General features: G+C 45.5%; 1 protein-coding gene and 1 pseudogene across 1 annotated transcript; one reads left to right on the top strand and one right to left on the bottom strand.

Annotated features, from left to right (window-relative positions):
- Window positions 15,669-34,458, bottom strand: Gm7426 (predicted gene 7426; annotated as a pseudogene).
- Nid1 (nidogen 1) lies at window positions 34,509-109,182 on the top strand. The gene is made up of 20 exons (NM_010917.2): window positions 34,509-34,833; window positions 60,629-60,928; window positions 62,217-62,443; window positions 65,138-65,514; window positions 69,687-69,836; window positions 73,066-73,317; window positions 75,045-75,245; window positions 78,925-79,170; window positions 80,557-80,700; window positions 83,546-83,671; window positions 85,913-86,062; window positions 86,952-87,074; window positions 96,466-96,693; window positions 97,353-97,525; window positions 99,306-99,432; window positions 103,243-103,414; window positions 104,517-104,674; window positions 105,625-105,748; window positions 106,340-106,452; window positions 106,853-109,182. Exons 1-20 carry the CDS (start codon window positions 34,609-34,611, stop codon window positions 106,972-106,974), a joined length of 3,738 nt encoding a protein of 1,245 aa, NP_035047.2. The 5' UTR covers window positions 34,509-34,608; the 3' UTR covers window positions 106,975-109,182.
- The last annotated feature ends 34,997 nt before the right edge of the window (window positions 109,183-144,179 follow it).

A 144,179-nucleotide genomic window follows, 5' to 3' on the forward strand; every position in this document is an offset into this window, starting at 1 on the left:
GGGTTTGCTGGGTGTACTTCAAGATGGGGACACATGAGAGGTCCCATTCCAAAAAGAATAGCATGTGACTTTTGTCCATAAGGAATTCAATAAAAGACGTTGTTATAGGACTGGGGAAGAAGGGAATCTGGAAGGCCTGGGGCTCTTCCCAGGAGAAGTGGAGATCCAAGAATTAGGAGGCAATCTGGGGAGTCAGTGGAACCCAAAGCCAAGCTGGGTGTGACAACGAAGGCCTGTGCTTCCAGCACACCAGAGGCGATAGCAGGCAGATCAACAGTTCAAGGACAGCCTCTGCTACACTGCAAATTTGAGGCCAGTTTGGACTATGTGAGGCCATGTCTCAGGAACCAGGAGAAAGAATATAAAATCACCCTGTGGCTTCAGTGGTGACCTTTAATACAGGATGCCACCTCACCACGGCTTGGCTGCTGGGACATGACTGCTAAGGGTCCAGCAAGAGCACCTTATTAGGTAGAGAGCGAGAGGCAACTTGCTGTGCCCCTGTGGGTGAGTGCAGATGTGCTTAGTCAGGAAGTCCTGGAAGCAGTGGGGTCCACAAGGGAGGAACAAGAAATGCATGGCTGTGGGCATGGAAACCACAGACAAGAACAATCCCTGATTTGCCAAAAGCCTGTGAGAATCCCAACTTTCTGCGCCAGTGAACCCCAGTCACTATGAAAATGGTGGACGCTGGATATGTGTGCCCATAGCACAGGATCCCAGGCTCAGGAGATCACAGCACCCCATACAACTCAAACAAACTTCAGGCATAGGGTTAGCCCGCAGACAGAGTCGCTTTTGTAAGGAACATCTGAGTCTAGAAACAGTCCCATAGGTGAGAACGTCTATTGGCAGGAGAGGGTGAGTATGTCACTGGGAGAAGTCTCATCAGAGGAGCTTCCTACTTCAATCTGTGGGCAAGTCTCAGCCCTACTTGTATACTTCTCCTGGGTGACGCCCCACACTGAGCTGTCCCCACCCCCAGAGGTTTCCATATGTTCCTCTTCTTGGTTTTAGAGGCAACAAGATTGACACAGTTGCCTGGTTGCTCCCATGGGTCTGGGAAGGCTAAGTAGCAGGCTAACCAGTAGGTTTACCGCTAGGCTGACCAGTAGGGCACGTCTTCCTTTTTCACTTGTTGACCTCTGTGACGTTTTGTATATGCTTGACCCAGAAGGTGGCATTATTAGGGGGTGTGGCCCTGTTGGAATGGGTGTGTCACTGTGGGCAAGAGCTTTAATACCCTTGTCCTAGCTGCCTGAAAGCCAGTCTTCTGATTGCCTTCAGAACAAGATGTAGAACTCTCAGCTCCTCCTACACCATCCCTGTCTGTCTGCTGCCGTGCTCCCACCCTGATGAGAACAGATTGAACCTCTGAACCTGTAAGCCATATTCAATTAAATGTCCTTTTAAGGGTTGCCTTGATCACAGTGTCTGTACACAGCAGTTAAACCCTAAGATAGTCTCTTTTATGTTATGAGGTTCATCCCACCTAAGAAATATAAATGAGAAAGGGAAAATAGTTTTCCTTCTGACACTACCACTTACTGTAATAGTCACAGTGTGATGCACACAGTTCAGTAGAGAGGCTGAGAGCCCTGAGTCATCTCTACATTAGTGATAGTGAGTGGATTTGAGTCTGCATTCCTTTTATGTGGCCCTCTGTTGCGGCAAAGCAACTCTAGGACACAGTGGCTGTGATATGGCAGTGGCCTCCCAGGGCTCTGAGAGAGGCAGGGAGGCTCCCAGGATCAGCTGGAAGTAGTGTGAGTGGGGAATTGCAGGGACTGCAGAGGCGTCTCAGTCCATAAAGACTTGTCATACGAGCATGAGGACCTTCACACACACACACACACACACACACACACACACACACACACACACACAGACACACACACATAGCCTTCACATGAGTCCGCTGGCACAGACTGGTGGTGAGCCAGCACCCCGGACAGTCATCTGTCATCTGGGAAAGGTCAGGCATAGAGTGCAATAACTTAGAGAAAAGCTGAACCAGCAAGCGAGCAAACAGAAAACCATTTTCTCTTTCAGGTTCTCCCTATATAGGAATCTCCGGCTATCCTAGAACTCATAATTCTCCTGCCTCAGCTTCCAAGGGGTGGAACCACACTCAGCTCATTTGCTAAGGTTGTTGTTGTTGAGGCAGGGCCTGGCTATGCAGAACCAAAAGTGACTTTGAACTCCTGATCGTCCCACCTCTTCCCCCAAATGCTAGGATTACACTACCCAGCCCAGTTAAAACTAGCTATTTTTCGGGTCTTAGCATGAAAATTATTTACAGAGTTTCCTTTATCACCTTAATTTATTCTTTTGCTCTCCTGGCTCATAGGTGGTCAGAGGAACCTCTGAGAGCTTAGAAACCTTCCCCCAACCGCACACAGTTCCCAGAAGGCAGAACTGGTCTAGCATACCTGGTGTCTAGGTTTGAGCCTGAGCAAACCTATTTGAGGCCACCAGATCCATTAAGCGTAGATGAGACCACAACTGTTCCTGTAGCCCCCAGAGCTGGCAATTTTCCAAGCTGTAATTCCCCACTGTCCCAAATGCCCTAGGGACTCGCCTGCTGTCCTTTAATGTACAACTAGATGCTGGACTCTGTTCGGCCCCATGAGGGGCATGGGAGGAGCGGGGAGGACGTGGAACTAGCAGCAGCTAAGTTTTGTTCTGCTGGAATAAAGACAGCTCCTGGTGACCACTTAGCAAGGATATCATGGCTGTCAGCCATTGCTGTGGTCTGGGCTCTGTCTCCATAGCCCGTGACCCTCCAATAGCAGGCAGTAAAGGATCATGTTCTAGACCCGGAGCGCCATCTTTGAGACCACCACGGGTCCTGTGGGAGCTGATGTAATCTGGGAGCTGGGAGATCACCAATTAGGCTAGATTGGCTGGCCTATAAGCTCCCTGAATCCAACTCCATAGCTCTGGTATTACCATGCTGGGCTTTTTGCATGTTGGGTCTAAAGCCTGATAAACTGAAAGGTTTCAAAGCCAGGGTCTCTGACTGTCTCCTACTTCTATTCCCCCTAGGAGTAACAGAAATCAGAAGTACTCTGAAGTCAGAGGGTGAGCAAGGTAGGGTAGAAAGAAAGGTCACTCAAAGTCAAGGTGAGCATGGTAGGAGACTGGAATTAGACAGCCCCAGGGAATATTAAACAAACAAGCAAATAAGCCAATCCCTTATTACACATTGTAACTTACCTTTCTGTTCTCCCTGAACATGGGTGGTTAGAGGAGACTCTGAGAGGTTAGAAGTATTCCCCAATGACATGCAGCTATGGAGAGCAAAGCTGACCCAAAATGCCCTGCATCTAACAATGAGCCACTGAGAGACACTGTCTAAAGTGCCCTGTGGTGTCTGGTCAGCTCCATTAGGGCAGGTTTTGACACTTGACCTATGTCCTAGTCTGCAAATCCTGTCCTTCCTGTCATGACTTCAATATTGCTTGAAGGGATATAGGATGATGGCCTTGACCCATAGCTCAGTGAGATGACATCCTGCAGGCCTCTCTGGGGGCTCCAGCATAGGCTACCCTGGAAGTGACAGCCACCTTGAATTAACAGACTTGGTTAAATAATCTTTGGATTGAGCAGAACCAATCAACAGTGAAGGAAGCCTCTCCCCTCCCTCTCCCCTCTCTATCTCTCTCTGTCTATCATTCATTGATGCATGATATGTATGTATGTATGTATGTATGTATGTATGTATTATCCATCCATCCATCTATCATCTATCTATCATCCATCTCTATCACACACACACACACACACACACACACACATTCCCCTGCTCTCTCCTTTCTCTTCTCTTCTCTTCTCTTCTCTTCTCTTCTCTTCTCTTCTCTTCTCTTCTCTTCTCTTCTCTTCTCTCCTCTCCTCTCCTCTCCTCTCCTCTCCTCTCCTCTCCTCTCCTCTCCTCTCCTCTCCTCTTCTCTTCTCTTCTCTTCTCCTTCCTCTCCTCTCGCTTCCCTCTCTCCCCTCCTACCCCCTCTTCCCTATTCCTCACTCCTCCTCTTCTTCCTTCCTCTCCATTCTCTCTCCTTCCCTCCCTTTCCCTTCTTTCCCCACTCCTCTTTCTCCTCCCTCTCTCCCCTCCTTCTTTTCTGTCCCACCTCCTATGCCTCTGCCTTTTTTAAAGACAGGAGTCTCACTATGTAGCTTGGCTAGCCTCAAACTCACAGAGATCCATCTGCCTCTTCCTTCTCAGTGTTCAAATTAAAGGTATATACCACCACAGCCAGGTTCTACCTCCCCTCTTCATGTCAACATCAAGTCTTGAGCTCTTGCTGGCCAAAGCCAGGTCCTGAGCGCCAGGGTCATTAAATTTGGTTATATTTGCAATTCAAATTTGCAAAAGAAATCTTCAAGTGTGTTCATCTCCTGGACTGGGCCCCTTGTTTGTCTTTAGCACATGCAGCCCATCTGTGGGGGAAATGCCTTCCTACCAATTGGTTGCTTTGAATTCCAGTACCCTGAGACCCAGCATTCTCAGTATTATGAATGCCTCAAATGTTGTTGCAACCATTTAGTGCTGTTGGCAAGCCCCCCAAAGACTGCCACCCAGCACCTCTGAGTCAGCTCTCCCAATCTACCACTACATCCTCAATCTCACCCACACAGTTGGCTCAGGAGTCACCGGAGTGAGCTGAATGCCCTTCTTCAGTTTTCACAGCACATCTCAGTATGCCAAAGCCTCAGTCTTTCACTGTCCCCACCCCATGCAGGCTGAGGGTGCGGGGTTAGGAAACCTTAGGCCTGGTATTACATACACTTGGCTCCATGGGTGCTGCTACCCATCTGTAACCTGGAATTCATAGTGGGGATAGTCATGCTATCTATGAGGTGATGACATACATGAATAGGCCAGGTCATGGGGATTTTTCGTTCTTGTGTCCATTTCTACCCAATGCACATCATCAACCACAGAGATTAAGTCCTCTCAGAAGCTTAGGTATAACTTGATCTTCCTCTCTCTTAGGGACCTTGGCAGGTCACCAGATTCCTCTGACCTGAGCTGGGTCCACCAGCCATGTGTGCTCATAAAATGTGAAGAGCTGAAGTTAGAGCTGCGTGAGGTGTAAAATGCTTCCTGAGCAACAGGAAAGACCAGAGTTCAAATCCCTAGAGATCATGTAAAGCTGGGCACATAGCCTGAGCAACTGAAATCCTGGTGCTCTTTGGCAGAAATGAGAGGTGGAAACAGGAGAATTCTAGGAACACAAAAGAGGGGGCTAGTTAGTCTGCCTTACACAAACCATTAGAGATCTTGTGTCAATAAAGGTGGGAGGTGAGGACTACACCTGAGATTGTCCTCTGACCTCCATACCTTGGTATAAGTATAATACCTGCACATACACACATATACAGAGAGAGAGAGAGAGAGAGAGAGAGAGAGAGAGAGAGAGAGAGAGAGAAAGAGAAAGAGAGAAACAGAGACAGATAGACAGAGACAGAGAGAGATAGACAGACAGAGAGACCGAGACAGAGAATTTCAATTATATATGCGATTCATCCTATATCTCCATGGATAGGTCCATTCTATACTCTCAGAATCTAGAAACTTGCAGACATTCTCTTTCTGCAACCCTCCCTTCCTCTCTCTGGGTGTTACTGTGTATACGTTACAAGACTGATACTCTTCAAGGAAACCACATATAAGGAACCAATCTGGCTTTACATAGGTCCCAAACAGAGTGACTTTGTATCCTAGAAATAACTCCATCAAAACCAGAACGCCTAAGCATAGTGCAGTGGCATATATTCGAAATCCCAGCACTTAAAATATGAAAACAAGGGGATCAGGAGTTCAAAGCCAGCCTCACCCTCAACTTTATAAAAAGTTCAATTCTAACCTGGGATCCATGAAGCACTGTCTCAAGAAACAAAATAAATAAAAATGAGGACACCTGGAATACCAGCCATGGTGAGGTAGATGCAGGAGGAACAGGAGTTTAAGGTGAGCCTCAGATAACTGAGTGTCTGACACACTGAAAAAGAAAAAAAAGGGAGATCTAGAAGATGGGGTTGGGGTGCAGTGATACACTGCCTTCCAGATATGACATGGCCATTGTACTCATGACATACTCTTGCCTACACAAGGCCTGTCAATATTCCAATAGGATGAAACCCTGTATAGGAGTCCAGCAATATGGCTGATCTGGCAAGAGATCACATCTGAAGACATTCTAGATCTATGTGATCTGACTGGGGTGCAGACACACTGGAAGGCAGTTGTGTTTGGAAGTGCCATCTAATTGAGGGGCAGACAAAGTGGCGAATTAGAGAAAGATTTGACAGGATGAGCTAGAGATACCCAACTCTTGGTAGAACAGACAGGAAAGAAGGGCAATATAGAGAGTGGTGTGGAATCATGGGGTGGGGTGGGGTGGGGTGGGGTGGGGTGGGGGGTGGGACAGTTTTACTGGGACAGTTTTACAGAGACAGCTTGCAGAGAGAGCAATATAGACATTGCTGAAGACAGAACAAGCCAGAAAATGAGAAGGAGCCAGAAGATCAGAACATATTGCCAGAGTTGGTTTGAGGCCAAGCAGAGCAATTCAATCAGAATCCAAGAGAAACCAGTTTGAATCAGTCCCCTTGTAGAGGAGTTTGGGCCAGAACAGATGAGTTGAACCAGCCAGCCGGAGTTCAGAAAGAACTAGAAAGGGCAAGCTGAAGAAAGAGCTTCAGCAACAAGCCTCTGAGACAGCAATTACAACAGGCAAATAAAAGTTACTTTTACAAAGTCCTATCCATAGATGAGGAGGTTTTGGTAGTTACTAACTACTGGGGAGAGACAGAGTCATTTTGCTCAGTGATGTAGCCACTGGTAAGGAAATTGTCCATGGTGGAGTAAATAACTTCATAGACATGCATATGCAAAATACCCTGACTAAATACAGGCTTATAAAAACAGGTATGAAAGTAGGTGTAGGGGCATATTAGGAAGTGGAGTGGGTTCAAAGAGGGTTGGGGAGTGATAAAGGAGGAAATGGGGGTTAATACAATCGAACTGCATTATGTACAAATGAAACTGTCAAGGAAGAAATAAAAACTATCTTCAAAAAGGAAAAGTGTTGAGAAGAAGAAGGGAGGGGAGGAGAGAGAAGAGGAAGTGCTGGGGTTTGTGGTGGCATCTGTCCTTGGGCCATCCAAACTCTGCAAACTGAGCTTTTCAGCAAGAAAAGGACATCAGGGGAGCTGAGAATACATCCGGAAGCTGATGTAAACACCCAGGCCTTGAGTGAGGCAGAGTAATTGTGAGCTCCAGAAAACCCCCTCAAATCAAGAAAAGAGACTTTCTGATTCCAGGAATGATGGCCAGGAGGAATTGTGATTAGCCCTGGGAAACTTCTGAGAAAGTTTCCAGTAGAGATCAGAAGGCAAGTGTGGGAAGGATATAGTTAAAGATTTCCCTGACAGTGGTAGAAAGTGGTAGAAAAAAATCTTCTCTACCCCAGAAGTTCTTGAAAGAGAAAAGCCGAGGAAATCAGGCACTCAGTTGACACTGAAAAAGAAAAAAAAAGAAAAAGGCAGAGAAAACTTGCCATGCTAGGAAGACATCAAAAGTCAGAAAGATAATTAAAGATGAGAACTTAATCACCATGTATGGGCTTAGACACTCATCAAAGGCATTGCAAACAACTCTGGAAACAGAGAGAAGGCATTGTCTAATTTAGAGGAAAAGTCCAATTCATTAAGTTACTTCATCTCTCTGGGACTCAGCTTACCTCCCGGAAACCCAAAATTCCATGGGATAAATGGCTGAGTAAAGCTCTCTCTCTCTGTTTCTCTCTCTCTGTCTCTCTACCCCCTCTCTCTACCCCCTCTTCCTTCCTTCCTTCCTTCCTTCCTTCCTTCCTTCCTTCCTTCCTTTCTTTCTAGCCTAGGCTAGCCTCAAACTCACCATATGGCTGAAGCTGACTACCACCACCATGTCTCAAGTGCTTGTAATACAGACAAATGCTGTCACACCCAGATCTTATTTCTTTATAAAAAAAACTCATCAACTTTACAGGAGACTTTTGTTTGTTTGTTTGTTTGTTTATTTTATTTTTCAAGACAGGGTTTCTCTGTGTAGCCCTGGCTGTCCTGGAACTCACTCTGTAGACCAGGCTGGCCTTGAACTCAGAAATCCTCCTGCCTCCGCCTCCTAAATGCTGGGATTAAAGGCATGTGCCACCACCGCCTGGCTATGTTTTTTGTTTTCTTAACCCAGTGTCTGGAATCCCCGGCTGGCCCTGAACTCCTTAATGGTGGCCTTGAACTCCTACTCCTTCTGTCTCTATCTCCTCAGTGCTAGCTAGCATTATAGGAATGTGCCACCCACCCTGCTCCTGGGTGTGTTTAGATACGAAGAAATGAAGGAGGATGAGAAAATGTGTTAGCTTTCCTTGTAGGAGCCCTTGTACTTCACAAGAGGCTTGTTGCCTAAAAACTTTGGAATCTTCAAGGTCTTTCTCTCTCCTCCTCCTCTCCCTCCTCTTCCTCCTCCTTCTCAGTGATTAATAGAAGATTTATTTATGCAAGAGTAGAGTCAGCCTCATTGGGGTCGAGGAGTTACCTCACAAATCACACAAACACTGGTCTCAGTCAGACAGGGATAGTTTATTACGCATTCATCCCAGGACTGATTGATGGGGCAACACACCAGACTTGAGAGCTGACGGCAACCCTAAGACAGACTCCTACAGAGCTTTTAACCCTGAAGTCCACAAACACCTGTGCCAAGTTATTCCGCCAATCAGGATTTAGGGGTGGGGACTTCCTTAGGAACATGTCTTTGTTGTGCATTTATCCTGCTCCCATTGGTTGGGGTATTCAACTCTGGCAGGGGACTTGCTTTGACTAACATTCATGTCTTAACTTGCCAACCAGGATGTCGGTTATCCAGGTAGATGACTCTTTCTGCCTAGTAGGATGTCAGTAATCCAGGAAGGTTTTGGTAGTTTACAACTTTACTTGATCTCTACTCAAAATGGAAGTCTTATTCCAAATGGCTTCTTATATTGGTGCAGGTGCCTTTCTTATGTTGGGGTCCATCCCAGGGGCAGCTTATAAGTGTAAAAGCCATGAAAGCTTGTATGCAGGTGCAGGTAGGACTGCCTAGTAGTTGGTTTGGGTCCATGTTTATTGTGGCTAACTACACAAAGCAGTTCTAACTGATCTCTATTGTGATTGGTTTCAAAGAACACCAAAGCACAGAACATAACAGAATACGCAATTAACTCAGGCATAAGAAAATTTTCTTGTAACAGTAGTAACAACATAAAATGGCTGGCTAGACAACCATCAGTTACTCAGGCCTTTACAATCATTGCCGAGCTAAATAGGAGAGGTGAAATGTTTGGTCAATTTTCCTTCCATGGTAAGTTTGTCCTTCTCTCCTGTATGTTTTGAAAGCATAATATAATATCAGAAAAAGTGCTGGCCCAATTCCCAGCACTAAAAGGAAATTCTTGGGAGTGGGTCTGAAATTAGGATCAACATTTGCTGATCTTGCATAGGTCCTAAGAATCAAAGCAGGATCTTTGATGTACTCTAGGCATTTGGGGTCATAGTACTGCAGCAGATACTCCCGTTTAAGCTGGGTACTTATGCTGGAGCACTCGACTCACATGTCGGAGTCTTAGGAGAGACAATTTAGGGTACTCATGAGAATGGCTAGGGGGGGCAGGTCTATATCCTGGCCTCTGGAGTGAAAGATCCTGACAGAATGTAAAAGGTCACAGAAGCCCTGAAATTGGCAAAAAAGATTTCATTGCTAGCAGAACTAGCTACACTGATTTAGAAAAATAGAGCCAGCCGGGTGTGGTGGCACACGCCTTTAATCCCAGCACTTGGGAGGCAGAGGCAGGCGGATTTCTGAGTTCGAGGCCAGCCTGGTCTACAAAGTGAGTTCCAGGACAGCCAGGGCTATACAGAGAAACCCTGTCTCGAAAAACCAAAAGAAAAAAAAAAAAAAAAGAAAAGAAAAATAGAGGTGCACAATGCTCTGGCCACTCCTTGAACCCATGTGTCTGCCAATGTTCTGACCGTTCCTTGAACCCAGGTGTGTGCCCACTGCTGCACCTCACTGCCAGGTGTTTGTGATATTGGTTGCTGAGAAAGAGTCAGAAAATCTCCCCAGCAACCACAGCCGGGCCAATCCTGAGTTGTTACACCTGCACCAGACTAATTTCTTGTACCCCTCCCATACCCATTTCTTGAGAATAGACATTGTTTAGATTTGGAATCCCCTACTCCCCCCACTTCTCCTTTCTCCCCGAGGGCCTATAAAAACTGAGACCCCTTTCCCCTCGAGGTCGACTCCTCTACCCCTGCATGGGATATGAGTCGTCCCCAGAGCTCTGGCTTTCCCCGAATAAAGCCTCATGTGGTTTGCATCAAGCTTGGTCTCTTGTGAGTTCTTGGGTGTCCGCTATTGTCCCGAGGCCTGAGCGAGGGGCTCCTCTCAGAGTCTTTCAGGAGCACTCTTCTGTGAGGCTCTTGGGGCTTGTCATCTTTCTCCTCTATTTTTTAGGACTGAGCAGCTAACACAGGATCTAGCCAGTGGGAAAGGCTGATAAACATTAGCAAATAAGAATCATGCTGTGCTAGGTGGATCTAGCCACATGCCTTTAGTTCCTGTGTTCTGGTAGGCAGAGATCTGCAGATCTACATGAGTTCAAGGTCAGCTTGGTCTACATAGTGAGTTCCAGGATAACTAGAGCTATACACAAAGAGATCCTGTCTCAAAAAAAAAAAAAAAAAAAAAGAACCATCACCTGATCCCAGTTAGGCCATCAGCAACAGAGAAAAGAAATACCTGCATTCAAGTCTAGCTTAGTGAACCAAAGTGTTTAATTATGGTTACGTAAAGAAGGACGGGTCAGAGGTTACTTATGGTAGTGTGACCAACTCACAAGGGGTTCATGCACTGCAGAATCTCTCTCCCTTCCAGCAAGCACTAACTACTTAGCTATATATATCCCCAGGGAGGTGTAGGGCCACCAGAGCACATCCTCGCTCATCTCCACTCCAGGACAGAATGTTAATGAGCCAATCTTGTTTGAGTATCTCTTGGGTAAATCACACCTGTTTAGAGGTCAAGAATGTACTGGCTAAGTTATGGCCAGGGGACAGCATTCTACAACAGCAGGCCAGACAAACAGATCTTCAGTTGGAACCAGATTCTGACTATCACTGTCAAAGGCCCACCTCAGAGGTCTTCTTCTGCCAGGTAAGTTCAGAAAATGATCAGAGGGAGCTCGACCTTGAACCCAAACCCTGCACTGTTTTCCATTGCTCCCCAGCTGTCAACGGCCTATGTACTGAGAAGGGATTATCACAGCGGGCTGGTAAATGTTTGATCTTCAGCTCTGGGTGGGGGATCCTGCTTGCAGAGGCTGCCAATTTCTCTCCTGAATATTCCAACACTGACTGGAAACTACTGACAGTGGGTTACTGGAGGCAGAAATGTTTGCATATAGCTCAAGGCTTTCCCTGCCATACCCCTGGACATTAATTTTCCTGAAAGTCAGGACCCACCTAAGTTTTCAGTTTGCACAGTAAGGTGACAATATAATCGGGAGACAGTGAAGGAAGGATGACCTAGGTCTAACTGTTTCAGTTTCTGGTTCTCTCACTTTCCAGCAAGGACCTCTGACCTGGGACTTGGGGAGCACTTTCTTTTTTTTTTTTTTTTTTGCCAGGCAATTTCAAGACTTTGAGTTTATTAATTTTAAGTAACAATAATTTAAAAGGTACAATGGCTTTTCATATTACTAAAACATTTATACAATAATCAAGGAAACTGATCAGTTAATGAGGAAGCTAGAGATCATAGTAAACTACCTCAGGGAACACTTGCTTTTTCTGTTTTTTTTTTTTTTTTTTTTTTTTTTTAAAGATTTATTTATTTATATGTAAGTACACTGTAGCTGTCTTCAGACACTCCAGAAGAGGGAGTCAGATCTCATTACAGATGGTTGTGGTTGCTGGGATTCGAACTCTGGACCTTCGGAAGAGCAGTCAGGCTGGCCTCGAACTCAGAAATCCACCTGCCTCTGCCTCCCAAGTGCTGGGATTAAAGGCGTGCGCCACCACGCCCGGCTTTTCTGCTTCCGCATCTGGAATCTGGATCGTGGTAGAGGTTTGAAGTAGAGCTGTGGACCTAACGGAGCAGGGGAGTTCGGGGAGGATGGGCGGGGGCGGGGGACAAAGACTTCGGTTGCTGCAGTCCGGTAAAGAGAGCTTAGGTGTCCTGGGTCCTAGGATCCTAGCTGAAAGTTTGGGGGTGTTTTCACCATGGAGTCAAAGCAGGTGGTGGACAGGAGGTCCCTCAACAGGGGTTTCTGGTTACGACTACAACTTCTGTGGCTTTTTTCTTAGACCATTTTACCAGAATTTTCTTCATTGGCCGAGCCAATGAAGGGGTTTGTGTGGGTGAAGAAATCTTTGTCTCAAAAGTGGTTCCGGGATTGCAGTGGGGCGGGCAAAAAGTGGACCTTGGCGCCATCTGCTGGACTTTTACATTTTTTTATTATTTGGACGGCCGAGAAGCAGAAATTCGTTAGATTGGTCTTTAATCCGAGTCACTTCTGAAAACCTTTTATACGAAGAAGTGTAGAAAAGATAATTTTAATGAAGTTCTACTATTTAAGAGCCTTCAGGAGGTTCATGCCAACACTGGAGAAGCTGAGGCAGAAGACTGACAAGTTCCAAGCCTGGGTCACTTGGTCATTTAGTAAGTTCAAGGCCACTATAGACTACATATTGAGACCCTGCCTCAATATGCCAATAAATAAATAAATAAATAGATAGATAAATAAATAAATAAATAAATAAATAAATAAATAAATAAATAAATAAGGAGGGTCTAGGGAGATAGAGTTGATAAAGAGCTTACTCAGCAGGTAATATGGATCTGAGTTGGAAATACAGAACACGGGTTAAAAGCTGGGCATGGTAGCATGCATTTGTAATCCCAAAGCAAGACCCACAGAGAGGGACCGCTCACTGCAGCCCACTGCTCAGCCAGTCTGGTCTAATCAGTAAGCCCCCAGGTTCCAACGAGAGAGCCTGTCTCAAAAGGTGAAAGCTCTCGAGGAACCACACCCAAGGATGACCTCTGAACTCCACCTAGGCACAGGCATAGACATGCACTATGCATACATGAGCCATATACATAAACCAAGTATTACTTAAATACAACATCTCTACTAAAGAATGTATCAAATCTGATCTCTTCAAAGATGGTCAATTAATTTTTAAAAATCTTTTTCTTGAAGTGCCGAGAGATGTGAACTGGGGGGTGGGGGATCTTATGCATGTTAAACAAGTACTCTGCTACTGAGCAACCGCCTCTGTCCACCAATTATTTGAATTTTTAACTTGATTTCTTCCCCTCCAACATGCCCTCCCTTGCAAATGCAGATGGGGGGCTGGAGAGATGGCTCAGCAGTTAAGAGCTCTGACTGCTCTTCCAGCAACCACCTGATGGCTCACAACCATCTGTATGGGATCTGATGCCCTCTTCTGGTGTGTCTGAAGACAGCTACAGTGTACTCATACACATGAAATAAATAAAATGTAAACAAACAAACAAAAACAGGAAACCAAAACACAGACGGTTAGAACTTCTGATGGCTTGGTGTGACATTTTGGCCATCTAATCATGTGAAAGTGCCAGGCATTCTGTAGCAAGCATATCACTTTCCGAACTTTTGTCTGTTCCTGGGCCAGCACTATTAGGTAAGAGTCAACCCAAGACTGAGAGGAAATGGGACACTCTACAGGTGCGGTGCACTAAGCTAGCCAGTTCAGTGGGTTAGTGTGTTGCCTGCATTTCCAGTTTATGAAATTCTCATCTTACAATTGGTTTATGGGGATGAAGCTCTATCATAGTTTTAAGTCAAGGCACACTTGCCACACTGCACAATGAAATAGCCAAAGAGAGGAGAAGGGACAGCAGGCACCACTGCTGTGCAAGTTCAGAGGAAGAGGTCTCTAACAACTCCTTTTCTGGCTGGAACCCTGGAAGCTGTATCAGAGAAAAGAAAGGTTTCTGCTGTGCCAGAAATCCTTAAGAAATGTGAAGGGATTTTGCAGAGTTAAAAGTGAAGTGCAGGGCCGGGCATGGTGGCACACTCTAATCCCAGCACTCGGGAGGCAGAGGCAGGTGAATTTGAGTTCAAGGCCAGTCTGGTCTACAAAGTGAGTTCCAGAACAGCCAGGGCTACACAGAGAAACCCTGTCTTGAAACAAAACAAAACAAAACAACACAACAACAACAACAACAAAAGTGAAGTGTAGGGGCTGGAGAGATGGCTCAGTGGTTAAAAGCACTGACTGCTCTTTCGAAGGCCCTGAGTTCAAATCGCAGCAACCACATGGTGGCTCACAATCATCCATAATGAGATTTGACGCCCTCTTCTGGTGTGTCTGAAGACATTGACAGTGTACTTACATAGAATAATAAATAGATCTTTAAAAAAAAGTGTGAAGTGCCGTGGGAAGAAGTTTGCCTTAAAGGTGCTTTTAAACGCAAGGAGGAAGCTTATCTATGAAAAAGCAAAGCATTGTTACAAGGAGTCTCTAGGCAGATTGCAATGACTAGGATGTTAAGAAAAGCTGGGGAGCTAAAGGGATCTTCAACCCTATAGGTGGAACAACATTATGAACTAACCAGTACCCCTGAGCTCTTGACTCTAGCTGCATATGTATCAAAAGATGGCCTAGTCGGCCATCACTGGAAAGAGAGGCCCATTGGACACGCAGACTTTGTGTGCCCCGGTACAGGGGAACGCCAGGGCCAAAGTGGGGGAGTGGGTGGGTAGGGGAGTGGGGGTGGGTGGGTAAGGGGGACTTTTGGTATAGCATTGGAAATGTAAACGAGCTAAATACCTAATAAAAAATGGAAAAAAAAAAAAAAAAAAAAGAAAAGCTGGAAACTTCCATGTACCTGCAGAACCAAAACTGGCATTTGTCTTCAGAATCCACAATATCAGTGGTGTAAGCCACAAGATAGTGTAGCTTCTCTGAGCTAGATCTTCAATTGCACCTTTGTTAAATGCTATGAGGGCTCAATTAGCAGGCTAAATATTGTTACATTTGTTAGGTAACAGTTTCCTCTAGATTTAAACAGTCTATCCATCAGGCACTTACTCCTTTTTTTTAAAATGTATTTTAATAGCAAACTTACAGGAACAGCACAGAAGACAGACAACATTAAAAACATGTACTTTTTTGTAGGACAACTCAGTTAGAGTAGCATAGTGTGTGATAAAAATACTGCAAACACCATTTAGTAGCCGTCAATAAGAAATTTACTTATTTTTTAAAAATCCAAATGCTGGCATTGTCCAGAAAATTTTAACTGATTTATTTATAAGTGTTATAAAGTTGAACTGTTGAAATGTGTTCACTGAAACATTTTGCTTGCATTAATGCTTTACATCTTGCATTTATATTAAAAATTCACACACAAATGAACATGGAGAAATGACAATACCTGATTCTGTCCCCTATGTTTCCACTTACAATCATGTACTTAGGTACCTTTGACCCCATGGAAAAAAATATCTAACATTCAGAACTACTGATAACAGGAAGAAGAGGAAAAAAAAATTTTTTTTTTGAGAATGAAATGTTTCCCCTCATAGTGGACTCTTAAGCACGTTCTCCGAGTATGCTGTGTGCTAACTGGATATCTTTTGGAATAACTGTTACACATTTGGCATGGATAGCACACAGATTGGTATCTTCAAAAAGGCCAACCCGATTGGCCTCACTTGCCTCCTGTAAAGCACCAATAGCTGCACTCTGGAAGCGCAGATCTGTTTTGAAGTCCTGAGCAATTTCTTGCACCAGACGCTGAAAGGGGAGCTTATGAATCAGAAGTTCAGTGGATGATAGCGTCTGATTTCAAGGAGTGCCACAGTATCAGGCCTGTAACGATGAGATTTCTTCACCCCTCCAGTAGAGGGCGCACTCTTGCAAGCAGCTTTTGTAGCTAGTTGTTTCCTGGGTGCTTTACCACAGGTGGATTTGCGGGCAGTCTGCTTTGTATGAGCCATGGTATAGATACCTCCTTACTTAGCCCTCTTCTCCTTCGGCTGGAGCTTGGCAAGTGAGAGGCGGTGCTGGCATTGGAGAGCGGCGGCGCGGCAAAGGCTGCAAACACAATTCCTTTTATTATTTTTTTAATATTTATTTATTTATTTTATGTATGTGAGTACACTGTAGCTGTACAGATGGTTGTGAACCTTCATGTAGTTGTTGGGAATTGAATTTTTAGGACCCCTGCTCACTCTGATTGGCCTTGCTTGCTTGGGTCAACCCCACTCACTCAGTCTCTGCTTGCTCCAGCCCAAAGATTTATCTATTATTATACATAAGTACACTGTAGCTGACTTCAGACTCACCAGAAGAGGGTGTCAGATCTCATTGTGGGTGGTTGTGAGCAACCACGTGGTTGCCGGGATTTGAACTCAGGACCTTTGGAAGAACAGTCAGTGCTCTTACCTGCTGAGCCACCTCACCAGCCTCAGGTACCCACTCCTTAAACAGAAATGTAAATAACTCAAATAGCTTCAGGAAGTCCCAGAAACTGATTGGATTCCCTGGGCCCCTCCCTGTCAGAGTAATAAAAGCTGCAAAGAAGACTGAACCCAGATCAGCTGCCTGAAAGAAGCAGAAAACCAGACAAGGTGCCTGGAAAAGGTTTAGATCAGAGTCACTTTGAAAGGACCCTCTCCAATCTGCTGGGATGGCTGTTGTATACTCCAGGTTGTCTGTTGTCACAGTCTCCGCTTGCCGCAGAGACATGAACTACACGGACACCAAGGCGGGTTCATGCAGCAACTTCTTTACTTGTGGCTTTTCCCCCTACACAGCTTTTTACTTACAGCTCTTTTACTTGGGGCACAGCTCTCTCCACTTAGGGCAAGGGCTATATTTATACAGTAGTGGCAACTGACCTCATCTCGCTCCACACCACCTCATCCAATCAGAATCACACATGCTCCAGGCATAAGCTCAGGTCAGTCACAGATAGGCTGACAGATTCAACTTGGCAGGTAGCTTACACATGCAGTTTCACTGCACATGTTTGGGCAAGGCAGTAAACGTGGGTTTCACGGGGCCTGGCAATGGGCCAGGGCACCATCTTGGCCCATGCGGCCACACCTGCTTCCCGAATCTCCCCCTTTTAGTTTTATTAGTAGCTCTGGGATCAGCATCTGTCTTAGGTTGCCCCCATCCATGCCACATCCTTACCTGTCATGGGAGTGATGAACTCACTTTTGCCATCCTGTCTTAGGTTGGTATGCGCATGTGAGGGTCTTACCCGTCATTGATTACTAATCCAGCATGTTGAGCCAACATTGGGGGAATGCTCCTGCTTCCAAGGCTGCCATAGCCTGCACTAAGGCTCGTTTATCAGCCCTGTGCTGCCTTCGCATATGTGCCATCTACCAAAGCATTCCACTACACAGAACAGTCAGCAGGAGTGCCCAAAAGGCCATCCCTCTCCAATTTTTTAAAAGTCCCACAGTTCCCTGGATGATCTTCAGCCATTGCTTTGCAGTTGCAATCTCCACACTGGTGTTGTTCACAGCAACAATCGATGCTCGCAATTCCTTCATCTTTGTGTCGAGATCATGACTCCAATTTCCTAGCAGCATCACACCAATTGCACACGACAGATTTGCAGCTCTGGAAATATTCTGATACTGAACAGAGGTTACACACATTCCTGACATATGAGTAATGCAGGAAGCAAATACTAACTGCTCCAACAACAGCTTGTGCGGATTGATAGGGAAATACACGAGCTTCGGGTTGATTTCCTTCAACATAAACTACTCCCACACCGCCTTTGCAAATACATTAACAGCACCTGGGATTGGCTCAGTCTGGGTCATGACAAACTGAAGCCAATTAGTGGAGGCAAGTACCTCAATCTGTTTTACATCAGGTTGTTTACCAAAAGCTCCTAGCCCCACCTTTAGACCCTTAAGAATTAGCTGGGCTAAGCAGGACTCAACCTGAGTTACAGCAAAGGCAGCCTAGACCCCATAAGTTGAAACTGACTCCTTCAATCTTTGTACAACCTTCCACTCCAGGGGTTCATGATACCATTGCCCCTGTTGGTCCTGAAATACTGGGAAGGCCCCCGCAATGGCGGGCATATTTTTCCAGACTTTTGCATGAAGACTACGCTTTCCCCTTTTGTCTCCCTCACCTTTATAGGGGGGAGGAGATGGCAACGGAGGGGCTGATGGTTCTGGTGGCCTACTGTGCCTCAAACTTCAGTGGGACATCCGACTACAGATGTCACTATTGCTATCAGTCCTGTCACTGTCACTAGTAGACCCTTCAGAGCTAGATTCCTTCTTCTCTTTTTTTATCTTTGGTTTGTTGTCTAAGCTGTTTAGGTTTTTGGCGGCTAGCCTGAGAAGCAATCTCCTTAGCCTCCTCGAGCGCTGCCGCTCCTTCCTCTATTTCAGCACTGTACTTTCCACTGGTCTCCCCCAAGCACGCCCTGACCAAGATCCAGATGTCTAACATTTTTACTTTTAGTTGCAGTTGAACCCATGTTGCTGAAATTCCCTTCGATTCTATTCCTGAGAACCTTAGTGCTTCATCCCCCTTTTCCCCCTGGGGAATCTTACCTTCGTCCTTACCACTGTTTACTAAAGTTTCCTCACCGCTGTCTACTAAGGTTTCCTTATCGCTGTGATGAGTTCCCCGTATGGGCCACCACTTGTTGCAGTCTCCGCTTGCCACAGAGACACGAACGACACGGACACCAAGGCGGGTTCATGTGTTTTTTTCCCCTACACAGCTTTTTACTTACAGCTTTTTTACTTGGGGCACAGCTCTCTCCACTTAGGGCAAGGGCTATATTTATACAGTAGCGGCAATTGACCTCATCTTGCTCCACACCACCTCATCCAATCAGAATCACACATGCTCCAGGCACAAGCTCAGGTCTGTCACAGATAGGCTGACAGATCCAACTTGGCAGGTAGCTTACACATGCAGTTTCACTGTGCATGTTTGGGCAAGGTAGTAAACATGTGGGTTTCACGGGGCCTGGCAATGGGCGAGGGTGCCATCTTGGCACATGTGACCGCACCCTCTTTCTGCAGTCTGTGAGCTATCCCTCATGCTGGGGTGGACTTCTGGTGATGCAGCTGTCTCCGTGTCAGTCAGTTCGTTTCTAAGTTAACCCTTCACCCGCTGTGGTGGTTTGAATAAAAATGGCCCCCATAAGGTTATAGATTTGAATGCTTGGTCACCAGGGAGTGGCACTATTAGGAGATGTGGCCTTGTTGGAGGAAGTGTATCATTGGAGTGGGCTTGCCCAGTGTCTTGGTCTCTTCCTGCTGCCTACCAATCCAGATGTAGAACTCTCAGCTACCACTCACAGCACCATGTCTGTCTGCATGCAACCATGTTTCCTGCCACGATACCAAACTAAACCTTTTAGTTTAAGCTGAATTCCTTTCTTTATAAGAGTTGCCATGGTGATGTCTCGTTACAGCAAAAGAACCCGTAGCTATGACACCTGTATTCCTGTAAGTAATCCCAATAAAACTCACTGGTTCACCAAGCTGGGCTTTGGTGTTATCTGTATTTTGGTCTGTCATGTGCTGAGAAGATGTGTGTATTTAATCCCTCTGGGGAAAAGTTTTGTCACACAACAACATTGCACAGGAGTACCCCAACATGAAGTCAGTAATGAGCTCGCCTACAAGTCTATCTACAGTAAATGAGCATTAATAACTCTGCAATAAACAGTTGTAATAAGTAACTCAGTAATAAGGTAGTTAATAAACGGTGATTGTTTGGGAGATAAAAAAAAAGGATCACTAACACCTGTAATCATTAAAAAATGCAAATCAAAGCTACCCTAATCCCAGCACTAGAGGTTGAGAGGCACAGGATAGCCTAGGGTACTTAGAAAGTTCTAGGATAGCCTAGGCTAGATGGAGGAACTGGAGTATAAATCCCCAGGACTCATGTAACAAAAGCCAGGAATAGCTATATATACCTATAACCCTGGAGTGGGAGCAGACACAGGCAGATCCCAGCAGTTCAAAGCAACAGAGGAAGACGCAATGTCATTCTCTGATCTTTGCAAGTACGTGCACTGCACACATAAAGAAACACACATACAAGTAAAATATAGTAAACCAAAACAGAAATAAAAAAACCTAAATGGGAGCATCACTCCACCTGCAATGGAATAGCCCAGGGAAAGACACGATCACACGTGCTGGTGAGGACGTGGAGTGTCTGCAGCTTCCGAGCATCACTGATAGGAAGCACCAGGGTGTACTTGCTTTGGACGACAGTTGGACAGTTCCTTGTAAAGTTCAACCTGCACTATTTGCACAGCCCAGCAGCCCTCCTCCTGGATATTTGCTCAAGAGAAATAGAAAATTCATATGTTCACACAGAATGTGTACACAGACATTTATAGCAGCTTTATCTCTGACAGCAAAAATCTGGAAACAACCCAAATGTCCATCAGCTTATAAATGGATAAATAAATATTTGCACATTCAAAATATTAAATATCATGCAGCAATTAAGCAGTAGAATGAGCTATGGGCATATGTGGATATTATAGCAAGGAAGAATCTCAAAAACAGTGTGCTCAGCCAAAGCCAGACTCCAAAAGACCATGCAAGATTCCAAGTTCTTGAAACTCTAGGAGTAAAACTGTAGTGAAAAAAAAAGCAGAACCCTGGTTGTTGGCACTAGGGTAGGAGAGGAGGCTGACTGTTAGGGGACAAGAGTGATTAAAATGTTCCATATCACAATGACAGCAGGAGTTACACCACTGTACACATTTGTTAAAGCTAGGAAACTCACATTCCTTAAAATTGGTGGGTTTTACTGCATACAAACTGCACAACAATAAAGCTGATTTAAGGAAAGCTTCCAAAAAGAGGAGTCAGAAAGTGGGACAGGGGGCAGAGCTCTGTAGGCTCAGTGGGAGGGTGTGTGCTTAGTTTGCAGGAAGCCTGCATTCACTGCCCAGCATGAGGTGGGGGTGGAGGAGGGAGCTGAAAGAATAGGGAGAGGAAAAAGAGGATGACAGAAAAGAAAGAGAATGAAGGGGAGAAGAGCAGAAAGGGGAGAGGAAAAGGGGGGAAGAGAAAGAAGGCCATAGAAGCTACGTCATTGGAAAAATCACAGAATTGCCCCATGGTTATGTGTCCACATTTAGACAGTAAAAATAATAATCTCTGGGTTTCAAGAAGCAATGGGTTCAGTCTTTGTGTTCTTGTTTTTCTATACCATCAGTCTGACAGCAATAAACCTAGGCTGTCACTGACTGGTGGTGTTGGTAGTCTAGTCCCTCCTTTGAACACATCCATTGTCTCTCTAAAAGGGAGCCCTTCCTCTGCAGAGAAGAAAGAACATTGGATAATTGCTGGACATATCAGGGAGTACACATTGGGTGTTATTCATAGCGTGTATTAAAATGTAATATACAGCACCTGGGAGGCAGAGGCAGGCAGATATTTGAGTTTGAGGCCAGCCTGGTCTACAGAGTGCACTCCAGGACAGCCAGGGCTACACAGAGAAACCCTGCCTCAGAAAAAAAAAAAAAAAAAAAAAAAGAAAGAAAAAGAAAAAAGAAAAGAAAAGAAAAAGTAATGTACAAGCCCTTCCCCTTAGCAACCCACTACTATGGAGAAGCTCTTAAGGCAGGCATGAATACATATACATACATATATATATATATATATATATATATATATATATGAAAATCTGTAATCCCAACACTTGGGAGGTAAAGGCAAGAGGACTGTGGTAGGTGGGAGGCCAGTCTACATTGTGAGACCCTATCTCAAAACAAAACAACAACAAAAAGCAAATAAAGGCTGGAGAGATGCTCAGTGGCAAGGAGCACTTGCTGCTCCTGCAGAGGACCAGGGATTGGTTTCCAGGACCCACATGGCAGCTCACAACCTTTTGTAACTCCAGTTTAAATCCAGGGAATCAGATGTCCTCTTTAGGCTTCTGTGGGCAGTGCACATATAAGGTGCATATCCATACATACAGGCAAAACATTCATCAACATAAAAATAAATAAATAACTCAAACAACAAACCATGAAAAAGTTATCTATTGATGTATTAGCAAAGGGACCAGCAAGATGGCTTAGGGAGTAATATGCTTGCTGGGCAAGCCTCGGAATCTGAGTTCAGTTCCCCATGTACATTGATAGATGTAGAACGGTCTACCTTGAAAGTGGGCAGCATTAGTCACTGGTCTTGAGCCCTGGGTTGTTTAGGGCAGAGAAAGCCAGCTGAATGCTACCCATGCATGCATGCACGCATTCTCTCTGCTCTTGACCATGATCTTGCTGTTGTAAGTTCTTGCTTTGACTTCCTCTCACTGATGTAACCTGGAACTGTGAGCTAAAATAAACCTTTTCTTTTTCATTTCATTTGTTAGGGTATTTTTTTACAGCAACAAAAGTGAAAGTAGAGCCAGGCATGGTGGCGCACGCCTTTAATCCCAACACTCCGGAGGCAGAGGCAGGCGGATTTCTGAGTTCGAGGCCAGCCTGGTCTACAAAGTGAGCTCCAGGACAGCCAGGGCTACACAGAGAAACCCTGTCTCGAAAAAACCAAAAAAAAAAAAAAAAAAAAAAAAAAAAGTGAAAGTAGGAAGAGTCTACTCTGAGGACAGAGCCCAGCTATTGTGTGTGGGTTGGCACACCTTCTGTCCCACCTGTGCTTCCTGATCCTCCAAGATGTGAGGAGCATCCTCCTCCTCACGCCCCTTCCATCACGAACTCCACTTTGCTTTTCCAGCCATGGTGGACTGACACTGTGAGGTAGAGGAGAGCATCCATCTCTTAAGTAGCTTCTGTCACCTAAGTGTCACAGTGGTAAGAAAAGCAAAGAATGCTTGAAGTTCGAGATTCTTTCTTTCATTCTGGGTCCCCTTGTCTCCAGCAGTGGGCAGCTGCCGCCTGCGTTGTTTTGCATTCTGTGAGTATCAGGAACAGCATGGTCCAGCCCTACACACGAGAACCCAACCAACATCTCCCTTTGGTGCTGGCAAGAGTGAGACACAACATAGAGGTTACATCCTTCTGAAGAAAGCAGCTCAGGATCTCTGTCACCATCCTGTGGCTGGACGCCAGAGGCGTGCCTAGATGCAGAGCGGGCCTCCGGCAAGGGGAGAGGAACTCTGGAGCGGAGGCAGGTGTTGACCAGGCTTCCGTTGCTGTTGCTTCTAGGAAGAGAAGCAAACCTGCAGCTCGGGCGGATGCTCAGAACTTAACCCGTGATTGTAGCTTTAACAACCACCTGTAACACACCCTTTGCTCCTTCTGTGCCCAGTTCTGTTTTGGGCTTCCCTTGTTTGATGCATCAATTTTACAAGGTCCTTCTGCTTCTGCTTCTCTGCTTCTGGGATCACAGGTGTGCCCCACAATGCCCAGTTATGTGGCCCAGTGCTTCATGTGTGCTAGACAAGTACCCTACCAACCAAACCACACTCCGGCACTTTTTGTTTCGTTTTGAGATGTAGTCTCTTTCAAGACCCAGTGGTCTTGAGACCACAGTCCCCCTGTCTCACCCTTCCTAATTCTGAGATCCCAGGCATGCATCACTAGATTTGTTTTGTTTTGTCCCCGAGTTTCTGTATAGCCCTGGCTGTCCTGGAACTCACTTTGTAGACCAGGCTGGCCTCGAACTCAGAAGTCCGCCTGCCTCTGCCTCCCGAGTGCTGGGATTAAAGGCGTGCGCCACCATGCTCTGTGCATCACTAGATTTGGATTAGCTTATATATTCATGTGAAAAACGAACGTAAGGCTGAGTATAGGTGTACACCTGCAATCCCAGTATTTGGGAGGCAGAGGTCAGATAGTTATGACTTCGAGGCCAGTCTGGGCTAATCAGTGGGACCATGTTTCAAAGTGCGAGGGGAAGAGGAAGAGAAGGAAGAAAGGAAGGAAGGAAGGAAGGAAGGAAGGAAGGAAGGAAGGAAGGAAGGAAGGAAGGAAGGGAAAGGAAAGGAAAACGGAGGTGGGAGGAAGAAAGGAAGGAAGGGGCAGCAAAGGAGAGAGAGAAAACATAGTATGAAAGCAGCAGTAACATTTGCTTAAAATACAATTTAAAATCATGTTCACCTGGCAGGGAGGTCCTGGGCAAGCCTCAAAACACACACAGCTGCAGAGATGGGCTGCATCCGTAGAGGACTAAGAAAGTTTCACTGATAGGCTGAGGACCAGCTGCCAGCACGTGCTCTGAAAAGCAGCTGGGGCATGTTTTTTATTTTTCATTGTTTTGTCATAAAATATCTCTATTGTAAACCCAGAAAGATCTGTCAGATAGTCACTTGTCCCCAGAGGGGCTCCCAGCCACACAACTTACTTACATGTGTAAATAAGTATTTGTATTCTAGTCCCTGGAAGAGGAACCCCAAATATGTTTTAGACTCCATTTTCAACACTAGGGTCCACAGCTTAGAACCAAATTTAGATCAAAGTGAGCAAATGGGCAGTGGTGTCCTTTGGGTCTTCCCACTGGGATAGAAGGGACTCGTGGTCAGAGCTACTTAGTCCATAACAAGTGGACTCAAGGGCATCTGCCCACTTCTGAGTATGCACAGCTTCTGGGTTGGACAGAGAGGCATAGGTGTGCCTCATAGCTCGCTCGCTCTCTCTCTCTTTCTGGGAAAACAGAATGTTCTATAGGGTACTTAAAGAAAACAGTAAACGATTAAGTTTTAGGATAAATAAATCACCTGCAGTTCAAAATATTCTCTTTTTAAAACGGGGGGGGGGGGGGGGAGGGGGGCGGCAGACATGGTAGTACACACCTGTTTTGTTTTGTTTTGTTTTGTTTTGTTTTGTTTTGTTTTGTTTTGTTTTGTTTTGAATCCCAGCACTCAGGAGGCAGAGACAGGTGGAGCTCTGTGAGTTCCAAGACAATCAGGACCACATAGAGAGGCCCTATCTCCAAAAGCAAAGAGAAGAGGAGAGAGAGAGAGGGAGAGAGGGAGAGAGGGAGAGAGGGAGAGAGGGAGAGAGGGGGAGAGGGGGAGAGGGGGAGAGGGGGAGAGGGGGAGAGGGAGAGAGGGGGAGAGGGAGAGAGGGGGAGAGGGGGAGAGGGGGAGAATGAGAGCAGGGGGCCTAGAGATGTAGCCCAGTTAGTGCTGTTCTCAGCATTCATGAGGCCCTGGGTTCAACACAACTCAGGCAACTCAGGAGGTCAATTCAGGAGTATTAGGAGTTCTCCTGACACTTGGCTTGGCTACATAGTGAGTTTGAGACCACCTTAGGCTACATGAAATCCTGTGTCAAAAATTTTGTTATGCCAAGCAGTGGTGGTGCATGTCTTTAACCCCAGCACTCAGGAAGCAGAACAGGTAGAAGGCAGCCCTCTGGGGAAAAATATGTATATGTGTATATATGTATATATGCGTATATATTTAGGAGGTTCATTCTTGAATCAGAAGCCAGCTGAGGCTAGGCTACTGATTTCCTGACCAACCTAGACTATATTGTACAAGGACTTCTATTGCTGAGCTACATCCTCAACTTTTTCTAAAATTTATTTCTGGTTATATTTATTTTAATTATTGTGAGGCAAGCTCCTACTGTCCTTGAGCATAAAAGCTATCAGCATCTTACTCAGAGCAGGTGTAATTATCTTCAAGAGGCCTCAGTCCCAGACAAGTTCATGTTTCCCGACATCAGGAGGAAGCGGAAAGATCTTTAGGCCCTCTATATCCTTCACTCCCTCTTGTACAACCCCAAGCCCCATCCAGCTTTATGTACTTGTGCTCCAGCTGACTGCTCTTCTGCCGTATAAGGACTCCAAAAGAAGGCCTGCTGCAGCTGTGTCCACTTTAATCAGAGTTAGGAAAAGTGAGTCTGCTCTCAGGTAGGTTGCTGTAGTATAAGGCTTGTGGAGCTAAGCCTGTCTTCCCAAGGGGTGAGAACAAAGCAAGCAGCAGCTCTGGGAACACAGGAGCAGGGTTTGTTGACACTGGGAGGAGGGGTGTGGATGAAGACTCAGGAGGGAAGGACGTCAGGGAGAAGGGAAGGCACCTTGAGAGGATAGAAGGCTGGGGACAGGGCAGGTGGGACAGAATGGCTGGAAGTGAGAAGAGGGAGGAGCGGGCAAAGCAGGGTCTGGTGTCCCCAAGCAGAGCCAGGCTCCTTCCGCAGCCACAGGCTCTCGGCAAGCACAGGCTGCTGTGGTCTGTGAGAAAGCTTTTATTCACCTGCGGTAAAACTGTTAAAAAAAAAATTGCACGTATAATCCATGTGTATTATACATAATTACATACTCTCTCTATAAAATCACACCAGCACTATATAACTATTACACATATATATGTAATTTATACAAAGTGCGGGTTAAGCCTATATAGTATAGGGTTGATGTCATTTCTCTTTGGGAATTTAAATGTACTATCTTTAGAAGATGAGAACAGGAAGTTGTAATAGGGTGTGGCAGTGCATGCCTGTAATTCTAGCACCTAGGAGACAGAGGCAAGGGAGTCTCCCCATGTTCAAGGCCAGCTTTGTCTACATAGTGAAAAACCCTGTGTATTTTTTTTTAAAAGAAAGTTGTAAAAATGTTTGCCTCTGCCCCCAAACTTTCATAGGCCTAGAGATTCCAAAATTGTGGGAATATTAAAATAGATAACTTGGGAACTAGACAACTCCCAACAGTATTCTGAGGAATGGGCAGGGCAAAATCAGAAGTACTCATTGGGCAAGGCTGCACTGGTGTCCTCCCCGCCACGCCCCCCACCTCCCGCCCCCACCCCCACCCCCACCCCCGCGCCAAAACACTCTGATTTAGGGTTTCTTTCTTGTCTCAGGAGAGGACCTCAAGGCAGGAATCTGGCGGTAGGAACTGAAGCAGAGGCCACGGAGAAATAATGGCTCACTCAGCCTGATCTCTTATACAACTGAAGACCACCTGCCCAGGGATGGAAATATTCACCCACAATGGGCAGGGCTCTCCTACAAGAATCATTAATTAAAAAAAAAAAAAAATGTGGCTGGGAAGTGGTAGCTCACACTTTTAATCTCATCACTTGGCAAGGGTTTCTGTGAGTTCTAGGCCAGCCAAGGCTGCAGGGAGCGAGACCCTGTATCAAAATTTCAATAAATAAAAAGTCTCACAAACTGGCCTACAGGCCAATATAATGGATACAGTTTCTCAGTTGAGGTTCCCTCTTCTCAGATGATTCAAGCTGTGTCAAGCTAACAAAAACTAACCTTCTAGTCTTCATGGGTGGGGTCTGTGCGGGAGTTGTGAGCAGTTTGTGCAGAAGAGAAGTGGGTTTCATCTCAACAACCAGCTCTCTAGGTAAGGAATCCAGTCCTGTGAAAATCCTGCTCCAGGAAATAATTAATTCCTTCAAGGGTGGAGCCCCCAGCACTGGATTACTCTCCACCTGGCCCCACCCCTTAAAGTCACAGCACAGAAGCCCTTCTTACTCTGTTGACTGCTGTGCCCCTCAGCTAGAGAGAACATTTAACATGCTTTTATTTGCAGAGACCAGAGGACAACAAATGACAGCCAGATTGAGTCCATCCATTCTTGTGTCACCTGGAAATGGTTTTGCATTTTAGAATGGAAAGACACTACTCTGGTGAGAAAATTTATTAGAAGGGTTAAGAATTTATGGGGGCTGGAGAGATGCTTCAGCAGTTAAGAGCACTGACTGCTCTTCCAAAGGTCCTGAGTTCAATTCCCAGCAACCACATGGTAGCTCACAACCATCTGTAATGGGATCTGATGCCCTCTTCTGGTAAGTGTGAAGACAGCTACAGTGTACTCATATAAATAACATAAATAAATAAATCTTTTTTTAAAAAAAAGAATTTTACCTTTTACCTCTATAGAAAACGGTTTAATCCCTGCTGGAAATAATGCCCAGCACACAGTAGGTCTGAGCAAATGAAGGAGTTTGATGAGTGCTTCCTTAAGGTCCATTGAAAGAACTCAAAACAGCAGTGGGGAGGTGGCTCCAGGTAGAGTTTGATTTTCAAAGGCATAGTCATGGAAGGGCCAGCCAGCGCGGGACTTCTCTTTATTAGAGGATGTGGCGATAGGGAGCCAGGAAAGGATACAGAATCAGAATGGAGAGGCCAGAAGAAGAATGTAGAGTAACTGAAGGGAATTAGAGGTAGGGAATGGAACCAGCACTGACTCTAGAGTCTGGCAGAAGCCTCTTGCTGGCTGAGAAGGGAGCATTCAAGCACAGTTAGCAGCAATGGCTTAAGGCCTTCCTCCCTTCCCAGCTGTCAGCCTGTAATTTTCCAGTCATCGCCCTAGAAATGGAATTTACAGTAAAAGGACACCAACCCTTACCTAACCTCAAACCCTTATGCAACCCTAGTGGCTCCTGGTTTTATCTTATCAGATTGTAATTCAGAAGTCACCCCTGAAGGCATTCTCTAATCTCAGGTTTGGAAAAGAGAAACAGATGGAGGAGGCTGAACCTGTCGAACAACAAAATTCCAGAAGCTTCCAGAAGCTTCTAAGAAGTCACTTGGAGACGCTCATGTCCTTTCTCTGAGCACCTTTCCGTTTTGAATAAGCTCCAGTTCTGCTCTTCCTGAAATTCTTTTAGGCTGTTTGACCACAATGCCATGGATCCAGTTTTTGTCCAAGAAGAGTCTCTGATAAAGAACTCCAGAGGTTAGGCAAGTGACAGTAGAAAGCCAAGCTCTACCCTGTGTTGATGTTGATGCAACCAGATGTGGCAGATGTAATACACACCCTGGTCCTCACCTGGAGGTGAGGGCAGGGACAGCAGCTCAACACCTGCTTTGGGACTCTAGCATCTGACACATTAAAGCCCGAGGCTACCAACTGCACACACTGGCTTGTATAGAGCTCTGAACTCACTAGGTCTTCTAGGCCTCACAGGGTCATGTAACTCCTGACCGTTTTAGAGCTGAGATGGTTGTGGCGACCCGCAGACTACCGTGACTCTGTAGTCATGGCAACAAATAGTTCTGCCCATAGTGGTGGTAATAGGACTGTTAATTTTACATCTCAGAAGGGGGAAATATGTCAAAAACTCTCACCTGGCCTGCAGGAACTGCTCTCTCCTGTTTCAGTTCCAGCTGCTTGTGGGCTAAGAGGGAGTGGTGCTAAGCTATATAAGAAGTAGAAGGTTGGCTGAGGGTTAGCACTCCATTGATAAGTTGTCACATGCTATGATGGGACTTTTGGTGATCCAACTATCTTCATTAGGGTTCTATTGATGGATGAAACACCATGACCAAAAGCAATTAGAAGAGGAAAGAATTTATTTTACTCCACAGAGTAGTACATCATCAAAAGCAGTCAGGAAAAGAATTCAAATAGGGCAGGAATCTGGAGGCAGAAGCTGGTGTAGAGGCCATGGAGGAATGCTGCTCGCTGGCTTGCTCTCCATGGCTTGCTCAGCCCTCTAGTGATACCCATGACCAACTGCCCAGGGTTGCCACCACCCCAATATACTGGATGCTCCCACATCAAATTATTAATTAAGAAAATGTCCTACTGACTGATCCTTGGATCAATCTTATGGAGGCATTTTCTCAACTGAGATTCCCTCCTCTCAGATATAACTCTAGCCTGCGTCAAGTTGACACAGAGCTAGCCAGAACACTGTTTGGGTCCCCTGAGATCTTGTAAGCAACATCTAGACATGGATAGAACTATATCTTCTGGAGAGTTACAGACAATTGTGAGCTGTCAGATGTGGCTGCTGGGAACCAAACTTTGAGCCTCTGCAAGAACAATAGACAAACTTAACTGATGAACTATCTCTCCGCTCCCACCTTGTTTTTTGAGATAGAACCTTACGTTGGCCTGGAAAGTGCCAAAAACAAACACCAGGACCTCCCTCCCTGGACCCTACCTCTCTGGTGCTGGAATCACAAGCATGGGTCACTGCGCCTATCTTCATTTTTTAAACTTAGATTTTAAAAAGAAATGTTTATAGCATTGCAGATCAACTAAGACCCTTGTTTATACTAAGTGCATGATCTACCATGAAGCTGTACTCCTAGCCCACATTTTTTTAAAAAAGGGTGTATTATGGAATTATATGTTCGTTTGTTGCTAGTGAAGTTATCAAATTATTCTTAAAAGCATCATCAATGCCTTTAGTGGGGACACACATCTGTAATCCCAGTGCTTGGAAAGCTGAGGCAGGATGGTTGCTGTGAGTTTGAGGCCAGCCTGAACTACATGAGCACCAGAGAGGTCAACCTCAACAAAATATCACCCCAGCATTCAAAACAGTATTATTAAAGTTTCATTTTTATTTCCATTCTAATGTGTGTAGTGTGTGTATGTGTGTGTGTGTAGTGAGTGTGTATAGTGTGTGTATGTGTGTGTGTAGTGTGTGTATGTGTGTGTGTAGTGTGTAGTGTATGTGTGTGTGTAGTGTGTGTATGTGTGTGTGTAGTGTGTGTGTGTATGTGTGTAGTGTGTGTGTAATGTTTTACAAGTGTAGGAGCATGTGTAAGGGTGCATGTGCACTCGCAGCACACTGATGTGGAGGCCTGAGATTAGTAATTGGAATCATCTTCAGTTAGTCTTTCACCTTATTCATTAAGGCAAGGTCTCTCAATCAAATCCAGAGTTCATGGATCTGGTAAGTCTTACTAGACAGACTTCTCTGGGGAACCTCTGTCTCCATCTTCAGAGGTTAGAATTCCAGGGAGGCCAGCACACCTGCCTGACATCTGTGTGGGTTCTGGGGATCAGAGTCCTCCACATTCATGCTTGCAGAGCACACACTTTAGCCTAATAAACCATCGCACAAACCCCTTGCTTCACTTATTGAGAGTGGGTTTCATGTGACCTCAGCTGGCTGCAAACCTTTCCATGTAATCAAGGATGACCTTGAACCCTTGCCCTGTCTCTGTCTCCCAAGTATTGGGATTACAGGTGTGTGGCCTACTGAAGTCTTAAAAAGTTAACCCTTTTCATGTGCACACAGTGCTCTAGAGTTAGAATATAGATCCTTGATCCAAAGAAAGGAAAAAAAAAATCACATGAAACAACTAGAAAAAAAGACCATATTATTATAAACTGTATCATTGTTTTGGCCCAGGCTGGCATTGAGCACACTATGCAATTGAGGTTGGCCTTGAACTCCTGATCGTCCTGTCTCCATCTCCCAAATGCTAGAATTGCAGGCGTATACCACCATACCGGGACTTTACATACATTTGAAAAATGTTCAGAGCACAGTTTGTGATGCAGATTATGAGAACTATCTGGAAGTATAACTCCTAAAGGAACAGGGGACACAGCCTGCAGTGTCCCTGGTAAGATATTCAGCAGCAGAATTAGGTCTCCCAGAGACAGGGCAATGTGAAGTGACTGCAGAGCTATAAATAGTGACAGCCAGTTTACAGTACAGGCTGATGAAGTATGGAACCATAAACACACATAGAGTGTGGCTGTTAGCTAGAAACACCGGACCAAATGCATCTACATGTAGAGACTAAGTTCTCTGTTTAGGTGGCAGAAACCTTGTCTGCTATGGAAAGGAGAGATGGTGTAGCAGTTTTGGGGTTAAACAAAGCAAGGCTTAAGCCCTTGCTCTTCCACTAGCTGTGTGAGACTGGATGAGGCTCCCCAAATTCACCACATGGTTCGGCTGTAGCTTCACTAGGCTCCAGAGAAGCCCAAAACCTCACAAGCAGCGTCTAGCCTCACTCGCTGTATATTTGTTGGGCCATTATCTTGCCCTTCCCCCCCCCCAGGATATTGCCATTTTCTCACAAAAGGGATTATGTATTCATGTCTATGGTATCTGCCTGGTACCTTCTCCAGAGATGTTGAGCTAATCAACATGACAACAACTTGTTCAGATAATGATGGAGGCTTTGCGTTAACTAGATTATATACTTTGTCTAATTTCGGGATCACCTTATCTAACCCTCATAACAATTCCTCAATTGTCCCTGTGAATATCCCAATCAAATGATAGGGATACAGAAACTTTGCGCTCTTGCTACGTTTGTGCAGCCAGTAAAGGGGGGGGGTAGGGGGTGGGAAGGTGGAGGAGGAGGCAGGCTCTGCTCCTACAGTCACCAAGAAAAATTCCACTGGCCAATAGGAGTTTCAGCAGCTGTCTGAGTACCAAAAAGGGAGAGAATCTGTGAGAGGGATAAGTACATTCCAGGCACTGACCACAGCTTCGGGACAGCCCTGATGTGTAATGAGCTTGGGATGGGGGTTGAAGGGGAAAAGAAAGGTTGCAGGTGGGAAAAGGCTGGTGAGCTCCTTTTCTTGGCCTCTACTGGGTCTCAGTGTTGTAGGGGGTCCATGAGTACTCTGTGCAGGGGAACCCAGGCCTCTGCACAAAGTTCTCAGTAACTGAAACAAGGCAAGCTAAGGCCTAGGATCTTAGACATCAGCCAGGCAGTGCACAGATGGCATGGGGTTGTCAGGGAGCTAGGAAGGATACCTGGGCATATGGAAGGGATTGGAGCTGCACAGTAGATCTGACAAAAGACTTGAGCACCGGGGATAATGTAGCAGCACAGATGCAACTTAGTGTCAAGGTTTCAAATTCATGTAGTGGTTGAGGGGCTTGCCATGTGTAAAGCCTTGGGTTTGACTCTTCATACTGCAAATATGCTAATAACCAGCTGGATGTAGTGGCTCATACTTGTAATCCCAGCATCCAGGAGTCTGAGGCTAGTAGGCTGCCATGAGCTAAGGCCAGCCTGGACTATGTAATGAGACCCTGTCTCAAAACAAAACAAGGGTCTGGCCAGAGTGTTTGCCTAGCATGATGAAGCCCTAGGTTTCATTCCCATGCTGTGTGTGTGTGTGTGTGTGTGTGTGTGTGTGTGTGTGTGTGTGTGTGTGTTCGTGCATATCCAGAACTTGAGAGCTAGCTCAGCTGGGTAAAGTGTTGGCCATGCCAGCAGAAGGACCTGTTATTGAGAACCTAAGAGGAAATACTGAACACAGAACACTCCGTGCCTAGCAAGCTCTTGGTACCTGTTATTGCTGACCACTCAAGAGCGTCAATGAAAGGGCACCCCCCATAGATCAATAACTTCATGCTCAGGAGCTATGTTCCATTGCCTCTTTCTTCAGGATTTTGCTGGTTCAAGGCTCACGTTCTCCATTAGTCCCATCACACATAGTTTTCTGTATACTGGAGAACTAATGGAGGTTCCAGACCTTTACTCTCAGCTGCTGGGAGGAAACAGGGGCATCCTGTTGACCCCTCTGAGTCAAGGGTCGGACCCCGCCCCCCCATCCTCTTCCGGTGCTCTCAAAGCCTGCACTAGTTTTTCAGCCTTCCGGTGGAATTCAACTTTAACTTCATTTCTTCTCGGTTTCATTCTTTCTTTCATGACAATGTCTATTAATTTCTTCTCTGTCTCAACTTCTTCCCTTCTCACGGGTCACCCCCAGTCCCCAACAGGCTTGGTCCAGTGGTTTCTCTCTATATTTTCACTTAAGGTGCCAAACTAATGATCAACAGCTGACTGGAAATATTACATTGCTTAAAAGTTATCTTTATTCTGCCGGGCGTGGTGGCGCACACCTTTAATCCCAGCACTCGGGAGGCAGAGGCAGTCGGATTTCTGATTCGAGGCCAACCTGATCTATAGAGTGAGTTCCAAGACAGCCAGGGCTATACAGAGAAACCTTGTCAAAAAAAAAAAAAAAAAAAAAAAAAAAGGACTGTCCAGGATTCTCTGAGTTTTTAGGGGAGCTCAGATTCTTGGATTTGTTATTCAGCTTTGCTTGGACCATCGCTCCCAACTTCTCTGCACGGAGTTGATAATCGGGTCCCTGGAACCCGCCCTGCTCCCACCTTCCACCTCCCAGGACCTCCTTTCTCTAGCCTCTGATGAAACTGCATTACTTCCAGAAAACCCGCTTTGATTCCCAGCACGCCACACAGAAGTTTGCTCTGGCCAATTCCTCCATTCCCAAACTGTTTTTATTCCTTGGACTCCAAGCAAATCTGACTTTGAATTGTGTCCCACACTTGAGACTTTGTCTGGCAGGTGTGGGCTCCTGTTTCCTGCGGAATCCTATAACTTAAGGAACCCAGAATCAGGAACTGGAAAAATGCTCACTTAGTGATTGGATGAGTAAAGGCACACACATTTGTCAGGCTTTTTGCGCATTTCGAGCATCCGCTCAGTCTCCTTTCTAGGGTGGGTTCTGTCCCGTCCCTGGCCCCAAAGTGTTTGTTTCCTGGTTGCCCGCTCTCCAGGAACTTGCCTAACTGCAGAATGCTGTTGCAAAGTTCCTTCTTTCTGGATAGGAGCCCACCGTCGGGTTGGATCCGGAATGCTGGGAACCAACGCCCACTGCTGCGCGGGGGAACCTCGGTGTCGGCCCTCTTCCTCCTGCTCGCTGCCATTGGTAGACGGGACAGGCGGGGTGGGCGGGCCCTCCCCCATAGCCCCTCGGTTCTCCTCCCCATTTCCAGGGGTGGGGACGACGGGAGGCGGGAGGTGAGGAGGGACTGCGGAGGGGCGTAGGGTTATATCTGCGCCTCCTCCGCCTGAGCTGCTAAACCGCCGGGATTGTGGGACCACAGTTGGGAAACATGCTGGACGCGAGCGGCTGTAGTTGGGCGATGTGGACGTGGGCGCTGTTGCAGCTGCTGCTACTAGTGGGGCCCGGAGGCTGCCTGAATCGCCAGGAGCTCTTCCCCTTCGGCCCTGGGCAGGGGGACCTAGAGCTGGAGGCCGGGGACGACGTGGTATCCCCCTCCCTGGAACTGATCGGAGAACTGAGCTTCTATGATCGTACGGACATCACGTCGGTCTATGTGAGTTGGGGCCGGGAGGGGAGGAAGGCCAGGCTATGCTGGGGTCGCCAGTCCAGAGAGACAGATGTGGAACTTGGGCGTCGCCCTCCGGGACCCGAGTGCTAGCTGTCCCAGTGAGGGGCTCTCCGTTGAATCTGCGCATCTAGAGGATCGCATTGCTTGTCTGTCACCCCAGTAGCACTCGAAGTTTAGGGTGGCATCTGCCTCCGGGATCCACTCATCTATGCGCGCGCCCTGCCAGGATCTGGGGACCTCGAGTAGAGTTTTCCTTCTCGATTCCGTGCGCTTCTCGCCTTCCTACTGGGACAGGTCCCAGTACCCTGCAGCTCAATGGCCAGAGTTGGGTTGTATCCTGTGAGCGCTCCTAGGGACTCTGCCGATGGCAAGCTAGAAAGGACAGAGGAACCCTCCTGCTCCGCCCCAGAGTTTCAGTGGACAGCCCCTGCATCTGTGTGCGTGGGTTCTGGCTACGTCTTGGCAGAGATTTTGCTCTCTTAGTTGGGCTGGTTTCAGAGTACAGAGGTCAGGACTGAGAACGCAGGGCGCCCCGGTGATCCAATTTCCTGTGGCTGAGGGTGTCACCCAGGGGCCCCAGATGAGGAGCGGGACTTCATGACCTTTTAGCTCCCTTGAACCTCCCCAGTGCTGGCAGGGCCTGGGAGCGCTGTTAGCCTGGTCAAGCCCTTTCGTGCTGCTCCGGCACACCATGTGGATTTGATATAAAGCCTGCGTGCATTCCACAAGTGTGTGTGTGTGGGGGGACTACACAGACGGCGGGGGAGTGGCTATTCTCTCAGCCTGGCCTGGGCAGATAGCATGGGGCAACACCCACGTGCAGCTTGTCAGCTTTGCCTAGAAAGAATGGGTCACACCCACAAAGAACTCTTACCCTTTGCTGGCTAGTTGCCCTGGCCCCACCGTGGGAAGCCCGGAGAAGCCTATAGACTTTTAGCATGCTTTGAAATACACACAATGAAATCCTCCACCTTACCAAAGAAAACAACGTGGTGGAAAAAAAAAAAACACACACACAACATATTAAAGCATATACACCAATTTTATGTAGTATTGAGGCTTCTCCATCTTTCCCAGCAACCGCACTCCCCCACCCCCACCCCCGTTAGGGATGTGTTAGGGAGGAGTTAGGAATCAAAACCAGGACTTCCTGCATGACAGATAAGAACTCTACCAACTGCACTATATACTGGCCCCTCTTGTTTCCTTTTAAACCACACTATGTGTAGTGGAAGCTGGAGCAATGGGTTTGGTAACTATTAAAAAGGGTGGATCTGAGAAGTGATCTGAAGTGTATCAATAGTGTCTGTCAGATTCCACACGAGGCGAGAATATGAGTAGGGGCCATAGTGGTACTTGCCTGAAATCCCACACTTGGGAGGTAAGGCTAGGAAGTTCTGGAGTCAGGCCAGCCTGGACTGTGGAGTTTGTCTTTAAAAGCCAGGAAATAGCCTGTGAGGTGACTCACTGGGTAAAAGGCACTTTATTTGTCAATCCTGACAACCTAATTTCATACCCCCATCCCTAGGACCCACATAGTGGAAGAAAAAAACCTGACTCATCCAAGTTATCCTGTGTGTCCCCTCACTCCTCCTAATTTTAAAAACTCCCCAAACAAGCAAAGCACCAGACCAAACAAGCCAGACAGAGCTAGGGGTCAAGGGCCTGATTTAACTCTGGTGCCGGAAGCCCCCAAGGAAACCAGATGGAGAGTATCCTGTGTCTAGCAGACACTCAAGCTTCAAGCTAACAGTCTGGGAGAGGAAGGAAGGCTGGAGACCTTGGTTTACAAAGGGAAAGAGTAAATAAATACATACATGGACTGGAGGTGGTGGTGTAGGCGTGCACTCTCAGCACCGAGGAGGGAGGAGTAAGAGGATCTCGGGTTTGAGTTTGAGGATATCCTGGGGTACAAGAAACTCTCTCAGTAAGCAAACAGAATTAAGATAATTTTAGAGTTCTGAAAATAACAGCTATCCTTGATAATGCTCCAAAGAGGCAATCTCCCAAGTGTGGCCCACGGACCTCTGGGGTCAAGGAATTCAGAAGATGGAGGTGATTTTAAGGAATATTAAGTTTATTGCTTTTGTCTTTTTCCCCTTATGTGTATTTTATGTATATGGGAGTTTGCCTGCACGTATGTCTGAGCACCACATATGTGTAGTGCCAGAAGAGGGTAACAGACTCCCCGCTGGGACTGGGGATCCTATCTCTGTGTTGGGAATGGAACCTGGGTTAAATGTTCTTAACTGCTGACCCATCTCATCTCTCCAGCCCGTTACTTATTTTACTAAGCATTGTGATGATGATGACGATGACTATGATGATGCATCTGGGCACATGTGTGTGCATGTGTACATATGGGTACATGTGTGGAGCCTAGAGGGCGGGTGACCTTAGGAATGGGTTTTCTTCTGTTGTTATGAGCTGCAGGGATGGGATTTAGGTAACTCAAGACTTCAGGCTGTGAGACAAGCTGTGCCATCTTGCTGACCCCAATGGCTTTTAGACTTTAGTTGCTCAGGAATGTATGATGGAGTTCACTACGGGATGCATGATACCCACATGTCTGTTCCCACAGGCAAACGAAGAAGCATCTATCTGCCTTCCATATAGTTGGACATCAGGTTGATTTGCAGACACACACGTGAAGGAAAGTCTCATCTCTTCATATACTTCATGATGTGTATTTTTAAAAAGATTTATTTATTAATTTATTTAATGTATATGAGTACACTGTTGCTGTCTTCAGACACACCAGAAGAGGGCGTCAGATCCCATTACAGATGATTGTAGGCCACTATGTGGTTGCTGGGAATTGAACTCAGGACCTGTGGAAGAGCAGTCAGTGCTATCTCTCAAGCCCTCTCCAAATGTATTTTTGGTTGGAACTATAATCACCTGCATTAAAATAATGCTGTTTTTGTTCACACGTGACAAATTCATTATTAAAGTGTTTTAAGTATTTAACTTGATCTTTGCTTCCCCTTTCCATACGATTAAATGTTGATTATGGTCTTGGGGGAATCTTCAAAACTGAAATGTTCAAAGGGCTCCAGAAGTCAAAATTCCCGAGGGCTGATCATAAATATATAAAATCAAGACATTGAGTATAAAGACAGGAAGGACGCATTGTTGGGAATGTCTTCTGGAAGAGGCAGGTGCCATGTTGGATACTAGCGCCCTCCTGTGGTCCTCATCAGAATCCCTCCCTGCTTCATGATGTGTGAGTCCCCAGAGGAATGGTCCTGAACGGTCATCATTAGAGTCCAGCCAATAAAACCAGTCATTCACCAGATCCCACGCAGGGGCTGAGCCCCATCCAGAGCACTAAAGCACTAGAAATTTCAGAGCCTTGCTGCCCTGGTCCATGAACCTTAAACTCCCTGGGTGAGAGTTTTTGAAAACTATGGTAAAGTTGTTCCAAGGAATGAAAACATTTCCTGCCTTTGCCTGGAACGTTGTCTCCGTTGGTATGCTTGCTGTCATGTTGACTGGCCACCCTCACTGGGCGTGTAAGGCAATGAGTGATTTCTAGGACATGATTTTAGTGATGATTAAATTACTTGCCCATGAGTCATAAAGATGGATAAGCAAGTTAGATATGACTTAATATTTTATTCAAAAAACCTTCCATACAGTTGGGAATAGAATATCTTTAGCAACAAAAAGATTGTGGGCTAAAAAGCTTGCCCTGCAACCGTGAGGACTGGGGTTTGATTCCCCAGAACCCAGGGGAGAAAAGGCAGGAGTAGCATGCAGCAAGCCTGCAATCTCAGCACTTTGCAGAGGCAAAGCCAGAGGATTCCTGGGTCTTGCTGGTCCGTGTTTCTAGCCCAATCAGCAAACCCAAGGTTCAGTGACAGACACTGTCTCAAAAAGTAAGGAGGAAAGTGACAGAACAAGACAACTGATACAGACATCTGGCTTCCAAACGCACAGGACCATGTGCCTGCACAGACATGCATATATATGTACACACAGAAATTTATCGTATATAGTATATAGGTGTATACTCACGTGCATGAACACATATGAGCACACACAACCTTCTAGTTGTTCATGGGCAATACTGCTTAACTTACTGCCTCACAGGACCTTCAGGACTGCTATCTGAAGCTGCTCGGGATGTTCCACCCTCAGGGCCTCTGGCCCAGGAAGGAAGATGGCGATTTTAGCCTGTCTTAAGCCTTGAGCATCCAGCTTCCGCCTGGGACTGCGAGGAGAAGCACGAGCTCCTCATTTCCCCCAGGTTTCCCAGTGGTTGAGCAATGACTGGGGTTGAATCTCAGAATCCAAGGTTATTAATTCCACCAGGGACTGAAATATAATTGACTAATTATAGTGACCAACTTTTTTTCATTTTTCTTTTTTTTATTGGATATTTTCTTTATTTACATTTCAAATGTTATTCCCTTTCCTGGTTTCCCCTCCTAAAACCCCCTAATCCTCTCCCCTCTTCCCCTGCTCCCCAACCCACCCACTCCTGCTTCCTGGCCCTGGCATTCCCCTATACCGGGGCATAGAACCTTCACAGGACCAAGGGCCTCTCCTCCCATTGATGACCAACTAAGCCATCCTCTGCTACATATGCAGCTAGAGCCATGACTCCCACCATATGTTTTCTTTGGTTGGTGGTTTAGTCCCGGGGAGCTCTGGGAGTACTGGCTAGTTCATATTGTTGTTCCTCCTAGGAGGCTGCAAACCCCTTCAGCTCCTTGGGTCCTTTCTCTGGCTCCTTCATTGGGGACCCTGTGCTTAGGCCAATGGATGGCTGTGAGCATCCATTTCTGTATTAGTCAGGCACTGGCAGAGCCTCTCAGGAGACAGCTATATCAGGCTCCTGTCAGCAAGCTCCTGTTGGCATCCACAATAGTGTCTGGGTTTGATGGTTGTTTATGGGATGGATCCCCAGGTGGGGCAGTCTTTGGATGGTGACCAACTTCTAATTGAAGCCAAATCATTATTCTGATAAAGTAGCAGATTAATGGAATGGAGAAGTTTGAGAAAAATTGTCCCCAGACTAATTTTATTTGGGATTTTCAATACTTTTTCTTTTGCATGGTGGTACAAGCCTGTAATAATGCCATCACTCCAAGAGACATCACGCCAACCTGTGCTGCATAGTGAGTCCAAAGATAGCCTGGACTAAAGAGTGAAATAAAGACTCATTGCTATTATTTTTAGTAACCTGATGGTTAATTTAATTGCGCTTACTTTCTCAGGACATTAGTACCATTTTTATTTTGAATCAGGGTCTCTTGTGGCTTAGACTGGCTTTGAACTCCCAATGTGTCTACCAAGGATTGAATTCCTGATCCTTTTGCCTCTATGTCTTGAATGGTAGTATTACAGGTATGCACTGCCATATTTACTTTATGTAGTGCTAGGGTCTCAACCCTTGGATCTTATGCATGCTAGGCAAACATTCTACTAACTGAGCATATATTCCCAGCCCCATCTGTGTGTGTGTGTGTGTGTGTGTGTGTGTGTGTACATGTATATGCAATACTCCAATGTTAAGCTCAACTATCCATTCATTCTATAGATATTATTATTTTCATCATCATTATTTTGTTTATTGACAGGGTCTCGCTACATAGCCCTGACTGCCTGGAACTCACTATGTAGACCAGGCTGGCTTGGAACTCACAGAGATCTATCTGCCTTTGCCTCCTAAATGCTGGGATCAAAGGTGTGTACCCAGCTTTAATTAACTTCTTAGTGTGCTGGGCGCAATCTGAGGCTGGTGATAGACTGAAAACAAGACCAGCCTTCCATGCCCACAGTGTCATGTCATGAGAGAGGTGACATTCAGCCAATGATCACACTGATAATAGGACTGTTACCACATGCCGTGCTGCATCCTCTGAGGCAGAAGTTCATGTTGGAACAATTTGGAGCAGGGCCCAAGCTAGTGGAGCAGTCTAGAAATGTTCCCCATCATAGCTGCAGCTACGATGGTGGAGATTGGCTTTGGGAAGTGTAAGAGACAGGGAGGGGCATGGTTCAGATATGGAGATATTGCTCCTCATGAAACCCAGTCAAGAGCCAGGAATGGAGGTTGCTCATACAGGCTGCAGTCACCGTGCTTATAACAGGCCTTGGGTCCCAGCCAGCAGAGCTCCATGCTTTTCATTTGGAGTTGATGAACTTCATACTGTTTTCAGTGTGTCTGCACCGGTCTGGCCTGCCTCTTAGCTGTCATGCTATAGCCTGCCCTCCTAGTGTGGCCTCTATACTCATGCCTTCTTTCCCTCTCTGCACCCATTCCATGTAGATCTTTTATAATTTTTTATTTTATTAGTTATTATTACTGTCTGTGTTTGTCTGCATGTGGTATGCATGTGTGATTGTAGGTAAGCTAGTACCACTGAGTGGAGGAGAGGTCAGAGGCTACTTTATGGAGTCCATCCCCCTTTCCACTGTGGGCTCCAGGGATTTTTGAACTCACATCACCAGGCTTGTGTAGCAAAGGATTTTACTTCCATGGCCCCATCTAGGTATTGGCACTTCTTTTCTATCTGGAACAACACACATGCTGTCTCCCAGAGGTACCCCATCCTGCTGCTAGCTCTCAGGCCTCATGCATCCTTTCCAAGAGGGTTCCATATTTGCCCACTCCTTGAGGCATGCTGGAAAGATGTGAACAAATGTCTGATCTCCAGATGTGGCCCCTATAAGAGACAAAAGAAATGATTCCACCCAAGTCTAGCACAGCAAACCAACCATTTTGGGGGTTGCTTACAGACACACGGGTTACTAAAAAATCAGTCATTAAAAAGCCCACCTAACATGGGCAGTCACAAAAACTGTATCCATAGAGCTTCTGCACAGCTTGCAGACTGCTTCATAGAAGAGTCTCTGCACAGCAATTGTTTACTGTGCATATAAGCTTAGGGATGGGCGTCTAGTGAGTCTTGTAAGTTTCCTGAACTTGCTGAACCTTGTAAGTTTTAAGAATGAAACGTTTTATTTGGGAGGATATTTTGGGAAGGAATACCTTGGTTCTTCCTTTGCTTGCTGCCCTGTCTTCACAGTTAATCTGAGCCCTATGGGGACAGGGCTCTACTGTCATATGACAGTCATTTTCCAACACTCAGGTGTGTGTGTGGACAGGTGGCCATAGTGAGTGCTGTGGAGCTAAGCAATACACAAATGACTGCTGGACTCTTACTTATTTTTTCACTTTAGTCTATAAAGCAAGGGAGTCACATGACATTTCTAAGTAAGCTAGTGACATGGTGTGTGTGTGTGTGTGTGTGTGTGTGTGTGTGTGTGTTTGCAACAGTATAGGAAACATGGGCTGTATGGGATAGTTTATGTATAGACAACATGACAATGATATGGATACCTGGCATGGATCAAGATGACTGGTGATAGACATGGGGTGGGAGCATAAGTCAACAAAAGATGGCTGACACTGGATGTCTGGGGAACCTCAAAGTAATCAGAGATGTAAACTGTTATATAAACTATTCCATTCGGAATGTTGCCTTTGTGTAGGCTTTGTATAAATACGGCCTTGAGGTCAGGAGACTGTGTCTTTGCCTTGTCTTCACCAGCCTGTCTATGTGTCTGTCTGTCGTCCAGTGTGTTCACCTCACTGTGGCTTGTCAGGTCTGTATGCCTATGCCTGTCTGTTTGTGGCTTATGTGTGCCTGGATATCTGCAGGAGATCACATGCCTACTGAGTGGTCCTTGTGATGGCCCCTTGCCAGGAGTGATTAGTGTATGCTGCATTTGCCTGTGACTAGGGACACCCTCTTCAATGGCCTGACCCCCTGGAACCCTGCTCTTTTCCCAACACAGAGGTCAGTATGAACCTGGAATCTACCAGTTGGCTAGACTGGCTGGCTCGGGAGCTCCAGGAATCCTGCGGTCTCCACCGCCCAGAGCTGGGGTTACTGGCACGGGCTTTTAGGTAGGTGCTAGGAATCTGAACGCAGGTCCTCATGAAAACATGGCAGATGCTTTGCTGTTGGGCCATCTCCCCAGCCTCTAGCATTATTTTCTTCAGCAAATAAGATAGCATAGGAGTCAAAGAAGCAGAGAGAACCTGTAAAAGAGACTCCAGAGAATGTTAATCCTGGTTGGAGCCTGATTAAAACAATCTGGCTGCACAAAGACCTCTTCCAGACAAACTGCAATTTTCTTTTTCTTTCTTGCTGTGTTGAGAGTCAAACACAGGGCCTCACAGTTTAACTGCTCAAAATGCTGGCAGGTAGGATACTAGGGTATCCAGGATTTCATTTAAAATACTCCCCCCAAAAAGCAGAGCATGGCGGCCCATGCCTGTAATCCCAGCATTCAGGAGGTAGAGGCAAGAGGATTGCTGCAAGTTTAAAGCCAGTCTGGGCTATGTGATGAGACCTCATCCCAAAGCCAAACATAACAACTACCACCAAATGCTCCCTGCCCTCAAAGTAACTTCAAAGAAAACATAAAGATAGGTTGAAGAAATTCTAGCCAGTTTACATGGCCTGACTTACATGGCTCTGGCAGGCCTTGCCCTTTTCCCTAACCCCCTCTGCCTTGCTAAAAACTGTTAGATTATATTCATAAAGCTAGCCAGCAAGGTCTGTTCCCTTATTTGGCTATTTCCTCCTCCTGAGGCTGACTACCAAGGTCCAGCCATCAAAATATTGAAGACCAGCAATCAAAAGCTACCTTTGGTTCACCTAATTAACATTTCCAATTAAAATTGAACACCTCATTCTGACTCGGAGTTTCCCCCTTTGCCTTTATAAACTATCATTTTATGGGCCACATCTGGCCTACATCTGTCTCCTCTCTATCCATTACCTAGAGGCAGTCATTTGTCCTCTAGGACAAATTCCCCTTCCCCTTGCTCCCTTCCCCTTCTTCCTGGTCCTTTATCTTGGCTGCCTTTGTCTCTTAATCTCTGCTCCCTCTGAGACAAACAGATCTCCTTTGTGCTGAGAACGTGGTCTTGGGTGTCCTGAGCTGACACACATGTATGGCAGGAACAGAAGAAAATACAAATGATAGTGTGCTAGGAATTGCAAGAGCTATTGATGGATGGGTGTGTGCTTGGGAGGGGGTTGGGGTAAGTTTACATTCTAGGTTGAAAATTCCCCTAAACAGTAGTGTTTTACAAAAATGTTTTTGAAAAACTATTCTGCCACCCACCTGGAAAGAGGAACTTTAGAGGGTGGAGAGGTGGGGAGTGGCTAGAAGCCTGTTGCCAGGGTCAAGGTAGGGGGTGTGGTGGGGTAAGGTCAATGGTTGAGCCAGACTCTGTGCTGATGGAAACAGAACACTTGTTAGTACTGTGTGCATTTGATATTCTCCGCAGCCCTGGGAGGGGTTCAGGCAGGAGCTGTGCGGTCCATAGTTGCAGAGCAGGAAACATACAAGGTCAAGGGCGTGACCATGGTTGTCTTTTTCAGCCCCCAGCCCAGTCTTCCTTACATCATGATTGAGTGCCATCCCCCTCCCTCCCTCCCTCCCTCCCTCCCTCCCTCCCTCCCTCCCTCCCTCCCTCCCAACACCCCTTCTTGTCTCATTAGCTCTTGTTTTGAGCCCTAGTCTACAGGGTTTGGGGCCACAGTGAGGAGTGACATGCAGTGTGATCCTGCCGCTTATGATGCTCACAGCTGCACAACTACTGAACACACTTAGTTCTTGGTCCCTGAATGTTCACTTAACTTCCTTCCTCCTCCTCCTCCTCCTCCTTTTTCTTTCTTTTCTCTCTCTCTCTCTCTCCCTCCCTCCCTCCCTCTCTCTTTCCTTCTTTCTTTTTTCTTTCTCCGAACACATAAAGTTTCAAACACATAAAGAGGCAAGAGGCACCATGACTCTTGTGGACACCACACCATGACAGTGACACTTTAGTCTATAAAGCAAGGGAGTCACATGACATTGCTAACCTTTTCCAATGTTCATTCCCAGCCAGGGTGGATTAATTCCATACTTATTTCACGGAAGTATCCAGAATAAACTGTGTTCTTCATGATATATCAGCAGCAAATAGCACCTGTGTACCTGCTCTTGTGGGTGACTCCGTTGGCTCTTGAAATGGGAGCCAGTCAGGGGCTTGGTTGAGGTGTTGGTAGAGAGAGATCTCTATTGAGAGAAGAGTTGATTAATCTGGCTGTGATTGGGCAAACCTTTAATCCTTTAATCCCAGCACTGGGGAGGCAGAGGCAGGCAGTTGTCTTCAGTAGATGTTGTTCCAGGACAGCCAGAGTTACATAGTGAGACTGTCACAAACAACAACAACAACAACCCAAAACCAGAGAGAGAGAGAGACAGAGACAGAGAGAGACAGAGACAGAGACAGAGACAGAGAGACAGAGAGAGAAAGAGGAACTATGAGCTACTGGACCATCTACCTGGTAGGTGCCTTCTCACAGACAAGGACTTTGGCAGCATGAAACCAGTCTGACCTTCCTGGTCACCTGGTCTCAAGATCTTTCTCCAGTTTTGTAAATCTCAAGAACAGCAGTGATTACTGCTGTCAAAGGTCATTGTTTCCTCTCCCAATTTTTTAATCTTTGTATGGGCACCATGGCACACATGTGGAGATCAGAGGACAGGGTGGGAGTTGTCACCTTCCATGCTGTTTAAGGCAGGGTCTCTTGGTTGTTTACCACTGTGTGCACCAGGCTAGCTGGCTGTGAACTTCTTGGGTGTTCTCTCTCTCTTTCTTTCTTTCTTTCTTTCTTTCTTTCTTTCTTTCTTTCTTTCTTTCTTTCTTTTTTTCTTTCTATTTTATTTTTTATTAGATATTTTCTTTATTTACATTTCAAATGTTATCCCCTTTCCTAGTTTCCCCTCCGAAAATCCCCTATCCCCTCCCCCTGCTCCTCAACCCACCCACTTCTGCTTCCTGGCCCTGGCATTCCCCTACGCTGGGGCATAGAGCCTTCACAGGACCAAGGGCCTCTCCTCCCATTGATGACCTACTAGGCCATCCTCTGCTACATATATAGCTAGAGCTACAAGTTCCACTATGTGTTTTCTTTGATTGATGGTTTAATTCCAAGGAGCTCTCTGCGGGTATTGGTTAGTTCATATTGATGTTCCTCCTATGGGGCTTCAGACCCCTTTTGCTCCCTGGGTATTTCTCTGACTCCTTCATTGGGGACCTTGTGTTCTGTCCAATGTATGACTGTGAGCATCCACTTCTGTATTTGCCAGGCACTGGCAGAGCCTCGCAGGAGACAGCTATATCAGGCTCTTGTCAGCAAGCTCTTGTTGGCATCTGCCTAGTGACTGGGTTTGGTGGTTGTTTATGGGGTGGATCCCCAAGTGGGGCAGTCTCTGGATGGTCATTCCTTCAGGCTCTGCTCTGAACTTTTTCTCTGCAACTCCTTCCATGGGTATTTTGTTCCCCATTCTAAGAAGGAACAAAGTATCCACACTTTGGTCTTCCTTCTTCATGAGTTTCATGTGTTTTGCAAATTGTATCTTGGGTATTCTAAGTTTCTGGGCTAATATCCACTTACCAGTGAGTGCATATCATGTGTTCTCTTTTGTGATTGGGTTACCTCACTCAGGATGATATCCTTCAGATCCATCCATTTGTCTAACAATTTCATAAATTCATTGTTTTTTGTTTTTGATTTTTTTTTTGTTTTTTTTTGTTTTTTTTTTTGAGACAGGGTTTCTCTGTGTAGCACTGGCTGTCCTGAAATTCACTTTGTAGACCAGGCTGGCCTTGAACTCAGAAATCTGCCTGCCTCTGCCTCCCAAGTGCTGGGATTAAAGGCGTGCGCCACCAATGCCCAACAAATTCATTGTTTTAAATAGCTGAATAGTACTCCATTGTGTAAATGTACCACATTTTCTGTATCCATTCCTCTGTTGAGGGACATCTGAGTTCTATGAGCTTCTGGCTATTATAAATAAGGCTGCTATGAACATAGTGGAACATGTGTCCTTCTTACAAGTTGGAACATTTTCTGGGTATATGTCTTGGGCATTTTCTATCTCTGCTTCCCGTCTTGCCATAGGAACCTGGGTTTGCAGACATGCTACCACTACATGGCTTTGTGTGGGTTCTGGGATCTGAATTCAGGCTTTCAGGTTTGTGTGTTCAGTTCTTTGATCACTGAACCCTCTCCCCAGTGGCCCTCTCCTCTTCTCCTTATTCTTGTTGCTGATGAGTTTTTAAAAGATTTATTATATTCTTGTGTGTGTGTGTGTGTGTGTATGCGTATGCATGCGCGTGCACGTGCGCGCGCGCGTGCGCTACTGAATGCAGTTACCCTCAGAGGCCAGAAGAGGGTGGCTGGAGTTACAGCTAGGTATGAGCTTCCTGACATGGCTTCTGAGAATTACACTTTACAGTATCAGTGTGTGCTCTTAACCACTGAGCCATCTCTCTAACCTTATGTGCAGCTCCGATATGTTACTTGGGGGACAGATTGGAAGGAGTGGCCGTCCAGAGAAGGACCAGAGTCAGCTGATGCTCAGTATTGAGCTTTGTATACTAAGAGAGGGAGAGATCAGGATTTTAAATATGTATATTTTTTTAAGCTTTTGTTTTAAGGGGTGATCCCAGCCTTCAAATGCTGGGATTACATGAGAGAGTTAGTACACTCAGTTTGAGAATTTGCGTTTTGATATTGAGTTTCAAAGAAACACCACCAACAAAAGATGAACAAAAACCATCATCATCATCATCAACAAAACCCAAACCAAACCAAATACATAGAACCCCTCCCTCCCAAGAGCAACACAAACCATTATACTAATACCACACCTATCCAGATCAGTAGTTCCTTACCACCAAGTTATGCTCAAGCTGCTTAAAAATTCTTCAATATCTAGGGGGTGGGGTGCGAGCCTTTAGTCCCAGCACTCAGGAAGCAGAGTCAGACAGACCTCTAAGAGTTCAAGCATCCTGGTTCTTCAGAGCAAGTTCCAGGACAGCCAGAGATACACAGAGTTTTTCTGCCTTGAATAAAACTAAAAACAAAACAAAACAAAATAAACAAAACCACACACAAGAAAAAAAATCAAAGAAAAAAATTCTTGAATATTCCCAAAGCTGCCTTTTACAAGCCTTATTAAGCCAGAGATTCAGAAACGAGCTCACAGGACAATTGTTGTGTCTTCCCCTTTGTTCACTCTTGTTAAAGAATCACTGCCTTTTGTCCTGTAGAATGTTCTAGGTCTGCATTCCACTGTTTCTTTGTCCTAAAGTTTAACTTGTTATTCCATTATGGTATTTCCTGGAAATGGTGATTGGATCCTATTCTGAAAGCATTCAGGTTAAACTGAATACTTTATCCTTTAGATTGGGAAGCACTGAGGAGAGAGTTCAGGGCTCTAGTGCTTGTCCAGCATGCATGAGGCTCTTGGTTCAAGTCCCATTTCCACAAAAAACCCAAAATAAAGCAATAAAATTATTTTGTGAGCTAGCAATACACTCAATGTTTCATTTTTAAAGAGCTTTCTAACACAGTGAAAAGTGAAGTTTTGACTAAGCTGTGGCTGGCAAGCTACAGCGGTCCCCCTGCTGTCTCAGGGGTGACCCCTTTAAACCTGACACCAGGTTATAGGCAGGATCTGCCAGGCCCAGCTTTTTATGTGGTGCTGGGGATCAGAACTAAGGTCCTCATGTTTGTGCACCAAACACTTGGCCCACTGAGCCCTCTTCTGAGCCCTGTGTACCTCTTTCTTCCCTTGTTTTATGTATCCCTGACAACCCTTAATAGTTTTTGTTTGTTTTGGTTTTTTTGAGACACAGTCTCATTCTAGAGTCCAGCCTGGCCTGGGATTTACTGTGTAGCCTAGAATGGCTTCAAATTCATGGCAATGCTTATGCCCCAGCATCCTAAGTATTTGAGCCAGTATGATTGACTTCCAATTTTTAAAAAAGATTTATTTATTTTATGTATATAACTACACTGTACTGTACAGATGCTTGTGAGCCATCATGTTGTGGTTGCTGAGAATTGAACTCAGGACCACTCGCTCTGGCCCTGCTTGCTCCAGTCCAAAGATTTATTATTACATGTAAGTACACTGTAGCTATCTTCAGATACATCAGAAAAGGGCGTCAGATCTCATTACAGATAGTTGTGAGCCAACATGCACTTGCTGGGATTTGAACTCAGGACCATCAGAACAGCAGTCAGTGCTCTTAAACATTGAGCCATCTCTCCAGCCCCCTCATTTTTTTTAAGTTACAGCTTTATTGAGATAGAGTTCATGTGCAGAAAAATTCATATTGCCTCCTCCCTTTTGAGATATGAGTATCAGGTAGCCCAGACTGGCATTTAATTCACCATGTACCCGCAGCTGGCTTTGAACTCCTGATCTTCCTGCATCTACCTTCTAAGTGCTAGGATTCTGTAATCCTACTACACCTGTCAAAAACTTGCCCTTTTAAAAAAAATATATGTGGTTTGGGTCAGTGAGGTGGCTCAGCCAGTAGGGGCTCTTGCCATCAAGACTGACAAACTGAAACCACATGATGGGGGGAAAGAATTGACTTCTGAAAATTGTCCTTTGACCTCCACAGGCATCCATGGCACATGAGTGCCCCCCTCAATAAACAAAGTGTATGCCAAGGAAGGTTTGGTGACACACTATGTTGATCTGAGCACACAGAAGGCTGAGGAAGGAGGAAGGGGTTGACACCATCTTGGGCTATACAAGGAGTCTCTGTTTTAAAAAACTAAGCAAAAATAAAAATCCAGTGGCTTTTAGCTTAGAGAATGACACAGCCACTGTAGATGTCTATTCTAGAAGGTTTTCATCAGCCTGAGGGCAAGTTCTGTGTCTAACAGTCACTTTTGGTTTCTCCTCCCGGAACCCCAGTCTATTTTCTCCATGGATGTCCCCTTCTGGACATTTGAGAAAAATGGGTTATATAGCCTTTTGTGGGTGACACCTGCTACAGCACGGTGTTTGCAGAATCGTCCATGCTGTAGAATTGTACATGGGGTTTACTCTTGTGTTTGGATTCTAATTAATTTTGACACAAACTAGAGTTTTTTGGAGAAAGGGAACCTTAGTTGAGGAATTGTCTCCATCAGGTTGGCCTATGGGAATGTCTTGATTATGGGCACTTTCTTGATTAATGATTGATGTGGGAGGGCCCACTGGAAGTGGTCCTGAGTTGCACAAGAAAGCAAACTGAGCAAGCCACGGGGAGGAAACCAGTAATTAATATTCTTGCATGGTCTCTGCTTTAGTTCCTGCCTCCAGATTTCAGCCTTGAGTTCATGCCAAGATTTTCCTTAGGGCCTGACTGTGATCCCTACCTGTAAGCCAAATGAACTCTTTCTTTCCCATGGCACTTTGGTTATGATGTTTATCACCTAATTAGGACAGCATCCTTATCACCATATTAATTTAATTGCTTACAGTTTTTGAGACAGGGACTTATATACTCCTGGTGGTTGTCCTTGAACTCCAGTATGTACGTAGTTAAGGATAACCTTGAAGCCTTGTTCTTCTGCCTTCACCTCTCAGGTGATGACATCGCAGGCATGAAGCAGAAGTGAAACTGTCTAGGGAACAGAAAAGACTAAGGGGTGAGAGGCGGGAGGGTAGCAGGGCTTTGGGGGGGGCAATATGCTCAAAATCTGTTACAAACATGCTGGAAATAGCCTTGTGCAACCTTGCATGAAAAATAATGCAAAAAGAGCCTTTTCTTATTGGCTGTGTTTTCCACCCCCCCCACCCCCCCCGGGGGTGGGGATCCTGGAAAGACAAGAAGTATAAAGCATCAAGTGTGGAGCTCTTGCCCCCTCGATGTTGAAGCTTGAATTAAGGACCTCTTGTAGGAACAGGCTCCCAGGTACGGTCCTGGTGTCTGTACCCTAGTGTTGGGGAAGCACACAGCTTTGCCTAGAGATTAGGGCTTGCACAGGGCCTTTCCTTTCTTCCCTGGTCTTCTAGAGGCAGAAGGATAGAGGTAACAAGTCACCCCTCCCCTCCCCCCCAGGTTAATTTGTTTTGTTTTATGTGTATGAACATTTTGCCTTCCTGTATGTATGTGCACCATATGAATGTCTGGTGCCTATGAAGGCGAGAAGATAGCATCAGATCCCCTGAAACTGGACTTTAAGATGATTGTGAGCCATTGTGTGGGTGCTGGGAACCAGACTCAGGTCCTTTGGAAGAGCAGGCAGTGCCTTTATCTGCTGAGGCATTTCCCAGTGTCCAGTCATCTCTTCTTTGATGGTTAAGATTTAAAGACCTTGACTCTTCAGCTTTTGAGTTTCATTCTGTGGCCCAGGTTGGGAGGCACTCACTGTGTAGCCCATGCGGGTCTTGAAGTCATAGTGTTCATCTTGCCTCATCTTCCCTAGTGGGGGCGTTTACAGAGGCGCACCCCCACGCCTGGCCAGCAATATTTGTGTCAGAAGATTATCCTCGGTAGAGACTCTCGAAGAAGTGATGAGCAAGCTATCGAAAATCTCTCATTAGACAAAACTGGGTTAAGTTGGAAAAAACCAAACCAAACCAAATGGTGACCGTAACCTGGGGCTGTCCCTGTCTTTATTTGGTAATCCCTTTGTTTCTATTTCTAATTTAAGTCAGAGCCATTTTCTCTGGCTCATGTGTTAATGGAAAACATTTGCAATCTGGAGTACTGGAGTGCTCTGCACTTGCAGTGTCTGGCCTCAGGCAAGTGAAAAGCTGAAGTTCATTTTCCCCCCTCAAGCCAAGAGTGAGGGGGGACACTCTACCCACCTCACGAGGTTTAATGAATTGTCAGAGCAATAACTGCTTCAGACAGGAAGGTAAAGTAGTTGGAGTTTTTAGGGTAAAGGCCAGAGCTTTGGCAGCCCAACTAGTGAAGCTCGGCCACCTGTCTTGATATACCAACTAAGACCAATAATGGCAAAAGGCAACTAGGAGATTTGTTCAATGTGGCCATGTTGAGACTCAGAGGGGTAGATAAAGGGAACTAGGGACCTCATGTTGGGCTACTGGCTTCCATACAGAAGGAATTAGGGCAAGAAGTGTGCATAGCTAAGCAGTCTGGTCTTGGTATAGGCTCCTTTATCATCATCTCAACTCTGGATACTCAAAGGTGGTCCTGAAGAAGTACTTATTGCTAGGTTGTTCTGAGGAAGTACTTATTGCTAGGTAGTCCTGAAGAAGAACTTATTGCTAGGTGGTCCCAAAGAAGTTCTTATTGCTTGAGGGGACAAAATATTCTTAGGGAGATGCTCACTTCTGCTCCAGGGTACAGCCTCACCCTCATGGATAATCATCTTCATCTGAGAGTGAATGAAGGCTATATTGAGACGTTCTTCTCTGGGAACTGATGGTGGCTGCAGGTTTAGGATGAGGGCCTATGCCTGTGCTTTGAGCCTTGAAGGGGAATGAGTTGGATCATGGAGCAGAGTCAAGCAGTTATGAGCCAAAGTGAAGGACACAGACATGAAATGAGGACCAGGGTGGTAGGCTTTCCTTCTGCTTCTGATGACCTTGAGGGTCCAGGTGAGGAGTCAGTGCTCTTGGGCATTTGAAGGGTCTAAGTACCTGTGCTCAGGTGGACAGTCAGGCCCCAGGTTTACCTCTGAAATCAATGTCCACCTCTGTTATAAATAGGTTTGGATATTTCCTAGACTTGGTTTTTCCATGCTTTTTCTTTTCATGGGCCCTTCCCATTTTCCAGCTGTTTCTAGTTGGAAACATGACATCCCTCCCCTCAGCACAACCTCCTCTTTTATGCCCCATGTCCCTAAACTAAGCAGCTACATAAAAACAGAAAGATGTCTGGGTATGCATCCTGCAGATGTGAGCTGCTGCTTCACCCAGTGGCTGTGTGAACATGTTAAGCTAAGGGCTTGTCAGTTCTCCGCTACATATGTGTGAATAGCAGACTTGTAATGGAATGCCCATTATGTTAAACGTTTACAAATGTGCACAGCCATAGGAAAGGACCTCACACTCAGCACACACTCCAGACACGTTTGTTCCCTTGCCATTATTTATTGTAAATTCTCGGAGCCTGAGTTCCCACCATCTCCCACCCAGGGAGTTTGCTTTCTTCAAGTTTCATTGTCTACCCGTGCAGCCATTTGTGTTTCTCTGCTGCTCTGTTTCTTATTTGGGTCTACCTCAAGCATTCCACTGCCTCAAGCATTCCACTGTTCTGGAGAAGGCCTCTCCCTCGAGGATTGTAGGCTGCCCTGGGGACTGCCACTTGTTGCATTTAAGATGCATGTCTCTTCGGTGTATTTATGTGGAATCTGACATGATTTCCTTCCATTGACTGTCTGCAAAGACCGTTCCCAGTGATTCCCCATGTCTGAATGTTCACATTAATGTTGGAAAAGAGACAGGGAATGCTTTTAAAACAGGAAGCACCCTTCCATTCCAAGTGGCTCTGACCACCTCCTCTGCAGTTGAGTTGAAACAATTAGACCTAAGTGATTCCAGCTGTTGCTCATGTAGGGTGTGTGTGTGTGTGTGTGTGTGTGTGTGTGTGTGTGTGTGATATAATTGACATGGGTTTTTCCAGGGCACGTGATGAAAAGCCAGGTGGTTTGGTGTATGTGAGGATGAGAGAGTTAAATCTTGCAGTGGCAATATCTGAATTCTCTAGGGCAGTATCTGCGTTGGTCCACATGCTGGAAGTGGATGGTTTTCAGTGAATTCGTTTTTACTCTGTAGTACAAAGTCATCAAATATGTTTCTTAGGCAATGTTTTGTGAGTTTGAGTTAAGTTGTCACTGGAATTTTCAGGGAAAGAGGGCTCCAGGAGTCCCCCAAACCCAAGGCACCCATCTACAATAAATAGAAGAGATTTAGTAATGCTAAAAGGTAGAGAAAAGAGGTTCACTCAACGTGGCCACACTTGGGGGAGGGGCAGATAAAGGGTACTGTGGCCCTCTACTTTCTAGGTGCTGATGTGAGCTTTAGATTCAACAGAGAAAGAGAGCAGGGAGCAGGAGTTCTGTGATTTAACAATGCCAATGTGGGTGTGAGCTTGCTGATCATGGTATTCACCTTGGTTCTGTGAGGTGGTCCAAGTCTTTAAGAAGGAGTCAGTCTAGTTCCTACCAGATGTTTACTCCTGCTCCAGCCATGGATAGCAACCCTCCTCTAGGGCATGGGACTAGGGGTTGGGCAGGGCCCTGTCCCAAGAGGGTTTGCTACTGTGGAAATTCAGAAGAACGCAAGAGGAAAGGTTACCGATATTGACTTGGTCTCCATATCTTCAGGCAGAGTATGGACAAATGAAAGCAAAAAGGGCCAGGCTTCTATTCATTTAGTTAATCTGTGATAACTAAGTGACTGTTTCCATAATAATATAACAACCTTAATTATTATTCTGTGATTCAGGTGGATTTTCTCAAAAACATGTTCAAACTAGGGTATTTGTGTTTTGTTGTTTGCTTAAAAAAATCTTTGTGTGTATGTGTTCATATATGTGTGTTCATATGTATGAATGGGGTACATGGATGCCATGGTACACATGAAATCAGGACAGCCTCAGGTATGGGACCTCACTTCCCAGCTTGCTTGAGATAGAGCTCTTGTTCAACACTGTATGTGCTAGACTAGCTTGCTGCCCAGAGAGCTTCCAGAGATTTTCCCATCTCCTCCCTGCAGGAGTGCCCATGTGACAGGCACTTTACTCTTCAGTCCTGCTTTGGGTTTAGTGTGAGAGGGTCTCATGTAGCTGAGGCTAGCCTAGAACTCTCTATGTAGCTGTGGCTGGCTTTGAACTTCTGCTCCTCCTCTGTTTACCCTCCTACGTCCTGGAATTACAGGTGCACACCTGTTTCATGCAGTGCTGGAGGTTAAGGCCAGGGCTTGGTGCATGGTAGGCAAACCTTCTACCAACTGAGCTATAGCCTCAGACTTTAGCACAGATATGGTGGACACAACATTGGTGTCTGCTGCACAATGCTTTTGTTAATATTAGATTTTCTCTAGACTCTGGAGCAGTTCTGGAATGCCACAGGATTGTGTGACTTTTGATGGACTTTAATCAATAGGCATTGCTTTTGCCAGAGCCTTCTGCTCATTGGCACAGGACAAGTAACATGCCTAATTCTGGGGCTGGGTGGTGAGGAGGGAGGCCTGGCTGGGTAAGATGCCAAGCAGCAGTGCTCACCTCTTGTTTAATTTTGCTTCTGTTGTTTGTGCTTTGGGTGCCAGGGCCCCAAAATTTACCGCAAGACTAATGTCAAGGAACACTTCTTCACGTTTGCTTGCTTGTTTGTTTGTTTCAGCCTTACATTTAAGTCCTTAATCCATTTACAGTTAATTTTTTGTGGGTGCCATAAAATAAGGAGTCCATCCTTATTACTTTAAATGGGCAAATGCAGTTTCCCTGGCACTGCTCATTGAAGAGAATGCCCTGTCCCATGGTGTGTTCTTGGCAGGCTTGACTGTGTCTGTTTAGGTTTATGGCTACCCCCCTTTCCGCCGCCCATTACCCCACTTCTTCGTGGGCCTCTGAGTCCCTGTGTGGTCCATGGGCCCCACATGTTTGTCAGCTTGGTTAGGAAGCTTGATGGTGTTCATCATTTCACAGTTTATACGTCATATTTATATGCTTCTTTGGGTCCAGTATACCTCATTGTAGCTGGGAAACAAAACAATCAAAGACCAGGGCCAACTCCTGACTGATCTTTAATGTTGGTTTATCTACTTGCCCTGATTTCTAAACAATCCTGCTCATTATCATTGTTGTGAGGCAGTTTCCTCTGGGGCTGTCACAGCTCTTGCCTTCATTGAGCAAGGACTTACAGAATATCTGGCCATGCCAAATAACAAGCAAAACAATCCAGGCATAGTTAAGTCTATGGTAGTCACATTTCCTTGTAGAAAGAATCATTTTTTTTTCAGTCTATTACTGCCCTATCTGAGTGGAACAAATATTTCTTGTTTTTGCTTTTTGAGACAAGGTTTCTCTATGTAGCCCCCTGCCCCCACACACCAACTGTTCTAGAACTTGCTCTGTAGACCAGATTGGCCTCAAACTCACAGTGATCTGCCTGCCTCTGCCTCCTGAATGCTGGGATTAAAGGCGTGTGCTACCACTGCCTGGCTTTAGTTTCTATATTTTTTAAAAGGTTTACTTTTTAGCCTGGTATGGCAGTGCATACCTTTGACCCCAGCATTCGGGAGACAGAGGTGAGTGGACCTCAGTGAGTTCTCACTCATACTGACCCACAGTGAGTTCTAGACCAGCTCGGGTCCTGTCTCAAAAAAATATTTTTATTATCTTTAATTATGTGTATGAGTATGTATCTATATGTGGATATGTGCACATGAGTGCAGGTGCCCCTGGTGTCCAGAGGTATCAGGTGCCCTGGAACTGGAGCTACAGGTAGCCGTTAGCTGCCTGACATAAATGCTGAAACTAAACTTTGGGTCCTCTGGAAAAGCAGCATATCCTTGTAACCACTAAGCCATGTCTCCAGCCCTTTGTTATTATTTTAAAATACGGAACACTTTAGCTTGTCATGTCATCTTTAGGGCATGCTAATCTCTGTATTTTAGTACATGTGCTGCAGAAGGGAACATTCTTGGAAAAGTTTTTTTTTTTAATTAGGTGTTTTATTTTTTAATTAAATGTTTAATACTAAATTAATGTTTAATTAAATGTTAAATGATTTAATTAAATTATTATTATTACACTTACGCGTGTGTATGAGTGCATTGCCACAGCACACATATGGAGACCAGAGGAGACCACTTGTGGGAGTGTTTCCTTCCCTTCCACCTTGTGGGTTCTACAGATGGGACTGATGTCCTCTGACTTGGCAGCAAGTAAATGCCTTTAGTCACAGAGCACTCTTACCTGCCCATGAATACATTTTCCTTTATGTGTCCTCGGGAAAAGCTACACAATACTTACCTCTTTGGAGGAACTAAGCTTATTTTAGAAAAGTTCCAAACATTAAAAAATAAAACAGAGTGAACTCCCACATCCCCATTACCGAGCTTCGACAAATATCAGCCTCTGACTAACATTGCTTCATTTATAGCCCAGATGTCTGTCGCATTCCCTTCTCCGCCCCAAACTGGGTTATTTTAAAGCAAATTTTAAGCATTCTATTTCCTTGTAAATATTTTGGAATGTGTCTCAAAAAGACCCTTTTAAAAAATAGCAAAACAAGAAGATCACAATTACATCTAAATACTGTAATCTGTAATCCCTTTCCCTCCTTCTGGCTCTGGCTGTCTGTGTGTCCCCCCCCTCCCCCCGCCCCCACCCTGCTGCCCACCCTCCCCTCCCACCCCCAACAATGTCTGGCTGTGTAGCCTTGGCTATCCTGGAACTCGCTATATAGATCAGGCTGGCTTTGAACTCAAAGGGACCCACCTGCCTCTCCCCCTGAGAGTCAAAACACTTAGCTTGTTGTTGTTGTTGTTGTTGTTTCTTTTTCAGTGAGAGGCTTAAATCAGAATCTAGTCAAACTGTACTTCATGTATATACATCCTTCTTAGGACCTTCTTTCTTTTTAAAGACAGCACACACTGGCCTGTAACTCTGTAGCAGGAGATGTCTCTGAACAACTGATTTTCCTGACTCCAGCGCCCAGTGGATGGGATTATCACACCCAGTGCATGCAGTGCCTGGAACCCTGTAAATGAAGCCTCACCAAGTGGGTTCCCTTGCACTCTGAGGGACTATAGGGCTGCCCTTCTCTGGTCTGTGTGATTCAGTGGGGCTCACTCCAGGCACGTCCAAAGTAGCCTGCGTGCACAGATCTTGTCCCTGCCCTGTACTGTGGAGGAAGTCAAGAAGCTGGAGGGGACATTAGGTGATGTATAAGCTTTGGAACTGTAGTGATGACTAAGACAGAGGGTCACTGACCCTTGGTTTCTGAGTGCATAGGGCAAGGGCCTACAAACAGGGCTTAAGGGAACAGGAGGCAGAGGTAGTGTGGGAGGAGGAGTGAAGTTTGAGGAGGAGCCTGTGAAAGGCACCTGTGGTGGTGGAGGAGACTCTGAGTAGCTGCTTGAAGGACTGGGTGGACCAGTCAAGGGAGCCCAGGTGTCAGCACTGGGAATGCTGGGACTGTAGGGAAGGAGAAAGGCAAAGGAACAAAACCAGCAGCTGACTCAGGCCTGTAATCACATCATGTGGGAGATGGAGGCAGGAGGACAGGAGTTCAAGGTCATCCTTAGCTACTTATTTAGTTTCAGGCTAGCCCTCTCCAAAACAAAAACAACAAAACAACAAGCCAAAGCCAAGATACTTTCCAAGTGTCCCAGTTGCTACAGGTGGGAGAATGCAGCCATGGCCAGCTGCATGGTTCCTTCCGACTGGGTGGGGAGCTTCATGCCTGACAGGGGGAGACATTGTTCCACCAAGCTGGCTATTCTTTGACACATTTCCAAAAATAAAAAGCTTAAAGGGAGAAGCCTGAAGTTAGGAATCATCAGAAACCGAGTGATTTAGCCCCCTTATAGCACCTCTCTCGGAGTTTGGCTTTCTTCGTTCTCACAGATGTCTGAGTTGAAGGTCAAACGGGCTGAAGGAACAGCTTTCCCAGTAATAATACCAAGGAGAGTTATGTGATCTGGCGTCAAATAGGCACCCAAGGTCCTTGCATGAAAATTGATTTCTAAGGCAAGCATTCCTTGTGAAAATAGAGTCAGTCCAGTGCCCAGATTCCAAAGAATAGATGGATGTTGGATGATTTGAATGTCTTTGGAAAATAGCCTTGTGGAAAGGAGCTGTCTATATGTGGTCTCCGCAGGATCGCTTCCTACCAGCAGCCAGTCACTGCCAATGTCTGGTGTGTGCTTGAGAAAGTGAGCGGTTTCCCACGCTCCCCCATCACAGCAGTTGGGATGTTTGTGCTGGAGGAGGTTAGATGCTGTGAACTGGGCTGCAGGAGGCATCTTGCCTGACTCCCATCCCTGCAGACTGTCAATTTATTCTGGAAGAATCTTACTGTTGCCAAGTGATGGAAAATATGTTACTTGAGGTAAAACTAATAGCCTGTGACATTTATAAAAAGAGATGGTTTTAGGACAGGGGAATGTAGCACAGTAGGTAGAGGGCTTGCCTGACATACACAAAGTCCTGGGTGCCATTCCCTCACATGGTATAAATTGAAAGTGATAGTGTATGCCTGTAATCATAGCCCTTGTGGGGTAAAGGCAGGAAGGTCAGAAGTTCAAGGTCAGAAGGCTGGAAGTGGCTTAGCCCCTGAGTGTGAAGCCCTAAAGTCAATTCTCAGGACTCCTTTAATTAATTAATTAATTAATTAATTAATTAATTAAATTTATTGATTAATTAAAAATAAATGATGCTTTTGTTAAGTTCCAAAGCTCTAGGTTTTTTGTTTGTTTTGTTTTGTTTTGTTTTGTTTGTTTGTTTTTTACCAGCCTAGGTTGGAATCAGCTCCACCATCTCTAACCTTATTATCATGTTCTGGGGAATGAAAGCTATGTCTCCAAATAAATATATAAAGTGGAAAGCAACCCGACCTCTGGCTTCCATATACCCTCTCAGACACACGACAGTGACAATACTTTTTAAAAACTAGAAGAGATTCTGAGAACTCTATACATGCCATGATTAAGCTGGCCTTGAACTCATGATGTAGCAAAGGCTGACCTTGAGTTCCTCCTGTCCCCACCTTCCCAGTGCCAGCATATACTACCATGCTCAGTTTATACACTGCTGGCAATTGAGCCCAAGGCCGCGTGTAGCCAGGCAGGAATTCTACTGAGAGCTGCAGTCCTGAGATAGCTGACCTTGAAGTCAAGATCTTTGGGTCAGAATTCCAGTGATGTTATTTATATATGGTGACTTTGGACAAGTTAATTGCTTTACTTAATTTTCCTACTAGAGAAATATGGGTACCGGTGACACCTAGCCTTCTGGTGTTTTCCCAAAGATTAGATGCTACCTACAAAGTGGTGAACTGTTAATGCTGTTAGGTGGTATTTTATGCACTAAGCTAGTCACAGTAGTTATCAACAGTATGCAGGTTTACCTCTTAACACATTCATTTAATCATCTGTGTTAGCCTTCCCTTCCTTTGGACTTTGGGTTCCTTTAAAGTGGGGCTGTATCCAGCTCTCTCTGGTACCAAGAGTGGTATAACACTGACCCAGTGTGGAAGCCCTTGCAGAGTTAATTAGTCATTTGGATAATGTTGGCAGTCAACAAATCTCTGTTGCTCTCACTATTTTGGTCAGGAGGACACAGAAGGGAAAGGAGATATTTGAGAGACTGCCCGTATTTGACACACTTGACATGAAGCACCCTGCATCATGTTCTAAGATTCTTGTCTACCATATCCTTCATACCCCCACCCCACCTGCGTATCATGTTGGTGGTTTTGCCAGTCAGACTTATCACTTTCTCCCATTCTGTTTATTTTGTGTTCCACGGGCAACTGCAACAGTATCCGGTGAGGGAGAGATCACTTGCTGTGTTAGTTACATCTGTGTCTTTGTATCTGTTCTAACCACTTGATAGCAACAACTGAATGGAGGAAAGGCTGGTTTATTTTGGCTCATGGTTCTGGTGAGCTTTTATCCCATCATAGTGGGGAAGGTATCGTGGAGCATCGTGAAGCTGCACAGTCTGTGTGATGAGACCCTGTGGCAGAGGCTGTTCACATGATAGCTGATTAGAGCACAGAGAGCAAGGCGGGAGCTAGGAGCAAAGGCCTGTTCTTGGTGGTCTCCTTCAGTCAGACAGGCTCCAGTGGTGGCTCATGATCCCACAGCCTCTCAAAATAGTACCACCAGCTGGAAAATTTGTAGAGATTGTTTTAAAATCGAACCCTAACATTCCCTTAAGGAGTTCATCTTTGCATTCTCTCTAACCACACTCGGTTCCTTACAGGTCACCACAAATGGTATCATCGCCATGAGCGAACCCCCAGCCACAGAATACCATCCCGGAACCTTCCCACCCAGCTTCGGCTCAGTAGCGCCTTTCCTGGCTGACTTGGACACAACCGATGGCCTGGGGAATGTGTATTATCGAGAAGACTTATCCCCGTTCATTATTCAGATGGCAGCAGAGTATGTCCAGAGAGGCTTCCCGGAGGTCTCTTTCCAGCCCACTAGTGTGGTGGTTGTCACTTGGGAATCTGTGGCCCCTTATGGAGGGCCCAGCAGCAGCCCTGCCGAGGAAGGCAAGGTGAGTGCACCCCACATGGAGATGCAGGTATCTGGTCTGGTATGTTGACTGTAGTCTTTGCGCTTGTTCCAATGGACAACATGCCTATCCTGTTGCTCAAGACAGGAAGTCTAGAGCAAAGTCCAGTGAAATTTGCCTGTTGCATGCAGGTCAGCAAACTCCAGATGCTTATCTGTAGGGCTGTCTGAATCACTTCTGTGACTGTCTGATGTTGAGAAAGCCAGGTATTTGAGGAGATTGCTCCATGGCAAACATATGCCTGGGAAATAGTACCTGTGTTCCTTCTTTAATTGAGAAAGAGTGGGACGATAGCTTCTAATTATAGAGAAGTTATTAATAGGAAATGCTAGATATCAAGGTTCTGATCAACGTGCCCCTCCTGAGTGGAGAAAAGTCCTTTCGTAAAGAAGCTGCCTTACTGACACTTAATGGAACGATCCCCAAACTCTTAGCCTTATCTCCTCTTATCACTGACCTCCATGGGACACATAGCATTCCACAGAACACATTTTGGAGAGGCCTGTGGTGGGTCTGCATATCTCATATGCTTTGCAAAATTGGAAGATTGCCTGACCCAAGGATACTCAGCTCTTGCCTGCCTCTTGGGACTAACCTAATAAGACTCCATATACCCTCTTCAGCAGTTGTATCAAACTGTTTTTTTTTTAAGATATATTTCATTTTTAAAAAAAGATTTATTTCTTATTAAAAATAAGTACACTGTAGCTGTCTTCAGACAGCACCAGAAGAGGGGGGTCAGATCTCATTATGGGTGGTTGTGAGCCACCATGTGGTTGCTGGGATTTGAACTCAGGACCTTCAGAAGAGCAGTCAGTGCTCTTAACTACTTAGCCATCTCTCCAGTCCTATATCAAGCTCTTATATTTGCCTGAAGCATACCTTTTCCTTTGTTCTGGTATGTTTTGCCTCACTGTCGTTTGTCTTTGACATGACCTCCTCCTGATTGTAAACCCAGGCCCTCCTGTGAAGCCTTGACCATCACGGGCTTCCCAAGAACTACCCCTACCCTACCCAACACAGGATTCTTCCTCATTTGACCTACATGTAGCACGCTGCACGCATCTCTGTTACAACATCTGTCCTCAGATTTAGGCTATATTTGTCTATAGATCCACCTCTCTGTGTAGACGGCACAGTCTCAATTGTAGGAAAGTGAGGTGGAGTGCTGCTGGCTCTCCCCTGTCCTTTCTACAAGGAACCCAGTGAACAGCATGCTTTGAGAGTATGGTTGTATTGCTAGAAACTGACTTTTAACTCATCTTCACAGAGAAACACGTTCCAGGCTGTTCTGGCCTCCTCAAATTCCAGCTCCTATGCCATTTTCCTTTATCCTGAAGATGGTCTACAGTTCTTTACAACATTCTCGAAGAAGGATGAAAGCCAAGTACCTGCTGTGGTTGGTTTCAGCAAAGGTCTAGTAGGATTTCTATGGAAGAGCAACGGAGCCTATAACATATTTGCCAATGACAGAGAATCAATTGAAAATTTGGCTAAGTATGCATATTCTTTATTTGTTTTTCTTCATTAGATTCCCCTTAATTATATTATTATATTGTTTTACCAAACAAAATGTAGTAAGTATTAAATTACCTAAAAATGTTCTTATAGATTTAAATTTTATAGAGAGATATTTAAATGGTGAAACTGTATTTTTTTCCTGATGAATCTTAGGGAATTTATTTAGCATGAAGAGGTCTTTTGTTTATTTTCATCTTTATTTGTATGTATTAGCATTTTGCATCATATGCATGCAGTGCCTGTGGAGACTAGAAACACATTGGATCCCCTGGGACTGAAATTACAGATGGTTCTGAGCCACCACATGGAAGCTGGGAATTGAACCCAGAGGGTCTCTCTGGAGGACTTACCAATGCTCTTAATTTCTGAGCTGTCTCTCTAGCCCCAGTAGTGTGTTATTTAGAGTGCACCTTCATGCAAAACTGTCTCTACTGTGTCCTCTGAGTTTGAAGTCAGAAATAATGGAAATTTAAACCTGTCTCCTGCCAGGAACCTAAACTAAGTGTGGTTTTCCTCCACACTGATGCAGAACAGTTCTTTACTGCACGCAGTGAAGCCTCGTTGTAATGTTAGTGTAGAGAAGCAAGAGATAACAGGATATTATACAAAAGAGAGGGATAGCCAAGATTATTGGCTTTTTGTTTTGTTTAGGTATTTTGAGACAGGATCTCATATAGCCCAGGCTGTCCCCAAACTTTCTACATAGAGAAGGATGGATGACCTTGAACCAGAGATTCTTCAGCCCCCACCTCCAAGGTGCTGGGGTTACAGGTGTAAGACATCATGCCTGGTCCCAGACTGGTTTTTAAGAGTTAAAAATCTTACAACTCCCAATATTCTTTAGCCTAATCCCCTTTCCCCATTTTGTCTTCTGTAACTCCAGCTCAGCTCCAAGGGATCTGATCTCCCTCTTTGGCCACTCTGGGAACTTGCATGTACATGTACATACAAATATAGACATACACATACATCTATATATGCATACATACACACACACACACACACACACATATATATATATACATGCACACACACACACATATATATATGTATATATATATATATATATATACACATGCACACATACACACACACACATATATATACATAAATAAATAATAAAATTCATCCTAAAGCGAAGCAAAGTAAAACAAAAGAAAATCCCCCAAACACAACAGGACTAGAGAAACGGTTCAGTTGGCACAAGACCTGACTACTATTTCCATACCCCCATAAAAAGCCAGACACGGTGGTGTCTGCTTATAAATCCAACCTTGGGAAGTTGAGATGGATGGGCCCCTGGCATTTTGCCAGCCATTCTTGTCTACTTTGTGAACCCCAGGGCAGTGAGGTACCCTGTCTTAAAAACAAAACAATAGGCCAGGGCCTAGCAAACACATAAGTGGATGCTCACAGTCAGCTATTGGATGGATCACAGGGCCCCCAATGGAGGAGCTAGAGAAAGTATCCAAGGAGCTAAAGAGATCTGCAACCCTGTAGGTACAACAACATAATAAACTAACCAGTACCCCGGAGCTCTTGACTCTAGCTGCATATGTATCAAAAGATGGCCTAGTAGGCCATCACTGGAAAGAGAGGCCCATTGGACAAGCAAACTTTATATGCCCCAGTACAGGGGAACACCAGTGCCCAAAAGTGGGAATGGATGGGTAGGGGAGTGGGGGGGAGGGTATGGGTGACTTTTGGGATAGCATTGGAAATGTAATTGAGGAAAATATGTAATAAAAGAAAAGAAATTCAAACAACATGTAACAAAAAACAATATTTAAGGAAGTGAGATAAGAGAGATAACCTGCTGGCCAGATAGCAGTAGTCTTGCTGAGAAAATGAGTCATATTGGGCTTCTTGTTTTAGTTGCTTGTCTGTGTTAGCCATCTCTAGAATGTAGATGTGAAAACAGCTCTTTTGATCTTGTAATCTAATATCAATTCTAATTCTAGTTGCTTTAGCTATTTCTTGTTCACAATTTATAAATTATTGATTTAATAAAATGTTTTATGTGTTTGTGTAAAAAAACAAAACAAAACAAAACAAAATCAACAAAACAAAACAAATAAACAAAAACCAAGGTAGCCAGGCAAGGTGGTGCATCTCTTTAGTCCCAGCACTAGGGAGGCAGAAGCAGGCAGATCTCTGTGAGTTTGAGACCAGCCTGGACTACAAATTTAGTTTTAGGACAGTTAGGACTGGTACACAGAGAAATTCTGTCTCAAAAAACAAAAATCAAACCAACCAACCAACCAAAAACCCCAAACCAAAAAAATTAAGTAGGTTTTACTTCATGCAATAAAAAGAACATAGTGGTGAAATGACTCTCTGGTCCCTCATGAGACAGGGCATATAAACTGTGAATAGTACAAGCTGGAGGCATTGAGAGTGTTTGGTGTCCTGGGACCCACCCTAGAGGGTAAGCTCTTCATGGTGTTGTGTCTATTTAGATTCAGTCTCACTAAATAGTCCCTGCCTGTATGAGTTCTTGGATAACCACCCATGGCATTGCTGCCCTCCTGGACAGCAGCCCTTGCCAAGGGTAGACACATGCCACACCTTTCAGATGGACATAGGTTACTGATCTCCTCCTGCCTGCTTGGTAAGTGGGGGCTGCTTGTGGGCTGTGGCCTATTCTCAAGATGCCTTCCTTGCCTCTAGGAGCAGCAACGCTGGGCACCAGGGTGTGTGGGTGTTTGAGATTGGAAGTCCTGCTACCGCCAAGGGCGTGGTGTCTGCAGATGTGAACCTGGACCTGGACGACGATGGAGCAGACTATGAAGATGAAGATTATGACCTAGTAACCTCTCACCTTGGCCTGGAGGATGTAGCCACTCCCTCCCCCTCCCACAGTCCAAGAAGGGGATACCCTGACCCACACAATGTACCTAGGATCCTCTCTCCTGGCTATGAGGCTACAGAGAGACCCCGTGGAGTCCCCACTGAGAGGACCAGATCTTTCCAGCTGCCAGCGGAGAGGTTCCCTCAGCATCACCCCCAGGTCATTGATGTGGATGAAGTAGAGGAAACAGGAGTTGGTAAGACATCCATTTTACGAGTTGGAACATGTATTTGCCTGCTTGGTTTCTAGACAGGAGTTGGCTAGTGTAGGGTGGGTCATGTGCCCCATGAGGTGACTTTATGGGGGCGGGGCATATAGCCTGAGGGAGCAGAGACTGAATGCTTTCACAGGAGAGCAATGGGTGCTTAGGCCCCATGACTTCTCAGTGACCCAGTGATCTTTTAGGATTAGAGATTTGGTTTTGGACACGGTGGGAGTATGCCTCATTTCATGATTTCTCATAATGTATTCTATTTTAAAGAGAGTCAGGGCCAGGGAGAGATGGCTTAACAGGTAAAGGTACTCATGACTTAAGTTTGACCTTCTGAAGCCCACATAGTAGAAGGAGAGGTATGACTCCCTCAAACTGTCCTCTAACACAGACAGACAGACAGACAGACAGATGGATAGATGGACAGACAGAGAGATTTATTTCTTTTTATAAGACAGGGTCTCATTTATGTGGTTTGGATGGCCTGGGATTTAACATAGACTTGGCTGGCTTTGAACTCATGGAGATCCGGATGCTTTTGCTTCCCAGGCACTACCATAATCTGCTTAATACAGTTTGTTCTTTTAAAATGTCATTGTTGGCTGGGCTGTGGCAGCACACACCTTTAATCCCAGCACTTGGGAGGCAGAGGCAGGTTGATCTCTGTGACTTGAGGACAGCCTGGTCTATAGAGTGAGTTCCAGGACAGCCAGGGATACGCAGAGAAACCCTGTCTCCAAACCCAAACCCCAAACCGAAAAGATCACTGTTGAGTGCTGTTAGCCCAACACTGAAGAGGCAGAAGCAGGAGAATCAGTTTCTAGCCTGGGATACAGTAAGATCCTGTCTCAAAAACTAAAAGACCTTGAATATTTTGGAACTCAAGTGTCTTCTTTGTGACTTCTGAGATGTGTTCACCCACCTGAAAAAACATTCTAGAAACTCCGTTGGCTCTTTATGCTGCTTTTCTTTCACATTTTTTTCTTTTTGGTTTTGGAATTCAAGCAGCTGATTATTTTTCCTCCTGTCAGTTGCAGTTGCTTTCTAAAGAATACTCTCTCTCTCTCTCTCATACACACACACACACACACACACACACACACACACACACACACACATCAAATCTCTCTTAAAATGTAGTTTTATACAATGTGGTATCTCCTTCTCCTTCTGAGTTATGGTTTTTCCAGGGTAGCCCTAGCCTTGAACTCAGATCTGCCTGCCTCTGTCTTCTGAATGCTGGGATTAGAGGTGTGAACCACTACGCATGCACTGCACAGTGTGATATATTCTAACCATATTTCCTACATTTTGAGGAAAATTACTTGAGCATTCTTTAAGTATTATAAGAAGTTCTCAAAATGTGCCTTTATTTTTCATGAGATACATACACAGAGAGAGAGAGAGAGAGAGAGAGAGAGAGAGAGAGAGAGAGAGAGAGAGAGAGAGAGACAGAGAGAGAGAGAGAGAGAGAGAGAGAGAGAGAGACAGAGAGAGGGGCACAATGGTTAGTTTCAATTGTCAACTTGATACAATATAGAATCACCTGGAAAGATTGTCAGAGAAAGCTGTCTACATCAGGTTGACCTGTGGGCATGTCTGTGGTTGCCTAATTGCCTTGATGGATGTAGGAAGACCCAGACTTCTAATGAGCTGCATCCTTCTACGGTTTGGGGTGTTGACTTGAATAAGAGTACAGAAAGCTGGCTGAGCAGTAGGCATGCATGCATTAATTCCTTTCTTAAAATGTAACCTGTCAGCTATGACCTGACTGACTTCTTTAAGTTTCTGACTTGTATAATGGAGTTATAAGACAGATAAACCCTCTTCCCCACTAAGTTGCTTTTTGCCAGTTTTTTATTTTGTTTTGTTTTTGTAGACGTGGTTTCTCTGTATAGCCGTGATTGTCTTGGATCTCCCTCTGTAGTCCAGGCTGGCCTTGAACTCACAGAGATCTGCTGCCTCTGCCTCTCCAGTGCTGAGATTAAAGTGTGTGCCAATACTGCCCAGCGTTTGTCAGAAATTTTTAAATCATAGAAAGAGGAAGAAAAATAGGACACCAATTGAGACTATTTTAAAAAGATTTACTTATTTTTATTTTCTGTGTATGTGTGTTTTACCTGCATGTATGTATGTGCATTCCTGGTGCCCAGCGAGTCCAGAAAAAGTCATCAGATTCCCTGGACCTGGAATTACAGATGGTTGTGTGTTGCCATGCAGGTGTTAGGACTTGAACCTGGATCCTCAAAGAGCAGCAAGGGCTCTTAACCACTGAGCCATCTCTCCAGCTCCCATCAGGACTCTAAATGAGATCCGCGGAGCCTTTAAGCCTTTAAATGTATCTCATAGGACCCTTTTCTCTTTCTACTAAGAGGTTACTGTAAAACTTCTTAGAAACGTTTAGTCCATTCTTCCTACTAAGTCATGCTAACTCATGCTGATTTCTCCTTTCTTGTTCTGATGGACCTCATGGCCATAGTCATTACTGTCTGTCTGTCCATACTGAGAACCCAGAATGGGCAACATGGGGATTTATGATCACCACTGAGCCACAGGAGTGACCACGATGCTATTCCATGGAATGATGGTTTCGTGGGCTCCAGCCTTATACCTCACAAACGCTGCTCTCTGGAATTAGAGAAGAGGAGGGACTTCCCCTGACTTCCCCACCAGCAGCATCCAGCCTCTGGTTCTGTTATTGTCTATGTTTGCTTACAGATGTTAAGTTTTGAGCCTTATCTTTTTCCCTCTACCCTTCCTAAATATCTGAAGCGATCATTTATGGAACTGTCACATTTGTTTACTCCCAACAACAAATGGTGGTGACAGTCACAGAAGCCCAGACTTCAACTCAAAGTGTATCTGTGACAGATGGCTTTTTTTTTTTTTTTTTTGGTCCCTTTCCCAAGTTATTTCACTGTGTTTATTAGAAACATCAGCTGTCTGAGGCCTACAGTAACATTCTGGTGTTGTTTAAATGGTTGCCCTCAGATACACGGAACACAGCAGACCCATCAATGGGGGATTGCTGGCTGGATCTTATGCAATCACAAAACCTCGGGTTTACTCAGGTGCCTTTTGGTTCAGTCATGACTCATCTTTGTACACACTGGAAGTTCCAAGTACTTGCAGCCAATAGAATCTACCTGAGGATGCATTTCATCTTGACCTTCACTCATGAAGTCAATTATAAACAGGATTATTGTTGTTTCTAGAAGGTCACTCCTCTTGAGATTTTGAACTTCATTCCAAACGAATTTGCTCTAGCTAGATCATTAAGTTTAATGGGCAGGTTTGCAAGTCTAATAAAACAAACTTGGGTGGTGGAAATCTAAACCAGAGAGGGATTTTTTTGAGTCTTTGGTCAAATGATCCTAGAAGAGATGTAATCGAAGGATTGTTTCTGATTGGCTGTTTTTAAAATTTTATTTATTTATTTATTTTTATTTTTTAAAGATTTATTTATCTATTATTTGTAAGTACATTGTAGTTGTCTTCAGACACACCAGAAGAGGGCGTCAAATCTCATTACGGATGGTTGTGAGCCACCATGTGGTTGCTGGGATTTGAACTCAGGACCTTTGGAAGAGCAGTCAGTGCTCTTAACCGCTGAGCCATCTCACCAGCCCCCTAAATTTTATTTTTATTTTGGAGATTATAAAATAATTACATCATTTCCCCCTTTCTTTTCTCCCTCCAAAGCCTCCATGTTTATACTCCCCCCTTACTCTCTTTCAAATTTATGGCCTCTTTTTCTTAAATTGTTGTTGTTGTTGTTGTTGTTGTTGGTGGTGGTGGTGGTGGTGGTGGTGGTGTGTGTGTGTGTGTGTGTGTGTGTATTTTTATAATGATCAACTTTTGAGTATATATATGAAATACATGCACACACATACTCACATATATCTGTGGCAATTTTTAAGCATGATTTCTCAGCTTCTTTTAGACTTGTTTACATCGGTGATCTGAGTTATAGAGCCTTATCTTAATCCAAATGGCCACACTCATGCCATGGGCTTTAGTTTGCTGTGGTTGGCTTGGCCCCTTGAAGGTCTTAGGTAGATGCGAGTCCATTTGGCTCAAGGACACCTGTGTGGAAATGCCTCTCAGTTGAGAACCTGCAAAGCTTTGACAGGTTTGCTTTTGTTTTTTCCAAACAGTATTCAGCTACAACACAGGTTCCCAGCAGACTTGTGCCAACAATAGACACCAGTGCTCCGTGCATGCAGAGTGCAGAGACTATGCTACTGGCTTCTGCTGCAGGTGTGTGGCCAACTACACAGGCAATGGCAGACAGTGCGTGGCAGAAGGTAAGGTACTGTTCCTGCACGTTTTCAGCTTCACAGAGAAGGACAAGAGTGGCTTTGGGTCTTGGAGCTTGTTTATAGATGTGTCCTTTGCCCTGGTCTCTGGAATGTGCAGTTTTTAATGATGTCATCTCTGTTACATTCCCTGTGGACATTCCTCCCAGGATATACTCTTTTTTTTCCTCCCCCATTTTCCTTCACTCATAGCTTTGTCTCTGGAGTCCACTCTGTTCGTTGTTTGCTTTTGAGACACCATCTTGCTATGTAGCCTGTGCTGACCTCAGACTTGAGATTCTCCATCTGAAGAGTGAATGAGGGGCTGCACTTATGCACCCCACACTTGGCTTGAGTCTCTAGCTCTGAGTGCATTGCTTGTAGATCTCTCTCTCTCCTTTCTCTCCTTCCTTCCCTTTTCCTTCTTCCCCCTCCCCCCAGCTCTGTCCCTCTCTATCTGGCTTAGACCAGGGTCTGTAGTAGGCTCAGGTTTTCCATTGCCTCTACCTTCTCCTCATGTCCCCGAAACTACATCATGCTTGAGGTGAAGATGACAGGGTGTTGCCCTCAGTGCTAGCTTGTCGGACTCAGCGTGCATCCAGCCCCAAAGCGGGTTCTGTGATAGCTGAGGTTAGCTTTGACCTCTGTCCCCAAAGGCCTGGCTAGTCACTATGCCCACACAGTCAGAGGACTCTTTTGTGTAAGTCTAAGGGTCTTTGTCACAGACATTGGAGACCTTTGGGGCTATAAATTAGAATGAATTAAAGTGACAGAACCTTGTATTTGGCCATTGTCTCTTCAGATGCCACCAAGTTGCATCATTTGACACAAGCTACCTTCACGTGGGGGCTTCAGTTGCTTTGTAAAATCTGACTAACTAAAACCTAGTTGGAGAAGTAGGTTCCGTTTCCAGACTCCTTACCCTTGCTATCCTGAAATCAGTTATTTTAATTTGCCACACACACACACAAAATTGTTTCCTTCTGGGTCATAATTAAGGAGAGTAAGATTTGTTTTATTTTCATCCCTCCTCAGCAATGAACCAACAGGCAGTTTAGATGTCATATTAATTTAGGAGCATGTTTTTAACATTAAACTGGTTTTTATTTCCTTCCAAATTTTGTCACCCCAGGGGTGGGGTGCTTTTAAGTATTTGTGCTAGGCTTGGCCTTTATACCCTTTGCCCTAGGAAAAGCTTCCAAATTCCACATGGAAGTGTATTCCCTCCCTCCCTCCCTCCCTCCCTCCCTCCCTCCCTCCCTCCCTCCCTCCCCCCCTTCCTCCTCCCCTCCCTCCTCCGTTCATCCCTGGGTACTGGGTATTGAGTCTAGCACCCTGTGCTTCCCAGGCAAGCACTCTACCACCGGGGCCATTTCCTCGACCTCAAAGCATATTCTTTTTTTTTTTTTAATATTTTTTATTATTACGTATTTTCCTCAATTACATTTAGAATTCTATCCCAAAAGTCCCCCATACCCTCCCTACCCACCCATTCCCATTTTTGGCCCTGGCATTCCCCTGTACTGGGGCGTATAAGGTTTGCAAGTCCAATGGGCCTCTCTTTCCAGTGATGGCCAACTAGGCCATCTTTTGATACATATGCAGCTAGAGTCAAGAGCTCCGGGGTACTGGTTAGTTCATAATGTTGTACCTACAGGGTTGCAGATCTCTTTAGCTCCTTGGATACTTTCTCTAGCTCCTCCATTGGGGGCGCTGTGCTCGGGCCACTTAGCTCTCCTCTCTCCCATATCAGAGCTAAAAATGCTAAGCAAACTGGCATTGAGCTCAGGTGTGACAAACTGCTCAGCTACACATCTTGACATTTTGTACACACCCTGTAATTGCTTTGGGGTTGAAATATTTGTTGGATTTTGCTACTTAATTTTTTTTTTTAATGTAGGCATGCATTTTTATACAGGTACCTCATGCCTATAATCCTAACACTGGGGAGACTGGGGCAGGGGATGGCTGTACGTTTGAATTCCAGGCCAGCTAGGGCTACTGAATGAGAGAGACCCTGACTCCAATAACCAGGGGGGAGAAAGGCCAGCGTAGAGTCTGGCAGAAGCGCTTTATTTGCCTTTCTTAACTTGGCTTCCTTTGTTGTTTCTGTAATGTTCTTGGAATGCATTTCCCCCCCCCCCCCCGCCCCCATTAACCTGCAAGGGGTCATAGGATCCCCAGTGTAATGACACAGTGGAAGTGCAGAGTTACTTCATGTCAGATATGTCCTGATTGGTCAGTGATCTCATTTAGCAGCTTTCCTCAGAGAATAGATAACGTCCAGGAATATGAACATGTGTCTGGGAGGAGGGGATGGAGGCCATACTTCTGATCAGTCACAACCTAGAAAAATAAATATGATATATCATGTGAGGCTAATGGGGTGGAGTTTGGTGGCAAACTCAATCTCCTGTGCCAGAAGAGAAAGGAAAAACCTGCAAAGAATGTAATTCTGTGTCAGACTTCAGCAAGGCAAGGTGACCTTAATTTGACCTTTTACTTACTTCTTCCTTCAGTTTTTTTTTCTTATTTTGTAGTATAATTCTCATGCCTGTGTGTGTGCTTGTGTGTGTCTGTGTGTGCATGTGTATGTGTGCCTGTGTGTGTATGCCTCTGTGTGTGTGCCTGTGTGTGTGTGGCTGTGTGTGCATGGCTGTGTGTATGCCTCTGTGTGTGTGTAGTGTTTGTATGTGCACACATGTGGATGCCAGTGGTCCACATTAGGTGTTTTCCTCTCTTGCTCTCCACTTACTCTTTTGAGATGGGTCTCTCACTGAACCTCAAGCTTACCAGCTGGTGAAGCTGATCAGCCAGCCCCAAGGGTCCTCTCGTCTTTCCTCTCCATCCTAGTGCTGAACTTACAAGGGTACATTGCCACACCAGGCTCTTTATATGCTGGGGTCCTTATGCTTATGTAGTGCTGGGACTCTTAATGTCTGTGATGCACATTTGTGGGTGTGGTTTTTATTCTGTCTGTTATCAGTCATGTGGGAGAGACGAGAGGTGTTAGGATCCCGAGGCCCCTGGTGCACAGTGGTGGGTACCTAGCATTCTGCCCATTAGTAGCCACATGCAACAGAGGCAGGGGCATTGGGATATCCAGGCTTATGGCACACAATCACAAGTATTTCCCACAGCAATGCCACCTCTTTGCTTTCCTAATGAACAGACACATTCCCCTCTTTGGAAGGTAGGGGAAAGCTATCTTCACCTTGTTCCTTTGTTTCTGGCCCAGGCTCTCCACAACGGGTCAATGGCAAGGTGAAGGGAAGGATCTTCGTGGGGAGCAGCCAGGTCCCCGTGGTGTTTGAGAACACTGACCTGCACTCCTATGTGGTGATGAACCACGGGCGCTCTTACACAGCCATCAGCACCATCCCTGAAACCGTCGGCTACTCTCTGCTCCCCCTGGCACCCATTGGAGGCATCATCGGATGGATGTTTGCAGTGGAGCAGGATGGGTTCAAGAATGGGTTTAGCATCACTGGTAATTGACATTCCCAATTAGAATAAATGGGCTACATAGTCATGGGAGAGATCTGAGAATGAATGGGTTTGGAGCTCTGTCTGCAGACACCTGGAAGCATTTCATTTGTGGACAGGGGCCCTCTAGTTCTTCCTCAGAAATAAGGACCAGGAGAAATTCATGTATAGCATATTCATTAAAGGAGACCATATAGAATTATATTTTGGTGGAGGAATGGTTTCTTGATGGGGATTTAGAAGCCCCCATGTTTGGTGCTGAGGAGGAAACATAGCTGCTGAAGTGCTTGTCTTGCAAGCATAAGGACCTGTATCCATTTCCTGGAAGCCACGGAGAGAGCCAGGTATGATGGCATGTACTGATGATACCAGCCTTAGGAAAGCAGAGACAGGAAAAATCTCCAAGGCTGACCTCTGGCTGCCACACATACCCATACACATAGGTATAGCCCCACACCCACAACCATGCACACGTCCCTTCACCCCTATGTCCAAAATGCAGTCATGCACACAAACCTGAGCATACAGATACACCCTCACACATACAAACTTGCAGAGACCTGCACACAAACATAGAAAGGCCTCCAAGGTTGAACAAGAGTTACCAACTCCTGCATCTCATCCATCTGAAAGGGGCCTAACCTCTTCATATCTCCAGGGAAAAGAGCCTGCCACTTCTAGCTGGTAAATCTAACTTGATCAACACCATCCTCTTGAGTACCAGGAACCTTTGGAGGCTCTCCGAGGCCATGCCCTGTAAGGGAAGGCTGAGTCTTTTGTGAATGTGTGGGCGGATCACTGAGGGGATCTCAACTTGAGGTTACAGTGTCTTCTTCCTGTTCTTCCAAGGTCAACTCCAAGTAGATGCTGGGTGGAGCCCAGGGTGGAGGAGTCTTTGCCTTAGGGTTTCTATTGCTATGGTGAAATACCATGACCAAAAGCAAGCTAAGTGACCAAAGCAGCTTGGGGGAGGAAAGGGTTAATTTAGCTTACATTTCCACAGCACCATGGAAGTCAGGACTGAAACTCAAACAGGGCAGGAACCCAGAGGCAGAAGCTGATATGGAGTCCATTGGAGAGGTCCTGCTCACTGGCTTGCTCTCCGTGGGTTGCTCAGCCTACCTTTTTATAGAACTCAGGACCACTTGCCCAGGGGTGGCACCATCCACAATGGGCTGTCTCCTCCCACATTAATCATTAGTTAAGAAAATACCATACAGGCTTGTCTATAGCCCGATTTTATGGAGGCATTTTCTCAACTAAGGCTCCTTCCTCTCCAGTGACTAGCTTTTGTCAAGCTGGATAAAACTCATCAGCATTCCCAGGACCTTCACCCATTGTCCTGGGCTGGGCACACTAGCCCTGCCTCCTCCTCCTCCTCACTAGATTTGCCTTCTCCCTCTGCTCTTCCTTCCCGAAAGCACTCCCATCATGTCACAAGTATCCACGTGTCCCTTCCCACATCCCTTTAGCTCTTTTCTTCCCTCCTCATGCTCTCCTTTCTACTTCCATGTGTTCTATAAATACGTATTTAAATACATAATGATGAACATGTGAATTTAAATCTAGATTATGGAGAGATACCACACAACATTTGTAGCTCTAAGTCTAGCTCAGTTAACAAGCCAGGTCACAATGAGTTGTTCGCTTGCCTCTCCCTTCAAGAACCTAGGGCCAGCAGGAGGGTGTACTTGCCCGATGGGAGGGTGACAGGCCTGTTTTACTTTCCAGGGGGCGAGTTTACCCGGCAAGCTGAGGTGACCTTCCTGGGGCACCCAGGCAAGCTGGTCCTGAAGCAGCAGTTCAGCGGTATTGATGAACATGGACACCTGACCATCAGCACGGAGCTGGAGGGCCGCGTGCCGCAGATCCCCTATGGAGCCTCGGTGCACATTGAGCCCTACACCGAACTGTACCACTACTCCAGCTCAGGTAAGTCCCAGACCTGGAGTCCCAGGGCAGGCGGCTGCCAGGCTGCCTGTGCCCACCCACTGTGATGACCTTGAGTTCCTGGGGCAGTCTCCTGGGATCTGTAAAGGGAAACACAGAAGGCTATTCTTTATTTTAATCCCTTTCTCCCTAAGCACTGCAGAAGACACGCTTGAAGAGAATTGAATATAAAAAAAGAAAACAAGGTGTATTGGGACACATCAGCCATTCCTGCCCTTGGGAAGCTGACCTAGGCCAGCCTGAGCTACATAGCAAAAACCAAAACACCCAGAAACTGGAGTAGGAACTATCTCAGTTGGCGAGGGCTTGCTTACATACATTGAATGTTTGAAGCCCTGAGTTCCGTCCCTGGCACTACATAAGCAGGTCGGGTGTCATATGCCCGTAGTTCCAGCACTTGGGAAGGGGAGCCAGGAAGATTAGAAATTCATGATCATCCTCAGGTACACAGTGAGTTTAAGGCTAGCCTGGGCTACATGAGACCATGTCTTAAAAAAGGAAACAAAATGACATAAAAGAACTCCACAAAATAAGCCTGAATACAAAGATTTAAATATATTTTTGCAATTTTCCCCTAGAGTCTACCATCTATATTAATATTATATGTCGCCACTATTATATAATTCAAGATTTTATTATAATGTATTTATTTGTAGTCTTTACACTTATTTTCCTTCTGGCGTCTGTTTGGAGCTGAAAAGAGTGCAAGAGCTTCTATCTGCTACTTACTCAGCTTGGCTAGTTCCTAGCACTCGCTACCTGAATTATAGCGCGCGCGCGCGCGCACACACACACACACACACACACACACACACACACACAGACAGACACACAGACACACACACACACACACACACATGTACATACGTACACACGTACACTTATGCACATACACACTTCCTTCTCCCTAACTGTCCTCATAGGTCATTGCTTAAGTGCTTCAAGCACCTCTGTCCTAAGAAAAAGAACATTTTCTTACACAGTCCCATCAAAATTATTTAGAAAGTCAGGATTATCTTTAAAACTCTGTAGCCCAAACTTGTCTCCAACTGAAAGTCAACCTCCTGCCTCTGTCTCCCACATGCTGGGATTAGGTTTGAGCCAGCACATCTGGCTTCTGGTATTTAGCATAGGAACCTCAGTATGTAATCTTTGGCCTGTCATTTCCGCTTAAGTCAATTGTACTTCATTATCACATCCGATCATGAATGTTTACTGGTTACGTTAAGTGGCTTTGAAGGACTCTGTCCCTGTCCTCTCGGTGGTCTTCCTATTCTCAGAAGTATAAATTACACTAGTTCCCCACCCACATCCCCACTGAGTTGAAATGACCTTTTGCATGGTGAATGTTGGCCACATTTCCATCTGTTGTTTGTTTGTTTGTTTGTTTATGCTGCTAGGGCCTGAACTGACTCCCCAGGCAAACACTGCAATGCTGAGCTACATCCCAAGATCTTAGTCAAATTTCTGTCTCTTGCAGTATTGGGGATGGAGCCCTGGGCCTTGCATACATACTAGACAAATGCCCCACCACCGAGCTACACCCTCAGCCCCTCTTTTTTTTTTTTAAATAAAGTTTTAGTTTTTTATTTTTTAATTAGTATTGGATGAAAAGGAGAAGAAGGATAGGAAGGGACATGACTGCCCCTAGGTGTGGTGGAAGAGAAGTTTATTTTATAGAGGGAAAGCACAGTCTGAGGCAGAGATGTCTGACAGAATCCAGAGTGGATTCAGTGCCACGTGAGGAGAGGGAGGGGGGAGGGGAGATGGGGGAGAGGAAAACCAGGCGCAGCAACCAGGAGGCCCACAGCTACAAAGAGAGGAGGTAACATAAATGGTTGGATTATACAGGGAAGAGCAGCTGGGGAAGGACAGCCCAGCCCCTGGGCTGAAGAGTTCAGAAAAGGGGGGGGGGGGGTATGCCAGCTTGGAGGACCCAGTAACAGGACTGTAGAAACTAAGGGATGTAGGGAGAACCTGGCTAGTGTCTGCTTTGATATGCTAAATAGGTACCTGAGCCATTTGCCCCGGATTGAATTTTTTTTAACTTTTTTTTTTTTTTATAATTAGGTATTTTCTTCATTTACATGTCCAGTGTTATCCCAAAAGTCCCCCATACCCTCCCCCGCCCACTCCCCTACCCACCCACTTCCACTACTTGGTCCTGGTGTTCCCCTGTACTGAGGCAGATAAAGTTTGCACGACCAATGGGCCTCTCTTTCCACCGACGGCCAACTAGGCCATCTTCTGATACATAAGCAGCTAGAGTCAAGAGCTCCCGGGTACTGGTTAGTTCATAATGTTGTTCCACCTATAGGGTTGCAGATCCCTTTAGCTCCTTGGATACTTTCTCTAGCTCCTCCATTGGGGGTCCTGTGATCCATCCAATAGCTGACTGTGAGCATCCACTTCTGTGTTTGCTAGGCTCCGGCATAGCCTCACAAGAGACAGCTCTATCTGGGTCCTTTCAGCATCATCTTGCTGGTGTGTGCAATGGTGTCAGCGTTTGGAACGTAACACGTGTGTCACTAAGTTGCCTAGACTGAACTTGAACTCATCCTTGTAGCTCCAGCAGGCCTTGAACTTGCAGTCCTCCTGCCTCAGCTTCCCAAGTAGCTGGGATGCAGGCCTGCATCATCAAGCCTGACTTTCTGACCCTTTCCTGAGGCTCAATCCCTAGAAACAGATGCTGAGTCAAACAGAATGATGTTTAATAATGCCAGCCACTGTTAAAGCATCCTCCAGGCACGTGGTGCCATGGCCAGGGCTCTGCAACTCCCTTCTCAGGGCTGGGAGCCTGAGAAAGGAGGGAGAGACAGCGCTGAGGTCCCCAGACGGCCTCCAGCCAGATGGCCTGCTGGCAGTCAGCACATGGAGCTGGATGGGAGACAGCGGACACTGGCCTTTTATTTATCCTCTGTCTTTCATGGCTCTCATATGGAGCAGGCTGCAGTAGAACTCAGAGATAAAAAGGGCCTTTATACTTAACAGAGCGGGGTGGGGAGTGGAGGGCTTTGTTGCCTGGGCTAATACTGGTCCTTTTCTGGGCAAAGAAACTTTCTCCCCTCTCCTTGGCTAAGATTTGCTCTTGATAATATTTCTAATATTGGCTGCTACAGAACGTTCCATATTGTATCTTTTAATATCACACAGAGCTATGTAATCTAAGGTGGTTGGGAGCAACCACTATTTATTGATTCCTGAGTGAGAAATTCTATGGAAGCTAATCCAAATGCCGCTGATTGTATAGATTCCATGTAATTTACAAATGTGCCCTCATCAGATTCTCACCACAGTTCCTTCTGCAAGAGAAACAGAGGCAAAAGCAGCTTAGTACCAGGTTGGTGGTTCCAAGCTCAGCTGGTGCGTGGTGGGAGGAAGGAGGCCAGTGTGCCTCCTTCTGAGCCGCTGCTCTTTCTGTTGGACCTCACTTGTCTCTAGATGATGGGAATCAGCAAGTACTAACTAACGCCATCCCTGATGCTGCTACAGGAGAGGAGAAAGCAGTCCAGGCACAAACAAATGGTCCTGTTTAAGTTGCTCCAGCAGGCCTGTCATCTGATTTCATTGTAGGCAGGAACCGCTCACTACTAATGTCCTCAAGGCCTTTGATGAAGTTCCTCACATCTGTCTGTCTGTCTGTCTGTCTCCCACACCTCAGTGATCACTTCCTCCTCCACCCGGGAGTACACGGTGATGGAGCCTGATCAGGACGGCGCTGCACCCTCACACACCCATATTTACCAGTGGCGTCAGACCATCACCTTCCAGGAGTGTGCCCACGATGACGCCAGGCCAGCCCTGCCCAGCACCCAGCAGCTCTCTGTGGACAGCGTGTTTGTCCTGTACAACAAGGAGGAGAGGATCTTGCGCTATGCCCTCAGCAACTCCATCGGGCCTGTGAGGGGTAAGGAGGAGGGAGCTCATGCAGGCTGGACATGGCTGTGCGTTTGCGCATGCTCTGCGCCCTCTGCACTCATACCTGTCAATCTCTGCCTCTTGGATTTGGGGTTTTAGTCTCTTACTCTCTGTCTATAGAAGAAAAGGATGGTCAGACGTCCCGTGAAAGAAAAAAATGCATGGTCATCAGTGGCTCTTGGCAAACAGACCTGCTTTTGTTCATTCAACCAAAGGCCTATTCATGGGGGTGTCTGGGCTATTTATTCATGAGCTATCACAGCAGAATGCTATCCTGATGAGTTCCCTCACAGAGCCAACCAGCCAAAGGCTCTACTACTGCTGGCTCTAGTGAACATTTTTTTTTTAAATTCTATTTAAAATTTAAAACTAAAAACATTATTTTTTTAAAGGACCACATTGATAATTGTTCATAGTGTGGGATATGAGCTAACTAATTTCAACAGGCGTGTCTAGTGAGCAGTGATCACATGAGAGAAACGGGCATGTCCTTCCCGAAACGTGTCATTTCTCGGTGTGGAGAACATTTAAAATCTTCTCTGTTAGCTGTTTTGATGTGTAATTAATTGTTTTCATCTTTAGTAACCCCACCGTGCCACAAAACATGAGACCTAGCCATCCAGCAGCACCCTTGGCCTGTTAACCATCCTTTGGCCTTCTCCCTACCCCTCCACCCTTCCCTACCTCAGGTAGCCATTATTCATGCTCCTTCTGTCAAATCAACATTTTTAGCACCCACATGTAAGACCCGGCAACATTCGTCTTTCTGTGTCTGACTTATTTTCATGCAACACGATGATTTTCAGGCTCTTCCATGTAGTCAGAATCAAAGGTTGTCATTTCTTTTCATGGGCTAAATAGTATTCTACAGTGTATAGACATATTAGTTGCTTTTCTGTTTCTGTGATAAAATACCAGGATCAACTTATGAAAGAGAAAGATAATATTACCTTAGGGTTCTAGAGAGAAGCCATCTGTAATTGTGGGGGAGGGGTGGCAGCAAGCAGCTGGAACAGGAAGCGGAGAGGATGTCTTTAGCCACAAACATGAAGCAGAAAGGGTTACCTGGAAGTTGGGCCAGGATGTAAAGTCAAGGTTTTCACTGGTAACTTTCTTCCTCCAGCAAGCCACCTCCCAAAGACTCCACAACCTCCTTAAACCACGTTACCAACTGGTGACCAATTATTCAAATACATGGGCCTACGGGGAACATTTCCCTTCTAATATATATATGAAGGGTATAGCTTGGTGGTCCCATTGTAGTACAACACAGAGGGCCCTGGTCCCCATTACTCTGTTCTTTTACAGTAGTGGCTTACTCCCTGTGGCAGCAGGGCTTCTGGAAGGTTCTTGAACACTGTGTCTCCCTTCACAGATGGCTCCCCTGATGCCCTTCAGAATCCATGCTACATTGGCACCCATGGGTGTGACAGCAATGCTGCCTGTCGCCCTGGCCCTGGAACACAGTTCACCTGCGAATGCTCCATCGGCTTCCGAGGAGACGGGCAGACTTGCTATGGTACTGCTTTGGGGTCTGCTGTGTGAGGTGCTGGCATATCAGGCTGGGAGGAAGCCTCCAGGTTCTGTAAACCAGAAAGCTGGGTGTATGTAACAAGAATGAATGTGCTGAGTGTGTGACATGGAAACATACCATGACAGGCATACCTGAATTGTTTATGCTTTATGTATAACCACTTGCTATCTCCTCGGTAATGTCAGGGGGTTCTGTCCCTTTCATCATCAGCCCTAACCTATTTCTCAGCAATAGAGCAAAGTTTCTGGTTTGGTTTTATTTTTACTTTAAGATAGGGTCTCCTTGAGAATCCCAGGTTGGCCTCAAACTGAAGGTCTCCCAGCCTCTGCCTACCAGGTGGTGGGATTAGAGGTATACATAGCCTGGCTGTTTTCAACTGTTTCTAAATGTGCAGTTCAGTGCTATTCAACACACTCACACTGTTGTGAAGTTGTGACAGTCACCCTTTGCTTGGATCCCTCTTATCTTGTACAGTCAACTGTGTTCATTAGAGCACAGCGCCCAGTACACGGTGGTGCATCCCAGGGAGTGCTCCTGTTAAGAGACACAGATGCTCTCCGCTCCCTGTGACTTTGTATACTCGGCCACTGTCCCTGGAAATCCTGGGCCAGCTTTGTCCATGCATGTGCTTGCTTTTGTCTGTGGTCAGTCATTGTCCTAGAATATTAGCCTAGTGGAATGTGGAGCTGTCCTGAGTCAGGCTCCCTGCTGTTCTGAGTTGCCAGATGAGCCTCAGTGTTAATGCATCTGGACGTGAGGATTTTGACGGGAAATCACATTAAGCATCTGGATTTGCGTGTTGTTTTAACCCAGGGAGATTCCTGAGAGAGGAACTAGGGTGAACCTCTGTGGTTCAAGTCTGTGGGGGGAGATAGATGACCCGTGACATGCAAAGCGAGGCTGGTTTTAGCTAACTGTCTCTCAGTGAGCTTCCCATGTAATTGGGAAGAGACTGTTTTGGGGTTGGGGTGGATCTCAGAGCTTAGTGATTTGCCTGGGGTTCACATCACAATGTCACTCACATACCCTTCAAATTGTAATCCAGAGTAGCAGCATCAGCTAATATTTCAGGGAATATTTTTGAGTTTCTAGAAAGCATTCCACATGTCAATAATCTCCACAAAGGGTAAGGCATTTATAAAAGAAATAACTTGTAGAAAATGTACCAAGACTAGTCACTGTGGGGGAAAAAAAAATCAAAGGATTAACCTAGAACTGGTGAGATGGCTGCTGTCCGAGTCTCATAGCCCAAGTTCACATCCCAGCACCCATGTCCAAAGCTGGATGTGGGAGCATACACCTGTACTCCCAACACTCCTACAGCAAGATGGGAGGCAGAGAGAACCACTGGGTAGCTCAAGGGCAAGCTAAGCCAGAGTACACGGCACAGCAAAAACAACAGAGAGACCCTGTCTCAGCTGACTCCCTAAAGTTGTCCTGTGACTTCCACATGCATGCAGAGGCCTGTGTGCACGCGCACGCGCACACGCACACACTACATACCACACAACAATGACAACAACAACAATTAAAAAGTAATTCCAAACAGTGTGTGGGACAAATCTGTGATCCCAGCACCAAGGATTGTGAGTTTGAGGGCAGCCTGGGGTACATGAAGATACCTGGTTTAAAAAAAATTTTTTTTAATAATAAAAATAAATAATTCATGATTTTCCTATTTATATAAAAGGGGTTCCCCTCTTTTCAGAAAGGATGTTGACCAGATGTTGAAAAATCCTTTTCAAACAGATGTTATGGGGTACTATGAACAGATGGTTGCCATAGTTACCAGGCTACAATGTCCATCAACAAAGGGTTAAGGTCATGGACTCAGTTAAATCAGAAAGGATTTAAATCACACATGAGGAACAATTTACAAACTGTAAAGACCATGAGATCTTAGTGGGGACACTGGGAGGGTCTTGTCCCTAGAGAAACAGTGTTGTCCAGCCTGGCTTATCCTTACAGACCTGATTGTGTGGGAGCAGTCCTCCTGGACCCCACTCTGCCAAGGTCCTGCTGACCTGCTGTGGCCTCTGCTACTCTTGCATAACATGTCTTCCATGTCTGTAGATGTTCCCAGCAAGAAAGGGGCTTGGACAAGTTCCCTTCGTGACTTGGCCCTGGCTTTCAGATGGAAAGCTGATGTTCTCTTCTGCCGCTCTGTTTGGTCTGGGTCTTCAGACCGCAGCCCAGCACAGGGGTCCAGCCACCTGCTGTGAGAGCTCTGGGAGCAATACAGAGCACAGGCGATAGGTGTGACAGATTGTGCTCTATGCGTGGGAGCAGGGGCTGGCGGAGGGGGGCAGAACCCCCATCTTCAACCCTGGCTCCAGCCCATGCTGTTCTCTACCCATCCAAAGTCCACTGTCTAAGATCCTAAATCTTGAACTGTACACACACACACACACACACACACACACACACACTAAATAAGTAACTAAAAATTCTCAATTGGCCATAAGTTGTCCAGCTTTTCTTTATAATCATAACTGCAGAAAGGTAGTTTATTTTAAAGATTTGCTTACTTTTACTCTGGGAACCAAACCTGGATCCTTGCAAGAGCAGACTTCTGCTTCTTCCAATGTGTTTTTGTCATACCTTGGTAACTCATTCAGCAGGAAACACACACACATCACTTAGAAAAAGCAAACTGAGGGTTGGATCCTAAGTTATGTAAAGGGCAAAAACCAATATCTATTCTATATTACTTTAGGTATGTAGAAAAGTGTGTCTTCAAATGGATCTCTTCTCTGAGGAGAATGTTTTCTATTTGTCTATGTTCCATGAGGTTTAAAAACTCTGCCTTTTTATCGACAACTTACTGCAGATATTGATGAGTGTTCAGAGCAGCCTTCCCGCTGTGGGAACCATGCGGTCTGCAACAACCTCCCAGGAACCTTCCGCTGCGAGTGTGTAGAGGGCTACCACTTCTCAGACAGGGGAACATGTGTGGGTAAGTGCTGCAAGAAAATCTCCTGGGGAAGCTAGCTCTATGGGAAAGGCCCCGTTACAGGTTTTGATCCTGGTGGGGAAGCAGATACCAGTTCCTGCGGACAGAGAGGGGCTGGTTACAAGGGGCATGAGAAGACCTCCTTAGACAGTCGTGGCTGCCAGGATCAAAGAGTGTCCTTATAAAATATACACTACCACATGCTGGCGATACATCATCCCACCTGCTGTCAGCTTTCTGTGGTGCTTGCTTCTTATACATTTGCTCGGCCCATTTTCAGCATACATTTAATGGCAATTGAAGCTGTTAGGCTTCATTCTCTGTGTCATTAGCAGCCATGGAATTCATGGCCGAGCACCTTTATGTTCTTAGCTGTCTTAGATTGAATTCTACCTGAGTTACATCAGAAGGGATATCCCACTTGGTAGCATTCCGTTTATAGTCTTAATTTAATAAACCACAAGCCAAAACATAGCTTTTAAGGCTTCCTAGGCTACATTGATTTTATTAATTCATTAGGCCAATTATGTTCTTGATTGATGTTGATAAGGAAGATACTGGGCCAGTCAAGAAGAACAAAGTTTTTGAAATGCCCCCCCCCTCCACTTAACATTGGCGTATTATTTCCATGACATTTTTTTAATGTTTTTTGTTTTGTTTTGTTTTGTTTTTTGAGACAGGGTTTCTCTGTGTAGCCCAGGCTGTCCTGGAACTCACTTTGTAGACCAGGCTGGCCTCGAACTCAGAAATCCGCCTGCCTCTGCTTCCCAAGTGCTGGGATTAAAGGCGTGCGCCACCACCGCCTGGCTCATTTTTTTTTTTTTTGAAACAGGGTCTCATGATATGATCATAGGTCAGCCTCAAACTCACTGTGTAGTCAAGAGTGACCTTGAAGTTATCTCCCCACTCTACCCTCTAGGACACCGGAATGACGGGCATGTATCACCATGCCCAGTTTATTCAGTACTGGGGATGGAACCTATAGCCTCATACACTCTCAGCAAGCACTCCCCCTACCCTTTATGCCCAGTCCAAGTTCCAAGAACTGAAGCTCAAAGATTCTTGGAGATTCCCAGATCTACAGGCTAACATGATGAACAGGGCATGCATGTCTGCATGAGTCAAAACAGAAACCAACTGTGCCAGTCATTGTCCTGTCCCTGTGTGCTCCCTGACTGTTTACTGTGTAGTACACATGGGTTCTCTTTGCTCTGTCACAGAGCTTGGATGAGGAGCTAAGGTCTGGATGAGGTGGTGTCTGTAGGGCGGGAGGGAACAGGCAGTTCTCATGATTTGAGTGGGAACCAAACATCTGTGCACCCAGGAGGCCAGCCCTGCATTGCACAGAGCTGAGATTTTAGCTTGCTGTGTTGAAACTATTTTTTTTTTTCTGTCTTAGCAGAGAACATCAGTTTTCTTGGCCTGACTTTTCTTTCCCTGTGAGGTTTGCTCTGAGGGAGGTTCTAAAGTTTGCTTTTAAGGCAACAACACTCATTGGCTCAATATGGGTGGTGGAAGAGTTAGACCTCACTGAGATCTAACCTGTGATCTATATGAAGGAGGCAGGTTGGCCTGAGCCTGCCCATTTCCTAAGGCCACACTCACTGGAGAGCAGGGGTGGGGTGGGGGTGAGCCACTGGGGCTGTGTCAATGTCTTCTCCCAGACATCAGTTCTCAGCAAGAAAAACAACCTCCCAGGCCTTAGCACTCCATCTTCAAAACGAGGCGATTGGACATGATCATTTTTTAAAGCATGTGGAGCCCTTGGAGGTGCCTCAAGGAGCTGCCTAGGAGAGCACAGATGAGTCACAAGCCAATCCTTGTCCTCGTCCCTGTCCAGCCTTCCGTTTGTCTATAGATCAAATTCTGCATAATCTGTTTGAATAAAGGATTCCACTGCTCAAAAACAAACCAGGCCTGCAACCCTCTGTCATTTCAGCTACTTGGGAGGCTAAGGTGGGGTTGGTGATCACAGTTCAAGGTTTCCTTGGCCTACAGAGTAAATTCATCCTGGGCTAGAGATGCAGCTCATTGGTAGAACACTTCAAGAGCATGAAACCAGGTTCAATGGTAGGAGAGGTGACTGCATGGAATGGTATGGTCTGGACCCAGGCAGAATCCAGACATTGTCCCCTTCTCAAAGTACCACTGAGCCAAATCACTGATGTGTAGAGAGCTTGGAAGGATAGCTGCCTGCTCTGAGACTTTCTTCTAAAGGCACACATTCATTTCTTTGTTCTTAAGCTGCCGAGGACCAACGTCCCATCAACTACTGTGAAACTGGTCTCCACAACTGTGATATCCCCCAGCGAGCCCAGTGCATCTATATGGGTGGTTCCTCCTACACCTGCTCCTGTCTGCCTGGCTTCTCTGGGGATGGCAGAGCCTGCCGAGGTATGTGGTAGTTCCAGATTTCCTTGTATACCCTGAAACGGGGGTCTGGGTAGTACTTACTGCATGCTAATTGTCAACACACCCTGTATATAAGGAACATGTGCTCCTTTTGTGCCATTGGACAAGAGGGTGGCCTTTTCTATCTTGCCAGCAACTGGAACTATGCATTTTCTTGGATGGTTGTCCTCATGTGGGACCTGTTTAGCTCTCCCTGACTCCAAGGCAGCAGTTAGATAGCTGCTCTTTCCTGGGAACGGAGGCTGTCTTGTTTTTAAAAACACAAACAGTCCTTGCTTGTGAAGAGCTTAACATCCATCTTTGTATGTAAAGGGTTTGCTCTTACCTGTGTAAGAAGCGAAATTCCCAGTTTGAAGACAGAGCAGAAATGACATCATAGAAGTTTTCCAGGCTTGAGATCAGCCTATAGTTAGCTGCCAGGGGACTTGTAATAGTAATTAACAGCATAACTTAGGGCTCTTGGTTTGCAAAATTATACAACATTTATACTGAACCCATTGCATTTAGTTCAGCAAAGACTTCAGAGATTCTGTCTCTCTATTGTTGACTGTATAACTTTTCTCTGTAAACACTCAAGAGTTCTAGGCACTCCTTATTACAATAAAGAAAGAACATCTGACAGTGCAAATTTTCCCTTTTCTAAGTTCGATGTTTCCTGAAAACATTATTGTCACGTGAAACACATTTGTAAATGTACTAGATAGAAGTTAGGGTATGAGTGTCTCAAAAATTAACATTTAGTGAGTTTAAAGTCCCTGGTCTCTAATTAGAAGCAGATTTACATAGATTTGAGTGTGTGGATTAAATTATTGTATCAAGCACAAATTCTGGAAGCAATCACATGGTCTCTGGGCCTGTGGCTGTTTTGCAGACGTGGATGAATGCCAGCACAGCCGATGTCACCCCGATGCCTTCTGCTACAACACACCAGGCTCTTTCACATGTCAGTGCAAGCCTGGCTATCAGGGGGATGGCTTCCGATGCATGCCCGGAGGTAAGATGGGGGTGTTAAGAGTTGATGGCCTATTGATGTGTTCATAAGCTTTGATGACCTGGGGAGGAGGGGCTCTGAGGAAGTGGTCCATGGAAAGTTTTCAGAGTTCTGTACAATGGAGATTAGACCACAGGCCTTAGTGCAGAAGTGCATAGTACACAGCTTTCGGGGATACTTCAAAGGACCCAAAGCCATGCTGGAATTTTAGATTGTATTGGTTCCTAGGTACCGGAGTCAGCAGCACAGGATCAAAACGGGCACTGAGCTTTATTTACCAGAGGACTGTAGAGAAACAGAGCCAAGAGAATATATGTGTATATATGTGTACACACACACACCCATCCACACACACACACACACACACACACTTATAAGAAATTGAATCTTGGGGCTGGAGAGATGGCTCAGCAATTAAGAGTACCGACTGCTCTTCCAGAGGTCCTGAGTTCAATTCCCAGCAACCACATGGTGGCTCACAACCATCTGTAATGGTTAACCTCTTCTGGTGTATCTAAAGAGAGCAATGGTGTACTCACATACATAAAATAAATAAATCTTTAAAAAAAAGAAATTGAATCTTATCATTTTGAAGACTGTCAAACCCTAGCATCTGTTTTCAGGAAGCAGGGAACCCAAGAAAGCCAATACCATTTAGTTCAGGTGTGAAGGCCATAGAACCAAGAAAGCGTATGTTCGAATTCCAGTCCAGAAGCTAGTAGCCTTGTGACCTAGAAAAGGCTTATGTTTGGTTTGATCAAAAACATAGGAAACAAATGATTTCTGGTTTGGAGGCTATCAGACAGAAACAATCTTTCTCTTTCTCTTTCTCTTTCTCTTTCTCTTTCTCTTTCTCTTTCTCTTTCTCTGTCTCTGTCTCTGTCTCTGTCTCTGTCTCTGTCTCTGTCTCCCTGTCTCCCTGTCTCTCTGTTTGTCTGTCTCTCTATCCCCTCCCCCCTCATAGGTCTTACTATGTAGCCCTAGTTGTCCTGGAGCTCCATATGTAAACTAGACTGGCCTTGAACTCACAGAGATCCTCCTAACTCTCAGAATGCTGGGATCAAAGTCGTGTGCTACCATGTCTGGGCAAGAGTTCTCTTTATTCAGAAGAGGAGCAAGTTTGTCTGTGTTCTGTTTATGTCTTTACATGACTGGATGAGGCCAGAAAGAACAATGTACATAGAATGTCAACCTTAATAATGCCATCCAGAAACAGGATGATGTGACCAAATGTCTGGTCTAGCCACATGGACATAAGATCAACAGAAGCCTGGGAGTGTTGGGGAATGGAATGTATGATGGGGAGATGGGATGAAGGGCCCAAGATGGGGGGAGGTTTAACTAAAGTATGGAATGTTTTACATCACCTGTTACTGACCTGAATATGCAGCCTTGGGAATTGCTGCTTACCTGAGACTTGAGTGGCCCCTCCTTGGCATGTAGGCATCCCAGAAGCCTCAAGCCAGGTTAGGTTTGAGACTAGGAACTGGTCAGACTCTCAGGAAACACTGTTGAACAAATGCTCATAGATGGCTGCCAGCTATACAGAACCTACTAGGCATACCCAGTGTCTGTGTTTGTCAGTTTTCAGCTGAGGGAACAAAATACCCAAGACATCAACTTGAAGAAGGGAAGTTTTGTTTTGGGTCACGGTGTCAGATCATTGTCGAGGTTGTTGCTTTGGGCTGGGGTGAGGCAGAACCTCATGGTGGGGAGCACGGAGCAAAGCTGAGGACCTCACTGGCAGCTAAGAAGCAAGAAGAGAGTGGGAGTGTGGTGAGGTGGCTCAGCAGGCAGAGTGCTTGCTGCCTCGAGTCTGGCAACCTGAGCTTGATCCCCTGAAGACATGGTGGGAGGAAAGACTCTCACAAGTTGTTCTTTGTGCTCTCTCACATGGGCTTGCATGTGTGCATGAACACACACACACACACACACACACACACACACACTGCTTTAAAAAAAATCACTGCTAAAGGAGAAGAGGGCCACCTTCTGTTTCTGAAATTACAGGTTGTGGCTATAGCTCTGCCCACAGATTTTGATGGGAGGGACACATAAAGAAGCAGTCCTGGCCACTAGAGCTGAGTGAGGTGTTCCAGCTGCTGTTAAAACAGCCAGCATTCAGCATTTCTGTGGGCTGCTTTCACATCTCCAGTTCAAAGAGAAACAGATGTCTAAGTTTTTGTTTCGATTTTTTAGAAAGTCTGACTCCTTGCCCTATCTTTAAGGCTCTGTTTACTAAACAGAAACAGATCTAGACTTGTAGTCTGGGATGTGGCGATGGGACACAGATAATGTCAATAAGGGCCATCTGCTAAGATGGCTTATTTATTTAATGTTGTTCTCAGAAGAAAGCCAACATCCAGTTATATACCCAAGGGGGCATGCCCTAGAAATAAATGTACAAGAATGTTTATGTATCATTTATAATAAAAAAAAACAATCTAAATATCTAATGTCTTAGTCAGGGTTTCTATTCCTGCACAAACATCATGACCAAGAAGCAGTTGGGGAGGAAAGGGTTTATTCAGCTTACACTTCCACATTGCTGTTTATCATCAAGGAAGTTAGGACTGGAACTCAAGCAGGTCAGGAAGCAGGAGCTGATGCAGAGGCCATGGAGGGATGTTCTTTACTGGCTTGCTTCCCCTGGCTTGTTCAGCTTGCTCTCTTATAGAACCCAAGACTACCAGCCCAGAGCACTAATTGAGAAAATGCCTTACAGCTGGATCTTGTGGAGGCATCTCCCCAACTGAAGCTCCTTTCTCTATGATAACTCCAGCCTGTGTCAAGTTGACACCTCAAACCAGCCAGTACATCTAGCAACAAGAAGAATGGAAAGATGAATTTTAGTTTAAATTGTACTATGAAGTAACAGGCAACAGCCAAAACAAATGGACTGTAGCAATAGATAAACCTCAAAAGATAATGTTGAAATACATTACAAAAGGTTTTACACACACACACACACACACACACACATTGAATAAGTGTGTTTTGTTTATCTGTTTGGTTTTGTTGTAGAAAGGGGATATAGCCTAGTGGTAGAGTGTTTGCCTAGCATATGTGAGGTCCCAGCTTCAATCCCCAACACAGATGAAGAAGAGGGGAAAGAGGAAGAGGACTCATTGCAGGGGAGGGAACTTTAGGAGGTAAGGCTGGAGATCATAGGTTATTGGAGGGAGCGCTGGAACGCCAGCTCCTTCTTATTCTTGCTTTTTTTTTTTTAATTAGGTATTTTCCTCATTTACATTTTCAATGCTATCCAAAAAGTCCCCCATACCCACCCCCCAATCCCCTACCCACCCACTCCCCCTTTTTGGCCCTGGCGTTCCCCTGTACTGGGGCATATAAAGTTTGCAAGTCCAATGGACCTCTCATCTTGCTTTTTGGTCACCATGACGTGACTCATCTTCCTCTACCATGAATTCCCCTCCATGAAGCTATGCATCACCACAGACGCAAAGACAAACAGTAAGCCTCTCCTTTGTTTCCATAACAACCACTTCTCCACCCCCCTGAACTCCCTGAGAAATGATTCTCATCTTCCCTCCCACCTACATGCTCTGAGGCCTTTCATGGTTCTCGGCTCATGGCAGTTTCCAGTGAGTGTTTATAACACACTTAAAGCAGATAAGCAGTCTGAGGATCCCCCAGGGCTTTGGTCTGGGAAGAAGTTATGTCATTTCCCACAGTGGCAGCAGCAGCACAGAGAACAGAAGCCATTGCCTTTCCTGGTGTTTAATGCCTTTTTCTGTTCCCTCTCATTATCTGCCTTTTCCTTGTTGCCTATTCATTGCCTCTTCCTGAGCTTCCCTCCCATCCAGCATCCTTGGGCTCACATTGGGCAGAAGTTTGACACATTCACGAGTAGACACCTAAGGTTTTTATTGTAATTGGTGTTCTTCGGAAATAGCTAGGGACTTCAGGTTTAGGACCATGTTGGAGACATTGTATTCTGTCCTTTTAAATTCTCATTCTGGGAACCATAGCCATGCAGGGCAGATGCGTCTGTTCAGCAGCTAGTGATGTCCCAAAGCCAAGAAAGAATGGGCACCATTCATGGCATCCACCTTACTCTATTCACAGATCTGTGTCATGGGTTGTGATAGAGTCTGTGTAGTCAATGGGAGCAGCTGGGCCCTACCAGGAGCTCACACTGTATAGGAAGCAAGTGAATGGGTGGCACCCCTGCACATAATTTCCCTCCGAGTAGTAGACACAGGCTTCCCATTGCTCTGACAGAGAGACTTGGCTCTTCTTCTTCTTCTTCTTCTTCTTCTTCTTCTTCTTCTTCTTCTTCTTCTTCTTCTTCTTCTTCTTCTTCTTCTTCTTCTCCTCCTCCTCCTCCTCCTCCTCCTCCTCCTCCTCCTCCTCCTTCTTCTTCTTCTTCCTCCTCTTCCTCTTCCTCTTCCTCTTCCTCTTCCTCTTCCTCTTCCTCTTCTTCTTCTTCTTCTTCTTCTTCTTCTTCCTCTTCCTCTTCCTCTTCCTCTTCTTCTTCTTCGTATCTGTGTGTTTTGAGACAGGGTTTCTCTGTATAGCCCTGGCTGTCCTGGAACCCACTTTATAGACCAGGATGGCCTCGAACTCAGAAATCTGCCTGCCTCTGCCTCCCAAGTGCTGGGATTAAAGGCGTACGCCTCCACCGCCCGACTGACTTGGCACTTCTTAGCTATGCCCTCTCTCCTACTCCAGGGCTGCACTGGCCATTCATTCGACAGCATCACAAATGTGACCAAGAGAACAAATAGCATGCAAATCCAGGAACCATAAATGGACTGCCTCTCCTTTTTCCTCATTTCCTCTCATTCTCTTTCTTGCCATCTCAAGAAAAGCCACCCCAGACTTCCTGTTTGCTTTCAGATGTATCAAGGGACCATTCGTTCCTTCTCACAGCTGAGCCAGACAGAAGAAATAGTTTGTCTGATAATCATTTTACCAACCAGAAATAAACTCAGAAAAAGTGACCTCTTGACTCTATTGTCCCCACCCTATCTACCAGACCCTTGATGCAAAATTCCCTAGGGTGTTAATCCTCGTACCCTTGGCTACTCCTGCTACCTGTTTGCCAGACTACGGATTCATTTGTGGAAATCTGTGAGAACACATCATGTTTTATAAACACTCTGTTCTTCAAGTTCTATTTCCTGACTTAGAGTTGAGGTTTTTCTTTCCTTATACGTTCAAGATAATCCTAAAAGTTTTACAGTCTATTCCAGACGATTTGAACTTTTGAATGTCTAACAGGATATCAACACAAAAGCCTGTCTGCTACATAAAATGAAATCGCCCTCGCTCTCTTAAATGCCCTGCTTGGAGGCTGGGGCCATAGCTCAGTTGGTAAAATGTAAAAAGAAGAGGAGTTTAGTCTCTAGAACTTGCATTTAGAAACTGGACACATTTGTGCTCAAAACTGTAGAGCTGAGGAAGCAGAGACAGGCGGATCCTAGGCAGAAAGCCTCATGCCAAGGAGTCTGCCACAAAAATAACCGAGGAACACCGAAGACTGACATCTGGCCTCTTCATACATGTACACAACTGTATTCACACACACATGCACAATCCCATGCAGACATACACTCAGAAGTTTCTGCTTAGTTGGAGACACCTAGAACATCAACCCACTGTAGCTGGAAAAGTGGTTAAGGACAGAAATACTGAAAAGAAATACTGAGGACTTCTGGGGACTTTCAGACCACTTCACTGGGTGTGTTAAGAAAGTAAGAATATGATTGTGCTTTTTCATTGATGTGATAATATGCTCAAGAAAACCAACTTAAGAAAGGGTTTATCTCGGCTCATAGCTTGAGGGGATGCAGGCCATCATAATGGGAAGGCACAGCAATAGGAGTAGAAAGCAGCTGGCCACTCTTGGTCTGCAGTCAAGAAGCAGAGGGGTGACCTCACATACCCAGCTCTCTAGGAGCCTACCTCATGGTGCCACTTACATTCAGGGTAGGCTTAACCTCCTCAGCTAATTCTTTCTGGAAGCACCCTCCCTGGCATGGGTCTCCTAGTGATTCCAAATCCAGTCACACTGACAATGAAGATTCACAGCCATCGTGGTATTATTGTGCTCACTGTGTGGGATCCAGCCTGACTGATGGGAAGGTGGATGCAGAAACTCAAGGCCAAAAGGAACAGAGGGGCTGGATCAGGAATCCACAGGCTTCAGTTGTAATTTGCAACGAGTCACTTCCAGTGCTGTGACTCTGAAGGAATTCCTTAATCTCTTTGAGTTTTAGGTTCTTCCATTGGTGTTAAAACTAAATTCCTATCCTAATGGGCATTAGATGGAAACTGGAGCAATGACTAGAGTTAAGAGTACTTCCTGCTCTTACAGAGGACGTGAATTCTGTTTCCAGCACCCACCTGTCAATCATGGCTCATGACCACCTGTAACTCCAGATCCAGGGGATAGAATACCCTCTTTTTACCTCAGGGGGCACACATACTATGCTCTCACATAGACATTACATATATACATATAAATGGGCATTAGGAGACATATATGTAGACATGGAAATAGCTGGTATGGAACTTCTAAAACCCTGAACAAATCTAAGGTTGAGAAAGTAAGTAAGTTTTATATCCAATAGAATACAAAAATCAACATTTTGATTCTAATCAGATGGCTAGATGGCTCGTTCTTATTTTTGCTTGGATCTTCCTACATCAAGTATTTTACTTTTTTTTTTTTTAACACTATCCTCAGAGATAAAAGAAAAGTGCACTCAGCCCTTTTCTTACTAGGCTCAACAAACACGTTTTTGCCATATTAGCAGTTTCTGATCAAGGGGGCAATTGTGTTAGGCCAGCCAGCATGAGAACTGGCCATTCAGATGAGACACCAAGTACCTTAGCTGTATTTCCCTTGAAGTCATTGTGTCTGCCTTGTGTAGGCCAGAGCACAAATGAACATCTTCAGGCTCCATCCACATGTGTTGTCTTGTAGTTCCCAGCTATAAAAGAATACCAAAGGCTGGTGATAATAAAGACCTGAAATCGAGTTGCCTTGGGATTCTGGAAGCTGAGAGGTACACGGTTAAATGGTGAGGGCCTTCTTGCCACATCAAAACATGGAGAGAGGCTCAGATGGTTGACTTAAGGAGCAATGCCCTAGAGCCAAGATTGGTAACTATTATCCCCACAGGCCAACATGCCCTCACCCCCAACTAGCCAGGTTTCTCTGTGTAGACCTAGCTGTCCAGGAACTAACTCTCTTTGTAGACTAGACTAGTCCAGAACTCACAGAGATCTGCCTACCTCTGTCTCTACCGTGCTGAGTTTAAAGGCAAGAGCACCACACCGGGCTTGTAAATAAAGTTTTATTGTCCATTAATTTGCACATCAAGCATGCCTTCTCCCACTCTGACATCATGGAATTAGGTAGTTGTACCAGTCAGTGTTGGTACATAAAGCCAGAAAGTTGGCCAAGCTCTAAGAGCTGTTTAATCACGATCCCCCAGCCACCCTAACAGACCTGAGTGCACTCCTGTGCTCTCTTGTGTTCTCCTGCCCACTGGAGAGAGACTCTTCTGTGTGTCTCCTTGCTCCATGTCTCTGGCTGTGGTTCCCTGATGGCAGGCCTGAAGATCGTTGTGTGTCTACCCAACCTAGGTGCATTTCCTCAGTAAAGGCAGAGAAGAGCCAGTCTCCATCCTGTGAGAGCCCCACGTCCGCCCAGGAGCCAGAGAACAGCTCCTTCAGTCATGGGACCCTAGAGTCTCTGGTCTTAGATACCTTGGGTACCACCTGGAAGGTTTGAGAGCTCACCTAAAACACTAAACCCAGCATGGGGATGGTGGTTGAGAAGTCCTTCCTGCAGGAAATTAGTGCCTCAACACAGTTTCTGAGGATTGATCAGGCAATGGAAAGGGGGTTCAGCTGGGAAGTTAAGGGGGGCTTCACACAAAGACCAACTCATGGAAGGAAGAAGCTCTAACACTTGGATAAATGTAGCTCTCAGCAATAGTAGCATGGAGAATGGATGCCTCTCAATGTCTCTCTGAGATTTATGCTTCAGGGGTGACCACTCTAATGGCCCCCCATGGTGGCTTGACTTCAGAGAATGTCAAACCCAGCTGTAGCTCTGCACGTTTAGGAGTTGTTTATTCTATGTCAAGTTTTATTTTGCTTGAGACAGATTGTTCTTGAACTTCTAATCCTCTTGCATTAGCATTCTCCCAAGTGCTGAGATCTCAGGTTTACTCCATCACCCAACTTCCTAAGCTTCTTGTACAGCGGTATTTCCCAGCTTTGGAATCTGAGCTGTAGAGTTTAGACACCAGGCTTCATGGCAGACATGGGCCTTTACTAGGGGGAAACATGCAGAAACTGGTGAGTGTCTCATGATCTTTGGTCTCCAAACTCTTTGGCTTGGACTCAATGTAGATCATATGGAGCTTGAGAGGGTAAAAGAAGAGCTTAAGATTAACTTAACATACCTTAGAACAGAGTCCAGGGCCATCCATCAGTGGAAACATGGTTGAAAACTATGGGGCTTTTCTGTAAGGTGCAGTATTGTCCAGTTGTTGAAAGAAAGGGAGGATTGAGGGGCCTGAGTGCACTCCTGTGCTCTTTTGTGTTCTCCACAGTGGGGATGGGCCTGGGTGATCTGCTAAGAGAAGGAAGTCAGAGGCCGGGCCACGTGTCCTATGATCTCACTGGTATGAAATATACAGAATGGGGACATCCACAGAAAAGATGGAGATTGGGAGCTTTTAGGGTGGGGAGGAAGAAGAGAAGAAGACATGGATGGAAGCATCTTCTCTCGAGGCATGAGGTTTCCTTTTTAGGATGATGAAATGGTTCAGATAAAACCAGCCATAGCTGGTCATCACTGTGAATGTGCCAAATGCCACACAATTGCTCACTTAACATAGTTCCTTTTATTTTAAGTCTGTTTTGCCTTATTTTTTTTTTAATTTCAAAAGAACTGTGTAGGAAAGAAAATCTACATGTATAAATGATATTTTGATTTTTTTTCAAAGGCAGGATATTACTACATAGACAAGGCTGGTCTTGAAATCAGAGAAATCCATGTGTTTCTGCCTCTCCATATTAGGATTTAAGGCATGTGCCATCATGCATGGCATGGTGTAGCTTTTAAAAATCATAAGTCTTTTTTTTTTTTTTGAGAGAAGGTCAAGCTAGTCATGAACTCATGGCTGAAGATGACCTTGAACTTCTGAGCCAAGGATTCATTGTATGGTATGCAAGCATTCTTATCAACTAAGCTACATCCCTGGTTCTCATAAATGGTGTTTTAAGTTTCAAAAGAAAAATGAATAAAAAGCCAGTGATGGCAGGTTACCTTTGTGGTCCAAGTTTGACAAGTAGCATTTGGGAACACCATGTTTGGCACAAATGACACTCTGCTTGTCTCTGACAGAGGTGAGCAAAACCCGGTGTCAACTGGAACGAGAGCACATCCTTGGAGCAGCCGGCGGGGCAGATGCACAGCGGCCCACCCTGCAGGGGATGTTTGTACCTCAGTGTGATGAATATGGACACTATGTACCCACCCAGTGTCACCACAGCACTGGCTACTGCTGGTGTGTGGACCGAGATGGTCGGGAGCTGGAGGGTAGCCGTACCCCACCTGGGATGAGGCCCCCGTGTAAGTAGACAGCTGTTACATAGACAAGTGGATGTGCTGCCTGGTCTCTGTTCACATGCTCCCAACTCTCCCTCTGCCACCTTTTGCCCAGGTGGTCATGTTTCTGCTTATGAGGTCTGAGGATGCCCCATCCCATAGCAATGGGCAGGTGCCCTCCCTGATAGCTTTCTCCATTCAGTGTTAAAGATAATGTCACTCCCTGAAGACAGAGGTATTGGTGCTATTGCTCCAAGTGTTGCTTTGGCTCTCATGCCAGCCCAACATCCAGCCAGAACATAAATAACCAAGTCATTGTGTAAGATGGAGCAAAGCTCCTGCTTTACCCCACTGGACCTTTGTACTAAACTTATGTTCTGCCCTGTCTTCTTTGTAAATGCCCCTTGACTGGCTGAAGGCATTCTGTCTCTGGAAGTTTCAGACAGAAAATGGATATTGTGTGGTTGGCTATGCTGTTTGAATATAATAAATGTGACAATGGATATGGGTGATATGTAGATGGGTGCATGAGCACATATACACATATCTTCATATGCACATGTATGTGTACCTGTGTGCTCACACATGGGTGCATGGATGTGTCTGCATGCTTGAGCATTAGATTGCACCTGTGCATTTATGATATTCACAACCCTCATTCATTAATATCTCTTGCCCTCTAGGTCTGAGTACAGTGGCTCCTCCTATTCACCAGGGACCAGTAGTACCTACAGCTGTCATCCCCCTGCCTCCAGGGACACACTTACTCTTTGCTCAGACTGGAAAGATTGAACGCCTGCCCCTGGAGAGAAACACCATGAAGAAGACAGAAGCCAAGGCCTTTCTCCATATCCCTGTGAGTATCAGCTGAATAGCTCTGGTGACAGTCCCAGTAATAGGGGCCTGGCTACCAAGATAGTTAATGGCTATATATAATATAATAGTATAATAGAATACCAAGATAATTAATGTAATATAATACAATATAATTTAATATTAGTGTGGTTAATATCTATGTATAATATAATATAAAATATAATGTAGCATAATACCAAGATAGTATAATAAAAGACAATATAATATCAAGATAGTTAATAACTAAGTATACTAGAGTATATAATGTATGATATCAATATAGTATGACACAACAACTATAATACCAACATAGTTAATAGCTATGTATAATATAATATTATACCAAGCTAGTAGTTATATTTGTAATCTAATATAATACAGTATCCATTTGTAAATATAATGTCATTCTTTCTTGATTATAGTAGATCTCAAAGTCAGGGAGATTTGAGTTCCTTTCTTAGACTGTTTGGACTATTTTAGATATTTATTTTATTTTATATTTTCTAGGCAGTCTCATTCTATAGATCAGGCAAGTCTTGAACATGTTATTGCAGTCAAAGCCAGCTTTGAAATCTTGGCTTCTACCTTCTGGGTTCTGAGATTACAGACATGAGCAGCCACACTGCTGCTGTTGTTGTTGTTCACATGTTCATGTAATATTTAAAATAAACTTCTTGTTCCATTAGAAAAACAGCAACAATAACAACAACAAAAACCCAGCCAGCCACGAGTTGTAGTTCACACCTTTAATCTCTGCACTCAGGAGGCAAATCTCTGTGAGTTCAGGCCAGCTTGGTCTCCATAGCGAGTTCCAGGCCAGGCAATGTTACGTGTAAAATCCAACAACAATTAAAAAAAAAAAAAAGCAGACCCAAACAAGTTGGTAACTTTAACAAAGGAGACACTGGGTCACTGAAACCATCACTAAGAGGAACTGATGTCTTAGCAGTATTAAACTGTAGAATCCATTCATGTGATCTTGCTCTTTCTAATTACCCAGGTCATCTTTAATTTCACCTGTTAATGCTTTGCAGTACTCACCGTCGGTTCTTGTGCATTTGTGGGCTGGAAAGAAAGGTCAAAGGTGAAAGGCACTTGCTGCTTTTTAGGGACAATTCACTTGGTTCCCAACACCCAAGTACTGTCAGTTCATGGGCTCCGGTGACTCCAGCTCCAGGGGACCCAACACTCTCTTCTGTCCTCCAAGGGCACAAATACAGACACATAAGCATACACATATAGACAGAAGTAAAAAAGATGAAAAAATGAAAATCAAGCTGGAGAGAAATATGTATGCACACATACATACATGTGTGCAAGTGCAAACACATGTTTTTAGACAAGAGTTTTTTTTTCTGAACTATATAGTTTCTACAATTCAATAATTAAAAATGTGAATGGACAAAACATTTATTTCATTTAAAATACTATCTGAGATGTATACGCAAGCACTGGGAAAGATCAAGGTAACACTAGTTAGTGATTTTTTTGAACTATATAGTTTTTATAATTCAATAATTAAGGATATGAATAAAAACATATTTATTTGAAATACTATCTGAGGATGTATATGCAAGCACATGGGAAAGATCAAGGTAACACTAGCTAGTGATTTTTTTCTGAACTAGATAGTTTTTATAATTCAATAATTAAGGATATGAATGGACAAAGCATATTTACTTTATTTAAAATACTGCCTGAGGATGTATGTCACATGGGAAGATTCAAGGCCACACTAGCTAGTGGGTAAGCTGCTCTCAATCACTGGTATTACTTCCAAGGCAAAAGTCATCATTGGACTGGCCTTTGACTGCGTGGACAAGGTGGTTTACTGGACAGACATCAGCGAGCCTTCCATTGGGAGAGCCAGCCTCCACGGTGGAGAGCCAACCACCATCATTCGACAAGGTAGGCAAGCAAACGTTGCTCCTCTTGGGTGTTGCTTCTAGCAGCCCACGCTGCTCTTGGTAGGAAGTGAGGAGTGGAGAGTAAGCCGCTTCGCTCGTTCATATGTTCGCTAGGAAGCAGGTCTTTTGCCTCTTCACTCTGTCCTTTTCATCTCCTCTGAAGTTTTCCATAGGCCAGTTGAGTCATTAAACCAGGGACTTTCTGGCTGAGGTTAAGTCTCAGGATAATTAAACTGAAACAAGGCAGAGGCCTGTGCCCTTTCTCTGGAAGCTTACATGGTCCACCTTTGTGCATCATAAAACCAAACTCAACATTCTATTTCTTCCTTTAGCTTCTAAACCTGCACTGGCTTCTCACAGAGTGCTCTACCGTGTGCTGCATGGGGGTTTAATCAAAGGCAGTGGATGGAAGGAATAGTCCAGAAACCCACTATATTGACGGATACTCACCCAAAAGTTGAAGATTATTTATTTTATTTTTGAGATGGGATTTCATGGGAACCATGCTACCCTCATTAAGTAGCTGTGGATGGCCTTGAGCTCATAATCTTCCTGCTTTCTGCCTCCTCCATGTCAGGATTATGTTCATGCATCACCACTCAGTTTGCTTAGTTAATTGAATTAATATGTCAGTCTAACATTCTCCCAATTGAGCTACTTTGGCTACTATTTACTTTAAACCAATGTTTGGCAGCCTTACGTAGTCTGCAACTCCTGCTTTTCTTGCCTCTTTCTCTCTGGCCCTGGGGTATAACTGTGTATCACCACACCCAAATCTGAAAGTAGAGTCTATTCCCCAAGGCAATGTTAAAGAGTTATTTCAAAATACAGCATCTTTGGTAGGGGTAGTTTCTTTTCCCTACCTTAACACATCTCTCCTCTCCCTAGTTCTCACTTGGAATCCAACTAGCCAGGATCAACTCTCACAGAGAATTCTGTTTTGCTTAATATGATAAAGTATATTTTGTGTCGACAGAGCCTAACTTAAACATTTAACCTTATCTAACGTGCCTGCTTGAATAAAGAAATCTGTAACATTTTAATACCTTCATTCAATAAATAAAGAATAGCCAGGCCCTCTGTTGTAGGCTTGTCATTCCAGCTATTTGAGAGGCTGAGGGATCACAAGTTCTAGGTCAGTTGGGGCAGCTTGTAAGACCTTATCTCAAATAAAAAGTTACAAGAGGGCTGAGGGACATAGCTTAGTGCTAGAGCCTTTGTGTAGCATGTGCAAGGCCCTGGGTTCAATCTTCAGTTAAAAAACAAAAAACATTTTACACAAAAAGGTCCCCAGTACTGAAATGGTTAAGAAATTTGAGTGGCTTCAGTCGTGACTCATCAGATTTGGGAATAGATTTGCTCAGAAGGTATTGTCATGCTGTATGAAGCTCTGCTTCCTCTACAAAGCATTCAGCTTCTAACTTAGCAGCCCCCTAGCAGTTAATATTCTATAAGCATCCACCCCTTGGCCATTTCTCCCCCTCCTTGCTTCCTTTTTAGAGATAACACATCAGGAATCAAGCTGAGGCTGACTGAAACACCCCTGGCTTTGCACTTGGCTCTTGAATCCCTTTTTGGAAAGCCAGTGGGCTGTTTAAATGATCTTGGTTCGCCTTCAGTCTCTGGTTTATGAAGAGAACTTTGAAAATGCCTTTTACCCGCTCGGTTGGAAATGTTGTTGCTGTTATCTGATTTCAAATCCTAGTGGAAGAGGGGAATAGGTCACTGTCTGCTATTTCCTGTTGCTTTTGGCACCAGAAATCAGCCAAGGGACCTTTAAGCACAGTGAGAGCTGTAAGAAGCCAAAACTGACTGACTGTGAAAGAACACAGAATCAGCCAAACATCTTGACTGAAACTGACTTCCAGAGAGTTTCTGGGGGTTCTTGAGACATGGGGTTCTTCTCCTCCTGACACCTCCTTACTAGGTATCATACTCATTTTTTTTTTTCACACAGCAATAAAGGAAAACCTATTCTCTTGCCATCTCCTTGTTCAGCAACATAGGCGAGTATGTGTGTGTGCGCACGTGTGCCCTCAGTGGTTTGAGATCAGGACCAGCATTGTGTAGAAGGTGCCAGTGTGACATAAATTCCTGACAGGCTTCCTCTGGATGCTCGGTGAAGATACTGGACAACTCCCATCCCTGCAGCAGTAGGAGCTGGTCAGGGAACCCCACAGGATGTGCTCATTCCAAAGTCTCCCCCAACTGAGTGGTTTCTGGTGTGCGTGTGTGTGTGTGTGTGTGTGTGTGTGTGTGTGTGTGTGTGTGTGTGTGTGTGTATTCTGTCTGAAAGCCACGGGGAGCTCCTGGGAGACAATTTCATTGTTCTGAGGCCTCTTATGGTGTGGGAAAGAGCTTAATACTTGAAAGATCTCTTCTTTGGATATGAATAATAAACCATATGAACATTTTATTTATCTGAATCACTGTCCTCTGGTTGGGCTCCTGTCAGGGGCTTGTGCGTGGTTTGTGTGTGTATGTGTGGGTTGGAGCTGTACACACACACATATATATGCATGTCAGTATCAGGCAAATACCACAATCACTCCCCCCACTCCTACTGTCCCCCGCTTTGAAACAGGGTCTCTTACTGAACCTAGAGCTCATCAATTGCACTACCCTGGGCAGCCAAACAGCCCCAGAGATCCTCTTGTCTGTGCTTGCCCAAGGCTGGGATTACAAGTGCCTTTGCCACACCTGGCTTTTCTGTGGTGCTGGAATTGAACTTGGATACTCATGCTTACACAGCAAACGCCTTACCCACGGATCCATCTCCTTAACCCCCGACAGAACCTCTGCAGTCCCTACACCATTCTCTGTTCTAGGAAAGGCTGAGACGAGAGCTTGACTTGCTTGTATATGGATGAGAGGGTGCAGGGGTGATTTTCTCAAATGCTTGATGCCTGGGGTAGCACAGCCTGGTTCCCTTCCTACTTACACTCCAGCCAAGCTAAACAACACCCAGTCCTCTGGTTAGGACAGGGGGAGAATCTCAGGAATGCCAATAAATCCTACAATGTCATTTCGTATTTTTTAGCTTACAGTGACTTGTATGGAATATTGGTTTCACAGTGCCAATCTGTGTCTTGATTGCTGTTGCAATCAAGTGGGATGTATAATTTGTAGTCATCAAACGGCTCCTTTTTACCCTTCATATTTGTATTTAAGTACTAAGAGTGTGATCAGCAGTATCATTCCCTGAAATGCCTCCCTGTCCTGTAATTGCTAAGGAAGAAAGATCTACCTTCCATCCTCACTTAAGACTCCGTGTCTCCTGTTTGTCTTAGATAAGCTCTGGCTTCTCTACCTCCTTCCTCATCTCACTGAGGGCCACTCCCTCACTCTCACGGTCTCTGGCCATATAAAATTAATCACAGCCCACCTCAAGCCGCTTGCAGTCTTCTTTATACCTGAAAACACTTATGCAAGATCCTTATTTGATAAACTCTCGTTGGTCCTTCAGGAACTAGCTTCCACTTCCCCAGAACCCTTCCCTGGTGAACTCAAGCTGATTCTGCATCTGCACCTGCCCATAGAAACCAGACCCCAGTTTGAATGGTGGTTGGCTGTGGGCTTCTTAATGGACAGGGCTCTATCTTTGTCATAGTGACTCTCCTGGTTCCCAGTGTGGTACCCAAAGGATGAGTGAGGATGGTTGAATTTGTTACTTGAAAAATTGATCATCTTATAATGGTAAGAATTTCACATTCCCATTTGGTTTCTCAAGGTTTGACCACCATGTGGAAGACAACTGAATAATCAGAGAACTCTTAGGCTGGGATATGACCCAATATTTGCTTCCTTCCAGATCTTGGAAGCCCTGAAGGCATTGCCCTTGACCATCTTGGTCGAACCATCTTCTGGACGGACTCTCAGTTGGATCGAATAGAAGTTGCAAAGATGGATGGCACCCAGCGCCGAGTGCTGTTTGACACGGGTTTGGTGAATCCCAGAGGCATTGTGACAGACCCCGTAAGAGGGTATGTTTGCCTACATGTGTGTCTGGCTTTTTTTGTTTGTTTGTTTGTTTTGTTTTTAGTCTCTGGCTTTTCTGGATGATCTTTGGTGAGGTTCTAATGCCAGCCTTGCTCTCCTGAGCCGTTTCATTCATGCAAGATAAAACAGAGTCTACCAGCCGATGAGATGCTGGCACACTCAGCACAGTGCTGACACCTTGCCATGTTCCAGTTTCACAATTCTGTCAAGAAACTTTGTAGGGTGACAGCTCAGAAGTTGAGTAATCTCTAGATAGATGGAATGTGAACTAACACTTCAATTGCATGAATGCTGTAGAGTGTTGGGTTGGCCTAACCACGCCCCCAGCACTCCTTGTTGGAGCAGCTGTGGCTTGAGCATCATGGGGGGATTCTTCGGCCTATTGCAGCTTTCTCTCTTTTCATCGTATGGCAAGCTCTCAGTCTTACATCCCAGGCCCCAGCTCCTAGAGACCATTTCCTTAGAGACAGTATCCCTTGTGTTGAGGCCATTCCACTACCTCGTGCACAGCAGACATCTCTACCACTCTCTGCTGGTGTTTGAATCTTGCTTTAGGCAAATCACATTGCTCCACTGTCGCCTCCCGAATAGGTTTATCACCCAGGCAATTACTGTTAGTGACGTCCAGCCCACAGTTTATGTGTCTGTATGTGTATTTGGTAACAGACCTGTGTATCATTCCTCAGTCATTGTCCACCATGTTTTGAGCAGGATGCCTCACTAGCCTGTACCTCCCCCAAGTAGTGCAGGCTATCTAGCCAGAGAGACCCAGAGATCCCCATCTCCTTCCCAGCACTGGGATCACAGCCCTCAGTCCCCACTCTCAGAGTTTTGTTTTGTTTTGTTTTGTTTTGAACACAGTGCTGGGAATTGAACCCAGGCCCTCACTTTGCCCATTGAGTTTTTTCAAGGTACTACAAAGGAACTATTAAAGGATACCTGTTAGTTACAGATAGCCCAATTTGAGCGAAGAGCCAAGTAACCCTAAAATCCACCCTAGTACCTCAGGATCTCACTTAGCTGATGATCACCTTTACAGCGTTCTCAAGATCTTGCTTCTTCTTTCTACTTGGATATCTCTTTCAGGAACCTTTATTGGACAGATTGGAACAGAGACAATCCCAAAATTGAGACTTCTCACATGGATGGCACCAACCGGAGGATTCTCGCACAGGACAACCTGGGCTTGCCCAATGGTCTGACCTTTGATGCATTCTCATCTCAGCTTTGCTGGGTGGATGCAGGTAACATGGAGCCTGAGATCATCCACACATAGCTCTTCACTGTCTTATTCTTCTTGCTCTAGAGTTGGCAAATCTCACCCACTGCCTCTTTCTGTCTGGCAAATAAGCTCAGAACAAAATTTACATTGTTAAATGTTACCATTTTAAGTGTTATAAATACCTGGTGGTATCATGCTTGCTTTTGCCTTTTGGCCTGCAGAACCTGAAATAATTGCTATATGGCTCAATAAAAAATGGTTGACTCCTATTTTGGTGGGAGGTTACTGAGAATTGCATATATGCTATATTTTCAGAGGTAATAGTGCATTCTGAATAGAGTCCCTGATGTGGCCCTGCTTCAGCTCTGCAGGTTGTCCCTCAGGCTTGAGATGAGATGGGGAGAAAGACCAAGAAGGGCCATCCTTCATCTCTCTCTATGAAAGTCTATAACTGAGTACCTTCTCTGCCCCACAACTAAGTAGGACAAAGAGTAGGGTGTGAAAGCTTACATGTGTATAGAAGCCTGTGATAGCATCCATGCTGGAATTAGTGGCAGGCTAGTCCCATGCTGATCAGTCCGAGTTCTTCAGTGCCCCAACTTTGGGGAGAAAGGTTCTAAAGAGACTTAGAAGGGAGGGACTTAAACAAAAGCCAGAAGATGGCAGGGCCTCTCCTGAGACAAAGGAATGGGAAGGCCAGCACAGGCTGCCATTTCTCTGTCCTGGGCTCCCCTCTCCTCAGTTAGGGCCAGGTGTGGGTGCCAGAACTCAGGTGGGTGTAGGCTGATGAAAGGGAAAAGACAGAAAACAGAGACAGAACGCCAATGCTGAAGAGCCCGCCCTCTGTGTTCTCCAGGACATGCCATTGAAACACTGAATTCCCCCCATCCTTGTCTTTTAGACTCTTGTTTTCTGACACAAAGGACCCATTTCTTGCGTGAACAATGACCAACTTGTATTTGCTTCACACAGGCACCCATAGGGCAGAATGCCTGAACCCAGCTCAGCCCGGCAGACGCAAAGTTCTCGAAGGGCTCCAGTATCCTTTCGCTGTGACTAGCTATGGGAAGAATTTGTACTACACAGACTGGAAGACGTATGTAGGCTGCCGTCATGCTGGCTGGGCCAAACTATGCCCTTCCCTTTGTCTCTATGGAGGTCTTTGCCTCTTGTCTTTTCTCCTGACTGTTGACCCTCCAGTGATCCCCCTTTGTCCTGGCTGTCAGATATGGAGGAGGGTAGAGGAAGAGGGCTGTCTAATCTTAGAGGGAACAGAGGAGCCATTTATCATACCCAAACCTGGGCCTTCCTGAGCTACCTGGGGTCACATGGCTGGAGGTCTCTTTGATTATGTCATACCTCTACATCAATGTAGTTTTTAAACTGCAATATTTTCACAGCTGTTTCTGGATCAGACCGTCCTCAAATGGAGGGTCACACCAAGGAAGTAGCTGGCTAAGAGAGGCTATATGTCACCTGGAATTTAGAGCAGAGGGGAGAGTTAGATTGTTTTGGCCCTTTTTTAAAAAAGCCAGTGAACTACTGGCTTGACCCAGCCTAGGGGGAGGGAGAAACAGATCCACAGAGAGCAAGACCACCATGTCTTTTCCAAGCCACAGAAGAGGCTGCCTGACCCCATGGAGAACATCAGATGCATGTGCACTCCCTGTGCTTTTGTGCTTTGCAGGAATTCAGTGATTGCCATGGACCTTGCTATATCCAAAGAGATGGATACCTTCCACCCACACAAGCAGACCCGGCTATATGGCATCACCATCGCCCTGTCCCAGTGTCCCCAAGGTAACATCCATGCTGCTGAATGGAGGTCAACACTCAGAGTCTCTAAGAGAATCAGGGTGGCCTAAGTACATCCATGGGCCTGCTTCCTATAGGTATCTCAGCCTGGATATCCCTTCCTGAAGGATTCTTGGATTTTCCCACCTCAAGGAACTTAATCTAGAACCTCCTTATAGACATACCCAGAGGTGTATTTCTGTTGTGATTCTACCAACTTGATAATCAAGATTATCACACACCTCCAAGTCAGGAATACATGTACTTGCCTGTCTTATTTATGATAAAGAAACAAACAGCAGCTCAACTTGGCTCCTTGAGCCCACAAGGAGGTAAATGGGGAGCCTGCTGTAGGTACCAAGTCAGTCAGAGGTAAGACTATGATGCTGATTTCCATCTTTTCCAGGCCACAATTACTGCTCAGTGAATAATGGTGGATGTACCCACCTCTGCTTGCCCACTCCAGGGAGCAGGACCTGCCGATGTCCTGACAACACCCTGGGAGTTGACTGCATTGAACGGAAATGATGTCAAGAATTCCTTGTTCCCTCTCCAAGTATTTCATAGTAACACTCTACTTGAAGTGACTTGATCCAGACTGAAAAGTGTCCTGCAGTGGAATGACCACCAGGCCCAGATCTAGCCTAGCCTGAGCTCTCACAACCTCTCCTTAACCTTCCCTAGAACAATTACCTTTAGCTCAGTAATGGGAAAATCTCTACCCTAACATGAGGGCAGGACACACACACACACACACACACCCTTTGATCTCAGTCTTTAGACAAGTTTATAAAGTTCTGGATAAAAAGCCAAGGGTAGTGGTACATGCCTGCAACCCTAGCACTTGGGAGGCAGAGGCAGGAGAATCAGGAGTTCAAGGCCAATTATCTTGTCTGTATAGCAGGGTTTAGAAATAACCCGAGTTACGTGAGTCCCTTCCAAAAAAAAAATCAGGATAAAAATTATGTGTCCATTCTAGAGCCATAGGACTTCTTCCTAATTCTAGACTCTCCCATGGTAAGCAGAGCCTTAGCGACCTAAGGAGGCTACTTCTTGGTGGCATTACAAACTCAGATATTACCCAGTTTCTCAACATACCACCCAGATCCAGCTTAGGCAAGGTCATACTTTTTCTCTTGGTTATGCTCCCATCTAACTACTCTCCTGTTGTATACCTTCATTCTGCCCAAGACTGCTTTCAGTGCCTTCTCTGCCATATGATCAAAACCCAACCATATTCCAGGGATTCATGGTATTTGGTAGATGGTAAAAAGCAACCCCTCCCAAATTACAAAGTCCTGGCATTTCAGCAGTGGCCATTGATAATCACATAGGTAAGTCAAGGAAAAGTCCTGAGAGAGGGATTTGAAGTCAAGATGTTTGAAGATAGGAGATTATTATCTTGATGTGTCTTGAATTGTAGCAAATTCTTCTTCTTTGCCAAAGTACCTGTATTAGTTTCTGGTCTATGACGTCATGGGAATCTTCAGCCCACTCCTGGTACCAGTTTTCAAGTCTTCTCATGGAGAGTCATCTGGAGCTCAGGTTGGGGTAGGACTTTGACAAAGTAGTGTCCAGTCATAGTCCCTCACCTTTAGAATTGTGTCTCTGTTTCTCCCTCTCTCTGTGGCCCTTTCTGACTAGATCCTCATCTGAAGACACAATCTAGGAAGATCTAGTTGGGCATTTCTAGTAGTGGTTCGGATCCTTATTTGATCATCAGTATAGTTTGAGGGACTGTTGCTGCCTTCCATGTTTCTGTCTGTGATTTGTTTCAAAAATATCCGCTGGCCAGATGCATAGCTACTCTCCTGTCTGTTTTGAGGTGTCTGTGTTATTGATTCCATTCTAGGGACAACAGTATAAACTTAGTAATCATTTGTTCTTTTCTTTTTAAAAAACAAAACAACCCTTGTCCCCTCTCTCTTCCTTCTATCTACTATTATCTATCACCTATCTCTCTACTTATCTGTCATCTATCTCTATCTATCTCCTGTTTTCCACTGCTTCCTAGACACTCAAAGGATTAATAATTTTGGATTGGAAGTCAAGCATCAGAAGTTCGGTTTGCATGGTGTAAGGTGAGGGCACAGACAAGACTCAGGCAGAACTATTACAAGTGGTGGATAAGGATGGAGAACAGGGATGGAAAATCCCAGAAGAAACAGCAGTGGAGAGGCTTAAAGGCAGCTAAAACTAAAAGCCTTAAACAACTTCAGAGAAAAGTGGCACATTTGCCAAAAGAATGTTTATCCTTGAAGACATAAAAGAACTTGGCCTGATGTTTTTCTTGGGGAACAGAGCCCCCTACCTCCTTTTCTTCTACTTTCACTGTACTCAGCCCCCAACCCTATCTCCTACCTCCACCTCGACCTGCTTACATTGGACTGGGAATCTAAATTGGGAGGGAGTCTTTACTTAAATAATTGGAATTTAAATCACAAAGTTTAGGGAACGTGTGACTCTTTCATGCACCCTCATAAAGTACCCCTAGTTTTTTTTGTCATGTTCCTCATGATATATATCTTTTATAACTTTTATTCATTTTTACTAGATTCCTTCTAAAATGTTTTACATGGTAAATTGTTAAGCTGTGGAAACCACTGAAGGTGCTTATTAATGGTTCTCCAGATGTATACAAGTATTGGATGATTCCTCAAGTTTACAGCTGTACAAATATTAGTGCAGAAAAAAAATAATTAAAATACAACTGTTAAAAATAAAATCTTATTTTGATGTGTTTTTGCTGTTTTGTTCCACAACGGGGTGTTGCAGTGTTGATGCCCAGACTTGACCTCAGACTCTCAATCCTCCTGCCTCAGCTTCTTGGGAACTGGGATCAAAAGCATATGCTACCATAGCATAATGTTGGAGCTAGTTCATGGTGGAAAAACAGAGACTTAATGGTTGACAAAACCTAGGGGACATTACCTAAGACAAAACCTAAGGCTTTACCTAAGACGCTGTTCATTAGCCACACAGTTCACAGAAGAGAATGGCTTTAAAATTAATTATATCCCAGACCCTTTATTTTTTTTAACACAAGAACTCATATAGCATACTAGCCTCAGATTCTCAGTGTATCTAAGAATGGCTTTGAACTTCTGATCTTTCTGTCTCTATCTCCTTGAGTATTTGGGAGCACTCAAGTACTACCCCAGGCCCAGTTTAGGCAGGGCTGGGGATCGAATCAACCACCAGGGTTTCTTGAATGCTAGGCAAACAATCTACCAAAACAGCTATTTCCTAAGTCTCCACTATTTTCCTTATTTTAGTCTCCACTATTTCCTTACTTTATTTCCTGCCCCAGTGTGGAGATAAGCTGCCACACCCTTCTTCTCTCCAGAAAGAGGAAGGACACTTCCTGACCGGTACAGGGCATGGGACCTGATCTGTTTCCATTTCACCAATGGGAGGTGCTACTACCCAGAGTCCCCATAATGGGAGGTGAATGGTCTCTGAGTTGGACTGAGGAAGGGGCCCAGGTAGGACTAAGGTTCTCAGAGCTCAGTGCTACAGAGCAAGGAATCTATACTTGAGATGTCCCTGTGACACTATGTCCTCAGTACTAATAACGAGTACCTATCTGCCTGCCTGTGAATGTTGTTTGTAGGAGATACCCTGTACAAGAACTAAAATTCAGTGTTTTATTCTGGCCATCGTTCAGTGTTCTATCCAGAGGGCATATAGGAAGATGCTAGAAAGAGAATCTCCAAGACCTATCCCTCCATCAGAATCAGCAGCTGTCTTGGGCCCTTATACAATATCCACCTATTCTAATGAACAATACTTGAAACACCCAGGAGAGAGTGCGGAAGAGGCTAGTCAGTTGCAGTTAATTTCAACCTTAGTCAAGCGTACCATTTCCAAACAGCTTAAACCATGGCAGGAAGATCTTGGGGCAGTAACATATATTCATGGTCTGGTTTACTGGACTCATCACGGGAAAATGATGGATGGAGAACTCTGCTCTCCAAACATCTGATATATTCTAACACAATTTGGCTATGCTTTTTAAAAGAAAAAATTTTAGTAATCCTTTAAGACGTTCATAGGCGAATGCAACATATTTTGCTCATGTTTACTTCTCATTTCCCCTGCAACTCCTCCCAGATCCACTCCCATGCTATCCCAACTTCCTGTCCTCTCCTTTTTTGTTGTTTTAAAATTACCCATCAAGTCCAATTCGTACCGCTTTTATATTCTTGGGTATAGGTACAACCACTGGGACAAGATTGATCTACTGGGCCCACACCCTTAAGGAAAAATTACCTTTCCCCCAGAACCGCCAATAGCTTCTCACATCAGTCAGGGCTTGGGTTTATAGGCCCTGCCCTACCCTGTGCTGAAAGACTGACTGGCTTGGTTCCATGAAAACATCAAAAGAAGCAAAAACTAGATGTGCATCAAAGCAAGCCATCAAGAGAACAGAAGGCGACCTACAGGAAGGAAAAATGCATTAGTCTTTTTGTTTGTTTTTGTGTTTTTATTTTTTGTTTTTAATTTAATTTTATTTTTACGCTCCATATTTCATCCCCCCCCATCCACTCTCCGTCTGCTCCACATCCCACACCTCCTCCCCCCTCCACCCGTCTCCACGTGGATGCCCACACCCCCCTACCCCACTTGACCTCTAAACTCCCTGGGGCCTCCAGTCTCTTGAGGGTTAGGTGCATCATCTCTGAATGAACACAGACCCAGAAGTCCTCTATTGTATGTGTGTTGGGAGCCTCATATCAGCTGGTGTATGCTGTCTGTTTGGTGGTCCAATGTTTAAGAGATATCGGGGGTCCGGATGAATTGAGACTGCTGGTCCTACAGGATGGCCTTTCTCCTCAGCTTCGGGTCAGCTGCTTCTGTCTATTGGTTGGGTGCAAATATCTGCATCTGACTCTTTCAGCTGCTTGTTGGGTCTTTGGGAGGGCAGTGATGATAGGTCCTTTTTGTGAGGTCTCTATAACCTCAGTAATAGTGTCAGGCCTTGGGACCTCCCCTTGAGCTGGATCACACTTTGGGCCTGTTGCTGGACCTTCTTTTCCTCAGGCTCCTCTCCATTTCCATCCCTGTAATTCTTTCAGACAAGGAACATAAAGATCTTTTGCAGCTCAACAACCAAGAGAACAAAGTTCAAAGATGAATGGTGGATCTGAATAAGTATTCCAGTAATGAAGATATACCATTGGTCAATAAGCACATGGAAAGATGCTCAAGGCTTGGGATGCTGCTCAGAGGTACAGCGATTGCTTAGCACGCACGAGACCCTGGGTGTGACCCCAGCTCAGAAAGAAATGTCCTTATCATTAGTCATTAAAGTAATGCAAATTAATCCCAAAACTTGACGCCATCTCATATCCAGAAGGCTATTTTTAAAAAGGGAACTGCCAAGAAAGATATGGGGAAATGAAGTCTTTGTACATTGCTGGCAGGAATATAACATGGTATAGGTCCCATGGGAGACAAAATCCGGGACTGACCACACGATCCAGCCATCCATCCCACTTCAAGCTGTGTCCAAAGAGCTGAAAGGAGGGCTGGAACAGACACGAGCAAACAAATCTTCCTTGTTGCATTCTTCATGGAGGCTGAAAAGTGGAAATGACTCACAGGTCTGCCAACATATGAGACATGTTATCTGCAGATACTGCACATACATACAGCCTGGCTGTGAAAACAAATGGAAGTTCTGCTACATGCAACAGCATGGGCAAACCTCCAGGACATTGTGCGGTGACAAACAGACCAGTGGCTAAGGGACAGGTATTAGATCATTCCACTTACTTGAGGAACTTAGAATAGGCAAATTAAAACAAAACAAAACTGGAAGTAGATTTTAAGTCACCAGAAGGTAGAGGGAGGAAGAATGGAATTATTAATAATTAGAGTCTTCGAGGTGATAAAAAGCTTTAGGAAATAGGTTGGGGAGGGCTGCATCATTTTTAAAATGTAGTTAATGACACTGAAGTATGCACTTAAAATAGCTACAAGGGAAACTTTTGAATTATATATTCTCTTTTGTTTAATTACTTTGTTAAGAGCTCATCGTGTAGCTCAGGCTAGCCTCAAACTCACAATTTTTCTGCCTCATCTCCCAGTTCTGGGATTAAGGCCTGTGCCATGGCACCAGTTCTGTAGTACATACATGTATACAATATGTATACATGTTTATATATTACATAACAATATTTTACTATAATTTAAAAATTGTCATGTACAGCCTTATGAGCTTTGCATATTTATTATATTATATTTATATTGCAATAAAGTTGTTTTGTTTTACTGCAAAGCCAAATTTCCTAGTTACCTAAAAAGGGCAAAATACTGGTCTGGGCATTGTCGCAGCTGACTAGTCCTATGAAGACTATGAGGCTTTCCTTAGGATCCTGTCAGGAAGGGACTTTGCAGATGACCTGTCACTCTTTTCTTTCTCCCCACCCACCCCCTCTCTCTTGTGAGACAGGGTTTCTCTGTGTAACCCTGGCTGTTCTGGAACTTAATTTGTAGACCAGACTGGCCTTGCTTCTGCCTCCCAAGTGCTGGGATTAAAAGCGTGCACAAACTTTTATTATTATTTACATTATATTGTTATATTATATTATTATTTATTATACTAATAATATATTTATTTTAAATTTATGTGCATTGGTGTTCTGCCTGCATGTATGTGAAGGTGCCAGATCTCATGGACTTGAAGCTGCAGACAGCTGTGAGCTACCATGTGGGAACAGGGAACTGAACCAGGGTCCTCTGGAAGAACAGCTAGTGCTCCTAAATGCTGAGCTACCTCTGCAACCCCAACAGGCCGGCTCCCCCGACTCCCAACCCCCATGGCCAGCTTATTTTAAAAACATGGATTCTGGGGATCGAACTCTGGTCTTCTTGTTTTGTTTGGTGTGGGGGATGTAAGCTTGACTAGCTAGCATGTGTGTGGAGCCCTGGGTTTGACCCTTAGCTCTTAGCTCCGAATCCTGTAATCCAAGCACTTCGGAGGTGGAGGCAGAAGGATCAGAAGTTCAAGGCCATCCTTGGCTACACAGTGAGTTCAAGGTCAGCCTGGGCTTTGTGCGATCCTGGCGCTGGGGATCCAACCACAGTTTCGTGAATGCTAGGTAACTAACTACCAACGGAGCTACAGCCCCATCCGTGCGATTTTTAGAGGCTTCTCGAACAAACCCATCTGAAGATCACAGTTCTGAAGGGGAGGTTAAGGATCCTTTAGTAGCAAAACTATCTCTGTTCATTTCCTCTTTCACCAGGGTGTGGAGCTCAAAGGCCACAGCCAAAATCTTAGAGGAGTTTAGCAAGAAAGAGGGACATCTACAAAGTGATCCTTGTTAAGATGGCACAGAAATTAAGACATGGAAGTGCCAGAAAGCTCGAGAACTTTGAGAATGGCTTCTTGGACACTTGCCTCTCAAGAGGGGCACCGATGAGCATAGAGAGCATTCAGCCTGTTTTCAGCCTAGCTAGCCTCTCAGTTGAAATCTCGCTGGTTTGCCAACGCAGTTCCAAATGTGACCACAAGAGGTCAGAGCCGCTCAATGCACGAAGCATCACAAGATGACCTTAACTCATGCTGGTCACCTCCCAAAGGCCGACCTGTAAAACATAAAGGTGGAGTTAGTTATTCTGAAACTGCTCCATGCCTCACAGTGGGGGTTAAACTCTGGAAGAAGTTTAAAAGGGATAAACTTTTATCAAAAGTGGCCACTCCCGTGGGAAGTCACCTTTAACAGTGAACAAGAATTTGAATGAAGCTTGCTAGAAATAAAATGGCTTGGCCCGGACGAGTATGAGACCTTCGGAGACTGGCACTAGAAACACACGTTAGCATCTTATAAATACAACATGTTCTTCAAAGTAGTGAAACTGGGTCAACAAAGCCAGAAAGAAAAATAGGCTGTAAGTCTCAAGTGTCACTTGAGAGCACACTCAGGTGTCACCAGTTGTATACTAGGAATTGAACCTGAGTCCTTGTGCATGCTCGGCAAACACTCTACCACTGAACTCCATTCCTAGCCCAGACTGCCGGTGTTCTTAGTATTAGGTAGGACCATCATTTGATGGTGACAGTGCAGAGGGCCTTTTGTGATGATTCTTCAGCTCGTAGAAACCTCTAACCTTCTGGTTGCTTTGACTGAACCAAATGAAGTTATTTTTTGTTTTTTGTTGAGACTGAAAGATCCTGACAGAATGTAAAAGGTCACAGAAGCCCATTGGCAAGATAGATGTCAGTGTTAGCAGAACTAGCTTCACTGATTTAGAAAAATAGAGGTGCACAATGCTCTGGCCACTCCTTGAATCTGTGTGTCTGCCAATGTTTTGACCATTCCTTGACTCATGTGTGTGCCCACTGATGAAGCCCATTGCCAGGTGTTTGTGATATTGGTGGCTGAGAAAGAGTCAGAAAATCTCCCCAGCAACCACAGCCCGGCCAATCCTGAGTTGCTGCACCTGCACCAGACTCTTTCCTTGTACCCCTCCCATACCCATTTCTTGAGAATAGACATTGTTTAGTTCTGGAATCCCCTACTCCCCCCACTTCTCCTTTCTTCCCGAGGGCCTATAAAAACTGGGACCTCTTTCCCCTCGAGGTCGACTCCTCTACCCCAGCGTGGGATATGAGTTGTCCCCAGAGCTCTGGCTTTCCCCAATAAAGCCTCATGTGGTTTGCAACAAGCTCGGTCTATCGTGAGTTCTTGGATGTCTGCTATTGTCCTGAGGCCTGAGCGAGGGGCTCCTCTGGGAGTCTTTCAAGACCATTGGTTCCCTTCTGACTGTTTCCTCTTTTGTGGTCAATATGATGGTAGCCTCCAGCTGGAGGACAGTCTTGGGGCAAAGTACTGCATTGCATCGAGGACACTGTGTGTGTGTGTGTTTGAGCCTACCCAAGCCAGAGATTGATGGAGCACTTCATAGTTTGTCTTTACAAGTCTACATGAATTTTGTGTTCAAGTCCAATAGTAACTGATTAATTACGTTAGTTTATTTGACTAGGCTCTCCTGCAGCCCATCCCTCCTGGATCTCTGTGTGGCTGAGGATGACCCTGACCTCCAGGCCCTCCTGCTTTCTCCTCCCACGTGCTGGGGTGCTGGGGGCAACCAACAGAACAGTTTTATAATAAATGTAAAATACCACATATTTTTCAACAATAAATTTAAAATGTTTATGCATTTGTGTGTGTGTGTGTGTGTGTCTGTCTGTCTGTCTGTCTGTCTATATACACAGTACTCACAGAGGCCAGAAGAGGGCATAAAATCCCCTAGAACTGGAATTAGGTGATTGTGAACCTACCAATATGGGTGCTGGGAACTGGCCTCTCATCCTCTGGAAGCTCTTTTAACCACAGAGTCATCATCCCTACTCATAAAATGCCATTTTAACCCCTTAACATTTGCCTTGGGTTGAATTGTAGCCTGCCAAAAAGATAGGCATGGCTTTAACCCCAATACTTCACAATGTGATATTTAGAAATAAGGTCTTTTCAGATATAGTCAAATGAAGATGAGATCATGGGATAGGCCTTAACCCAACTGGACCAGGGTCTTTGTTAAAAGAAGAAAGTGGACTCAAAGATAGTACACACAGAAAATTTCTTAAGAGAGGAAGACAGAGATAGGGTGATATAAATAAGAGGTATGGAGACCCAGAGATACCTGCAGCCTAACACATAAGTCCCCTCACAGCCTCCAAAGCCACCCTGCAGCATCTTGACCTTGAACGCTGATATCAAAAACCAGGGAAATACTCTTCTGTTGTTTAAGATGCCCAGCTGTGGCTTTTTGTTTCAGCACCTTCAGCTGACTAATACACTAACAAAAACACTGAACCTTAAGGGGGATAGACCAACTTCATCCACTGTTGCCGACTGCCACCTCAGTTGATGCCCATCTCTATAGAACACAGCTGGTGTGTATAGATGCTTGAGAGGTTGGCGAGAATATGTACCTGAAAGCACTTTACCAATTCTCAAAGGATGATGGGATAGTCAGCTGTTGCTAAGAGGAGGAAGGTGGGGCTGAGAGCGAACTCGGTTGGTAAAGTGCTTGCCACTCAAGCCTAAAGACCTGAGTTTGATTCCCAGATATCACATAAAAGAGCCAGCAGGAACCAGGCAGCGGTGGTGCACTCCTTTAATCCCAGCACTACATAGGCCAAAGCAGGCAGATCTCTGTGAGTTTGAGGCCAGCCTGGTCTGTAGAGTGAACAGCCAGGGCTACACAGAGAAACTGTCTCAATAAAACCAAATAACAAAACCAAAAAGTGCCCATAATTATATAATCATAGGCAGAGATAGGCTGACCAACCAACTCAGCCAAGCCTTATTGGCAAGTTCAAGGCCAATCAGAAACCTTGCCTCAGAGAACCTAAAGTTGACCATTTGATCCTGCCTGCAATACACCCCCCCCACACACAGCCTACACACACACACCCACACACACCCACACACCCCCACACACCCACACACACACCCTACACACATGGAAGGGACTGGGGACTGAGGATACCATTTAAGTCAGGAAAACAACTGACTTAGAATTCTGCCAGGGGCCTTCCCTGCCACCTCTGTAACTGCTCCAAGTAAACAGGGTCCAAGTGCAGGGTGCTCCAGCTATAGTTCATGAAGATGAATTTAGAAGAAGCTATATCCTGTTGAAGGTGGATATTGATCACTGAAGCCCAAGCTACTTGGACACCATGTATCCAGTGGAAAGACAACAAACAGAGATGCTCAGAAAACAAGAGCTCCACTTGGGAGGCAGATTTCTGAGTTCGAGGCCAGCCTGGTCTACAGAGTGAGTTCCAGGACAGCCAGGGCTACACAGAGAAACCCTGTCTCGAAAAAGCAAAACCAAAACCAAAACCAAACAAACAAACAAAACACACACACACAAAAGAGAAAACAAGAGCTCTAATGGGTATTTAAATGGGAACTTATTCCTAGGAGAAAAGAGATTTGGGCCAAGATTTTGCTCAATAGAAAAATGCTAGAAGTGGGTTTAGAGCACCAACCTGGGAAAGCCACAGTAGCAAGTATAACGGAAATTTGTTAACCGCTCTGTGCTCCCAATGGGTCACATGTGTGCACCTGCTCAAGAGCTATCCAGATTTGCAAATGAAACACACACACACGCACACACACACACACACACACACACACACACACACGCCAGTTAATTTTAACATGCCTTGACTGTTAATGGCTGGGCATTTCTAATCCTTCTCGCTGCTAGCAAACACTCTCCTCTGGTACTTCTGAGTTAATATCTTTTAAAATCTAGATTTCATCTTTGCTACCCCAAACACAATTGGGGAAGTGGCATGTGTGGCCACTTTCCCTGATTCTCACATGTTGGTGGGCCTTTAGGTCTTATCTTCCCTTTTCCCCGTCCTGGTGATCTGTGCGTCCTCTCTCCTAGTTCTCTCCTTTGAAAATCTAAAGATCCTGCCTCAGTATGCCTGTCCAGCTATTGGCCATTGATCAATCAAAAACCAACTGGAGACAAGGACCTTCAGTGTTTGAAAAACGCAGATTTCTGATTTTGGGGGCTGGGCTAATTCAAAGCATTAGAACCAATCCCCAACAAGCAAGTCTGTCAAGAAGATTGTGAACACAGCTGGCCTTGACCATCACTTTCAGAGGTGTGCAGGAAGCTCAGACTGAAAGCTGGCTTTCTAGTTGGTCCCATTATTATACCAAGAATGGGCTCCACCATCCCTACTCTAAGAGGTAGAGTATGCTTGGAGGTGCTATTTGTAGAAATAACCACAAACAACACAATCTGACAAGATAAGTGCCGGAATGCAGCGGCACTGGGGTGTCTATGGTACTTATGGTGTGAGAAAGAACAATATGCAAGCTCATGAAATGTCAATCTCATGGTGTGAGTCCCCAAATACAAATCTGTAAATATTGATTTTAAGAAAAATGTGTGGAGAGAAAAAAGGATCATTGGAAATTGTGTGTGTGCATTCATAAGTGGGCAGAGTACTCTTGCGCGCGCTCGACTGGCCAGGAAGAACGACGCTGCAACAGGATCCTTCTGCATACGTTTATTGGGAGAGCTTGATTGTAGAGGCGAAAAGACCCTGAGCCCAGAACTGGTGCTGCTTACATAGGCCTAGGAGAGGCGTGTCTCACATCTGATTGGTTAACTTGTCTTGGCAAAAGAACCTTCACTGCCTATGTATGTGTGGTGGCCAGCAGTAGCCAACTGCCACTCTGCAACTGCCACTCTGCAACGGCTTCCCACATCTCCTCCTTTTTGTTTTAATAAAATGAGGCTGGTCTAGGCCTGTGCAATTATGTCCATCCGCCGTGGCTCCTGTTTTAGGTCGTTCCTCTAATGTCACAGCCTTTCCCGTCATAGGGTAACCCTATCGCCACTGGGCCCCGTGTCTTAGGTTGGTCTGTGCATGAGGAAAGTTGCCCGTCTTTGGATACCGCAGTACTGTGTGACAGTAACTGCTAAATGACCTAGGGCAAACTTATGGCCCACAAAGGTATACTTATCCCCGTCTCAATCATCAGGAGCAGGATCATCTCCGGATTCATCTTGATCTTTCACGAACCCAAAGTGGATTTTCTTCACCCGGTACCACCGTTCCTCAGCTGAAGAGTTCTGAATCCACGCAGTCGGATCCTTCTCAGCAGTCTGTTTTGCAGGAATACTTCATTACCACCGTTCCCCAGCTGAAGAGTTCTGAATCCACGCTGGATCCTTCTCAGAACTCTGTTTTACGGGAACCTTTATTAACCACTCCTTCCCCGTGATGCAGTTCTGAATCCTCCCTGTAGCAGGGGGTCTTCGCTCATGCCTGAAGATGTTTCTTTTCCTGGGTTTTCGGCACCACTTCTTGCGAGCGCTCAACTGGCCAGGAAGAACGACGCTGCAACAGGATCCTTCTGCACACGTTTATTGGGAGAGCTTGATTGTAGAGGCGAAAAGACCCTGAGCCCAGAACTGGTGCTGCTTACATAGGCCTAGGAGAGGTGTGTCTCACATCTGATTGGTTAACTTGTCTTGGCAAAAGAACCTTCACTGCCTATGTATGTGTGGTGGCCAGCAGTAGCCAACTGCCACTCTGCAACTGCCACTCTGCAACGGCTTCCCACAGAGTACATGTATATGTCAGAGGCTAACATTGGGTATCTTCCTCAATCACTTCTCCACTTTAGTCCATGTTCAATGCCAAGTCTATCATTGAACCTGTCATTGATTTGTCCAGTCTGGCTTGTCAGATGGACGGGTTTGCCTATGTCCACCCTGCCTAGCACTGTGGCTACAGAAACTCGGTGCCATGCTCAGCTTTTTAGATGGGCACTAGGCTTGCAAAGCAAATACCTTACAGACCCAGCCATCTCCTTCTACCCTAGAAGGGTAGTAACTCTTGAGCAGTTACCACATTCTGGCCCTAATCTTCATTTTGCTCACACAGCATCTGAGCCCAGTGTCACCTATGAAGGTGAAATGTTACTGGTGGGCTGGGATTCCAGACTGTGTTTGTCTGACAGTTTCTACTTGGTTGTAGAACAATAATTCCCCATTCCCCAGGTCAGCTATAGCTTAGATGATTTCACTTGTATAAACAGCGTCCTTAAAAAGAAGTTTGAACACGAACAGGAGGTGGATTCATCTTTAGTGATACTGGGGAATGACCAAGACACAGAGACAAATGAGTAAGGAGGCCATAGAAAGGTGTCTGCTATGTGACCTGGTTTTGTATAATCAAAGATTATATATATATATATATATATATATTTTTTTTTTTTTTTCAAGACAGGGCTTCTCTGTATAGTCCTGGCTGTCCTGGAACTCACTTTGTAGACCAGGCTGGCCTTGAACTCAGAAATCCCCCTGCCTCTGCCTCCCAAGTGCTGGGATTAAAGGCGTGCGCCACCACACCTGGCTGGTTTATGTATATTTGCACTCAGGACAGCCATGGAAGGGGGTCCCAGGAATTCTTAGGCTGGCCCACCACAGGGAGGGCAACAGTGGTAGCGTTCTGAGTGAAAGGGGGCTATGATCTGTCACCGTCTAGAGTCTTCTTCTGTAACTAGAATGTTCCAGTATAAGCACACAATGCCCTTACAATTAAAACCATTTCTAGTTGAGAGTGAGGTGAGGAAAGATCTCCCCCGAGAACTGCCAGTAACAGAACTTTGAAAATGGAAAGTCACTGGGTTCCTCTTCCCAGCGGCTGTGGTTGCTGGGTAGTGTCACGCTCCAGTGGTATCCCTTAGGACAGGAAGGTGTGCACAGACACACACGGGCCAGAGGGAACACATTTGTTCTGTCCCTCCTCAGGCTCTCTACCAGGCTGACCATCGGCTGCTGCTCTGAGACCATACTGCAGGTGGTCCCTCTGGGAGCTAAGTCTGCTTACCCTGTTGTCAGGGCTGCAGCAAGCATGGCTGTCTGGGGCCTTGTAGCAGTTCCTTTCTGGGGGTAATGAAGGTACCTGTGGAAGTTACAAAGAGGAAGCTGTGGTGACTGGGCTGATGTGAGTGAAGGGTGGGTCCCTGGCCCTTTGTCCTCTGAGAATGGGATGTTCCCAGACACCTGGCTTAGTAGGTCAGCTGATGCTCTGCTGTGCCCACAGAGGATGCAGGACCACCTGGTGGCACCTTGCCCCTTAGCGTCTAACCTGTGTTGTCTACTCTGGCCAGCTCAGGGTCTGCTCTGCATGTTGTCATTGCTGTGTGACAAAGCGGGAAGTCCCATTCTAAAGTACTTAGGTCCTTTAACAAAGTAGGTGGCTATTTACAGCAGTTCCTGCTTCTCCACAGTTAGGGGCCCTTTGCCTCTGGGGTTTTCCACCCTGCACTTACTGAGGACACTGAGGAGAAGACACGCACTCAGCTCTACTCTGCTACATGACCATCTTGGCCTACGCTCAAAGCCTCCATCTTGCACATAGCCACAGAAGCTCTTTGCCTTGGGCAGGAGGCAGGGATGGGGGAGGGGGGCTGGCAAAGGGCCAGAAAAGCTGCTTTTTTTTTTTAAATAGAGCCCTATCTGTTGGAAGTAGCTCTCTCTCTCTCTCTTTCTCTCTCTCTCTGTACACAAACACACAAATACACATGCACACAGGTGTGCATGAATGTGTCACATGTGTGCCTGCATCTGCTCATGTGTGTTTAAGCATGTGGAAGCCAGAGAACAAACTCAGGTGTCATTTCCTCAAGTTCCATCTATCTTTCTGTTTCTATTTTTCTTTTCATGTATATGTTTATGTTTGTGTGTGGTGTGTGCATGTGAGGCCTGTGGACACTTGAGGTTGGTGTCAGGACTCTTCTTTAGTCACACTTCTACCTTGTTCTCTGATATAGGGTCTCTAAATCAGGCCCAGAGCTTGCCCATCTGGCTGGCCTAACTAGTCAGCTTGCCCCAGGAGCCCCTATCTCAGCCTTCTGAGGGTGGAATGGCAGGCTGGCTGTCATGCCACCAGACATTTACGTGAGTTCTGGGAATCAGAACAGAACCAGTGTTACTGTGTTTGGAAGCTGCCCTCAGTGGCCCTGATTTAAGGAGACAGTGACACACCCAAATTGCAGACAATCCAAAATTGCAAGGTGTGGGGTCAGTCTCTTTCAAAGAACAGAGCCAGCTGAATAGATACAGAGAACCCATGGAACATGTCCCAGGTTGAGTTCATAAAAGGCCAAGCAGCTGCATTCCCTCAGGTTAACGTGACCCTCCCAGGTCTCAGGATTTGAAATGCATTTCTCCTAAACTTATATGTTTGAGGTCTTGCCCTAAAAGACCCCCTCCTTGGACCCTTGTCATGTGGCTGTCTGGCCTCACAAGGCTATTCTAGCTAATGTGCCCATGCAACAGAAGAGAAGTAGCCCGGAGTCTGGCTGCCCTCCAAGGACAGGGCTTATGTACCCCAGGAACTGCCCTCTTCCACCAGCCCTGTCCTCTCAAGCTATTCTCCTTTGTGTGCCATAAAAGCTGGTATCCTGATTTTTGTGGTGTGTGTGTGTGTGTGTGTGTGTGTGTGATTCTCACAAGTACAGAGGCCAAAGGAGGATGCTGGATGACACCCTCTACCTCTCTGTGCTTATTACCTTACGACAAGGTCTTTCACAGCAAAGTCCCAGCACCCTCCTGATCCTGCCCCGAGTGGTGCTGGGGCTACAGGCCCAGGCTGGGTCAGGCTGGGTCAGGCAGGCTTTCACACGGTCCCTGAGGATTAGGTCCTTCTGCTTAGACAGCAAGTGCTCTGACCTAGTGAGCCATCTCCCCAGCTACCTCCTTGTTATTTGGTTTGCTTATTTTTTCTTTTCTTTTAGAGACAAGGTCTGATTATGCAGCCTAGGTTGTGCCTCAGAGTTGTGGCAGTCTTCCGGCCTCAAACTCCTGAGTACTGAGACTAGAGGCACGAGTCCTGACAACCCACTCCTTGGTTTTTAAAGCGAGAAGGTCGTTTGAGACTTCTTTAGCTTAGCTTGTTCTTACAGTGAAAGAACTGTTTGTGGCCTGCAGGTGTGTGGCAATGGGTTCTCTGGTGTGTTCCTCTTGGCCTGTTCCTTTCCACTGGACTTGTTACCCAACAGGACATCTTTATGGGAAGTGAATGCAGCCTTCTGGAGCCTTCTCAGTCTCAGGCTGCTTCCAGGACAGTGAGCATAAACGAAAAGGCTAGGAGACACACAGGCTTTGGTTTTAGCTGCAAGAAAGCCCAAGAGACAAGCTGTCCATGAAGGATCTGAGGTCTCTGGAGAGCTTTGGACCTGTGGGGTTGGCCATGAACAGGCACGGCCTGCTGTGAACTACGTTATAGCTGGCGCTCAGTTCTCTTTCTCCCTCTATGTAGCTGAGGGTGACCTTAATCTTCCTGCATTTAGCTTCCAAGTGCTGAGATTTCAAGTGTACACCACCAGGCCTAGTTTATGTGCTGCCTGTAGAACACCCCTCAAGGCAACTAAAGCCCTTCATCCAGGCACACTAGGAAGCCACTCCACCAACTGTTCCATGTCCCCAGTCACTGTGTGTGAACCTAGTGAAAGATTAGGATCACAGTTATTTCCAATCTTTCAGCACTGGGACATGATGCTGTCACCAACAAAGTCCATTCTTGAGGATTGTACAAGCAAGTTACAAACAAATAATAAGAAGCTCATAATAGTTTAGTTACATTTGTAATTTTTTGTTGGGCTGCATTGATGGCTAGTTATCCTCATGAAAAAAAAAATGTATAGTTTAAAGGGATGCGAACCTGAGCCAGGCTGGAAAGAATGAGAATGAGGCGAGGTGAGGCCTCCAGTGTCCTCTGGGAGGCTCACTGCAGTGGCCATATGCCCCTTCAAGTAGGGGACATGCCAGCCTGCCCCAAGGACTTACTAAGCATCCCTCATCTGGATGCAGAGCAGTGGACCTCAAAACATGCCTTTAGGGTGTCTATGTCAGCTGGACTGTGGTGGGGCAAATCTTTAATCCCAGCACTCAGGAGGTAGAGACAGGCAGATTGATATGAGTTTGAGGCCAGCCTGGTCTACAGAGTGAGTTCCAGGACAGCCAGGACTACACAGAGAAACCCTGTCTTGAAAACAAAGAGCCCCCTATTACCCCTGCCTTCCCCCCAAAGAATGTCAATATCCAGGTGTTTTTTTCTCATGGGAGAAATCTAGGTGTGTGTGTGTGTGTGTGTGTGTGTGTGTGTGTGTGTGTGTGTGTGTGATGAAAACAGAAGGGACCTTACAAGGGGCCTGTGAGAAGGTCTCGTGGGTAAAGGTGCTTGCCACCAAGCTTGAAAACCCAAGTCCAGTGCCCAGGTCCCCAATAGTGGGAGGAGATGATGATGACACCTACAAGATGTCCTCTGACCTCTGACCTCCCACAAGGGCTGCGGCATGTGCACAGATACAGAGCAGATAGCCACAAAAACAGACAAAGCTTCCTCACCCCCAACAAAAATCCCAAGATGGGCATTGCCCGAAGAACAGAACCACAGGCTGAACTCTCACATGCATGAACACACAGAACTCTCACATGCATGAACCACAGGCTGAACTCTCACATGCATGAACACACAGAACTCTCACATGCATGAACACACAGAACTCTCACATGCATGAACACACAGAACTCTCACATGCATGAACCACAGGCTGAACTCTCACATGCATGAACACACAGAACTCTCACATGCATGAACACACAGAACTCTCACATGCATGAACACACAGAACTCTCACATACTTGAACACACAGAACTCTCACATGCATGAACCACAGGCTGAACTCTCACATGCATGAACACATAGAACTCTCACATGCATGAACCACAGGCTGAACTCTGACATGCATGAACACACAGAACTCTCACATGCATGAACACACAGAACTCTCACATGCATGAACACACAGAACTCTCACATACATGAACACAGAACTCTCACATGCATGAACACACAGAACTCTCACATGCTTGAACACACAGAACTCTCACATGCATGAACCACAGGCTGAACTCTCACATGCATGAACACACAGAACTCTCACATGCATGAACCACAGGCTGAACTCTCACATGCATGAACACACAGAACTCTCACATGCATGAACACACAGAACTCTCACATGCATGAACACACAGAACTCTCACATGCATGAACACACAGAACTCTTACATGCATGAACACACAGAACTCTCACATGCATGAACACACAGAACTCTCACATGCATGAACCACAGGCTGAACTCTCACATGCATGAACACACAGAACTCTCACATGCATGAACCACAGGCTGAACTCTGACATGCATGAACACACAGAACTCTCACATGCATGAACACACAGAACTCTCACATGCTTGAACACACAGAACTCTCACATGCATGAACACACAGAACTCTCACATGCATGAACACACAGAACTCTCACATGTATGAACACACAGAACTCTCACATGCATGAACACACAGAACTCTCACATGCATGAACCACAGGCTGAACTCTCACATGCATGAACACACAGAACTCTCACATGCATGAACCACAGGCTGAACTCTCACATGCATGAACACACAGAACTCTCACATGCATGAACACACAGAATAAATGAATTAATAAAATGCCATAGAGCAGAAGGGGCAGGTGAGTGGGGAGGATCGAGGCGAGGGGTAGGGTATCAGTGGGCGCAGGCATGACTGAGTACGATGATACATATGTGTAATAATGTCGTCATGATGGGGCCCATCAGCTGCCTCTAGTGCCCCCCTCCCCCCCGGCCATCCGTCTCAGTGCTTCCAGTGTGGACACGCTCCTGCCTCAGGACATGCACCATGAAGGGCAAATGAAGCTGCCAAAGACCCATCCCACTATCTGTCATAAGACCTAGAAAACCAGATGTGAAAAATCTGCAACTAGTGATGTGTTGGAGTGTACACTCGTACCCCAGTACCTGGAGGCTGATTATGAACTGTGGGTCAGGTTGAGTTATATAGTAAGTTCCAGGCCACCGAGAAACAGAGTGAGACTTTGTCTAAAAATAATAATTAATTAGCTAATTAATTTAAAAGGCCGGGGAGTCACTGGGAGGTGCATCAGTGATTACAAAATGGCCAGTTGGGTGGCCCCAGGTCTAGACACTGCCAGGTCTCTGCCAGCGACAGCAACGCAGTTGCTGCAACAACTCAGAGGAAACCAGAGAGAGGGGTTGGTTTCCATGCAGATTGAGCAACTTCCTTCCAGGGCACTGCTCTGAGCTTTCGACACAGGCAGTCAGGTAACACCAGACGATGTGATCTGGCTGTGGCATAAACATCTCCAGGCGTCTGTGAGAAAACCCAAAGCAAGAAAGAAAAATTAAAATTCTTCAGGTCATTGTGGCTGTCAGAGTGTCTGAGGTCAGGCGGCCAGTAACCCAGCGGGTATAGGGCTTGAGGCCAGGTGTGTGACTCAGCCTGAGGTTTTTGCCCACGCGGCAGCAGGGCAGAAAGGTTCCCTGAGCCTACCCTCCTCCGCTTAAACCAAGCCTCTGCGAAACTCCCTGGTGAGTTGAGCAAGTTCCCATCTGTAAAGTGGACATGATAACCATTCCTTTACAAGATACAATGGCTGTGTGGATGAAGCAGGGAGTCTGCCCCCGTAGTAGTTGTTTTTCTTCTGGGGACTGAACCCAGAGCCTCATGCCTGCTGGGTAAGCGGCTTTACCTCTGACCTACATCTTCAGTCCCCCTTTTTACTTTTTATTTGTGACAAGCTTTCATTGTTTCCTAGGCTGGCTTTGAACTCACTCTGTAGTACAGGTGGGTCTTGAACTTGCAGTCCTCTGCCTCAGCTCACCACGAATCTGGGATGACAGGCTTACGCCATCCTGTGACCCTGAATTTAACACGAGTGCAGACTTTCTTAAGCTTACTTTGGAAAAAAAAAGCCTTACAGAAAACGTGCAAGGACGTTTGGGTGGGGGCTGGAAAGATGGCTCAGCTGTTAAGAGCACTGGCTGCTCCTTCTGAGGTTGTGGGTTCAGTTCCACATGTGAAATAATCACACGGCAGCGCACAACTGTGTGAAACTCCAGTTCCTGGGGGCTCTGACTTTTGCTGGACTCTGCAGGTAGCAGGCACATATACAGCGTACAGGTACACATGTAGGCAAACATTTTTTATTAGATATTGTCTTCATTTACATTTCAAATGCTATCCTAAAAGTTCCCTATGCCCTCCCCCTGCTCCCCTACCCACCCACTCCCACTTCTTGGCCCTGGCCTTCCCCTGTACTGGGGCATATAAAGTTTGCAAAACCAATGGGCCTCTCTTCCCATTGATGGCTGATCAGGCCATCTTCTGCTACATATGCAGCTAGAGACACGAGTTCCAGGGGTATTGGTTAGTTCATATTGTTGTTCCACCTATAGGGTTGCTGACCCCTTCAGCTCCTTGGGTACTTTCTCTAGCTTCTCCATTGGGGGCCCTGTGTTCCATCCAATAGCTGACTGTGAGCATCCACTTCTGTGTTTGCCAGGCACTGACATAGCCTCATTTATACACATTAAATTAAATTAAATTAAAGAAGGTTTGCATGGACTCTGAGCAGTCTTCAGACTGGCTGATGATTGATTACGATTGTGTCCCATATTTGCCTTCTGTTTACTCTTTCAGTTTGTAAACTTGGTTGTCACTGTTTTGGGTGAAACCTTCAAGCATTTGACCTCAGGTACTTGATATTCTGTCTCTTAAGACAGGATCTTCTCTCACAGAGCTACATCATATGCAACAGTCGCAGCGTTAATTAGTCCTGTGACCTGATAGTCAATCTACACTTAAACCTTACCTAAAGACGATCTAAAACTAAAAGAATTGCTTCCTCCGCCTCTTTCCCCTTCAATTCGGAAACCAATCCAGGCCATTAATCGGGAACTGCTCTTCAGTCTTACTTTTTTCCTTTACATGGTAAGCTTGGCCTTACTTCCTGTCACCACCCCTCCTCCCTTTGTCAGTATTTTTTTGTGTACCCCAGGCTGGCTCCAAACTCTCAATCCTTCCACCTCCACCTCCGGCGTGTGGGTTTTGGGTGTGTACCACAAGCCCAGCAGCACACAGCATTTCTGAAGAGTACAGTTGGCACACACAAGCCCAGCAGCACACAGCATTTCTAAAGAGTACAGTTGGCAGAATGTTCCTCACATGGGCCTGCCTAACGCGTGTCTTGTGATTAGCTTCAGATTAACTTTAGGCACAATTGCTACAGAAATAATGTGTTCTCATGCTGGGAAGTGCATGATGCTACATCTAACCTTTGGGAAGATTTTTTGAGACTATAAATATCCTGTCTATCTCAAACTGGTTCCCAGGGGGTGGGGGAGTTCTAGAACAGACTGGAAGACTATACACTCCACCACACAGGTACCCATCATGTACCTGCAGGCTTCCAGCAAGCCTTCCAAGAACTTCATCCTGTTGCCAGCTTGCCTCTCTGCATTCAGGGCCTTGTGGGCCCCTGAAGCCCCTTCCTTGCCCTTCAGAAGATCACATAGAGCAGGGCTTTGCAAATGCTCTGCAGACCAAAATAAACCAAAGAGTAAATCTAGGTCCTGTAATCTCCTCCAGGGAAAATGCTGCAATAATGGCCTTTGACAAAGATTTCCCCTCTTGGTACTTGGGATAGGGTCTCCAAGAACACAGTTAGGCTTTTCTCCTGGCGGGGAGTTACACAGAACGAACTCTGAATGGCTTTATACCCAAAAAGGAAGAAAGAGGGGGGAGGATGATAGAGGGAGACAGGATGAGGGGAGAGATGTGGAGGAAGGAAGAATTTAATATGAGCACACCTCTCTCAGTCAGCCAGTCTATTCCATAGGTGTCTGCATGCGTCCCTTGAGATCCGTGTGCTGAAGACATAATCTCCGGTGCAAATGTTGAGGAGTGGGACCTCTAGGAGCTGATTAGGTCCTGTACAAAAGGATCAACGTCATTACTGCAGAAGTAGGTGGGTCATCACAGAAATAGAATTCAGATAAAAGGATGCACGTGCTCCCTCTCTGTTCTCCAGTTTATGGTGCACTCTGGTCTGTCTGCCTGCAGGACAGCTCTCACCACACCAGGCCTGGTGGTGCCTGACTGTAATCCCGGTACTGAGGAAGCAGATGGAAGTGGGTCACCACAAGGTTGACTCAGGCTGGGTTTAGACAGTGAGTGCCAGGCCAGGCCAGGGCTACACCGTGAGATTCCGTCTAAGAAACAGTGGAACGGGGCAGGGACCTGGGGAAGTATGGGCTTGATTGCTAAAAGCACTTGCTAAGTAAGGCGAGAGCCAGACTTTACATCTCCAGAATCCAGGTAAATGCCCAGTGGGCATGGCAGCCTACCTGCAATGCCAACTCTCAGAAGACTCTGGAGCAAGCCACTGAGTTAGACTATGGCCACAATGCAATCTCAGGGCAGCACAGGCTGGATCCTGCCATTGCATGAAGCAGAGAGTGAGCATGGTGGCAAGAGGGGACAGAGCCCTACCAGACTGTAGGCACCTCCCCTTGGCCACCCAGGCCCAGCTCACATTCCAATCCTTCACTGGGAGGTACATGATCTTGGAGCAAGCTGCCTTATCTCTCTAAGGCTCTTGTTTCCCACAGGGCAATGGGAATATTACCAGGAAGTACTGCAGGGTGACCCAGTGAATTCACTCTGAGCCAGTACATGCAAGCCCTCAGCACAGGCCAAAGGGTGTGGTGTATTCTTGGACATCCTCATCTATTAGCACCATCTTAACAGGATTATCAAACTAGCTTAGTTCTGGAACATCGATACCTGTTTGGGACCTACGTCTGATCTGACTGATGCCTCTAGCTTTTGCTTTCCAGATATAGCAAGCGCACCAATGGACTAGGCTGAGATGTGCTGACACAAACTTTAGGCCAGAGTTTTTGTCAATGTGATGCAGACCCAGACATATCTGTGAAGAATCTCAACTGAAGAACTTCTCCCATCAGGTTGGCCTATGGGTAAGCCAGTAGGGCATTTTGTTAATTGCTAATTGGTACCGGAGGGCCTATCCTACCAGGGATAGGCTGTGCCATCTCTGGACAGCTGGGCCTGGGCTCTACAGGAAAGTAGCTGAGGAGCTGTGGGGAGGAAGGCAGTAAGCAGTGTTCCTTCATGGCCTCTGCTTCACTTCCTGCCTCCAGGACCCCGTCTTGAGCTCCTGTCCTGGGGTCTCATGATGATGGGCAGTAACCTGTAAGGTGAAATAAGCACTTTCCAGCCCAGGTTGCTTTGGGTAATGTTTATCCCAGCAACAGAAACCTAACTAGGACGTTCCACCTAGGCGTATCTCTGTGAGCACAGGAAACCAAACCCTTCCCCACTCCTCTCCTGATGGGAAGAAGCTCTTGAATTTCTTGTGACTATTTTCCAGTGTGCTGCATTCAGGATCACTTCCTTGTTCTAGAAACTGGGCATGGGAGTGTGTAGACATGATTCTGTCAAAACACCTAGAAGAGGGGCATGGGCTTGCATGAACATGCATGCGTATATCTTTGCAATGCACACAAGGCATACACACATGTGTCCATGTGAGCACGCGTGATCCCATCCTTGGTGGCTGCAGAGTTCCTTTCTGTGACTTTCACTTCATGACTCCTTACTCAGTCCTTAGCTGTGCCCAGCTTGTTCACTTTGGCAGGAATTAGGAGCTCCTTTTGAAACAGATCCTTATCAGATGGCACCAGGTATCATGTGGCAACAATAACAAGACAAGCCGGAGTTTCTCTGGGACAAAGGGTGGGACACCTCTCTGTGGTTGAGATTTCAAAGCCACCCAGACTCTCCCACCCTCTGTGAGGTGGGGAAAGGAGGGAAGAACTGGCCCTGGAAGAAGCAGTCACTCGGCTGGGAGCACCCATTGACCCCATTTCTACCCACAGATGCTATTCAGTATTTTAGAAACAGAATCAATGATTGAGGAAATTTAATGAAAATTTAGTAACAAAACAAAACAAAACAAAACAAACACCTGTCAGTATATGCTCAAAGCCCTGAGATTGATCCCCAGTAGTGCAACCAATTAACTAATCATTTGAACATTAGGGTTTCAGCATACAAGGTCATTTTACTGCCACATTCTTGGCTTCTGATACCAGTATTCTTTACTTAGAAATGTACATTTCAATGTTCCTGGATGTCACACAAATGAACACTCTTGCCAGCTAAGTGTGTGTGTGTGTCTGTGTGTGTGTGTGTGAGTCTGAATATATAAACAGTTATTTTTTTGCATCCCTGTGACCATAATACCTGGATAAAACAAGAGAGATATTTAATTTGACTCTTGGTTTCAGAGGGACAAGTCCATCCTGGTAGGGAAAGCAAGACAAAGGATGCAGATCAAGATGGCTGAAGCATAAGACAGATGCCATTTACATCATGGAAGACCAGTAGGATCCAGGGTACTGGTATAGCTTTCCAAAGCTCACCTCTAGTGGTTTCTCTCCCCAGTGGCATTCTGTCCCCTCAAAGGTCCCACAGCCACCTAGACAGCACTAGCAGAGGGAGACTGAGCGTTCAAGCCTGGGACCTAGGGTGATGGCTCAGTTGGTAAAGTGCCGTACAAGCATAAAGACCTGAGTTCAACCCATGGAAAAAAGGCAAGGCCTGGCGGGTGACACACTCTTGCAATCCCAGCTCCAGACAGGCAGGTCTTCAGGGCTCATCGACCAGCCAGCCTAGATTACTTGGCAAGTTCCATGCCAGTGAGAGTTCCTTTCTCAAAATAAGGTAAATTGTTCCTTAGGAAGGGTACCCCTGGCTTGTCTCTGGCCTTGATGTGCACACATAAACATGGCATGCACATGTGTGAATGTACTTGTGGGATGAATTTGTTTGTAACAAGAATGCTTGTCACTTTATGACACTAGAGCCTCATGCATGGTGTTCCATGGCTGCAGTGACATCACTGAGGCAACTCTCCCTGCCTTCATCTCCACATGCATTCTCCTCGTGTGCCTGCCTTTGAGCCAAATGTCCCCCTTTTATAAGGACATTAACATATTAGAAAAGGGCCCTCCCTAGTGACCTCATTTTGATTGCCTCTGTAAAGATCCTGTCTACACATTTTGGATAGGAAGGTAGGACTCCAAGAGTGACAGGAATCAACTCTTAATATCTAGTAGCCTTGGTTTTAAGACCTTAAGAAAGTAAGTGAACCTCACAGAATCTTAGTGTCTGTACCCATTTAATGGGGACTTTAAAAATCTCCACTATAAAGGCTTTTTCTTAATAGTCTTATCAAATTAGATAAGGCTCACAACACAGACTAGTTGCTACAGTTTGAGCTAAGAGAAGTGGACAACTTTCTGCCCATTACCCATGTGTGTGTGTGTGTGTGTGTGTGTGTGTAGTGCCACGCTCTCCAGTCGAGTCAGCTTGACAGGAGAAAGTTTGGAAGCTTTCTCATGAGGAAAAGAGTTTCAAGGAAACTCCCTCCTGGAGTCTGGCCATCCCCCAAACCCATAAAATTAATTTCCCACTCCCGCGTTAGTCTAGTGTATGGATCCACGTGCCCTCTATTAAGCATTACCCTATAATAAGTGCCTTTTAAGATTGAATTCTGACATAGCTAAAGCCTTTCCCAGTGTTCCAAGATCCCAGATTACAGCAAGGAGTTTAACCTATTCAGTAACTAATTAAGCATTGCAATAAAACAGAGCCATTAGCTCAGTTGTCTGCAGAAAGAGCCTGGGAATCTCACTGAGATAGAAATCTTTACTACAGGCTACATTCCATGCCAAGAGCAAGTTGATATACTATCCTGATAAATGGGGAATTCTCCAGACAAGATAAGATTTTGCAAGGCCTAGGAATTTAGGGGTCCGTGACACTACATTATTCTTGAGGCCTGTCAAGAGTTAAAACCCCCTGGTGCTTTTAACACTAAAGTGTGAAACTCTTGCCTGGCATTAGGTTGATCCTAGGCAGGGCTGGTAATCTTTATTGTAAACATTTATCTAGTTCCTGAAAATTCCTTTCTGCTTGTATCTGGTAAATTTCAGTGTAACTTGTCTTATTGTGATTTGTAGCTCCTGATAATTCGTTGTATTATATAATAGTCTAATGCTCGGCCAGACATTACATTCAGATTCAACACCTCTCCTGTGTGCATCTGTTTGTCAATTCCTACGCTTTCCCCACCTGCTCGAGAGAACCCGTTCCACGCAGACACAGGGACCCAGAGGGTCTGTGGCATGTGTGTGTGTGTAGTATATATGGTATTTGTGTATAGTTTTTTATATAGTGTATGTGTCTTAGTATACATATGAAACACTATAACTAAAAAGCAAACTGGGGAGAAAAGGGTTTATTTGGCTTACATTTCCATATTGCTGTTTATTACTGAAGGAAGTCAGGACAGGAACTCAAATAGGGCAGGACCCTGGTGGCAGAGGTTGATGCAGAGGCCATGATAGGGTCTTGCTTACTGGCTTGCTTCACATGGATTGTAAGCAATCCTGGCTTATAGAACCTAGGACCTCCAGCCCAGGGATGGCACCACCTTCTTCATTGATCACTTATTGTGAAAATGCCTTACACTCAGATCTAACGGAGACATTTCTTTCTCTTTGATGACTCTAGCTTGTGTCAAGTTGACACACAAAACCAGCCACTCCAACATGTAAATTGAATGTGTATATGTGGTATGTATACATGTGATGGGGTGACTTTGTGCCTATCACTTTAAGGATGTGCTCTCTAGTTTTTTTATCTCTACCACACCATTCTGCATCAGCAAGGCATAAGGACCTCTATATCATTTAAAGAAACAAAACAAAGCCAACACCACACAGACTGTGGGTACACTTTGTGTGTGTGTGTGTGTGTGTGTGTGTGTGTGTGTGTGTGTGTGTGTGAATGCATAAGTTTGTGCACATGCGTGTGAGTGTGTTTATGTGCAGTTAGTGTGTGTGCTGGCTGGTCAAATGCTGAGACACAAACTAGAGTTATCTGAAAGGAGGGAATCTTAGTTGAGAAAATGCCTCTTTAAGATCCAACTGGGAGGTATTTTCTTAATTGGCGATTGAAGAGGAAAAAAAAACCAAAGATATTTTCAATGTCTTTTCTGGGCCAGCATGCAGGCCTGGGAGGGCCCATCTCATTGTGCCATCCCTGGGCTGGTGGTCCTGGGTTCTATAAGAAAGCAGGCTGAGCAGGCTGGGGGAAGCAAGCTGGCAAGCAGCACTCCTCCATGGCCTGTGCACCAGCTCCTGCCTCCAGACTTCTGCCATGTTTCTCTTCTGACTTGTTTCCATGATAAACAGGAACATGAAAGTGTAAGCAGAATCAAACCTTTCATCCACAACTTGGTTTTGGTCATGGTGTTTCATTGCAGCAATAGTAACCCTAACTAAGACAGTGTGGGTAGTGTGTACAGTGGTCATAGGGTACATGTATGTACACTCTGTAGTTATGTGTGACAGATATGTGTGCCTAAGTGTACATAGGTCTGTGCAGCATATGTATGTGTAGTATATAGTATGTGGGTAGTATTTGTCTAAGGTGCATAGTGTATATATGTGTGTACTGTGTGTGTATAACACAGAAGGCATTAAATAACACAGAATGGTACCTTTTAAAATGGTTCATGCTGTCAGGAAGGGTTCAGTGGAGAGAAGGGAGGAGGGATGAAAGAGAGGATAGGAGGTATGTTATATATGGACCTGTAAGTTTCCCTGTGTTTGAAAAATCATGTGACCACTTGAAATGGAACAGTTCAAGTACACCACCTTAGCGTGTCCTCTGAGGTCTGGGAGTGATGTCATTTCCTTTCTGCCAGCAGCAGCCTCTGATATGGAGTCATAAGCTATGGCACCGGCATGTGATGCAGCACCAATGCAGTGTCTTTGGCTTAAGGAAACAGCCCCCCCAGTGATGTCCCAGGCAGGCATCTCCAGAACAGAACTCTCTATTTCCCCCCAGACTGTGGTAACCACCTCAGGGTTCAGGGCATCCCAAGCCCACATTGGAAGAGTGTGAACAGCACTGGATGGACATGTGGAAGCTCTTGGATATGCAAATCGTATTTCCTAGATCTTGGCAAGGTTAAGATGTGAATTAAAAGAAAAAGAGAAACAGAGGCTGGAGATGTAGCCCCTGAATGTTTGTTAGTAGGATGCTTGCCTAGTATACCAAAAGTCCTGGATTCTGTCTCCTGCAACTTCACCTGGTTTGGTGGTTCATGTCTGTAATCTCAACATCCAGAAGGTGATGGCTGGAGGATCAGAAGCTCAAAATCATCTTTGTCTACTTCACAAGTTTGAGGTCAGTCTGAAATGTGTGAGATCTTATAGGCATGCTGACTCCTGCAATCCCAGCATTCCGGATATTGAAATAGGAGGCTAGTCACAAGTTCAAGTCTCGCTTTGCTAAACAGCAAGAGTTGTTCCAAGACACTCAATTAAACAGACAAAAGGCCCAGACTGAATAAAGGCTGGAGCAGCAGGTGAAATGCGCAGGTAGCTGGTTTCCAGCCAGCATCTGGAAGGTTGTCAGCATGTGCCAACTGATGCTACCTCCCCGCGGCCCCCACCCCCTCTTCTTTCAAGTACAGCCTACTTGGTAAGTCTGCAGCCCTGACTGCTCAGAAATGCGCATGGCTGCCTGTCCAGCTGATGTCTCCAGACCAGCTTTCTCAGTGCCCATCACGAGTGACAACTCATGCCTCTTAATCAGACCATCAAGTGATTCTGTCAACATCACTGAGCTTGTTGTTTTACTGCATATCACTCCTTTCAGGCCCACACCGAGCTTCCTGCTGGTCCTTGGCTCTTTTCCAAAGGCCTGACTAATTTCCTGTGCTGAAGGCTCAGCCTCCTTATCGTGAGAGCCCCAAGCTTAGAGAGTCTGAGCCAGTTTCAGAGTGTTCCTTCCAGGCACTTTGCACCCACAGCTTGGGTAGATAGGAAGCCCAAATCCAGGCCTGGATTCTGCCTTTACCAGAGTAGATGTGTGTCTCTGTAAAGTCAGCTAACATCTCTCAGCTTCCATTTCTGTATCTGTAAAACAGGGATTATGAACAGGAGGCCAGGCAAGCAAGGAGCCCTGGCCTTGGAGTTGGCTGGAGCTACATCCAAATCTGAACTCTGCTGCCCACTGGCTCACAGCTTGGCCCTTGATTAGGTCTGCAGAAGTCTTTCCACTGACTATAAAAAAGGGCTCAATTCACTCATCTCTAGCTCTATGGAGGTTTTGAAAAGGATCAAATTAATGTGAAACTGTAAGCCACAAATTAATATAAAATGTCATCATTTTTGTTACACTTTTACTCTGCCTCTCCCCCATATACTTCTTTTGGGGGCTGGGGATAGGGTGAGACAGGGTTTCAGGTTGTACTTGGACTGACTATATAGCTGAGGCTGACGTTGAATTCCTCCTGCTTCTACCTTCTCAGTGCTATACTTACAGGCAAGAACCACCACACCCAACTGAAAAAGAAAGTCATTTACTTTGTATAGGAGTGTGGTAGTTGGGTGTGAGGAGCGGGTGTGGCAGCAGTCCCAAGATGGCGCCCAGGACTGCAGCCAAGTCTTATGACTTGCACCTGACTTCCTCATACACCTGAAAATAAGCCACAACCATCGTGAGAACTGCGCAGGTGCACCATGATGCAAGATCGGACCATATGACGAGTGATGATTCTGGCCAATGGACTGCTGTTACGTGGACTGAGCTGATGGGGCGTGGTTGAAGGGTTATATAAGGGATTGCGATTGGGGGCAGAAAGAGAATTACTAGAAAGATTACTAGAGAGATTGATTTCTGGAGAAAGATTCCTGCATGCATGTTGAAAGCTTCCTGAATAAACTGCTTTGAGAAGAACGTAGTGTGTTGTTCCTTGATGCTGGTCAGAATCGGAGGTGACAAATGGTGGCCCGTACGGGGACGTTCAGAACTCATCACAGTCAGGGCAGCTAGCTGGTAAGGTTCCCAGGTAAGTGGAACAATTTAAGTTCTCGGATTGAGACTATAAGGTTCCCGGTTTTGGGACAAGTTGCACCAAGCACCATGGGAAATTCAACCTCTGGTCAAACAGTGCACCAAGCCCTTAAGGACTTGCTGAAAGTGAAAGGAATCGGGCTGAAAAAGGAGACCCTGGAGAACTTTTTAAAAGCAGTGGATCAGATCGCTCCTTGGTTCTCCGTATCAGGATATCTTACAGGGCCCAGTTGGGAGAAGTTAGGGAAGGACTTGAAGTTTGCAGAAGAACAGGGAGTTCTCGCTAAAGGGGTGCTGCCAGTGTGGAAGCTAGTACGGAATTGTATCGAGGATAAGGAAAGATGTGGAGCGGAACTCAAAAAGGGTAATGAGGCACTGAATTAGGTGAGTGAGGAGCAATCCCAAAAGTCAGAGGCAGAAGGAAGTTCTAGTGATGGGGATATGTCTGAGGACGATCTGGAGAGCATAGCCGACAGTCTAGAGAAAGTGAAAATGAAGGTAGAACCTTCGGGGCCAGGGCTGCCGCGGCCGCCTCCATATGCCCCTGACGGAGCATGGGGCATAGTCTGCATCCAGAAACCTGGAGGGAACTGCGAGCCCAGTGCTTTCCTGTATTTCAGGATGCGCAGGGAGGTCAGTAAAGCTAGCTCCTCCAGTGCCAGAGAGTCTCATTTGAGCAGGTGAAGCGGATAATGGAGCTGCTGGAGTAGTAGTGGCCCCAGAAAAGGTGCAAAAGGATGTTGTAGTGAATTATTTAGGAACAAAAATTACAGCAAAATATGTGTCCCCTCAAAAGATTCAGTTTCACAAAGATGGATTATGCACCCTGAATGATTTTCAAAAGTTATTGGGAGATATTCAATGGGTCCGAGCCTATCTCTCTTTGACCAATAAACAATTACAACCATTATATGATATCTTACCAGGCAATACAGATTTAAATTCTCCCAGATATCTTACTAATGATGCCAGGAAGGCTTTGTTGTTAGTAGAACAGTGTGTTCAGAGTGCTGCCTTGAAACACCCAGATGAGTCTGAAAAAATATAAAAGCAAAATTCTAGGCCTTTAGGCCCAGGCTTGGGAATGTGACCTCTGTGACTCAATGCTCCAAGGTATGCTAATCATAAAACAGATAGCGACATTCCTCCACCCACCCGTTTCCTGAGTTCAAAGAGTGTTCATTCAAAGAATGTGCTATTGTTAGGGGCTCTTAGAAACTGTCTTGAGAGATAACCCGAACAATTACCAGGTATTTCTTGTGACTCTTGTGACTTTGCACTTCCTTGGGACTCTTAACTGGTATCTTTGGTATTTTCCAACAACGCCCTCCCCACTTCCTTGAGTTGTGGTTTCTTCCTTTAAATACCCCTTACCCAGCTACTTGGGGTGCCACGGTCCTCTACCCCTGCGTGGTGTATGACCGTGGGCCCGAGAGCGCTCTTAAACTAAAAGGCCTCTTGCAGTTTGCAGCAAGACCATTTCTCGTGAGTGATTTGGGGGTGTCGCCTCTCCTGAGTCAGAACGTGGGGGAGTCCTCACGTTGTGGGTCTTTCAAGTCCAAACAGTTTATCTTGTGTGTACTGTAAACAGAGTCGCAACCCACTGGGGTTTTATGGCAGGGAGCTCCCCTGTTATGGACACACCCAAAAATCTCCCCAGCCAAGACACTTGTTTATTATCCTGCCTCAGTAGCTCAGTTGGCTCTGATTGGTATACAGTAAAGCATGCAGTTTTTTGGAGTTGCACCTGAAAGTCTAATAGTACCGCATAATGCTAAGCAATTTGAAGTGTTAACAGCCACGGAGGATAATTGGGCTATTTTGAGGTGTAGTTTTCAAGGCCTCAGAGATAATCATTACCCCAAGGATCCAATATTACAGCTGGTTAAAGTACATCCAGTAATCTTTCCTCGTATTACTGCTAGAGATCCGTTACCAGATGCTCCTCTTGTTTTTACAGATGGTTCTAAAACAGGACAAGGAGCCTATTTAATAACAGGATCATCCCCAGTTACCATTCAGTTTCCCCCTGCATCTCCACAAGTCACTGAATTGCAAATTGTGATTAAAGTATTTGAATTAATTCCAGGTCCCTTTAATTTGATTTCTGATAGCCAGTATGTTGTAAATGTGCTGCAGTGTTTGGAGATAGTAGGCAAAATAAATTTGAGATCTACCATTGGAGGATTAGTTATTAAGTTGCAAAGAATTATCTTGAATCGGCATTCACCCTTTTTTAGTCAACATATTCGTGCTCATACTGGATTGCCAGGACCCCTTGCAGAAGGGAATGATATAGTTGATAAAGCTTCCAGAAAATGCATGGCCTTTTTAATGGCCTCATCTATTGTTCTGGCACGTGATTTTCATGCACAATTTCATGTTAATTCAAAGACTTTGTCATCACGATTTAAAATTTCTCGAGCAGGGGCGAGAGAGATTGTGAAGGCATGCAAAACCTGTGCCCCTTTATTGCCTCAAGTCAGTGTGGGGGTTAACCCCCGGGATTGAGCCCCCTACATTTGTGGCAAATAGATGTTACCCATTTTCTTGAGTTTGGAAAGTTAAAATATATTCATGTCTCCATAGATACAGCCTCTGGCATTATTTTTGCCTCCTTACAGACAGGCGAGAAGGCACGCCAGGTCATTGCACATTGTTTTGAGGCTTGGGGTGCCTGGGGACAGCCTAAAGAACTAAAGACTGATAATGGACCAGCCTATACTTCAGCCTCTTTTGTTCCCTTTTGCCAGATGATGGGCATCCGTCTGGTGCATGGGTTGCCATACAACCCTCAGGGCCAAGGCATTATTGAACGAGCCCATCGTACTTTAAAAGAATGTTTAATTAAACAAAGGGGGGGGGGATTGCCCCTGCTGGGTCCACACCAAGAGAGAGATTAGCCATTGCCTATTTACTTTGAATATTTTGAATGAAGATAAACAAGGGCATGGTGCAGCTGAGTGACACGATAATCCTGATATTTCTCCAAAAGGCATGGTCATGTGGAAGGATAACTGGTTGTTGGAAGGGCCCTGACCCAGTGTTGGTTTAGGAGAGAGGGTCTGTTTGTGTGTTTCCCCAGAATCACCGGCAACCCCTGTGGGTCCCAGAACGGCTGACCAGAGCAAGCCATGGCAAGCAGAACGATGAGGACGTGGATGTTCCTGTGGCTGGGAATGCTTCCGCTAGTGAGAACTGAAGAGTTGGGGAATTATGTCTGTGTTCCCGAAACCCATGCCAGTTGACGCATTCGGCCCAAGTGTTTCCTCGGTTCTTTACATCTAATGCTTCGCTGCAGTTGCCTTTTTTACCATGGGATGGAGATATAGCTCCAGTGCAGGAATCTATGCAGCTTCAGCTAAAGGGATTGTTGTGTTTTCAGATGATTCAAAATATTTCACAGATGAGTGATTGTGTTCAGCTGTATCTATTAAAGCTAATGCTACCTGGATTCGAGGGGTGTGGCCAGTCAGTATATCCAAGGGCAATGGCACTATTCCCTCCCAACCTAGATGGGCCCCCCTTTTTGTAGGAGTGTTCCTGATTCCCTTCCACCTTGGGCAGTGAAGAATTATTTTTTCTTTCCCCCTTATATAGGTACAGTCCATAATAGTTCCTTTTCAGGGTATAATTGGACATATCAAAATCCAGCTCAAGTAGGAGCTAGTAATCCTTTTAATGTATGGTTGTTATGTGGGGTGAATGTTAGTTGCACTGATCTTTCCCCCTTAAGCATGGTGGTAGGAGGGGCCTGGGGCAATGCAAATTTTTATTTAAATGGTTCTAATGTGTTTAAAACTTCTGTATTTCAATCTGCTGGAGGAAGGAATGTTTCTTTTTAGGCTACGCATGTTTGTATGTGGCCTCCTTTTGTGTTTATTGTTTATAATGGTAGTTATGAGAATAATGTTGTTAATTGTAGTAGTGATATTTGTTATTATAGTATGTGCTGGAATGCATCTGAATATCATTTGGCTGTTGTGACTAGGATACCTTGCTTTGTACCTTTGCCTGTTCAAGCTACTTTGTTTACAAACTGCCTCGGCTGTGAATAATTTATCCGCAGGTGTTGCAGAAGCTTTGGATTGCTGACAGCTGTCTCCAGCTTGAAAGAGTGAGCCGGAATTGATGGACTTGCCCTGTGTCTGATATTAATCAGCATCCTGGCCTTCTGGTGTACCTGCCTCATGCAGAGTCGTCAGCGCAGAGCCCAAGCCTTGGTGATACAGGCTTTTGCGGCAGTGGAAACAGGACAATCTCCTCAAGTGTGGCTTGGCATGCTAGAGAAGTAGTCAATGATAGGTAAGACTCCCTGGGTGTGTCACCAACCTAAGACAGGGATCAAACCAATGCTGTTTGTCTCCCAAGGACAGGTATGGGGCATTGCTGCAGGGGGCAACCTAAGACAGACATTCCCTCTGCCAATAAGTAAAGAAGGGGGAGATGTAAGGAGCGGGTGAGGCAGCAGACCCAAGATGGCGCCCGGGACTGCAGCCAAGTCTTATGACTTGCACCTGACTTCCTTATACACCTGAAAATAAGTCACAACCATCGTGAGAACTGCGCAGGTGCACCATGATGCAAGATCGGACCATATGACAAGTAATGATTCTGGCCAATGGACTGCTGTTACGTGGACTGAGCTGATGGGGCGTGGTTGAAGGGTAATATAAGGGATTGCAACTGGGGACGGAAAGAGAATTACTAGAAAGATTACTAGAGAGATTGATTTCTGGAGAAAGATTCCTGCATGCATGTTGAAAGCTTCCTGAATAAACTGCTTTGAGAAGAACATAGTGTGTCATTCCTTTCTGCTGGTCAGAATCGGAGGCGACAGTTGGGAGTTTGACCCTATGGCCTTGTGTATGCTAGGTAAGTGCTCTACCATTGAACTGCATCTCTAGCCACTCCAGCCCCATATACTTAGATTTAAAAAAATTTTTTTAAAGATGGAGAAAAGCTACAAAAAATATCTGGATAACCTTCCCCCAGATTCACCTGTTATTAAAATTGCCTTTTGTTTGCTCAAGCATTCTCTCTCTCTCTCTCTTTCTCTCTCTCTCTCTCTCACACACACACACACACACACACACTCCCTCTCTCACCTCTTATTTATTTACCATTTACCAGCAATTTATTGCACCACATAGAAATAAACCACAGCCTTCGCAGCTTTTACTGTAAACGCCCTGGAGTGTAGAGAATTGACTGAAAGCAAAGCAGTGTCTGGCAGGCAGCACTGGGCCTAACCCTCAGCTTGCATTTGACTGCAATGTTGCAGCCTATGGACATAGACACCTTATGGTTTTTTCCCACAGTCCCAAAGTTGAAAACCCAAGGCCAAGGTGCTAATTGCCATGGTAAGATCCTTGTCCTGATTTGCTCTTGGCACTGTCTTCCTGTATCCTCACATGTAAGAGGAGAGGAAGGGATGAAGAGAGAGAGCATAGACAAAAAAGAGAAGAAATAGGAGAGAAATAAATAGATACAAAAAGAGGGGTGGAGGAGAGATCATGCAAGGACAGGGCCCCACCCCGTGACCTCACCTAAATCCCTTTCCCTCTTAAAACCCTGGAATAGAGTCTTCATTTAGGGAGACAGAAACATCCAACACACAATTACCATAGACAAAATAACAGGATCCAAAACAGCCTGCACTCAAACGCTCCAATTATCGCACAGTCTTCCTCGCGTACACTTTTCTGGTTATTATGTCTCTTTGGTCATCTCTTATCCACTTCTGAGCCCTTGAAAGATGACTGGTCTGACCCCATTCTAGAATTCTCCCTCTTTCCATGAATGTGTGTAATTTGTGATGTGGACAAGTTCGAAGCCCCTGAGCCCCTTGCAGAATGCCCCTCAGCATGGATTAGTCTGTTCATTTCTAAATAGGTTCGGATTACATCTCTCAGACAAGAATGCACTCTGAGTGTCATGGATACCATGCAAGAGGAGGCCCCATTTGTGTTTACATTCTCTCTCTCATTCTCTCTCTCCCTCTCTCTGCTTTTCTTTTAGGAGACCTAAACACCCTGCTTTAACACCACTTAACTCTTTTTAGATGATCTTTACCTCTCTCAATTGTTCATTAACAGCATTTTAACGTTCATTTTAACTCAGCAGCTTGACAGTTTTCCTAATTGCATTTTTTTCCTGCTAAAGCACACAGAGAGCAATTCACTATTTTTAAGCCTCTCATTTTCCTCCCCTTGACAAGGCCTTATATAGCTCATGCTAGCCTCAAACTCCTCACATGTCGAAGGATAACTTTAAACTGTTGTGTGTGCACATGTGTAAGGGCTGGTATGCAGGTGGCAGAGCACCCATGTGGAGGTGAGAGGATCACTCCCATGTCATTCCTTGCTTTTTGTCTTGCTTGAAGTAAGTCTCAACTAGTTTGCTCCTGTTTAAACACCATGCTAATCAGCATCTCCACCTCCCATCTCACCACAGAGATGCTGGGAACAGACAGCTCCTGGGAATCCAAACCCAGGTCTTCACACTGTGAGCAAACACCTGGTCCACTGAGAAATCTCCCTAGTCCTTGGATTTCTTTTCTTTTTCGCAAGTTTTCAGGCTGGCCCTCAACTCACAGAGATCTTCCTCCTCTGCCTCCAAAGTACTGAGATCAAAGCATCACTTATGGGTGACCCTTGAACTCCTGATCCTCCTGCCTCTATCTCCCAGGTTCTGGGATTGTAGGTATGCACTACATACACATGCCTGGTTTATCTGAGTCTCATTATTCCACTGTCCTGTGCTTCATTGCACACGATGGAGAATAATACAGTGTAGCTTATTTACTCTTTACTATTATTTAGGCTCTTGTTATTGGTGGTGTTTGTTTTGCTTTTGGAAATGCTGACTGCATGAAAGTCTTTGCACTGTCTGCCTGTCATCCTCTCCTTTAAGAGACATTCCTGGAAGTGTACTGTACGTTCAGTTCTGTTTTCCATGCAAGCAGGCAGACTGCTCTCCAGAAATATCACACAGTTCACACCTTCAGTGAATCAGCTGTAAGGGAACAACAGCTCCAACACACATGGAAACAGGCACGACCAGATGGCAGAGCATTTTGCAAGAGAACTGGCTGGCCCAGATGCTTCAAAAATGTTCACATCTCAATAGACACACATATGTATGCACTCACATAATACATGCATGCTTGCCTACACATGTCACCCGCAAGACATAGGGTTAAATAATTTCTCAGAGCTCCAAATGAAAGGTGTCAGATGCTCTATTTTCTCCTTGGCTTCATTTTATTTTATTTTATTTTATTTTAAGAGAAACATT

The sequence above is a fragment of the Mus musculus genome, chromosome 13 (assembly GCF_000001635.26).
Source record: "Mus musculus strain C57BL/6J chromosome 13, GRCm38.p6 C57BL/6J".
NCBI classification, from domain to species: Eukaryota; Metazoa; Chordata; class Mammalia; order Rodentia; family Muridae; genus Mus; species Mus musculus.

Coding starts and splice junctions, on each gene's coding strand:
- Nid1 (NM_010917.2), top strand. CDS start 34,609: ATGCTGGACGCGAGCGGCTGTAGTTGGGCGATGTGGACGTGGGCGCTG. Junction 69,837..73,065: donor CAGACAGTGCGTGGCAGAAG/GTAAGGTACTGT, acceptor TTTCTGGCCCAG/GCTCTCCACAACGGGTCAAT. Junction 75,246..78,924: donor GTACCACTACTCCAGCTCAG/GTAAGTCCCAGA, acceptor CCCACACCTCAG/TGATCACTTCCTCCTCCACC.